Source organism: Micrasema longulum, unplaced genomic scaffold (assembly GCF_059751315.1).
Source record: "Micrasema longulum isolate JH-2025_06_02 unplaced genomic scaffold, ASM5975131v1 h1tg002428l, whole genome shotgun sequence".
Lineage (NCBI taxonomy): Eukaryota > Metazoa > Arthropoda > Insecta > Trichoptera > Brachycentridae > Micrasema > Micrasema longulum.
The window spans coordinates 1-144,179 of NW_028279575.1; the positions used below are offsets into that span (position 1 = coordinate 1).

A 144,179-nucleotide genomic window follows, 5' to 3' on the forward strand; every position below is an offset into this window, starting at 1 on the left:
GTTGTTGTGATGTCAAGATTCGTGATAATATTTTAAACAAAATTCAATGGAAGGAATAAATAAACATGAATTGTGATGTATTAGGGGCGTGGGCGAAGAAATGACTGTTTTTGCGGGAATTCAAAATTACAAATTTAAAAATATCTTTTATGCTACTAATATGTAATTAGCAAAATTTTTTTTTTACTGGACAGTATTTGATAGACCTTTATTACTTTAAAAATGTAAAAGAACGTGATATTTCCCTATTCTATAACAAATTGAGTGGAGGTGGATTATTTCCCTCTTTTATTATTTTTCAGTAGGTTAGTGGATTTTTGTTTAATAAATAATTAAAATATTATAATAATGTATAAATGTTTATTATATTTAATACAATATGATAATACATAACTATTTTGAACAGTTTCTTAACATTAAATTTGATAATACATTTTAAAAAATTTCTTCAAAATGTATTTAAACTTGCATTTTCCCTGTATTAATATTCCAATCCAAATATGGAATATTATGTCTGTCTACTTTCAAAACTATATTTTTTAAAGGAATATTTCTACTAAAAATGATTTTCATTCATCTTTTTTGCTATCCGCAACTGGTGGTGTATATTTACAGAAACACATTAAAATATCTATGCAGATTTCATACTATTAACACATTTTATGGGCGCTTCGATTCAATGTAGTTGCAATGGAAAAAAATCAGCAAAAAATTGAATAATTACTACTTTTATAAAAATCACTAAATCTCCTAAAAATTGGTTATTTTTTAATTAAATTTTGAATACACACTCACCACACCTAATAAGAGATAAGAGTAGAAGTCAAATATATTTATAACACATCCTAAATAATATATAGGTATTTGTCTATATTCGCATTAGCTGAATGACGAATAAACAACAATCCATATTATAAAAAATAAAATCAGAAAATGTCGCCAATCGGCTCACCAATCACATAATAAAAATGTGCGAAAAGAAGATGGATATAATTATCAACTCATTGACTAAACAAATCATTTTACGCACAAGCTCTAATGTTTCTCATTAGAGCCGTGCAAGACTATGTGTGTACATAAACAAAACGACAGCTTATCTCACTTTTTATAGATGTGTGTAATTTGCAGGATCTTGAAGTATCGGCATAAAATACTCGGACGAAATAATCGAGTAGATCTACCTTTCCCGCCTTTAAAGTGGGCCAGCGTAGAGGGTATTTCTACCCTTCCCGCCGATAAGCGCCAGTCAAGCGAGCGGGTAGAACTACGTTTCCCGCATAAAGTGTGTTAATTTATTATATCTATACTGACCCAATTACACAGGGTTGTAGTATTATTATTTTTTTTATTTTTGCGCCACAACAGGCCAGGAGGTCCAATTACAGCGGTGAATTACATCACAGAACACCCAGGCTTGAGAAAAATCACATTTTAATTTTTGTGCTCTCACCGGGAATCGAACCCGGAACCTTCCGTGCGTGATTCAAGCGTCTTGACCACTAAACCACGGAGGCCGCCAATGCCGTCCTTCAAAATTAATTGAATAATTGCCATATATGTATGCAGCTTGAATTTCACTCCACTTGGACTACTCCAATCGTGGACCATAATGAAGTAAAAGTCGATAGGATTTCAACTGATCCACTAATTTTAAGTTTATCTTAGTTCAAAAAATTATATTTAACCCCAATATAAGGTTACCAATTGAAACAAAAACACAAATTTGGATCAGAAACCACGGATGCCACACATTATTATGATATGGTTTGTTTACAAGCATTTGAAGAAATAGATAATATTTTTCACGAATTGAGTTATCCGTATCCAGTAACAGAAAAATGTTTTTATATACTACGGGGAAATAAGACTGAAACAACAAATATATACATGCTGTTTTATTTCATTACTGTCATGATAATATTATACTATAAATACACAACAAAATTATGATAAATATTACTATTAAAACTACAGAACTGAATAACTTAGAATAATAATAACTGCCTAATGGACACAGGGTAATATAATTATCATCATATTCATATCCTTGTTATGTTTGTGTGATAAACTTGTCAGTGACACCTGATATTGGCAAACAGTAACCATTGGTACATTTACTTCCTTCATTTTACTCTAGAAACATTTTCGATTTCTAATTGATAAAAAAGGACAATATCAAGATAAACATGGCTTATGCACATTTTTCCATTTTTATCGTCATGAAAATAATTGGTTGTTTTTGATTCAATCAAAAAATTAATATTTAATGAAATGCATAATAATTATTAGTGATTAAATGGATAGTGGTTTGGCCGGATACTCAGCGAGCCCCTAAGCCAGATATCCGGCCGCCGGACACACTTGGTCAGCTAATTTGAAACAGTACCCAAATTTTACAGTTTGCCAGGATTTACCTCTCAGCTCCTTGTAGCGGCGTATACAGCGAAATACTATTTTCTGAAGCAGGCCATGTTTACAAAAACAAATGCAATCACGTATTGCCTTTTAATGCAGAGAAACTAGTGTTCATTCATTATAATTTGCCAGTGATCAATTATAAGTACTATTTTTTTGTTTTTTTAATAATAAACAGTTTGTATAAGATTATCTATCTAGTTTTTATTTGTATCTGGCGGTAACCCAGAAAAGTAAAATTTTACCTGATGACCAAAAAACACTCGGTACTCGAATTTCTTTCATAGTTAAAAACAACTTTTAATGGGCATAAAATAAAGGGGTTACCCCTTATTAAAAATATTTATTTTCATATTTTTTATATTGAGCTATTATTCGGTATCCGGTCGGATAGGCCGGACACCGAATAGTTACCGGATATCCGTTTCATCTCTAATAATTATGTATAATAATAGTGGTCAACAGGTAAGTATGTAACTGCCATGTTTGAACATAAGTACATACATACATGTAGTTCATTTTGAATAAAATTTATAAGTTACTGAAATGCTCAGTTTTCCAAAAGACAAACAGGCACATAATAAAAAAATATAGCTACTAAAAGGTTGTGAAAATGATAATACTGCAAGTAATAAAGACATATTACACATTCTCTAAATATCAACATTTTTTGACACAGTTTAAAGGCACTTTTATTTGCAAAAAAATTATATCTAATTATGTATAACATATATATCTCAATCATTAAAAAAATAATAACATAAAAATAACAATCAACTTCTCCAAGTGTGAATTCGTTCAACTTCATTTGATGGAGTTTCACACAATATAATTGTAATGTAACTACATTAATCAATACCAAGAATAAAGCTACTTTTGTAATACAGATTAAACATGCTAAAATGTTCAATATAAACTAATTTTGGTAAAAAAATCTTTCCTACTTATTTAAACATAGATGCAATTTTACATTGTTATTGTATAAAACTAAAAAAATATACAATCATATTAAAATAAAATAAAAAACGCTTAAGTTAGATTTACAAATAAGTGCAGGGAGCAAATTATAATTCATGTAACATAAAGTAATATAATATATAAAACTATGAATTCAGTAGTGACGGAATGAGTCGTAAGAGTATAATTGCAAAAAATAATAATTTTGTACTAAATATAATTCAGTCTCCGCAGGAATGCACTTATTTCCTTTACACAATATTCAGAGCCGGTTCTACCATAGGTTCAGTACAAGCTGGGGGAGAATATTCCTGTCCCCTTTCAGTAAGTGTTCCTTGGATCCGGCGCTGACAATATATCATATCCTCATTTTGATGGTAAATTATTATAACGTCATCAATTTCTGATATGCATCTACATCAAAATGACCATCGTAGCAATATTTAATATCTCAGTAAGATTATCAGTGGGTTTATGGACTTGTTTGAAAAATACAAATAGCTGAAGTATAAAATTCTAGGGATTAAATGAAAAATGTGAATAGTATGGCAAAGTTAAATCTCCATACTTCAGAATGTTAAACATATGTAATGTAATTTTTATTGATTTGATAATTATTTTAAGGATAACAATAATAAGAAACTCAACACTTGGCAAACCACAGTAATAATAGATACATAAAATTAACAGTATTTAGTACATGAAAAAATTAAATCTTTTTTTAAATTTTATATAAAAATTTAAAAACAGTGAGATAATCAAATAATAATTTAGTTATATATTTTTAATTTCCATACAACCATCTTATCATACATAGTTGTCGAGGGATTAAAATACATAATTCAATATTAGGCAAATCCTAGTGAGGAATATAATTACTTTTGTTGGTTTTGAAACAATGGCAAAATACATATTGTGTAAATTACATACATATTTATAATTGGGCTAGAATTTATGACAATAAATAAATACAAACGAAAATATTAAGGCACATTTATAGTCACTGGAATGATTATTATTAAACCACTTCTGGTTTGGTTGGCAGACTAATAATTAAGTAGGTTCTCACAATACATGAATATTTGTATGCATGGTATTTAATCATAATAAGAAAGCACCTATTTATAGCGTCACATCTATCCAGCTGCTTAGAAAAAGTAGTAAATATTTTTTTGTGTAAGTTTTCAAAATAATTTCTTTAAAAAATCAAGTCATAGCCCACGAATATAATTTCTTATAAAATGTATAATATATCTACTTGCCTGAGTGTTGAATCACTCGGATTTTGTCATAGTTAGGGAATCTACAGTTTTATGTTATTACAGAAATAAATACGTATGTAGAAATTTTCTGAGATTTATCACAATATTTGAGCACCATTCAATGGAGTTCATGTTTGTATAAATGTAATTCACAATTGACATTGATTGATTAGTCTCATTTAGAAAGGAAGCATTTTTATATGTAATTTATACATAATATGTAAACATTCTACAATAATGCACTTAAGTGTTTTTATATTTTAATTTTACAATTAACTTAATGTCAAAACATCAAAATACAATCTATTTAAAAATAACTACTACATAAAAAAATTTAAAATAATACTACCAAAAACCATTTGAAATCACATTGCATATTTTATTAAAGGTAATTTACAATATTTTTTGTCCTGCATTCATAAATACGTAAAATGTAATCTAAATTAAATTTTAAATAAAATAATTCACTGCCGTTCCACTGTTTGGAAAAACCAATTAGTGAATCTTTGCAACTGTTGTACAGCTCTTACACTTTCCTCTCTTAATCTCTTGTTATGATGGCGAAGACGTTTTACCTGAAGTAAAAAAATATTTTCCATTCACCATTTGGGAGTTTTTATATTTCATAAACATAATATCATATAAATAATAGTATGGATAATTACAAATGTGTAATAAATATTTATTTAAAAACTTAATACACATATACAGTTTATATTACGTATAAAGGTGGGAATATTTCCTAAAGGCAATTTTTTCCTGCCTACCCGAATACACTAGTAGGTAGTCATGTTTTTATTTTTCACTGCTTATAAAAATGCCTGCCTTAAAACAGGTTGTTCCTAGAGTTAGGCAGACTACACACAATCCAGAGAAATTTATTACCACAAAAATGTAGTAAACCATTATTATAATTATAAGGGTTATTAACCCAATGCCAGCGGGAGCGATCTTAAGAGGGTCTGAAAAATCCAGCTCCATATGCGGTAACTGGTTTTAGGTAAAGTTCCCGCTCAGCAGTGACCTCGTGCCGTATCTCACATATCTGTACGGAACTGTGCGTTGATGTGTTATTTTTGTACTGACAAGTGATAAAATAAAACAAAACAATTTCATTTATTATAATAACGACTTTAAATAACATCTACTATTAACATGAAACAGTTTGTGTTTTATTATTTTTTTAAATACAGTCAAACTTGGTTATTGGAGGAAGATGGGACCGACTGAATTTGCTCGTTATAAGCATTACTCGTTTTACAGAGAAAGGTTGTTTTTTAATGCAATCACCATTGCATATAATCACTAAGTAAACAAATAAATATTTGTACGTATAGTTCATACCGATAATTAAAAAAATAAAACTATTAAGGAAAATTTTAATAAATGCTTACAAACATACTACTTTCTAAATTTAAAATGCAGATAAATAAACATTCTTATTTTCTATAATATTTGCACTGTGTATAAGAAGATTTTTTACACACCTCATGATTTTTTGCGCCACATTCTATTTCACAAATAATTACCACTTTTTCAAGAATTGAGAGACACTCCCTTTTGTTAGTAGACATGTTTATAATTCAAGGGTTTATTTTTAATTGATTTGACATCACCCACTCGTATTGTTTATTATGCACTGACCATAAAACATTTTTAAAAATTGGAAAGCTTTGTAAAAGCCCTCAAAATAAGGATGTCTTTCATAAGCTACAAAAAAGTTGTAAATTATAATATGGCGCCGAGCTGGTACTTACTGGGTTTACAAAGCTTAGATTTTTTACACGCAATTTAAACCATGTGTGTGATATTTTTTCAATGTTGTCGGTGTAAACACCAATGAGGTACTGAGGCACTTACATAGTGTCATAAACATCTTCCGATTCCGATGCTCAGCGGCATTGGTTCTAAGTTAGCACCCCGTTTATTACTCAGGTTCTTCTTTTAACAATTATGTTTATAAATGATTGAAAATTTTTTGCTCAACTGTTGACAATATCTTTGTTTGGTATGTCCGAGAAGTAGCTCGATATAAAAGTGAATAAATTTATGGAGGAAACTGTAAACTAAAACGTCGATGAATGTTTCCTCATTACATCCGAGATCTCGCTATTTCCGTGATCGTTATAACAAAGTTTGACTGTATGCATCTTTTCAAAAATAATATCTCAATAATATCTAAAAGTGATAAGCAGATTGGAGGCACATCAGATTCTGATTCAAATTTTTAAGTAAGTAAGGGTGATTGTTTCATGTAGAAGATGATAAATTAACTATTATTATTACATATAAAGGAAATAAAAATGATAAGGATAAGTATTTTTAATATAACAATAAAAATAACATAAAATACGAGTTTCTTTCTGATTTTGTTTCTCGCACATCTTGAAATTTGAACCCATTTTTTAAAAATTTGGACATAATATCGGATGAATTTTGAACATAATAATAAGATTGATAAACAAATGCATTGAAGATATAATTTAAGAACGTAAACACTAATAATTGTGCCTAAGTGTCTCCACGCAGTGTTGCATAAAAAAACATTCATAAACACGAGTGAGTACCTATGGCATAATGCTAGCGCTTTGTTCACAAATCTGTTGGATCACTTTTATATTAATGTTTATTGATGTAATTTCTCAGTGTAGATAGAAAAACTTATTTGATTATTGAAGTTTGAGTATTTGGGAAGATCACTAAATGATAAATTATACGGATAAATGCCTTTGTCTCTTATAACTGAACTTCTCATTTTAATTTTGATTTTGAAAATCTCATTGGTGATTTTTGGCGTTTGAAAATATGCCACCGAGTACAGATGGCAGCAAAGATACTCCTAGCTTGGCGGTGAAAGAGTTAATAAAAACAAGAATACTAAATATCTATATCAAATACTGTGTGAAGGACTGCCAAAACAAAGTTTTCCAACTTCTTTGGTAGTTCTTATTCACAATTTATTAACAAATATTCTTTATTAATAATAATGATATTTTGAAAACATATAAAAAAAACCAGTAATTTATTAGTTTTTTATAATAAGGTTTAACAATTCAAATTCAATTTTATAGATTCATCAATGAAATTATTTTTCTATCTTGCATTCTACGAGCTTTAGTGGGAAGAATGATAACTATTTATTCTCAAAATCATTGAGTCTCGATGAAATTAATCTTATGCGTATTATTTTTGTGTTAAGAAATAAAAATGTATATAACTGACCTCTTCCTCCAAGGATTTTCTAGCTCGGGTTTCTCGTATGAGTCGCTCCTCCGTCTCGTGCAGCTGCTTCCTTAGGGGACAACACTCCCCATCTGCCGACATCTCCACTTCTCTCATCTCTACTACTCCCTCAGGTCCCAGAGAGCCGCTTGTACTGCCTTCAGGGTCACCGAGAGATGAATATTGCTCTTCACAAATCTATGAAAATATATTATTTGGATCATCAAAATGTATATTACAGGGATGTTTAGTAAAAAAATAATTAGTGCACCATTTTAAGATTTTGCCATTTCTATTAGGTTGAAAGTACATGGCAACAAAATTATTTAATTTTATCTGATATACACAATGTACTCATATTAAAAAAAAAAGAAATTGTGTTAAAAGGCTGAAGGTTAGATATTATGTAGAAAGTTACAATAATTTGCTTTTGTAGATTTTCAAGAGCTTTTCAATTGACAACATTAATAATGATGGTATTTATTTATGGTTTCTCTAACATTGTGGTTTGAGGTTCCGTTCTCACTCTATTACAGCTTAATTGCTATTTCCTAAAATTTTAATGACACAGTAGTTTGAAATAGGTTTGTCGTAAAGATGCAACTTTATATTTGTGGAGGTTAAAATGACTAATTGTTTATACCTGAAGCATAGCTCTAGTGGCAGTATCAACCAGGGAAGGCCAATCCATGAGGGAGTCAGGCAGCGGGAGGGGAGCAGGGGGAGGAGCAGGAGAGCCCCCACTGGAGGTACTAGAGATCACAGTGGCTGGCCGAGCTTGCAGCACCACACCTTCTTCCGCCACCTCCGTATAGTCAGGGTTTATTAGACGCATCAAGTCTTCTTGTAAACTGCTGCCAGCACTATGACGCTGCGCTTTTGGAACACGCAGACGGGCTTCTGTCACTGCCCCGCCGGGAGATCCTCTCCCAACACGGGGTGATGCGCTCCCCCTATCCGCTTCCATTCTGGACTTCTCGCTTCGGATGTCTGACGAGCCATTGCCTATTGTTTCCTGGGACTGTCTTTTGGCTAGCGAAACTTTCGCAGATATGCTGGAATCTGAAATATCACTTCTGGCGATGGATGAATATGCGGGCTCAACGGGCTTAGTGTAAAGCTTGACATCATCCTGGGTTTCTGGAGGCCAAAGTTCGGCTGGAGGACAACTCTTGCTCGATCCACCTGTACCGTAACCAGAGCTGGTTCCGCTGCGAGGAGGGGAGAAGCTGGGGTCGTAGCGACGGCGGTGGCGTCCGGGCAGCTGCCCCCCCCCAGAACCCCCTGCGCCTGGACACTCGGCCCCCCCGCAGGACCCGCGAGCAGACCCCCCGAGTGGCGGTATTACCGTGACTGTCACAGGAGCCGATGTCTTTAGTAAGTCAACCATTTGGTCGTGCGAGAGAGTACAAACAGCGACAGTGCAGATTTCCACAAGTCGACAACCCTGTCGAAGGCCGGCACGTGCTGCTCCCCCTCCACTCTCTACCTGGGTAACAACTCCATCAGGTTGTACATGGAATCCTAAGAATGTTAAAGGCAATTTTAAAAAAAAGCAGAGGTGCATATATTTCAGTCTCAATATTTATTAAAATAGTATAAAATAATATTACATGTACAATAAAACAACTTCTTTGCATTTTTCGAGGGTAAAAAAAAGTGTAAAACTGAGGAAAACAAGATGAAAAATGTATGAAAAAAGGGAATTACGTAAAAAAGCTTTAGTGTACGTCCCAAAACACATTTATTATCAAAGAAATTAGCCAAACCGAAACATTAGGCAAAAAATACACTGCACTTACTTTGCATTTAGTTTGAGACAACAATTTACCCTTTATATGTTGACCTAATTTTGGCCCTTTTAGACACATCAAATGAATTTTGAATAATGTAAAGCCAGGGTAATGCAAAACATTAATTGGGGAGAATGTTTGTATGAGAATGTATGCAGAAAAATGGGACCTGAACATTTCAGAGTAAAAAGCGGGAAAATGTAGAATTGAGGAACGTAAAAATGAGGTTTTACTGTAATACTAGAAAGGTATTAATGATAATATAAAAAAGAATACCTAGTTGTCCAACTTGGTTTCTGCGTAGCTGCAATTGTGTGGCAGGTGCAGCGTGCGGTGCGGCAGAAGCCAGAGCTCTCTCTAATTCTCCCGCACATGTGTTGGAATTGTCTCGACCCCTTAGTGCCACACTCTCACCACGATGATGGTACACACGTACCCCTAAGCCTTCCATCCACCAACGCCAGCCTATACAAATCAATAAAAGCTTAGTCAACCAAAAAAAATGTATCTTTCTGTTCTCTAAAAGGCATTTACAGTCCTCGGTGTGAGTCGGCACTCAATACAGCACAAATCATCCTTGTAAGGATGGGTTACCTTAACATAAATAAATAAAAAAAGGCATTTAAAAATAGAAGATTCCATTATAATTTTTATTATTGTTACTTTTGATGAGCAAATGTTTTAGGTTAATAGTTTTAGCTATAAATATATGTACATCTCATTCATATTTCAAATCTTTTTTAATCATAGATACAAAAATTGCGCATACTATCGGGTAATATTAGTGAAAAAACTAAGATTCATTACTGCATAACAAATGGTTTGAAAAACCACAATTGATTGCCTCATGTCAGGATGGCAATATTTCCGCCATTCTCTAGGAGACATATTTATTTGTTTGAAATAACATCAAGTGTTTTTGGGTCTCATTATTATGGTCAGCCCCGTGGTGTAGTGGTCAGCGCGTTTGCCTACCATGTAAGAAGTCTCGGGTTCAATCCCTGACATGGTTGACACGAAATAGTGATTTGAAATGGCGTTTTTACACTAAAATATTTCACAGTCCCTGGACTGGCACCTGAAGCGTAAGGCTTCTCATCTTACCTTCATATAGCAAAAATGATCAAGGTATGCTGCGATTGGTGTATCAATTCAGTGCCCTATGGACCATTAGGTGTAGAAAGGGAATGCTGATGATGATGATATTGGTTTATACAAGTATAATATATTTATATTTCATTTAAATTATTTCAGAGATTCAATATTTGTGCAATACACTCCAGCATGCGATAAGTCTGAAATTAAATTAAGATTTTATCATCATCATTATTAAACCCTTATCCGCACCTGATGGTATTGGGCACTGCACTGGAAAAGTAAATGCATCTCAATCAAATGTTACAGGAAGGTAAGGTGATTAGTCTTACGCTTCGGGTGCCAGTCCATATTACAGTGTACAATAAATAAACAAAACATATTTCATGTTGACCTTACCCAGAATTCTGGTTCTATTTCACACACAGACCGAATACTTCCTTCGCAACTTTGGATTTTATAAATGGTAAGAAATAGACATACATACCTAAAATAGCCTTTGTGGGCGCAACAAATATAATCTGGCGGGAGCTTTCTTCAATGAGCACGAAAGTGTCTCTGGACAGGCCGAAGAAACATTCTGTCATGGCTCCTCCGCGACCCTCGTCTCTCGCCACTACAGGCCAACACAGAGCCCCGCATACCTCCCCTGGTAAGCAGCCCAAGGTCCGTACACCCATACCTCCCACACCGCCACTACCACTCTTCAGTAAGGATGAAAACAGCGCTGAAAAATCAAAACACATCTCAATTGTATCCACTGCGAAGTATATATTGAAGATTAAACTCTTATCCCTGATTTGAAGTCAGTTAAAGTACAATTCTCATTTGGTCCCATTATTATAAAACTACCATTAAAAACACTGAAAGGGATCAACAAAAGATTTGTTAATTTTAAACTTAGCATGTTGTTGAATAAACTATTTATAATTTTTTTATTATGTCCCTAAATTTACATGCTTTGAAAGATCGAAGAAAGATAACATATTATTTATTTTTTTAATAAAAATAATTATACTTTAATCCGACTGTTGGAAACTCTCAGAATGCATAAACTTTATAATACCACCCTGGTTTATTCGGAATAATATTTTGGTTTGGCATCTGACAAACAACTAAACTGCCTTGCAATTTGTTTCATTTGCGTTTATCAGAATTAAAAATTAAACTTATGCGATCACTTTATCACTGATATCATCATCATTCCCTTTCCACACCTAATGGTGCATGGGGCACTGCATTGGTACACCAATCGCAGCATATCTTGATCATTTTTGTTACATGTAGGTAGGATGATCAGTCTTACGGTTCAGGTGCCAGTCCAGGGACTATGAAATATTCTAGAGTAAAATCACCTTTTTAAATAAATATTTCATATCATCCATGTCGGGAATCGAACCCGAGAAATCTTGCATGATAGTCAAAGGCGCTACACCACGAGGCTGACAATCACTAGATATAGTGTCGCTGAATTATGGAACATCTTCTACATATTTATTACTGTATAGTCTTAGGCCAGGTTCCCATTATGCCGGACCAGCGGATTTGCCGGACCGGTAAAAATGTCGGAAGAGCTAGTGGCTGTACAATTTATATGAAGCTAATCACATTATGACGGATCGGCATTTTTACTGAGCGTTTTGTCACTGCGAAGCGCCGGCAGAACACCCGGACCGGAGTAATGTGAACAAGCTTGCTCCGGTATCTGTGCCCCCCGCTTGCCCCACCCGTGTTCCCCTCGCGTCATTTCGGCTTCGCATTCCGATAAAGGTAGATGTTTAGCATGGGTATAAACGCAGACCCTTTAATTACGCTGGTCTGAAAGAGACCTGTTCTGTGGGATAAGACCGAAGACGATTACAAAGACGACATTTTGAAGTTAGCAGCATGGCGTGAAGTATGTTTAATACTGAAACCAAACTTCGATGAACTGGAAGAAAGAGAAAGGACCGAATTCCGGCACAGGCCGAATTCAACTGAGATGAGTACTCGACTGTCCGGTTTTCTTATAAGACCCTGTGTTAATGTGAACACTATTGTCCGGGAGCCGGTTTCCGTCAAATCTGCCGGTCCGGCGTAGTGGGAATGTAGCCTTATTGCATTTTGATGTAAATATTTACTTGTAAATGGCTCTATGGGTGTTTAAATATTACACAAGTAAAAATTAAATGAATTAGGGCGCTTTGTAAATTGGATATTCAATGAAATAACTATCGAATCAATACAGAGCGGTTTTTTTGTATGTTTTGGAACTGTAATTTTTAAACACCTTTATGACAAAGCTTGCTTTTAACATTAAATGTATTTTAATGATGTAATAACTTATATTTACATATAAGTTATTAATTTTAAAAATACTTGGTACACTTCCACCCTCTAATGGGCATCTTCAGACTGGTGAATATTATACAGTGTAAGGATAATTTGTATAAAACTAAATATTATCTTAAGTGTAGGTACATTTAAAAATATGTTGAAAAAGATACATTACGCAATATTTCAATGGAACAGAGTGAGACAAATTATTGAAACATGTGTTGGCGGTGTACTTTAAGAGAATGTTCTATTATTTGAAAAATATTTATTGTTTTATTACAATGTACAGGGTCCAACTAAGGGGGCTAATAAGGGTGAGTTTTTAAATTCTATCTGCTGATTTATTAAAATTCTATCTCTATTATTTTTTATCCTATTCATTTCTAAAATTTACAAACTATCTAACTTTTGACCTTTATGTCCTAAATGTAAAATTTTTATGTTTTTTGCTTTGTCAAAAGTATGTTTTAATTCATTTAAATGTGATGCAAGAATATTCTCTTAAAGTACACCGCCAACACATGTTTCAATAATTTGTCTCACTCTGTTCCATTGAAATATTGCGTAATGTATCTTTTTCAACTTATTTTTAAATGTACCTACACTTAAGATAATATTTAGTTTTATATAAATTATCCTTACACTGTATAATATTCACCAGTCTGAAGATACCCATTAGAGGGTGAAAGCGCTAATTGGTCAAAATAAAAGGGTGGAAGTGTACCAAGTAGTTTTTAAATTAATAACTTATATGTAAATATAAGTTATTACATCATTACAATGGAATTCCATCAAGAATTGTCAATAAATAATTTAAATGAAAAAATGTATTTTACATCGTATTTATGTATGCTTAAAAGTTAGCCCGTGTTATGTTTTATATTTTTAGTTTATAAAACCCTTATCAGTTTTCAACATTTTGGATAACTACACTTTAAAGTTTAGTTTACCGGTGTAAAAAAAAAAAAAATATGTTTTATTTTAATCCTACTATGACTTATATTATAAACATAATATAATGTATGTATTATTATGTCTTAATAGTGTATTATGTTAACTATGTAACTTTATTTTTAAATTTAAAACTTTTTTTTTTTTAATTTTTATATTTGATAAAATGTTAATTATGTTTAATGTGTAACTTTTTCTTGTTATATAGTATGTATAATGTAAAAGCCCCATGGGCGTCAACAGAAAGAAAAATAAAATAAAAAATAAAAAAAAATTATTGCACAAGTACAGGTAAAACAAATTACATTTGGTTTTAAATAGCAACTACTAGATAATTATAAAACTGACTAAAGACTTACAAAATTTTTGTCCAGTATCAAGTGGAGTTGCTGTAACATAATTTGTGGCCAAATCTTTTAAATATTCTTGTCTTGTTCTAGTTGCCATAGTAGAAAATTTTGTTGATTGATGAGCAGCATTTTCACCGTTGATTACCTAAAATTAATCAAAAAGTTTAGTAAAAAGAATAATTTTTATTTTATTACATATTGTACTGATTTTAAAAAATCTTACTTTAGCTAGTAAAAGGTCGGTAAAACCTTTTCCTTTTGGGTAAATTCCTCCATCAATAATTGGTGGTCCAAATATCGGTACTTCTTTTGATCGTGATACAGCAATACTGTAATGAGTACTATCTGAACAAGGATTTATAACTTTTACAACGATGAAAACATGCTGAAATTGTGATCTGATATTTTTCGGTGTAAATTTTTGTGCACCAGGTTCCTGAAATACAATTGTGACAATATCGTTTCCAATGTGTCTCTTTCTGAGTAACTGCTGTCGATTATTGGGAGTATATGGAAGCATTGTAGATACATGGAACATGATTTCGTATTCTTGGAATAGCGTATAAACAGAATACAATCCAGTAGAATCTGTCTTGTTATCTAGGCCAGCTTTGTATCTCTCAAACCCTTTTAAACGAACGGTTTGTCCAAGCATTTGGAGGAATTCTACGAACGCCGGACCAGCTTCTTGATTATTGTACATCTCTTCTTCAGAAGCTTGACCTTGCCGGCAATACATTATGCCCACCTTGTAGTGACGGCTGACACATTGTTCGTCTAGTCTCAACAGCTGCTCTTCGGCTCCAGTTCCGCTTAAGCCCAACCTAGGACGAAAAATAATTTTATTTATAAGGTATCGTCAAATTCCTAAGGTATGAAAAACATAATATCGATAGTTTAAGGCAAAAACTCACAGAGTACATATATATCTAGAAAACTGCAATTTTACATACTGCTATTAAATTACATTTTAATTGTACATCCTTATATTTAGAAATTGTGGAAATAAATAATCAATTACAATTAATTATAAAATGGAACATTTTGATAGTTATGGCATTGTTGAAACACAAAACTACCAAATGTTAAAACTGCAGTTAGATGGTAAATATTTACACTGTTTGGAACGGAGAATAAAACCATGTAATAATTTAAAATATAAATATGTACCTTAAACAAGATAGTTGTATTTCAGGAGCAATATATTCCAATACTTCTTTGGCATTACAAGTTTTATTACTACTCGAAGGTTTAATATTTGGTATGGAATCCTCTAATATGGATCCTCTCAAGGTTAGCAGCTCAGAAGTACGTATTATGAGGCGGTACTGCCATGAACTGTTTCCATTGTGAATAGAAGGATCCGAATTAGCGTAAACATCATTTTTGTCTTTTTTTATTGTTATTGCAACGGGGCCAAGCTGGTCATCTAATCCAAACCAGTTTTGGTGCTCTAAAAACAAAAAGATACAAATTCCATAATTACATGATTTATTTTTAAGAAATAACCATACACAATATAAGAATATGCATTATGTATTATTGGTATATTTATGCTCACAGGACTTTTACATAAACGATAATATACATCCAACAATGTTTTGAGTATGTCCAAATGTTTGCAGACTGGTCGGATTTCCTCCCTAGGGAGTTATTCAGGTCAAAAATGTTTTCGCCCTGTTGCAACAAATTTAGATCTGAATAACTCCTTAGGGTAGAAAACCAGCCAGTCTGCAAATATTTGGACATGCTCAAAACATTGTTGAATCAACTAACTGGTAAAATAAGAGGTATAAAAATTAGAAAATTGTTTTCAGGCTTTGCCAAGAAGGTGAAGGTTTCACAAAGGTCAACAGATGGAAGAGTTGAGGAAATGTGGATGTTTAAAGATAGGCAGAATGGTGAATGTTACACAGCGTGTCAAGTGGCCACTTAAACCAGCCAACGACAGGTAGTAAGCCCTGTAAATGCCTAGACTTCCATAATCCCTTCTATTGCAACAAATTTAGATAATATACATATTTATATATAAAACCAAATTATAAAAACACGAGAGAAAGTAAATTATTTCAATAATGACATGATTTAGATATAAAATCTAATTAATTAATTATTTCTGTAAACTTCTTATTAATAATAATTGCTCTCTCGACCATACAATAAATTGAGCTTGGGACCTCATACGCCGTGGTCAAATAGTAAAGTGCCCTATGCATCTAATGGTGCATAGGGCCCTACATTGGTACACCAATCGCAGCGTATCTTAATTAATTTTTGTTACATGAAGATAAGAAGATCAGTTTTACGCTTCAGGTACCAACCAGTCCAGGAAGGCCACAAGGCAGACAAATACTGTCGAACTTGGTTATAACGATCACGGACATAGCGAGATCTCGGATATAATGAGGAAACATTAGTTGACATTTTAGTTTGCGGTGTTCTCCATACATTTATTAACTTTTATAACGAGCTCCTTCTCGGACATATCTAACAAAAATATTGTCAACAGTTAAGCAAAAACTCTTCAATTGTTTAAAAACATAATTTTCGAAATATGAACGTAAGTAATAAAATCCAAATGGGGCACTAATTTATTACCGATGCCGCTGGGCGTTGGGATCGGTTTACGTTTATGATACTATATAAGTGTCTAAGTACCTAATTGGTGTTTTCACTGACAGCACTGACAAAGTATCACAAATATGGTTGAAATTGCGTGTAAAAATTCCAAGCTTTGTGAACTTAGTAAGCACAGGCTCCGCACCTTATTACAATTTACAACTTCTTTTGTAGTTGATGAATGGCATCCTTGTTTCGGGGGTTTTTACAATGTTTTTTTAAAAATGATCTATGGTCAATGCATAATGAACATTACAAGTGGGTGATGTCAGATAAGTTAAAAGTTAAAACCTAACCCTTGAATTGTAAACACGACTATTAACAAGCAGAAGTGTTTCAATTATCGAAAAAATTGCAATTATTTGTATAATAGAACGTAGCGCGAAATATGTTGAAGTGTGAAAAAAGATTTCTCTATTGTCAAAATTGTAAAAAAATATTAATGTTTATGTAGCTGACGTCATAGTCCTTTCCTTTATTATTGATGTTAGTATAAATGTTTCAATCATTATTTAAGTTGTATTTAATATGTAACCTAGTATGTATGAGTCTGCGAGGGTAATTCCGCGTCTAACCGGCCGCTGCCGACGAATTGAGCGGAGCGCGTCAAGCTAGCGGCCCTTTCACGTCCACTCTAGTCGGCGCTCGATTGTGCAATGGAGGGACGGAGGCGGGGGTCGGGGCTTATACGTTGGCTAGGGGGCGCCTATTTACGTTGGCCGCTCGGGAGAATACTTGACAAGAGTGGGGGGCCGGCACCATTCCCATACCTAAGTTAACCGTAGGGTCAGATTTGTAACCTTTTATAAATATGTGCACATGTGAGAAATAAAGACATCGATCGAAAACAGTAAACACTCTCTTTTAACTCTACTCTGCCCGATTACTTCGCCACTTCGTCTTCAGATCTTCACTACATCTTTCCTGGACTCAGCCGAATCCAGAAGCGGATTTACAACCTGCTAGCCGCCACTGTCAGCCGACAGTATTTGGAATAAATATTCATACCTACGGGCTACTGATACCTATCGCAGCTCGCAGTAGAATACCAGCGCCTTGCCGAGATTTTTACAGTCTCACAATTCTTTATACGAGGCGGAAACGCGTCTCGTACAGTTTATTTATCCGAATTTGAAATTCAGAAACTGGTATGTTTGTAAGCATTTATTATAATTTTCAATAGTGACAATATGCAATGGCGATTGGATTTAAAAAATCTTTTCAAGCAAATTCAGTCGGTTCCGTCTTCTTCGTAATAATCAAGTTCGATTGTACATATAATTATATAGTCCCATTTTCATAACATGAAGATAAGATTCAAGATCGATTCATATATGTGATTTTATTTTGTTGAGTAAAACTATTGTACATAAATAATAAATATTATGGTGCTTTTCTTACCTTGATTGTAGAAATATTTTCTATAATACAAAGCTCCCTGATCTAAGAATTCAATGGGCCTTGCTGTCTGTGTAGTTTGGCGTGCAAGATAACAAGCTGGCCTCCAGTGGGATTGTCCTGGTGGAAACTCTAATATGGAAAGGCCATAAGCTACACTTGGTTGGTGTAAACACAAATTACTATTACTTTTATTGTGCGACTCTGGCTTTCTGGAATGTACTGTTTTCCAACTGAGGCTCATATTACGTTCTTGTTCCCCTGTAAAATAAAACAAGAGAAAAATTATTACGAGCAAAATCAATTTACTGATTTCTTTATATTATTCTCTGTAACTACAAACAAGTAAACTTGGTATTATTTCTCCTGTATTTAATCCTGATAATTTATTTTTATTCCAACTTTTTTTACTATAATATTTTCGTGTATAATCTGTTAGATGTGTTAGTGTTTGCATAAAAAAAGTTAGAGGAACCCATTTTTACAAAAATAACAATAGGGTCATTTTGCATTTTTTTTATTATTTTCATTTTTTAGAGAAAAAAAAATACAATGATTACGGTATTAATATTTTTATATGTGCGACGTCTAATACATTTTCCATAAGGGTTTGAAATATGCATATTTTGAATTATTCAAAAATGAGACATTTCGCGCCCAGTGGGACAAACAGCACATACAACATTTTGGCGTCAAACTTGTACATAATGTTTATTAGAAGTGCAGTCGGCAGTCAAAACGCATGACTTCAAAATGATGTGATGTCAACTGCAAACGGCTTCGTATGTGCTTATTTTTAAAACCGAAAATTATAAATAAAAACTTTTTATTCATTGATAGTTGTATCATAAGAATTGTAAATATCCACTCTAAAGATGTATTATATTTTTTAAGTTCTTCCCGACTTGTGAAAATGCCCTATTATTTCACTTAACCTTCTTTACCTCATATTTTTTCTACGCAAATTGCCCTTAGTAATAAAAAAAAAAGTAATAACAACTTTATAGATCTGGTAAAAGAATTAATAGATAGACTTATTTTTATAAAATTAAAGAACAAACAAAAAGCACTATCATCTCAGCAAGCAAAAACATCTCACAGTTTAGCAAATAATAAGAAATTTTCAACAACATCATTATAAATATTTTTATCTGGGATGGTTAATGTAATAATAATATAAATATCAGTACCTCCAATTTCATTGCGGAAAAAGGGACAGCTCTCTAATAAATCATTAGTTTGTCCGTCACCAGCATCATCCTTAGGGTCTCCATCCAACTCGTCAGCTCGAGGAGCGGCCATAGAAGCTGCTGAGGCACCAGTCGTTGTATTCCGCCGCCTGCCCAAAAGGATTCCTCTCAACTTGGCAGCGTAACCGAGATTAGCTGTGAGGGACTGGCAGTCGTAGTGAGCGAACCCCTTCCTCTTCTGCTGTTCCTCTACATCGTTGCAGGTTGACGTCATGCTGGAGTAGCAGCTATTGGAGGATGTATTTATAATGCTATCATCTAAAGGGATTTGATGTCGCTGAAGTTTACTGACACTACTACCCGCACTGTTTCCCCAAAACTTGTGAAATTTTAATTTCAACTTTGGGCTGGAACCCCCAATTGCATTCTTACTAGTTATTCCATCTTCACAGTCCATAGACAAGGTGTTGTTGGATCCTTCGGTTAAGGGATCCATTTTGACTCGCAGATATTCGGAGGGGCCGGGTGATCGTTGATCTACAGGTATGCCTGAAGGATGGAAGTCTTGTAACATGGCAAAAAAACTCTCACCAGTAGATGTTGGGCTCCCGATTATATCGATGGAACCGTGGCTGCCGTACTCTCTCCTGTTGTGAAGGGTGTTTGTCGGATATAGGTGCTCAGTGTTTACCAGCTCCAAACTTGAATTACTTCTATAAAGGGCATCTTTCATAAGTCTCCGCTTGTGCAAGTCTAACACAAACATTGCACTGTTTTCTGCTACAGAGCCAGGTGGGAGGCTCTTTTTGGAGTTAAGATCTACCATGCCATTGTTCTATAAAAGCAACCGATAAATATTAACACAGAAATGAAACTTTTTTATTAATTGAAAATTTATTTAAAAATCAATTCATTTAAGTTTTTATCTCAAGTTGATATATATCCTATTTTTATAGTTAACATCGCTTAGGGAAAACTTATTGGGTACAGAGAGTTAAAATTAAATCTGTATTACTCATTATATTTTCTGAAAACAGTCAGAAATAATTGTTGATCCAAGCTTTCCACGATGTTATAACTTAGGAATACTTAGGTTTACCGAATATTGTTTTTTTTTGTTGCTATTAATACCTTAAAATAAAAACAAAAAAAGTTTAGTAAAATATGTGAGAATTTCGGCAAACAAAGGTTTTATATATTGTACAAAATTATCAATTACAATTTTTGTCATACAGTTCTTTATTTGTAAATAATAATGGGATAACTTATTAATCGAATCATCTCATTACTATTATCTGTATGAATTTCAGATTAAATAAAGTTGTAATACAACAATCCGATAAAAGTTTATAAAAAAAGAAGATAATTAGTCTAGTTATAACATTTCTCAAATGTCACAAATATTAATCATATTTACAACTCTAGATGGGCGGAAGTTCCTTGAATCCTACTGCTTTTGGATATTAAGACCATGTAAGGGAAGAAATAATATAAATATAGCGGAATACATATAGTTAAAGAACAAATACTTAAGAAAATATTTGTGACAAGTAATAAAAAATAGTGTTTACAAATTGAGATATGAAAATTGGTTTAAAAACTTACATTTAATATAGATCGTATTGGACTTAAGGCACACGAAATCCTGAATAGCCATCACTCTACATTTTATTTCAGTATTTTGACTGAGATGTTCGTAATTCATAATGTATTAATCTTGTAGTTGCTTCATACATAAAAAATTAATTCACCCAAACAAAGCACAAATAAACGCGAACTTGATATCAACTCTTTAGATGTCAGAATTATTTAAAAAATATATATTATATTGATTATTACGAAGTCCGTTATATCTCATTATTAAAATGTTCTTAAAAACATATTAGATGAACTAATTCACACGACAATGAGCATAAACACAACCACATTCTTACAAAATTCCTGACTTTCGCATCACAGACTACAGATATATTTAGACAGGAAACTATGGTACTATATCTAAGTACTTTTGGCGTCGATCGCAGCGCTGTCTAGTGTGGCATACAAGAAGCTTGACGATGGCGCGAAAATTCAAATCACTGCGTTGCATTATATATTGATATTTATTGTACAATATCAATACAAAATTGCTTAATTAAATACAAGTATTAGCACGCAATTTAATCTTTCTGTCTTGTATTTAAAAAAACAATTTTATATTGATATTGCACAATAAATTTATTATGGAATAGGAATACATAAATAAAAAATTTTAAAAACATTTTTAATAGTTTTATTTTACTGTTAAAATAAATCGCTCGATTCTATTATATACGTCAGAAAGAATCGAGAAAGAAAACTGACACTTGTAAAATAATATTATATACATGTGTAGTTAGTATATTGGATTATCAAAAATAACAATTGAGTATTATTTAAAAATTGTGCAGCATTGTGATCAGCATTGGATCCCTGCTATTCCTGGATGAAAAATATTTTCTTCGTGCAGATTAAGAGCCATGGCATCAACAATCACCATTCTGAAACAAAAAAATATTATTAATGGTGGATAATTTATTTTATTTCACATTGACATTTCTAGGCTGCTGCTTAGGAATAAAACAAGAAGGAAGCACTTATAAGCTTATTAAGTAATGAAATGAAGTGCTTATATGGCAGGTAAGAAGAAAAGGGTATGCATGTATCTACTTTATTGTCTGCGCTTCTTATTCTTAAGTCTTTTATTATAAGACTTTCTAGCTTGTAATTTGAGAGGATCAACAATGCAAGACTCTAATTTTTTTCGCCCAGTTAATAGAAAGTTCATTTGTTTACACCAAGAAAAAATATATAATCGTAATACTAAGTTGACAATAAAATCAAAAAGATGGCCTCTATGTGCTGGACAAGATAAACATGCTGGATTTAATTTAGATAGTACTATTTCCTTCAAACTCGACATAACATGAAACTTATGGCAAATAATCGGTAAATTATTTTTGCAGTGATTGACAATGGTATTAAAAACTTTATAGATTTTGATTGTTGGATGGATTAAAGTATTTGGACCACATGCCCTAGAAGTTATTAAACTATGCCCCGGTAACTGTATTTTAGATTTAAGATCCAGTCTACATTCACAACAAGATCCAAATTTAGATAGAGCCCGTTTTGCCACATAACCAGCTATATATTTACAAACCGCAACATATTGACTACTTTTCTGTCTTGAAGAACTTGTTGGTAAGGAGTGACTTCGATGTCCGATGTTAAAAAAAGTTTTAATGAATCTAAAATTTCACCGTCATCATTTTCACAATTTGCTCCAATGGAGCGAGTATGAGATAAGTTTGATATGAGAAGCGACTTAAAAGCATCTATAAAATTTGAACTAGAGGGGTTAATGTTACGTGCACCCTGACTTCTTACCATGCCAAAAAAGTTTTCAATGGGGTCTTGGTTAAGGTTACGTGGAAGCACAAAAGTAAATTTATAACATGTAAGTAATTTATTACTCAAATATGATATTGCTTCCAGAGTTGTAATCCAGTTACGCACTGTAGGTGGTATTGATATTTTTTGGTTTTAGGAATCTACAAATTTTACTGATTTTAAGATGGAAATAGCTTCCTGCCAAAATTTCCAGTAGGGAGATGTTAATCTGACTCCACAACGGTATTTACAAATAATACTATCAGCATTGAGAGAACTGCCATTTAAACTGTCGATAAGTTTATTTATAAATAAGACAAGATCAGCAGTCTGCGATGCCCCATCGTCAATATCATCCACAGTATCTGCCAAAGATTTCATGGTAGTTCCTACTGTCCTGCTGAACACCAACCTTGACCTTCATTTTTCTAAGTTTATCAGGGAAAATATGACAATCTGTTAATTTGTGCATTTGGAAAAAGTCTTCCCCTCTTGCTTGATCGTATGTGTATGATTGTACAATATGGGACCACTTTGCTATTTTTGATACAGAATTTTGAACAAAATGTACATCTTTTACTAGCATATTATTTCTAAATCCCTTCAAAAGATGTGGCACATCAAACATTTGTACGATTTCATGGCCTTCAATTTCAAACCCGTGAACTCTATATTCAGTACCACCCCGAAGGTACAATTCACGGGTTTCCTGTTTCAGGATATTTATTTTATTTACAGCAGAGTTGTGCAGTGACATATACATAAGCCAACAGAGTTTGTATTCCACCCTCTGTGGAAAACGTAGCCAGTGTAGTTCCTGAAGTAGTGGAGTGATATGACTGAACTTAGAGATTCCGAAAATAAGTCTCGCTGCGGTATTCAATACAGATTGTAGGCGAGTCATTTTGTTCATTGGTAGACCTGCATAGATACCATTACAATAATCGCCTCTAGACACTACAAACGCATTTTTTAATTGACGGGCGGCATCAAACCTTTATTGATGTCGGTGAGTTTCATCTAGATAAATTATTTCACCTCCTAGGTAATGCCTAAAAACACTTTAATTTTTTTATGCAAGTTTTTTAATCAACAATATTTTAAGAGTATGTCCAAATGTTTGTAGGGAGTTATTTAGATTGAAACTTAAAGATAACTGGTAAATGTACTAAGAAGTTATGTTATTTCTTGGTAAATGTAATAATATAATAAAAAATAAAAAAAGTTTTTGTGCAACTGTCTCACAAATTGATATTTCTTCCAAGAAAAATATTCCGTTTCACTAATAGCTAGTTCACGCATAATGGATTGAGCGAGATAGACAACAGTTGCCGAAATTACAAACAGCTGTGGTAAATTACATATTTTTTACATTTATATATATATTTAATCTTACTTTGTTACTCTAACAAACAATTTAACTCTGCAAAGCGTCCTTTTTATTGTGAATAAATTTACAAAATATATCATTCAAAATGATAACGGATAGTGAAAGTGATATAGAAATAATAGTACCTCACCGAGAAACTTGGAGACTTAGCAGCTCAACCTATTCCGAAAGTGAATTAGACAATAACGATCAACTTCTAAGTGATGTGATGATAGTTTATATGACTCTTAAGGAAGAAATCGAAGAAACTTTTTCTGAAGTATTCTTGGATCAATATCGAGCTGATATACCTCATTTACCACAATTACGTTTTGTTTGTAGAATAGTTTGTAGAATAGAGTTTGTATAATAATAATTACGTTTTTTTTGTAGAGTAATAATTAATACCTAATGAACAGCTAAAACATTTTAATTTCCCATTACTGTGGGTACCCATTATAATAAATTAACAAATTATTTTTTTAATATTCAAACATCCTAATTGACAAACATTAGGTTCCATGGTAAATTATTTTTATGTTTTATGGCTCTTTACTTATTTGTTTATATTCTTAATTAAGGGGTTTTCCGGTGATATTGGGACCTCACTAGATAGGAGTTATTATATTAAAGTTAAAATATTCAATTAGTTATTCAACGAAGTACATCAATATTTTCGTAATCACTGGGTCGGGTATAATAGCGGGGAAAGCACAGAATACAATTATTTTCCTCAAATATCATATAAGTGATTGAAAAATCTAAATATTAACATTGACTACTGGACTACATTACTCTGCTGGAGTGCACTCAGACCAGAAATACGCAGTGGGCCTGATATGTCATCAGCGTTGATATCTAAAAACATTATTAATTAGTAATATGTGACAATGTGTCAATGAGTCGGACAAGTAACTGTATGTGTACATTTTAAGTTCTTCGAAAATACAAACAGCTTTAATATGCTGATTTGCTGGAGAAAATTATGGGTCAGAAATTTGTTTCAACTGAGAGGGTCACTTTCATGGTCATGTCATACGATATAAATGTGCTATAAACTTTTTAATAATTAAAAAAGGAATGGCCCACGCTCAGACGCTGTAGTCTTTGTCGATCACAAAAACGGCATTTGTAAATTTGCAGAAAACACCCACAAAACTAGAAAAATCTTATGGTACTATAAAAATCATTTAAACTTGTCAAATACATAATAAGATTCTTGTTTGTAATATTTAAAAAAACTTATGTATTCATTGTTATCATTTGTTAGTCAAAAACATTCCAACTGTTGTGTAGATTTTATAATTCACCCTTTTCACAAAATGGCTATTATCTCAGTTTCACTTTTCTATGGCTGGCTGCTTTCTGTATAACTACGTTCAAATATCATCACTTTTGACTTAGTTTGGTTCATCGCCAATTGGCTCTCCAGGCATACATCATACATTCTAGAGACTATTTGTTGCAAATCCTCGTTGCTGCTTGCTAACAGAACTGCATCATCAACATACAAGCAGCTGACTGAAAAATTATCAGTTTTTGCTCCAATACCCATACATTCTATCTCTTTCATACAGTTGTCCATGTATAGATTAAACAACCATAGTGACATTACACATCCCTGTTTCATGCCTTTTGAGATCGCAAACCAAGATGTAAATCTCCCATTAACTCTTACACACGCTGAACTCTCCTGAATTTATATGTATTTTTTATTATTTTTTTCTTTTTAACAAAGAAACAAAGATGTTTCTCTTTCTCTTATATATAAATATGTATGTCTGTAAATTTTTATTACAAAAATAAAAAAATATTACTACAAACCAGAAATAGGTTGGATGAAAGTCGTACCACTGCAATTGGCAACGCCTTCCGGGAGTGCACAGGGGAGTTCTTCAGTAACAGCTACGCCGACTGTAATTCACAATGAAAATAAAATGAACATCATACCAGATAACATAATGCAAGAATTTCAGGAAAAACCTTGAAAGATCGAGTAAGGCTTGAACGAATAGAAAAGAATAAGCTGAGATGGTTAGGACGTGTAGAAAGCATTAACGATAATATAATAACTGAGATAGAACATAAGTCTGAAAGAAGGGGTGTAAGGAAATGTGAAAATTATAGAAATACATACCCGAACTCTGTTCACCAAGTAAATAATGAAAACTATTTTCTTTGGATGGTGACTTGTTAAACCCTGTAAAAAAAATACAAATTACCAACACCACATTGCAAAAGCACATCCTTACAATTGTATACACACCATGCCACCCTAGTAATTGTTTGTAAATAATGACCAAATAAAAATGTCGGAAGTTGCAGGAAAAGGCACTACGCCAACTTTGTACATACATTATAACCCGATTAATCAACTGTAAAAACAATATAAACTCCGATTGAGACAAAAAATATGGAACGATATAGCAAAACTGTAAGACAAATCACAAACACCACATTCCAAGAGCAGACTTGCAATTGTATAGACACAAGACAGATAAATAAGGTGCAATTACAGTGGAAAGCTAACCTAAGTCGTACATATATTTTTCTTGCAGAAATACTAATAACTTTAATTGTAAAATGGGTCCAGATTAATAAAAGTATGCTTTCCCTATGAGTTATAAATTTGCAGGGCAGGCAAACGGGACGAATAAACGTGCAACATGAGACAAATTCTTGAAATAATTATGTATGAAATATCATGTAATTTACCTGGCAATCCAATGGTAGGCACAGAGCACAATAAAAGCTGGATGTCATTGTATTGGCTAAAGTTGAATGCGTTGAAGTGTTTAATGCACACAAAACAACGTCGATTAATCTTGTCATCGGATAAATTCATAAATTTGGGACTTTGAACACGATTGATCCGTTCTTTAAATAAATGTGGATATCGTTTCGGAAAACGATGTAGTTTTTTCGTAGAATTACGATTCGGTACGCAACAACTCGGTATTTCGAAGAAAAAGTGCAAAAACACAGAGAGCAGTGTGACAGCGATTTCGAATGGAAACGGATAAATTGGCGGTTCGTCTAGAAGGACGCCGGCCGGCACGGCGTGGCTGGGCACACGCCGCCGACAGTTGCGCCACAAACTGTATTGATTTACTAGCAAGTGGCTTGTGCGACATCGGAAGAATGACTAGAAAGTCTTGTATTGGCTGAAAACTGCCTGTTTCGCATCATCGCCTATCCCGACCGTCTTTACAAGGTGTTTCATTGTTTTTAAAGCAAATAAAATATGCTTTAGAGTAAAAAATATATAATCGTTTGGTAATATGAAGAAATAATTAACAGAAACTTTTTATGAAGTGTCATCCAACTTTCCTTTTTTTAACTGCTATTTTTTTTACACAAATGAATAAAATTGTACTCCTAAAATTACAAGCACATTCATGTTGCCTATTTCAAATTATTATTATTTGTCTTTGCTTTTAAGAGAGCGCTTTCAGTGTGACGTACAAACTAACAGTTAATAATAAAAAAAGAACAATTACTTTATCTACTACATACAGACTTAGGTTATAGATTTATCTGGATCATGTCTAGTCTGTCTAACTAGGTACAACCTGTTTTAAGCCAGACATTTTAATGCAAAAATAAACATTAACATTACTACCTACTAGTTAATTTACTATACAGTTGTACAATACTAATTTATTATTTAAGAATGTATTTTGAGTAAATTTTCCGATTTTTCTCGACCTTAACCGAGTAATATTTTTTTTACAAATTTATTAAATTGAATCCATGTCATAGTTTTGCAAGGTTTTGGTAACATATTAAATATTTTGGGGCCCAGAAACCTGAAATTTCTTTGCCCGAATCCTTTTTAAAGTTTGTGATAGACCCCATGGGCCATGACCCATCCTCTAGTTTGGTTGTGTGGGAGTGTTCCTTTTGGGATTTGGTAGAATAATTTGCTTGCACAAATATTATTATTCTAAAAATATATAATTGCCTTACATATCTAAGATCTCGAATTCCTCAAATAACTTGATGCTGGGGTAACTGAAGGGCTTTTTAAAAATTATTTTAATTATTGATTTTTGAGCGGATTCGAGCAAATTCAAATGTCGCAAGTTTATATTTTTTGCCGCTAGATGACCAAATCGAGAAATTTCGTGTAGTCAAAACATATGCGGAACGTCCTTGATATTGATTTATTAGTGCCCCGCCATACTATTATGCCATAAGTTATAATTGAGTTACATAAAATAAAATATAGTTGTTTGAGTTTAATTAGGAATAATATATGTTACGTATTGACTTGAAGATTTGGAAAAGTTTTCTTATTTTTTGTGTTATGTATTCTATGTGTTCTGTCCATTAAAAATATTTATCAATAATTATTCCCAAATACTTTATATGGTGTACTGATTCAAGTATTTCAGAGCATATTTTTAATTGAAGATTTTGTAAGGTTGTCCCACTGTGGTTTTACTAAATGTTATATATTTTGTTTGGTCAATATTTAAAGATAAGAGATTGTTATCCAGCCACATTTTTATTATATTGACACCGTTTTGAGCCGCAGTTTGAGTTAACAGTTTTATTTTCAAACATGAATTTTTACGACTCGTACTAATAACAGTTTGTAGGTTGTAATTTGTAATGCACCCATAAATATTAATTGCCCTTCTTGACAACGTTTCAAACCACATTGCAGCGTCCATCATCTATAGCAAATCACATCGGACAGGGATGTGTGACGTCACCATGGCTGTTCAACGTGTATATCTATAACTGTATGAAAGAACTGAAAGGTGGGAGCAAAAAAATGGGAGCAAAAGGGGTGATTTCAATTTAACTGTCAACTGTATTTAGTATGCTAATGATGCCGTGCTTCTTGCTAACAACAAAGAGGTAATGCAATTCTTGGTAACAAAAAGGTCTACGATGAATGCGAGGAAAGGGATTTGTTGATGAATGTCGATAAATCGAATGTGATGGTTTTTGAAAGAAATGAAAGCATGACTATATGCGAAATCACTATGAATGGGGTTATCCTAAAACAGGTAGAGGAATTTATGGATCTTGGAAGTATGTTTACTAGGGATGGAATGACTGAGAAAGATATTGAAATGAGAGTGCCGGAAACAAAGTGAACGGTGCACTTAAATCAACCTTGGCAACAAAATGTTTGTCGCAAGAGGCAAAATAAGCAGTTCACAATAAAGTCCTGGTCCCGACCCTGATGTTTGGGAGCGAAATATGAACAAAAGCAGGAATGAAAGTAGGCTGAATGCTGTCGAAATGCGATCTCTGAGGCGAATCTGTGGTAAAATTATGTACGAAAAATGCACAAATGTTGAGATCCGTACATTATGTATCGCAACATCATATTTTTCTTCTGAGATGTATATCAATGCATCATCCGCAATCGTATTTTACAGTATTTAATCATTTTCACTAAGTCATTAATGTAGATAATAAATAGTATAAAGCCAATAACTAAACCCTGTAGTGCTCCCGACAAAGGCATAAGACCACCGGATAGAATATCTAAAATTTTCGTAGTCTGATATCTTTTACTCTAATATTTTGTCAACTTTTTTAAAACAATTATCTTTATCTCGATTTTCTTAAGTTTTAAAACAATGATTTCTCTATCCTATTGTTTCAAAAGCTCCTGTGAAGTCTAAAAATATTGAAATGATGTATTTATTTTTATCGGTATCTGCCTTTCAATATTACTAAATTAAGGGCCATTTTAGATCAGTGATCATTCGATCCTGAATCCATATTGTTTTTTAAATGTATTTTTTAATATATATTTGGACCCCTGTATTTAGTAGCCTTACGTGTCATGTACAAGGCTAAGGTACTCGGAAAAAATCGTTTTTGTTTGTCTTGGAAATGGAATGTTCGATCACTGATTTTGGTATATTACCTTTATGAGTCCAATCACCATTGTTGCAAAGTTCAAAAACAATAGCGCGTGATAGCTACTTTTAACTACAGTGTGGATATCTATTAAGGATATTCCATCTTTCCTGCATTCTGCTTCAAGATTACGGCGTTGTAAACTGAAAAATGGACACTGAAATAACAGATGTTCGATACTCTGTGAAGAAATATCATCGCATGGACAATAGTCATCATTCCTTAATTTAAACCTATATTGATAACTTCTCAGCTCCATGTCCGGTAAAAATTTGGGTCATTTCGAAAGTACTTTGGTGATAATGACGGAAGTTTGCTGCATCAGCCAGCGTTGGGAAAAATATTTTTGTGATTTTACTTGTAGAAGAAGCGCGGTAATGATCCTCCCAACGCAAGTATGGCTGCGTATCCACATTGTTGTTCGCATAATTCGTTCTCTTTTTCTAAAAATTCTTCAAGTTGGTAATTTACAATATATTCCAAAATTGGTTCAAAGTTAGGCAGAGTATTTACCCGTCTAAAATCTTTTATTTATTTTCATATTTTAAAGGCGTTTTTTTAAAACCATATTATTGGAATAAAAATTGTTATCAATCGCAAACTGTTATACTTACTCGTTTAAAAACGTATAAGAACTCCAATGACGTATACCTAATACGTACCTCATAAAAGATTACGTATCAGAGAAAAATTCTTAAAAATAGAAAAGAACGAAAAATTTAAAAAAAGCACTTAGTGGGTAGTACTGTTTAGACTCTCAAAGTAATAATTTTCTAGATAACCCTTAGAGTATATCTGTCTAAGAGATAACCCCTTATTTAGCTATATTGCATACAATAAAAGCGTTTCGAATTTTTGGTTTGGTTTTTATAGTTTAACAACAAACGTGTAACGGATGGTTTCGGTTTGCGTTTGCAATTCTCGGCCAGAGTACATTTTTTTTTTCATGTACATTTACATAAAAAAACTGTTTATATTTTATTTTTATTACAGGACTTACCAAGCAAATTCATATGGCTTTTGTCGGTGTGAAGATCCCTTACATTAAAATATACCATAACACTATTTGTATAATAATTATTTTGACTAACTTAACTATAAGGAGCGAGATTTTTTTAAGAATCACATTTGGAAAAATAAATACACACGATATCTTATAAAATAAACATGAAATACAAAACAGGAACACTAAAAATTACAAAATAAACATATGTACATAAGCACAAAGCCATTTTAAAACTTTATGTATTTTATTTTATTGTTAGTGTAGATAAACAGCTGTTACAACCAAACAAACATAAAAAAATATCAGATTTGAATTACCTATCTTTCCGTAATTCACATTGTGATCTAAAGTAATTTGTGAACGATATACCCGTTCCTCTACTTTTCTTGTGCCTACTGTCATTGGTCATGTCTCATGTCATCCGTGGATTTTGTTCACCAGATTTTACTTTGATCTGTCACTTTTTGACGTAGTAGTGCGTATGGGCATCGTAAAATACTAAAATTATCGTATTTTCGTCGAGTCTATAGAGAAAAAATATATAAACGCAAAATATTCGGATTTCAGAGGATCTAAAATACAATCGGTTCAGGTTGAATTTAACCATAATAATGGCTTTGGAAGATGATAACACTTGGTAAGATAACATTTTATTGCTTTATTAAGGTGTAACCATATCCATTTTGTAGCTTTGTATTTGTATAATTTGTTTTAAAGAGATAACATCACAACCTCTAGAATGTTGACCTACGCTTTATAGGAAATGCGTATTGATGTTATAGATTTTTATCAACAAATTAGCTTATATAGTTGAAGGCAGTACTTTATACAGTCATTATTAGTTGGTATCTACTTCAGAACAATAATTTAATCAACATAATTTTGAGCTCTTTATATTATGCTTATTTTGTGAATAAATCTGTATATATGTAGTGTATTTAAAATGTTTTTTCTTTTAAATGGTAATACCTCACACTTTTCAAGTAAAGAAAAAAGTAATTTTACCGTTATTTAACAAAATTTGCTTCCTCTGAATTTATGCACTCTTTCATCCGCGCACTACGACTTTCGCACATTCCGACTTTAAACTTTACTTTTTAAACTTCCACGTTGTTGTATTAGATTATGCCATATCTTTCTCTAGGCACATTCACACTTTAAATCTTTAGCTAAATATTATTTACACCTATTGTACATAGCATGTTATGCATTTATCACAAGATAATTAAAATGACCTTGCACTACCCCAATTCTTTAGTATCCATGTTTATATCGATGTATATAACGACCTTTGGTCAATATGATCTTAAAATTAATATGAAAATGTCACCGAAAGTGTGAAATAACTTCATTTAGTAGTTTTATTTAAGCTCACCAAATTTCATATTACCTGTAATTTAACTGCACATTTGTTTGCATAGATTTTGTGAAAATTTATACCAAGCAAACTGTTCATTTATTTAATCAATTTTATAATTAAATTTGATTAGCACTGCTATAGAATCCGAGACATTTGTTAAAGGGTTTCAATCTAGCATTCGTAATATGTGCCAAAAATATAAATAATTCCATTGAATACATTATATAATCAAATAATCTCTAAATATGTTTAGTAACATTTTCATTTAAATGATAAACAACTATGTAATGGTATTGATATACTTAACACATTACACATATTCTATGTTTAACATTTGTGTTGTGGATTGTTTCAGGATAATCGAGTTGGAGTCTGTCCTCTTAGATGATTGTTCAGCTAGCGACATCTATGCAGTTTGTAAGGGAAAGTCTATACCTGATAATATTCGTGCCGATGTTTGGCAAGTATGCCTCAATGTTCATGGAAAGGGAAATCAGATGCTAAATTTTGATGAAATATTTGATTTACCTAACCAAAATATTCTCAGAGAAGATGTTACAAAGTTTGTGGAGAAGCTGGGAAACGAAGAGGAAGATAAAGTATCAGTCACTTCAGATTTGGAATCAATAATTACTTTTTACTGTAAAACTAGGAAGATTCAATACGAAAGAAATAACGGTTTTATAGAAATATTGTTATTACTATTAAACTTAAAACTACCCTTGTCTGACACATATAATCTTTTTGAGAAATTGCTCGATACGTACGTGCCTAAAAATTGTGGTAAAAATGGAACCCCATTTAATATTTTATGGCTTTTGCTACAGTATCACGACCCAGAGCTGTGTTCATTTCTGGATACTAAACGAATAACGCCAGAACAATATTGTAAAGTTTGGTTCCAGAGTCTATTTGCTGGAACATGTAGTTTACCTGTGGTTCAAGCTATGTGGGACTTATATTTTCAACAGGCAGATTCATTCTTTGTTTTTTTTCTTGCTCTCATCATGATAGTGAATGCCCGAGAACAGATTCTTTCCAGGAAAGGAGAATCCAAAGAGGTTATTATTGAATTTCTCATTAATATGCCTTGTGCTTTAGAATCTGATGATGTTAATGACTTTTGTTCTCTTGCACAATATTATGCTCACAAAACACCGACTTCGTTTCAAGGAGACGTTATACCTATAATTTTTGGCGAAAATATACCTGTTGTTCAATCAAAATTTGTATCTCAAGCTTTGTGCATACCTGTGTCAGTCAATGAATTAGTGGAGAATGCTACCATGGAGTTGTCTCCTGATTCCGAGGGTGTACGCTTCTTCTTAGTTGATTGTCGCCCTGCAGAGCAATACAATGCTGGACATCTATCCACAGCCTTTCACTTAGATTGTAATTTAATGTTGCAAGAGCCGTCTGCTTTTGCTACAGCTGTTCAAGGTCTTCTTAGTGCCCAAAGACAAGCACTTGCTGCACATTCTTTGGCGGCAGGTGAACACTTATGCTTTTTAGGATCAGGGAGGGCTGAAATAGATATGTACGCTCACATGGTTGTGGCAGCATTTTTAAAACGAAATATCAAACATGTTTCTATGTTGGATGGAGGTTATTCTGCGATTCACGATTACTTTGGTGATCATATGGTTGATTGTTTAGAAGAGCATGATCCTTATAGGTGCCTAGTATGTGCTCCCAACACAAAATCTGAAGTTAGTGACAGACCTATTCAAAAAGTTAATATTCCCTCAGTCGATTTATTTAGTAAATTATCAGCAGCGATGCGAAGTAAATCTCAAGAAGTTAAAGGAAAATTGATTGACTATATTGTTAACCCAAATTCTAACTCTCCTATGATAGAGAGACACGTATCTCAAAATGATAAAAACGGTAAACGTTATAGAAATGTAGCACCAGTATTTAGTATAGATGAAGACAACGACGGAGAAATAGGTTTCGATGAGAGTACTCAAGAAGAAGATAATTCACAAGAAATAGTAAATCTAAATGAATGGTTAAAAAATTCTAATGTTATAAGTAATTTTAAATGTCAAGAAGTCATGATGAATGGATATATTTTTGATGCCTATTTAGTTATTACTAATAGTCATTTGATAATTTTAAGGAAAGTTGAAGGTAAAAGAGGATTTGCGCAGATAACTGTTAGAAGACCACTTTCTTCGATCGTCAAAATTACAGCTAGAAAACGACATCCAGAATTAATAACTTTTAAATATGGTGTGCCTGACGGAGATACTTTAGTTATCAAAGATATGGATAGATTTCTCATTCCTAATGCCGGAGAAGCAACTAAAGTTGTATCTAATCAGATTGTCAAGCATCTTGACAATAAAGTTGGATGATTTGAGAGAGCAAAGGGTTTACTGTATGTTTAGTAAATAAAAATTATCTAAAGATGTGTGAGCGAGTGATGTGGTAGAACACTTTTTTACATTATCATCAAAATTGCTTCCAAAGGTATTTGAATATTATTTATTTATAGTATTAGTTATAGAGTCTATAAACATTATTATAATGTTAGGCAATCCCTGTGCTTAAGTTTAGTTTTATTGTTTATATTAAAATATTTCTCAAATTACATAATATGTTATGGAACACACTTAGTTCCATAATAAATCAATTTTTGTTGAAGAATAATAAATTATTATGATAATGTACTTTACAAGTTTATTAATTATTAGAAATGCCAAAAAAAATACATGTAGATTTCTGTAATTAACTTCTGGATATATTTTAAGTTTTGTCAAGTAATTTTACAACTAAATTTTCCATGCATATTTGCCTATATTGGATTACATAATGTTTTTAATAAATAATCTAAAACACTATAATAACGCCCAGAAAACAGTCAACCCAGTTTTCATAAAATGTATTTTTACATTTTATTATTATTTTTTGCAAACAATTTTGTGGAAGTATTGTTTCATTGATCAATAGTTCATTGAAAGGCATGCACCTATTTCTTTTTTAATCGTTTACTTGCATTTTTATCAATCCTTTAAATTATACTAAGGTTATTGTTATGTCTTATTTATTTACCATAACTTATTACAGTATTTTATATTATTATTTAACATTTAGAACCACTTTGTCTTTATTTTATGCCTGCAATATATTGAAGGTAAAAAGGCTATGTGACTGATGGCACTATAGTCAAAATTTAGTTTTAAATATGCAACTTTTGTCAGAATTTTATGCTGCGTCATATGAGCTGACACCATTGAATATCGGGTGTTAATTTTGACAATTATTAAAAAAATCCCTTGTACAATGTTCATAAAATCAACGGATTTATATCACTCAAATTGTTTTTTTTTTTTACAAATTGTCATTTAGATTTCCATTGAAATCTGTTTTTGGTATTTATTTTACATAGCCCTAATAGTTTTGCATAACACTTGTCTTACCTATGTTTTTTGGAATTTATGCAAAATAAAAGAAATATGCTAATTTTTCATTTAGAAAAATCTTTGATTGACTCCTACAAAACTCACTTTATGGTTCATCCAGTCATTTAGCTTTTTCACCATTGATGGTTGTTTAATATATAGTTTTTGTGAGAACACAAAAATTGAATGTGATTTTTTTCAAGCCTGGGTGTTATGTGTTGTGACTCACAACTGTACTTGGGCCTCCTGGCCTATTGTGGTGCAAAAAAAAAACAAAATCAAGTGAAAATATGTTTTTGGTATTTTTTTCAATTTCTCACAATAATTATTTTTTGTCGTGGTGATGGATGTGTGGTATGTGTGTGGTGTTAAAAAAATACAACATAATGTTTATCTCGGATTTTCCTCCTAAATTATTATTTATGTACATATTTTAACTAGTCACATTGTATAAAATATCTGAAATAAATGTACCTACACATATGTATATTGTAATAATATGACTTACCATTTATTCAATAAAGTGTTAATATAAATGTTATTTTTTTAAATCATCAGACCCTCTACTAAGTGGACAAAAGTAAAGTTGTAGAAAAAATAGGTAGTATAAAAAAATAAATAAGTTTTTTTCAGAGAGATAAACAATATTTATTTATTATACCTATTTTGAGCTTAAATAATACAAGGTATCTCAAAGGCATACTGTAAAAATTCAGTTATATGCTTTTATTTAAGGTTGAAATTATAGAAGACTCATATTATGTATTGTAAACTAGGTATAAAATATGTTACGCATTAAAAAGACTAATTTTGAAATTTACCTCATGTATTTATTTTTAAGGTAACTTTTCTTTTTACCAATCCAGACATGGGAAACCTTTGTCTATTCTGGGTTCGGATTGCCAGTCTTCCCCCGAGGCTCGGGCTGGAATATCAAAATAAATAGATATATGGACGCACTCTAGATTGAAATTTCGGATTCATTTTCTCAAAAACAGGGTTTGTTTATTTATTTCATTGAATGTACAATACAGCACAACTGCCTGTACTACATATATTATAGTATTTATAAAAACATGTTGAAAAAAGTTCACATTAGATTAATAAGGTACAACAATTATTAGTCCATAAAAACTAAAGCAAAGACAACTGTAAGATTGAACTGAAATAAAATAGTAACAATATGAAGAAATAAAATATCTACTACCTAAGTGAAAGAAAACAGTAGATTCAAGTCAAAAATTTATTGTTTTCTCCAATCACTGTTACTTCTGGAGTACCCCAAGGAGCCCACCTTGATCATTAATTATTTAACATTTCTATAAATTATATCAATATTTAAAAAATAAAAAAATTCTGACGTTTTGCTGATGACAATAAGATACTAAAACTTATCAAATCTCCCAATGATTGTCTTCCTTTTCAACAGGATATTGATTGAATGGTGCGACATCAACTGTCTTCAACTTAACATTGACAAATGTAAAATAATATCTTTCTCGTGACGAAAAAAACCTTTTCAGTTCAACTACAAACTAAAAAATATTTCCCTTTAAATGATTTCTTCAACAAAGGATCTTAGCATTGCTTTATATAGTAAACTTTCCTACCGTGAACACGCATTGTTAATATTGTAAACAAATCTCTAACTTCTTGGTTTTATCAATAGAGTGATGACGGACTTCAAAAATATGAATACCATCAAAACTCTTTACTGCTCATTAGTTCAGCCCCATCTTGAATTTGCTTTTCCAATTTGGTCTATTCTATAGAACTCGTATTGATCATATCGAGTCTGCCCAATAACTTTTTCTAAGAAAAGTGGCATGGTTACTCGCTTTGAAAAGGTGTAATTATTCTTTTTTTTGAAATATAGCAATCTCTCAATCAGTCTTCATTGGAGAAACGTAGAACGGAGATGGAATTTATATGCTTTTTCAAAATACTCAATGTTCCATCTCTGTTGCAATCAATTCTTTTCATATTCCCAACCGTTTATCAAATCTTCTAAGAGCAATTATTGTTTTTATGCCCCGATGTTCAGAATGTGAAGATTAGTCAATTCGTCACACAACTTGGAATTCTTGGGTTGGATCTTTCCGCTTTTCGTAGATCTCTTAGTCATTAGCACGGTGTGGGATGAAGAACAATTGGCATAGCTTAGTTTGAAGTCTTATATGTTGATTGTGTTTATGAATTTATTATAAATAACTTTTTATACTTTTTGTTCAGTTTCTTGTACATATGTTTCTTCATATAACTGTCGCAATTGGCTTAGGCCGTATATTTAATAAATAAATATTTATAAAGAAATTACTAATATAAATTATGATACAAATTAATGCTCATGTGATTTCGAATGAAACTATTCTGCTAGTACTATCTACCATAACGCTATTTCTCCATTGGGGTACGCAGAGAAGATGGAATGTGATCCAGTAATACACTTGTCATAATATATGGCCTTCGATTGTCTGCTTTTGATATGAGTAGACTTGAGATTTTGGTTTATTTGATCGTGCCACATCTTTCTTTGTCGTCTTTGTCCTACATTACCATTCATTCCGGTAATATATCTGTTTTACCATTTTTTCGTCATCCATTCGTTTCACATGACCAAACCATCTTAGTGACCCTTTCTTAATCTTAATATCCTCAGAGTAATAATTCAATAGAGAATATTGCATAGAATAAAAGCATTCCAATTTTTTGATTTGGTTTTTAGTTTAATAACAAACATGTAACAGACGGTTTTGGTTTGCTCTTGCAATTCTCGATGGCCAACAGCCCGTTGTATTGCTGTAAAATGTAGCTAACTTTGTGGTTAATGGTTATTGAATGGTTTTTGGCCGTATTGGTGACTCTATTAGCCAGTGGCGTGTTATTATTCTAAGATTATACCTGTCTAAGATTTGCACCATTCTGGTTTTGTTACTTGCTTGGTGTAGGAGTTTTAGAGTGTGATTATGGAATGAGTGGTTACTATCTATTATATGATTCGTAGTGTTCTTGTAAAAAAATAAAATCATGTAACACTAATAACAAAGTTTTATATTCATAATAATTTATAATGAAGTGTTATGAAGTGAATGCCGATAAATAATAATATGATCTAAATTATTTAAGACAATATTTACCTGCAGGGTGAGATGGCATATGAGTATGCTATCTAGAATCCAATGAAAACTAATCCGTTTATAGTCATTCCAGATCAAAATAATGGTGGCCTAGCCACCATCTCCGCCATTTGCGGAATGTATTAAGCTACCAAAAATGACAAATAAACATTAATATGATCTAATCTTCACATTTCCACAGGCTGCCCAAAACATCCCACAGGATCCACAGGTTGCCTACATGTGCTATGGATATTATACTAAGCTAAGCCACATAACTTGGACTGTGAAAGTATAAGTGGTGAGGATAACAACCAACCACTAGAATTATTATGTAATTTTATAAACCATATCTTAATTATCATTTCAATTATGTTTTTGTATTATTTTCTATTGATTTCAATGATTCTATTATTTTGTAATTTGATTATGTATGTAACTAAATTTGTATAATTTATATTTTAATATTTATATCTGATTATTTTTTATGTTACCTTCTTTGGAATGTTATTATTTATTGTTTTATTCTTTATTTTCCTCGATTGTTATTCTATTGCATCACATAAATTTAATTTTATTTATTTTACTATGTACTTTTTATTCTTGTTGATTATTATGGCTTAATATGGGCGCAGCCTAAAAAGCCTTAATAAGTTCATGAATCTATAAACAAGTGTAATTTTGAATAAATAAATATTTACGATGGGGAAATAAAATATCAAATCAAATAAATCCATAATTTATACAAAAAAGTTTATTTTGGATACACATACAAATTACTAGAATATTAAACTAGTAGTATAATTCTTTTGATATAATATCTCGTTATATAAAAATACCCCGGTTGGTGAGACTAGATTTTTACATAGATTAAATGGAATTTGTAAAAAAAATATTACAACATTTTTTGGTCTATTTAGGTACTATGTCTCAACTTTATACAAATATACCTGTATGCATTGGCCTATTAATACACATAGACACACCCTATAGAGTAAAATATTGAAAAAAGTAGTGAAACGAAAACGTATCCGTTGTAACAGTGTTTGTTTATTTATACCAGGGCTGCATATATTACCAAAAATGGGAGGACATTCATTTTTAGTAAACAGAAAAGTTTGTATTTTAATGATTACAAACAAAATATGTTTTTGATGAATCCCAACCAGATCCTTTCCTTAAATTCCATATAATTTCTACCCATTTCGCTTTTTACTGGATTTAAGGGGATGCTTGAATAATGATAAAGAAGCATTCCTATCAGTGCACCTCAGTTAATAAGAGCTTCACTATTGTGCCGCTAGGCGAAGTTTGACATTTGCAAAAAAACCTTATATTAATATATTATTTTAAGCTTTGTTTATCACTCATACACAAATAGATAAGAATGAAAAGTTACACCATCCTTTTTACAATGTTAAACCAAATGGTTTTTAGTTTAGATTCTAAGCATCTAGCTCACATCACACCCGGCTGGTGGTTGAAGAACGACTAAACACGCGTAGGGCATGAGTCAAATGTCATCATTTTTTAGGGCTCAGGGCACGTCTATGTGCATTTATAGGTAGATGTCTGTATGCAATTATAAATTTCAGCATAAAATAAATGGTTTCCTATTTACTTATAACTCCTCTAATATTTCAGTTGGTATGTTCTGTTTCTTCTATTCAATACTTCATTTATCAAAATAGAATTAATTTAATTCTTGTCTTAATAGTGTACTACAAAATTAGCATTACTAGACAATATTGAAACTTTTAAGATACATTTTTAAAACATACTTAATAATACTGTTTAAAAAATTATCCATTATGATTATTGAATTCATTCTTTTATGTTTAGAATCTAATATTGAAACACATAATTCAAAGGCAGTTTTCTGTCTTTGTCAAGAAATATTAAAACATTACGTAACAAGTCAAATAAGCTAAGGTATTTAAATTTGTTGCAACAGAGGGAAAACATTTTTGAGAAGGGAATATGGGAGTCTAGGCATTTACAGGGCTTATGATAGTACATGGTGTTCAAATAGGAAACCTTACACAGAGAATACTTAGTTGGTACTTACATATTTTTGCCCTGCCATAATATGGAAGATACGTAATGTATGCTACTGATTTTACAGCAATAAGATGTATACAATAAATATAATATATTAAATGTACTTAATAATAGAATGCAGTGAGGATAAAACACAATTTTACAGCTTTGATTTGATCAATGAGGTTTTCACTACCTAATAAATAAGAATACTAAAAATAACTATTTATTCAATGTTCAATATATTGAAACCTAATATTTTTTGTTTAATTATGTTCTATTCCTGAAACTGTAAAACATTTGATCCACACTGGCATTCCCATACTATCTCTTATTTGACTATTTCACTTAAGTTAAGGTTATAATTTTACTTTAAATCGTAATAAAAGTCATAATTGTCTGGTTCAGGGGGTATTGGGGGTGGATCTTGAGGAATATCAATTCCTTCGGCATCTAAAAGTCTTAGTTTAATATCCATTGATAGTAATGTTTCCAGATCATTTTCACACATTTTGCTGACCATTTTGTTTCCTAACAGAGCGTTAATACCGTCAGTCCAATAGTCAAAAACTTGATCATCAGGCGCAACAAAGTCTAAGGAAGTCATATCAGTAGAATCTGTAGTAATGGAAAAGGCCAGTTGATGAGTTGTTTTTCTACCTTTCATATCCTTCATGTGAGGACATTCCTTCCCAGTTATTAGTCCTTTTATATCCGAGACTGCTAACTTATTTCCTAACTCTTCTAAGCTCGGGTTACTCTTTTCATCGCAATCCCCATAGTGTATTATTTTATGATTAGGCGATAGACGCACAAACCAGAACTTGTCTTTAATTCTTTGTCCTCTGGGTGAATACTTTGTAAATCTTGTGCCATCAACTAACAAACCCAATCTTTGTTGTTCGATTAGACTCATTATCTCCGGAGTAATTTGCTCTTTGAGTTCTACAATAGGCCTCGCATGAGATTCCCACTCTTCACGGTTGGTACGTTCCTGTTGCCATATTTGGGTTATTTCAGAGTATGTTAACTGTTGTATCTTCTGCTTAAATTTATCTAGTCCCATGGGGTGGGAAGATAATGCTCTTAAAATTTGTTCTCTGACAACACTAAAGACCTTGACAAAATCTTCAGTGGTTGCTCTCATTTCTTTCCATGTTTTGTTTAACAATACTATGCAAATACAGAAAAACTCTTCAAATGGATGATCATGCGTAAAAAACATGGGATGATAAGTCTGTCCTTGTTCACTCGGAGACTCTTTGATCCTTAAAATATCACTTAATAATTTGACTAGTTCTATGCTTGTTCTTCCAAAGGGACATTCATGTTCATCAGTTCTACAGCTGTTTTCCAGAACAACCTTAGTATAAGATTCCGTATGATTTCTAGCAAAGTATATCATGCAGTCCAAAGCGAGCATTCCGGGAGTATTTTCTTCACCAAAGTCAGCAATAGGATTCATATCATTTTTGAAACCTAGTTTCTTATAATCTTTGTACCCCATCTGACGTCGAGCGCTTACATCGAGGTTTATACTGCTCCCATCATTTTCAAAAGCAAATCTGCGAAGTTCTTTAAGTTTTTCTAGGGCATCAGAATCTTGCGGGTCAATTTTTATCATTTTCTGGTCCAACAAACTAAGCGTGAGAGTCTGTAGAACATACAGTTGATGAGCCATTTCGGTACCCACATTTCCAGGAGCTTGAATGACATGGCACCAAATAACATTTCGCACTTGTTTGGAAGATAAAGTACCAGACATGTGTTTGCGTTTTGACAAATCTGCCTTTAGAAATAAGGCATTTATTAGAGCTATAGTATTTTGTTGAATTACTTGATTATCGGAGGAAGTTTGAAGATGCATCACCAAGTTAGGAATGGTTATTTCTCTTTCTACTAGAGCACTTTTACTACTGCTGTTTAGGACAACATTTTCTAGTATGGACAAACACGCTTGGACAACTTTGTAGTCTTGAGAAACAGATTGATTGGTCACAAAGCTAGCAATTTTAGCAATGAATGGGGTTTCCAAAATATCCCACGATATGACACCATGATCCATTAACTCCACAAACGAGGACAGTGCGTGTGCTAGAGCTGGCCCTTTAAATTTGTTTCCTTCTATGTTAGTTACTATTAGTGATAATCCTTTTTTGTTTATCAATTCCAATGCAAAGGTGATGTCAGCACTCGATTGGGAGAGTTTCTCAAGAGCGCTGGTTTTATCTTCATTATTATTAGAATTAATTTTCATTAATATTTCCTCTACAGTTTTTGATGGTGATTGATCTAGAGTCAGAATAGATCCGTTTTTTATTTCATTTCGGTTTTTTTCAGTAATATAATTCTTATTATTGCTTTCAGAAAACTGCAAAGCATAATGCTCAGGATTAGGAAGACCCCAAAAATTGCAGAGCTCTTGAATTATGCCCGTTAATGGTTGGCGTTGGTTAAATTCAATAAGCTGAGGTACTTTATCAGGCTCGTTGATCATTTGCACAGCAATTTTAACAATATTAGAATCCTTCATGATTCCGGCTGATTTTGTTTTCGAACTCATTTACAGAAACAAAGACGATTAAAATGTACCATAAAAAACCGGTGCTTTTGGTTTCACATCACCAATTACGAAGTTTTCTAATTTGATTAAGTTTTTAGATTATTTTGTGTCTCAAATAAAAAGACAACACCCAAAAACCAAACCAAAAATGGAATAAATCACAGATTACACATTATGCTAGGAATAAATCACAGACTACAGATATCTTTAGACAGGAAACTGTAGTACTATATCTAAGCATTTTGGCGTCGATCGCAGCGCTCTCTAGTATGATGATCGGGAAGCTTAACAACCGCGCAAAAATTCAAATCACTGCGTTACAAGATTGATATTTATTGTGCAACACGAATACAAAATAGCTTTATTAAATACAAGTATTAGCACGCAATATATTTTTCTGTCTTGTATTTTAAAAAAACAATTTTATATTTACATTGCACAATAAATTTATAATGGAATATAGTGGAATAGGAATACATAATTTTTTAATAATTGTATTTTACTGTTAAAATAAATCTCTCGATTCTATTAGATGTGTCAGAAATAACCGAGAAAGAAAACTGACACTCGTAAAATAATATTTTATACATGTGTGGTTATATAGTGGTTAGTATATTGGATTATCAAAAATAATAATTTAGTATTATTTAGAAATTGCACAGTAATCAGCATTGGATTCCTGCTATTCTTGCATGAAGAATATTTTTTTTGTGCAGATCAAGAGCCATGGCATCAACAATCACCATTCTGAAACAAAAGAATATTATTAATGGTGGATAATTTATTTTATTTCACATTGGCATTTCTAGGCTGCTGCACAGGAATGAAACAGGAAGGAAGCACTTATTTTATTTTTATTTTATTTGGGAAACCAACAGTTCTACATACATATTTATAGTAAACAACTTATATATTTTATACACTCTGAATCAATAACAGATTTCCACAAAGTACAAAAGTAGTAAATAAAGCTTTCCCTATAAATTCCAAAGATTGTTAATAAAAGTTAGTATGGCATACATGACAAATAAACATGCAACATGAGTCAAATTCTTGAAATAATTATGGATGAAATATCATGCAATTTACCTAGTACTCCAATAGTAGGCACATAGCAAAATAAAAGTTGGATGTCACTGTATTGGCTAAATTTGAATGTGTTGAAGTGTTTAACGCCCACATAACGTTTTTATAACACGCACACAAAGTTTTTCCAAGAATTACAATTAGGTACACAGCAATTCGGCAATGGCGGCCTCCGTGGTGTAGTGGTCAAGATGCTCGACTCACAGACGGAAGGTTCCGGGTTCGATTCCCGGTGAGAACACAAAAATTAAAATGTGATTTTTCTCAAGCCTGGGTGTTCTGTGATGTAATTCACCACTGTAATTGGGCCTCCTGGCCTGTTGCGGTGCAAAAAATAATAATAATAATTTCTATGAAAAAAGTGCAATCCGAAATAGAAAACGAATAAACTAGGCAACTTCAAACAGATAATAATATGATGTATAGGGTATACTGTTCGAAAATCTTTCTTTAAGTTTACAAACAAGTTGACAGCGAGTTTGAGCAGAGTAAAAAAGACCGTTCATCTAGACGAACGCCGACCGACACGGCGCGGCGGTTCGTCTAGGTGCACGCCGCCGACAGTAGCGCCACAAACAGTAGTGATATTCTAGTAGTATCGCGATCGAGCATCTAAAGAATGTCTAGAAGGTCTTGTAAAGGCTGAAAACCTACGGAATAATTACAAATGGCATTAGTAGCATAGACAATAAAATAAATATTTAGATACAATAGCTCAGATTATACCAATCGACAATAGATCCTGGCAATAAACAATTTTTGAATCGTTCGGAGACTAGGTTTTTTTTTGTTTGTTTATAAACAATCAGAGGAAATAACAAAGAAAATAAAAATTTAACATAATTTGCCACCCATTTCAAGGATCCCTTCTGGTTTATGTTGAAAGTGTCTATGAAATTATAAAAAACAAAATCTATTAGTTATAATATTTGAGTTTGTCCAAATGTTTGTAGACAAAAGACTGGATTTCACCCCCTCGGGAGTCATTAAGATTAATGTGTAAAGTGGCCACTTAAACCAGCCAATGACAGGTCATAAGCCCTGTAAATGCCTAGACTTCCGTATTCCTTTATTTTAAGTATTCTCCATCCCTGTTGTAATTTGCTAACCATCTGTTAGTAGTTGAATCCTACAACCCGTACTAAAAAACCCGACACGCTAAATCCGCTGAAGCTGAAAAATAGTTCTCAGATAAGAACTCAATTAAACCAGCCTTCAATCATTTAATGCAACCTATAATAAACTTGAATTTAATAAAAATGAATTAATTTCTGATCACTACAATATTACTATTTTATTATTTTATTTATTTTTGCACCTCAACAGGCCAGAAGGCCCAATTACAGTGGTGAATTACATCACAGAAAACCCAAGCTTGAGAAAACTCACATTTTAACTTTTGTGTTCTCACTAGGAATCAAACCCGGAACCTTCCGTATGTGAGTCAAGCGTCTTAACCACTACACTATAGAGGCCGGCATATTACAATAAAGTTTACTCATAGATCTTTCCGAAACCACAAGAATATAGTACGGCTAGAAAATAAATTGAAGTGGTCTCGTAACAAAGTGTTTAACTTAATAAATTGAATCATATTATGCCACAAAGTCAATGCCAATTCGATAAATAATAAAACGTATATTTCGTCGATACGAGCTAAACATACCTGTTTAAAATATTCAGGCATTAAAAATCTTTTGTCCCCGTAAAAATAAGCAGGTATTTTCGTTTTAGATTATAAAATCAACCTTGTTTGTATTGGGAAAAAACGCGGTGATATTTTAAAATATTTCAATCCGAATTTAAATATAACTTTCCAATACGTTCTATTGTTTTCTTTAAACGTAGAACAATATTTTTATCCTTTGGAATTTTCAGATTTTAGTTGGTCAATCATTAATGTACATATTTATATAATATGTAAAGAAATTCTTAGACCTTTATAAAATATACCTTACAATAATAATAATATCTGATAACGTGGTATTAGTTAGAACTCTTAGATTTTTACGCCCTCTCGGATATTGATGACGTTTTTCTGGGTTATTATTATTTCGTGTGTTATAATATTATATCATTTTTAAATTTGTCCTTCATCGAATCACAGCTCATCCGGGATGTGTTTACGAACGCAGTATTTTCCTTAGATAATCTTCGTATTTTATAATATCTATGCATGGATATGTCAAATGTGTCTGAAATTGTAGAATTGTACAAAGCCACACTATATAATCTGTGAAAGCAACTCGTCAAAGTGGAGCTTATAATCTGTAATCTCTGGTGTCAAATGTAGAAATGTACGTCATGTGTCGACTCAGATCGCGCCAGAAATCATGACTCAATGTTTTTATCGCTATGTGTTTAATCAAGTTAGAAATGAATATTTTGTACCAGAGCGCAGCGTGAGCGGCATTTGATTAAAGTTAGGGGTAAAGTTCTTGTTATAATTACATTCGAATGTGCTTATGTTTTGTTTTTAATACAAAAACACCACGTAAATTTACGTTGCACCCTGTTGACTAAGTACTAATTATTCACAATGGCTTATATTTTACTGTGAATAATATTTGGATCTCTACGCTAGAAAGGTTTGTGCAAAATTTATTATTATCAAATATGTTTTTCGATCACAGCTGGGTTTGCGCAAGTAAATTGTCTTACCTAACGACCGACGTACCTCGATCGGCATTACCGCCGCAAGCGTTTTGTGTTTTGTTAATGCTTTAGTTTGTTTTCGGCTGCCAAACAAAGGTCATGCGTGCTTAAAAAAAACTGACATTGAATATTCTTTCTTCAATCTTTGTTTCCCTAGACCAAGGTTATTTTTTATTTTATTATTTCACTTTATAAATAATGTTTTTGCACTTTATGATGGAGCATAAGATATTTTGTATTTAATCATACAATACTTTTAACAACTTAACAGGAATTAAGCAGAAGTTTTTTTGTTTTTTTTTTAAATCTTTTATTTTATTTTATTAGGAATCCAAACAGATGTACATGTTACAATATTTATTCATAAATAAAAAAAAAACGATCCAATTAGATGTATTATAAAGCAATGATTTTAACAATAAGTAATAATAATAATTTAAAGAATATTGCAGCTCCTGGGACATAATAATGAGTGAAGACGAATCAGATAATAACATTCTGAAGATAGAAATATAGATTACTTTGTCGTGAAAGTGTTAAAAGAAATATTAATTACTTTGAAGTGAAAGTGTTGAAAGAAATATTAATTACTTTTAATAAATAAGTTCTATATAAAAAAAATATATATGAATAACAAGTTTGATACAAAATTATATTTTATAATATTGTTTTATTGTTATTATTTCTGTATTATTTAACCATATTGAAAGTAGAAATATTGTACTGTAATAATAATGGTTTATTAATATAACGATTCATACAATCCACTACATTTTTGTGGTAATAGATTTCTCTGGATTGTGTGGGTAGTAGGTAATATACTAAATTATGCATCAGCAATATAAAAATAAGGTTTCAGTATTGGCCCCGTGTCGGCCCGTTTCGGTTTTGAGTTTCATTCCTCATTCTATCACAACTCTATTTCAAGTTAGTTACAACTATTTTAAAACGGCCCAAAATTTTTAATATTTGAGTGAATTGTAAGAATGTCAATGTTTGGAAAATAATGTACATATATACCCCTCACTAAAATTTTCATTTTTGTAATTGATGTGCTGTTTACATTGAAGTTGATAATTCCTTTTTTTAGCAGATATTTTAGATTGAAATTTGACCTGAAAGCTCTGTTTTTTTTTTTTGCTTTCTGTGAATACATCAGGTTCTCGGATTTGTGACGTACTAATTAAAACAGTATTATTTTGAGTGGTTTGTGAATCTGGCGATTTTTAACATGTTTTTTCATTTTGTTATTAATTATATGCTATTTCTATTTTAAAATAAAATTAGCCAAATTAATAAAATAAATTGATTTGTTAGAATATATGAATTATTTTAACTCGTAACAACAAAGTGTTTTATGTTGTATTTAAAAATTTAATAACCGTATTTTACAGACGATAAGACGCATCGGACCATAATACGCGCCCCAATTTTTGGTTTAATTTTCAGAGCAAAAAAGTGTATATTATGGTCCGAAAAATACAGTAATGAAAAAATGTATAAACTTATAAAACAAGCTGTGTCTTACCATATTACTTATTATCATTGCACGAATAAAGTCCGTTAATCTGTTTTTAATGAAAAAAAACAAAATAAATGAAAGATTTTAAAACTTGCTATAATAAATTTTCTAAAAACTACTTTCATAACTTATCTTCATATAAGTTTCCTCCTTTCTAGTTGAAATAATTATCTGTAATATTGACGCCTTTGACTGCACTGACGTGTGTGACAAAATAAGGAAGCAATATTTCAATAGGTTTGTCAAAGTCTTTGTAAACAAATTCGGTATTCAACCTTTAAGGGATTTAATCAATATAGATCTCAACAAATACATAAAAAAACAACTTTTTCAAGATGGGAATACATGCATCTAGTTTATCGGTTCTAGCAAATGTTCTATAAGCCCGTAACGAAATTTTATAAGCCCTGTGAATACCTAGAATTTCGTATTTCCTTCTTCAAAAAGCTTATTTAACTTTATCAGTTTTTATATTTATGAGATTAGGTTGTAAGAGAGCTTAATGTTTACCTTTGTAGGATTTTGATGCATTCCATCTAAGGGACCAATATACTAGTGCTTTAAATGTAAATTATATACTAGACAAGTTAATACTAATAATTGATTACTTGTGTACAACACTGTTATTAAAAATGATAGCCATAACCTCTGATAACCAACAGACATATTTGATGGAATGATTGATGTGATAGTAATTAATAAAAAAACACAAATATTAATTTCATATACTGAAGTATTCAGAACATGTTTGTGTGGCATTTAACATTTAAAATTTTTGCAAACATGATTTGAGGGATTAAATTGGATCGAAAAGCAATTTTTGCTCATTAAGGCTTATTACGCAAAATCGACTGGTCGCCGGAGACTCGGTCTCTCGGCGACTAAAACATAGGAAACTAGGGCCAGGAGACCAAGCCGAGCGTAGTGTTTGTAGATTCGTGCAGAATGGACGTCGAAGAAGCTGCAATAGTAGCGTTACTAATTATAAAGAGAAAAATAAATAAAAGAAATGCAAGAGAGTATTGGATACATCCTTTGTTGCAAAAACGGAGATTTAAAGGAATGTTTTGTTTTTTATGTGTACTCACATCAAATGATTGCTGCACATGTTTAACCAGAATGCAAAATTATACAATCTCTGTCAACAAAACAAAGCGTATGACAGTCGCAAAAGAACAGATAGAGTGCAGACTGATGATTGAGAATAAATCCATCGAGTAGGCGTCAAGATTCAAATACTGGGACTGGAAGGCTCTACAATGAAGTCCGCGAACAGACCAATAAAGCAGCGGCTATATCAATATGTTTAAAAGACTGAAAATTAAACACATGCATGTAGAAAGCAAAGTGCGAATCTATGAAACTTGTGTGTGGTCCAAACAAAACAAAAGCACTGCTTGGCGCTGCAGGAATGAAGACATTGCGCACTACTCTGAGAAAGACTGAAGGACATGATCGTAAATACTGTCATAAGTGAAGACTGCAACATAGAAGATATCGTTAAATAGGGCAGGAGAAAAAGACGATTCTGGCGTGACAACGTGAAGAGAATGGATACCAACAGACTTCCACACGTGGCAGCAGCCAACATGCCAGAGGGTAGCTGCCAACCCGGAAGACATTCAAAGAGGTGGTGAGACAGTTGGAGTTCGGTGTCCCAGGAGACTTCTTTGTAATAAACAGATCCTCTGATCTAATACTAGATGAAGAAGAAGAAAAAAGGGAATTAAAATTATAAAAATCCTCAAGGATTCAATCCAGTTGTTTATAGTGATTTTGTTGAAAATGTGAAACGGAATCATCGGAGACAAATAAATAAATGATGATTAAATAAAATTATGTACTTGCATACATAAATTATATTATTTTATTTCAAGGATAACATATTCCATATTATTTTACTATGCAAGAATTTTATTTATGAGAAGACTGGTTTATTAGTCATTGTTGTGGATAGAAAACTGCTTATATTGTCAATAAGTATTGACAGATATTTCAACAGAGATGAAGAACTTCTTTGAGAAAATATTAGAGACCTGTCCGGCTGGTCTAAGTGATCACTTTGGTATTAATCTTACATAGCCCTATTAGTTTTATTTTACATAACACCTGTCTTACTTTGTTTTGGGATTGATTCAAAATAAAAAAAGGGGCTCTAATTTTTTATTTTCAAAAATCTTTTGGATTCTGAAAAAAATTACTTCTGCTAAATTATTGATATTTAATAAATTATTATCTAAATAATATTTTGAGTATATCCTAATGTTTGATAGATGTTATAAAATATATTACTCGGAGAACATTTTTGAGAAGAATAGGTACCTATATGGAATTCTAGACTAGACTTGAATCTAGTTTTTTTTTGTCAATATTTGGATACACTTAGAATATTGTTGGTTGAATTATTCCATTTAAATAAATGTGATAAACACTTACGTTCAATAAAATTATAACCTGCTTTGAATCAAATTAATAACAAAAAGTGGAAGTATTTTTAGAATATTTATTTAATTTATTTAACTTTTTGTACATAATGTTATTTGTACATTGGCGGGCTTATTGCCAAATGGCAATTTCTTCCAACCAACCAAATAGAATAATATTCATATAAAGGAAAGCTAATTGTTTTAAATATATTTACATACTTTACTAACAAATGTAAGTACATGAATATTTTTTATTATTCATTGTTTTAAATAAATTATCAAACTTTAATGAAACGAAATATGACTCTTCCTTACCCTACTAGCGAAAGTGACCTATATTTATTATTTTGAATCTTAGTTTTTTATTATTTTATTATTTATTATTTTGAAGTAGGGCCCACATAAACATATTCTTATGTAACTTCATTTCATTTTTTTTTTAACCAAGCACATACAAAGTAGCGAAAATAATGTAAAATTTATTGAATATTTATAATAATTATTATTTATAGATAATTGATAGTAAAATTCCCAATGAGATCACAAATTGTTACACGTGATTGAATTAAGCCTTTTAATCGTTGTGGTACAAAAGAAAAAAAATCATTATCTTTATTATTATATTTTAACTTTTATTTATTTCTTTTTTTCCCTTATCTACATCTCATGGTGCATAGGGCACTGCATTGATACACCAATCAACCAAATCTTGATTAAAAAATAAAAAAATAAAGGCAAGATGGTCTCTATTATATTTTAGATTCCCAGTCCAGCGACTAAGAAAAAATATTGCATTACAAAAATAAATTTTAAATAATTATTTAATGTTAATCTTATCGGGAATCAAACCCGAGATTTCTTGTATCGTAGGAAAATGCGCGAACAAATCTGCTTAGAAATGAAAGAATGATATGTATGTAAGAATGTTTTTACATTAACTTAAAAACCATAAATAATATACTAGGTGCTCATTTCCCATTACGATACCTTAATATGTAAGTTTGCTAACATGCTTGGTAGGCAAACCCACTAACAACTAAATCACAAGGCAGATCGTACCTTAATTTGTAAGTTTGCTACCATGCTTGGTAGGCAAACTCGCTAACAACTAAATCACAAGGCAGATGTTTTTACGACCAGTAAAAATTGCTTTTGAAGTGGCTGGGACAATAAGCTTACTTACGTATGTATGTAGTGATTCAGAAATATGTCAGTAACTGCGGAGTTTTGTAAATAAATCTCCGCTCACTGACTATGGATGATTCATTAGTTCAAAGATCAGTGTTGTGTTGGTCTAAAAATGATAATAATAATCTATTGATTTTCTGAGTAACATTGGCAGTCATTGCTGTGTATGTTGAGAAGACAGTTTAATTTTACGATTGTGTTCCTGTATTTTTTGTTTATACACTTACTAAAGTACGCACGTTTTCGTTGATTTAGAAAAGTGATTTTTTGGTGGAAGTTCATTATAATTTTTAAATAATATGTAGGTATTAAATTGAATAAATGTTTCATTAAGTTAATAACGGCCCTTAAAAATTTGATTAAAAGTAGGCATATCTTTTGTTTGGTAAGTTTTTGCAAAGTTTATAAAGATTATGTACAGACATATTTAATCTCATATACTTCGATTATAATATATTATAAGCTGTTATATATGCAAATACTCCTTAATAATTATTCTTAGCTTTTTTAAAATGTAAAACATACATTCTTTTTTATTTTTTTTTTTATTTACAAACTTTTTCGCGTACATTTGGTACATTTTTTATGACATTTTTTTAATATATATTTTTTTTATTTTATAAATTTATTGCATAAAATTAGTATACATATTTAATAACAGGGAATCTATATAAAACTAATTAATAAAATACAAAAACGGAGTGTTCTCTGTTTATGATAGTCTCCATCTAACATGGCTCAGCCTGTTCTAAGATGGAGATTTTTTATTTTTTAGAGCACAAGTAGTCCTGTACTAATAAAACAATAACATAAAAAAAAAAAACTAAAACTACTTCATTATAAATGCCTAGCTAATCAAATGTAAGAAATTAAAAATCGTTATTATACAAATATAAAGTATACATATATGTACATGTGCCAAGAATACATGTTACTTAAACATAAATAATATAGTATAATATATAATAAAATACAAATATAAAGCAATGAAATACATGAAAATATAAATAATATGTGCACCAATTATATAAAGTACTACGTTTTTTGATTTACGTATATTTTTCAAAAAAATCTCTCGCTATAATATATAACATTACAACTTTACATGAAAACATAAAAAAAACCCTCAAGGCATAGCCTGTGCGTGGGTATACTAGATCTAGAATACGTGAATCTATGGTGTAGATGCATAATATAAAAATAAAAAAAAAAGCATATAAGTAAAAATTGAATATTACATTCAGGTTGTTTTTTTTTATTTTTATTTGAGTAAGAGTAACGAGTTAAGAAATAGAAAAGATAAAGAATATTAAATTTAAGTTGATAATTAAATTAGGAAAAATACGAGAGCAAATTAAAAGTTTATCAGGAAAAGAAAACATTGATGTTTATATTTTTGACCCAGTTTATAAATGAATTATTAGTAGAAGAGAGGCTTAGTTTAAATATTGATTAAACATTTTGTAAGCATATTTCATAACTACTAAGTGTGTTTTTATTTATAGTTTAATATTTACCTTTCATTTTTAAATAAATTTAAAAAGTCATAAATATAAAATCTTCATGATTGTAGAACAATGACGCATGTGACAACACTTCATGTCACAACTCGATAAGTATAAAAGTATATAATTTAAGACTTGGGATAGATGCATAAATTTTACTTTTTGCAAAGCTGGAATATAAAGCCTTTATAAAACCATTTGAACATCAACTATAAAAGATAAGCAAAGTTACATTTTTCATACATCCATCATTAATAATAATAATAATTATGAATGCTTTATATAGCGCCATTTTTGTAATATAATACCTCAAGGGCGCTTTACAAAGTGATTATATAAAGATATAAATTTAATTTTAACTTTTTAATTTAAGAAAAATAATGTACTTTGTCCACATGCTAAGAATTTATTCAAATGATTTAGAGAACAAGTGGGTTTTAAGTTTCTTCCGAAACATCACTTCACTCTCACAGTTTCGGACCTCTGCTGGGAGAGCATTCCAGGCCGTAGGGCCTGTAACCGCAAATGCGCGTTGGCCAAATTTAGTGCGCTGTTTGCGCAGAGGTATAAAAACTTTTCCTTTCGACGTTGATGTAGCTGATCTAAGCGTAAGACGTCTGTCAGCTAGTTCATCTGGAATGCATTGTTCTATGATCCCGATAGAATGTTTATAGATGTTTTTTTTATTTTATATATAACTATTATATTTACTAATTTATATATATTTTTTAAACAGTTTCCTTCTCGAAAATAATTATTTAAGTAAGTGAAAATCTTTGTTTATTATTTATTTGTGTAAAAGTTTATTGATTACCAAAATTTTTACAATTTATTGGTATATTAGAAAGTATGTGTGTATGCTACTCTGGTAAAATCATCAAGCATGTAAATTTAATGATTTCACGCAAATACTTAAATGAATTCGAAAGTTTGTAATGTATTTTAGTTATGCAACCAAAGAAAAATATGTTACTCAGCATGTTTTCAAATTGCTTCGCAGTCATTATTCAGGTTGTAGGAATACCACTTACCTTGTACTGTGAAACTAACAATTTGTACAATTTATTATAATGTTTTCCAAACATGAAGGCTTAACTTCAATGCCTTTTTTCTGTTACCATATAGTAAAAAAAATACTCTCAATCATCAAATTCTATCCATAGAGCATTCAAGTGGTTTGATTGCTTAAAGTAATAATGCATATTTTTTTAATACTTGCCAATCTTGAGTTTGTTTGTTGGATATGCACACATGCATGTAACTTTGTAAAAGAAAGCCCATAGAACACACATTCATATACCTATTTGGAATACCATTATTATTCCAATGTAAAAAGGGCTATGTTTCACCTGAGAGTAACCACACTTAAAAATGAATAATGAAATATTATAAATGTTTATTTTTTTAAGTTATGTATCATTAAACACATAGGCTTGATATTAGAATCAAATTATGGAAAAAATATATGGATATACGAGTAAATCATAAACTAATCAATGAATTTGGGTGACATATTAACAGCTGCCGTTTGACAGATTGCAATTTGGAAAAATAAATATTTTTTGTGTTTGTGCTGCCACTCGTATTAAAATTTAAAAAAAAAACATTTAAATATTTTCGATATCTCCAAATTTTTTTCATGTAAGTATTTGTATTTCTTTATAAAAAAGATTACTGACAAAAAATAACATGAAAAAAAAATAAAAATATATATATATATATATTTATAAAAGAAATAAAAACCCTATGGCAATAAATTTATCAATATATAATAATATCTAACTACTATTTTAGATAAATGTATTTAAATACAGAATTTAATATTATTTGGCCAACTTGACCTGAGTACGGCTTATTGTTTTGTAGCTAACTTCATGTTAACCTATATCTATTCTTCCAATTTTTTCCAAAGTCATTGAACGAGTTGTATATAATCAGCTAAATAATTATCTATTGTCAAATAATCTTCTTGATCCCAATCAATCAGGTTTTCGTGCGGGCCATAGTACAACTACCGCTTTAATCAAGGTTACAGATGACATTAGATACGCAATGAATAACAAAATGATAACCTTGATAACATTACTCGACTTCAGTAGCGCTTTCAACTCTGTGGATTTCGATCTTTTGTTGGCTAGACTTAAAACACTAAATATGACACAACCGGTTATAAAATGGTTCGGATCGTATTTACGAGCTAGACAACAGTGCATCAAAACACCAGATCATCAATCGGAATGGGTCGATATTGCCGCTGGACTAACTCAAGGTGGAGTTTTATCACCATTACTATTTTCCCTGTTTATTAATCCGATTGCAGATTGTCTCAATTGTTCATATCATCTCTATGCAGATGATTTACAATTATATCTTCATTGCAGACCTGAAAACACCAGCAAAACAATAGAATCGATGTCTAAAACACTAAATTGCGTGTCAACATGGACAAAAGAGTATGGTTTACTAATAAACCCGTCTAAAACACAAATTATGTTTGCAGGTAGTCAAAGATTGCTTAGTAAGCTAGACATACCTTCACTTAATCCTCTTATTGTCAATGGTACCAATATTCAGTACAGGAAATCCGTAAAAAATCTAGGAGTACTAATGGATGAACATCTCTGCTGGCGAGCTCATACTAATGAATTAAGCCGAAAAATATTTTTCAGTCTACACTCACTTAGAAGGTTGCAAAAATTCTTACCCATTAGTACTAAATGCACTCTTGTACAAGCATTACTACTACCCATTCTAGATTACGCTGATGTTTCCATGACTGATTTAAGCTGTGAGCAACTCGATAAACTTGAACGACTTCAGAATACATGCATAAGGTACATTTTTGGTCTTAGGAAATATGACCACATTTCTGATTATCGTAGGCAACTGAAATGGCTCAAAATTAGACAGCGGAGAGACTATCACTCCCTCTCACTTCTGTTCAATGTACTTCATAGTCCTAACGCTCCTATATACCTGTGTGAAAAATTTCAACGCTTATCAGTTCATGGTTTACCTCTTCGTTCTCATTCTCAAGGCACTCTCTTAATACCCATACACAATTCCTCTTTCTTCTCTAACTCATATAGTGTCCATGCGGCTCGACTGTGGAATCATCTCCCACCCATCATCAAAGATGTTACTACATTATCTCTGTTTAAATCACGTCTGAAGAAACATCTCCTTTCTCTTCCTTAATCTCTCCTCCTTTCCTTTTTCCTCTTTCCGCTTTTTTCCTTTTTCCCATTGAGTAATAGTTTTGATTTAAGGTAATTTATAAACAAATACATTTATTTCTATTTTTATATATTTTTCACTTTTTAATCTTTTTTTTTTTTTTTTTCTATTGAATATGTTCTGTAACTTGAATTATAAAAATAAAACTTTTATTTTATTGGTTGGTTGGAAGAAATTGCCATTTGGCAATAAGCCCGCCAATGTACAAATAACATTATGTACAAAAAGTTAAATAAATAAATAAATGTTTGGCATGCTGTCACAAGAACAAACTTAAATTTTTGTGCATTTCGGTGCCTCTGTAAGCAATACGCGTGCATTATTACTCTGAGTGTTTTATGATATATAATTTGATAAAATAAACACGCATTTGTAATTTATTTTTATGTAGGCAAAGTATGTCCCAAAATAGTTATGAATAAAAAAATGTAGCTTGAAGAAAGTAATTATTTATAAAGTTTATATTTGAAGCACTAACTTTGTGGTTATTCACTATAGTAAAATAAATAAAACAACTTTGTTTTTAACAACAATAAAAAAATAAAAAAAATTCCACCGACCGGTTTCAAAGCAAACAAGCTTCGCAAATCAAGCTTAAAGAATTCGCAAATCATCTGATAGAAAATAATCATAACTTCAATAAAGACACTGGATTATTAGTACTTCATGTTAAAAAATAAAATATTAAAATTAGACAACTTAGAAATTAAAAAAGCGATTCACAATAAGAAAAAAATAATTGATAACCAAATAAACAATATTTCTTTTAGTCCTCTCCTGTCTAGCTTCGAAAATATTGATATCAAATTACCACCCTTGTAAGGAAAAAAGACTTGATTTATTGGGTCCACGTATAGTATTTAGTGAACATGATAAAAATAAAATAGGAATTAATTCATTAGTTACGTAAACCTTGACGAAGAAGCTTGTTTGCTTTGAAACCGGACAGTGGAAAAAAAATTCTTAAAAAATTAGTGGTTAAGAACAAAGTTGTTTTATTTATTTTATTAAAGCAATTATTATTAGTTATTTATCTTGATAGCGGTTAGCCTTTTGCATTATTGTGGATAGATCCTTCGTTCCAACTGAATAATAAGTGTTAATTTTGTGGTTTTATTTATGAAATCTTACAATTCTAATAATAAAGTGACTGCAATGAATTTGATCCTACAAAAGAACTGTCAATAATTTAATTAGGACACTCTACAGTCAAAGTTAGCCGATTATGGCTGGCAGCCTCTCTTTCTTAAGCCTGATGTCCTTTATTTACTGCCGGCTACTGTACCTAGTTTAATAGACCAATAACCAGTTTCGCGACATTGGCAGACTGGCGTGGTTTTCAAGAAGTTTACACGATATATAGGCTGTAAAATTTATATGTGTGGGGGGGTATTTTAGTAGTTAAGGGTGTTTTTCTGAATGTATATAATTATTTTTAGTATTTAATATGTTGATTTATGGGTTTTGGCAAATTTTACAAATGATACTTTTATTTAATGTATACCAGTCTGATGATTTTGCGAGAGCGATGAAACCAGTTTATCAAACTAAGTGGATTAAAGTGTCACCCTGCCATCAATTTAAAATTTACTTTATAAATATGAAATGTCTGTTTGCCTGGCTCTTGGTGTTAATGGTCAGCGCATTTGCCTACCATGCAAGAGGTCTCGGGTTCGATTCCAGACAGGGTTAATACGAAATATTGATTTAATAGGGTGTTTTCACACTAAAATATTTCATAGTCCCTGGACTGGTATCTGAAGCGTAAGACTGATCATCTTACCTTCATGTTACAAAAATGATCAAGATACGCAGCAATTGGTTGCACCATTAGGTGCGAATAGGGAATGATGATGACGTTATAGTGTTGTAGATAAATTTTTATCATCATCATCATCATAATTCCCTTTCCGCACCTAATGGTGCATAGGGCACTGCATTGGTACACCAATAGCAGTGTCTCTTGATCATTTTTGTTACATGGAGGTAAGATGATCAGTCTTAAGCTTTAGGTACCAGTCCAGGGACTGTGAAATATTCTAGTGTAAAAACGCCTTTTTAAATAAATATTTCATGTTAAACATGTCAGGAATCGAACTTGAGACTTCTTGCATGGTAGGCAAACGCGCTGACCACTACACCACGAGGCCGAGATAAATTTTATGTATATATTAATATATGTTTGTGTGTGTGCGGAAGTTGGCCCGAAGGACCAATTAACAGTAGCCTAGAGGGCCGACAAAAGTTTCCTTAAAGGACCAACATATTAATGTTTCTGTTTTATTACAGATCAGTGATAGAATGGGCTGTTGCACAAGGAAATGCGGCCTCATGGCGCAGCTGATTATTGGAATTTTATTAAGCCTTATATTTACTGTACTAGTCATCGTTTGGCCAACTATTTTCTATAATGTTTTGAAAAATGTGAGTATTTTATCTTGTTAATTTAAAATGAAAAACATTTGAAGCTTGTAAGTATATACATATTTCTTGTCACAATTCAACTATTTTTACCAATTTTTCTCAGATATTATTTCTAACCAGAAGTCTGCCAATGAAATGATATTTGCATAGAATTATAATAATCCAGAAACCGCATACGCGCATTAAACTGAAGCCGACTAAACTACTCATAAATGAGTAGTTTTACATTTTGGCCATTCTGTAGGTGTTGCTTAGTACACAACTGCCGATTTAAATTTGATTATTGCCGTGTTGTGTCATTTTTAAGTGTCAAAATACTGCTGGTATTAAAAAGGAAAAGTTGGGATCACATTTCATCTCTATAAGTAGCGAGTTCACAAATAATATTATCGAAGAATTAGATTATTTTACCGTCTGTCAGATTGTTAAATAAAACAAGGAGGACATTTTGTTAGTATTGCCAGGGTAGTCTATCTTTTGCCGGCTTTCTTTTGATAAGCCTTAGTGTAATATTAAACGGTATTGATTGACTTAATTACTAAATGATTTATTTTTTTTTTTTCATTTTACTAATATTGTTTTTTGTGGACTTATCTTTTGAATTTGTTTTATTTTAGAGTAATTTAACAATAACTTTTTTAAATAAAACAATGCTTATTTCTCAAAATTCAATGAATATGGTACCTCATTGCTTATAATATATGTGTACCATTTAACGTTTTTAAAAAATTGTTTTGGTTTGTACGTGGGCACAATTCAATTGGTGATGGTTAGAGGCAGCGAAATAAACTCTCAAGTGAACAAGCATTAATTATCAATATGAAACAAAGTAAAATTTGGGATGTTTTCAAAATGTGTATATTTTATCAAACTTTTATCAAAATACAAATTTGAGTATTAGTTTTTGATATGAAAATTTAATTTAATCAGTTCAATAATTCGCTGATTAGTTCTTTGATTCTTTATGCAATTCAAATATTATATATTGTTATTTTATCTCAATTGTGATAAGTGTTCATGTAAAGATAAAAAAACGATTGTTTAAATTAGTATATAATTTTCAATATGTTTTAATATTCAAGCAATTATAATGTTTTCCAGTTTATAAAAAATAATAATGTTAATTATGACCTGTATGAAAACCTATGATTATAGGAAATTATCAGCCACAAGATATATGTGCAGATGACAAATAATGTATATTGTTATTGTAAATTTATATTTCTTGCTATAATCATTAATTGTAATGAAATATAATAATTATTAGTCATCATTTTATGACCCTTTCAGCCTTCATCATTCATAATGAATTTTTTTTATGTCACAAATCAAATAAAAATGTTCTGTAGTAACACTATCCCACAAACTATTTCAATCAAAATGAAATATTTATTTGTGATATTAAGAATATTTATTTATAGTTTTAATCAAAATATATATATTTTTAGAACAGTCTTCAATAATAAGTTAAACATTATTCATAGGGAGGTTGAAAATAATAATAACAAACAATCAAATTATCATTTTTTACATTACTCGGTCCTCCCATTGTAAAAAAGTGTGCGTTCTTTGTGAATTATATTTAAAAACAATATTAAATTCTGAATACATCCAAAAATTTGTTTTCAAGACAGATTACAATTTTTGAAGATAGATAACTACATGAGATTTACTGTGATTAATTCATTACTGCAAATTATCATGTTACTGAAAATGGAGATTAAGTGACATCAATGATTATGTAAAAATGCCTATCGGTGAAGTTAAACAAATAGAAAAATATTGTACGAACAAAAGGTATAATGTGAATGAAGCAATTTAATCGAGAGTTACAACAACTGATTAAGAGTTTTTTTTGTTTTTTACCATAAACATAAGTGATGAAACAGAGTATTAAAAAAATAAAGCATAATTACATAGCAATGAAATACATATTAATAGTAAAAATAGTAAACAAAAAATCCCACAAAGGCATGGCCTGTTCGTGGGATACAAGAGAATGTTAGTGAATTTTTGCTCCTATAATAAATAATGGACAGTTAAAATATTTTTGTGTAACATAAGAAAGAAAAAACAAAATATTCTGTAAAAGATTATATGGTATTTTTTTTATAGTCTTTAAAAAAACACAAAAATATTCCTTATTATTTTAAGGGGCATCAAAATATATCATAGAAAAAAAGAGTTCATATGATAATTATGAATCAAGTATTGTCTGACTATTTAAAAGAAATTACTGAAACATGAAATATATTTACTGTGTTTTGTTCTAATATTTTGGGGTTGGATAAGGAAATCAAACAATAGACATAACAAAAAATTACATACTAATTTTTAAATGTTTTAAAAGGTAAATTACAACTTTGTAACTAATAAATTGATTTGTGATTGTTAGAATTTTAGCCTTTAAAAATGTATGCCTCTCATGTACAGGGTGTTCGGCAGGACGTTGAACATACGAAAATGGGGAGTAGGTGGGGTCATTTGCTACCTACTCAGCCCCAAAGATTTGACCTAGGCCCCAAGATTTTTTTCACATGATTTTTTTATTTTTAAATTTGGAATTTCGTAACTTTCATACCTTTAGCTCCTATAATTTTTTTTTATGGGCAGATCTGATTTTTTAATATTTTTATTAAAGTCTTAATGGTTAATAGGTACTTTTAAAATTAATATTTGTTTCATGGTATTGGTAGAAACAAAGTTATGGACCCTCAAACATGAAAAAATAGTTTTAAAAACATTTAAAGCTCAACTTCGCGTTGCATTAAAAAAAACTGAAAGTGATGGAAGACTTCTGATTGTTTAAAAACATATCTTAAGTATGAGCTTTCTAACAGTGTGTAGTTTGTTTTGATATCTTTTTTGGAACCAGAGTTATTCGTTGTTATTTACCTAGCCGGACCATTTCGACGAAATTCTACTTATGTGGAAAGTAAAATGTTTTGCAAAATTTAACAATGCAAAGGTGAAAATAATGAAACGGATTATTACTGGGATGGTTACACAAAGCAGGATTTTTTTTTTCATTTTTGGGCAGTCATAAGGGGTCTCTTAAAAAGTAGTTATCACGCGCCATTGTTCTTGAACTTTGCAACAATGGTGATTGGACTCATAAAGGCAATAAACCAAAATCAGTGATCGAACATCCCATTTCCAAGACAAACAAAAACTTTTTTTTTTCAGAGTACCTTAGCCTTGTACATGACACGTAAGGCTACTAAATACAGGGGTCCAAATATATTAAAAAAAAAAAAAAGGGGTCTCTTTTATCTCTTTCACTCTCTGAGGGAATCGCCCGACGTGGCAATGGCGCTTCACAAAGGAGGTAATAATGATAATGTTTCACTAATCAGATAGTTTGTCCTATTTTTTCTGTGAAAAATGAGGCTTTATGCTTTTATAGCTAAACTGCTGAATCCAGTTAAGAGTAGTGTAATATTTTTTTGTTGTAAGTAGTGAATTCAATTCATGTTTTGCATGTTCTAGATCTTGAAGATAGTGATTTCGACAGCAGAAAGATTAGGACAAACTGATAAGTGAAACATTATCATTATTACCTCCTTTGTGAAGTGCCGCTGCCACGTCGGGCGCTTTCCTCAGAGAGTGAAAGAGAGAAAAGATACCCCTTATGATTGCGCATGAATGAAAAAAAAAGTTCTGCTTTGTGTAACCATCCCAGTAATAATCCGTTTCATTATTTTCACCTTTGCATTGATAAATTTCGCAAAATATTTTACTTTCCACATAAGTAGAATTTCGTCAAAATGGTCCGGCTAGGTTATTAACAACGAATAACTCTGGTTCCAAAAAAGATATCAAAACAAACTACACACCGTTAGAAAGCTCATACTTAAGATATGTTTTTAAACAATCAGAAGTCTTCCATCACTTTCAGTTTTTTTTAATGCAACGCGAAGTTGAGCTTTAAATGTTTTTAAAACTATTTTTTCATGTTTGAGGGTCCATAACTTTGTTTCTACCAATACCATGAAACGAATATTAATTTTAAAAGGACCTATCAACCATTAAGATTTTAATAAAAATATAAAAAAATCAGATCTGCCCATAAAAAAAAAAGTTATGTTACGAAATTCCAAATTTAAAAAAAAAAATCATTTAAAAAAAAATCTTGGGGCCTAGGTCAAATCTTTGGGGCTGAGTAGGTAGCAAATGACCCCACCTACTCCTCATTTTCGTATGTTCAACGTTCTGCCGAACACCCTGTATAATTAAAAAAATACAAACAATCATTAAGAAACTGTCATCAAAACAAACAAATCATCACTATATTTTTGGATCTTGTTAGAGACCCAGCTCATTTTATTAACCACTAATTGTAATATTATTTTAGCATGTTGGTTTTATTTTTAAGTTTGGTTTTATACTAAAAGTAATAATAATTTGTGTATTGTTTTCATTACAGATGTCTGTATTATCGAGTACCTCATTTAGTTTTGAATTATGGAAGGAAACCCCATTACCGATTTATCTCGAATTGTATTTATATAACTTTACTAACAGTGAAGATGTGTTAAAAAACAATTCTATTAAACCTCATTTCCAAGATGTAGGACCATATGTTTTTGAAGAAAGTCATAAAAAAGTAAGTATCTGAAAAAAAAAACATAATAAATCAATAACAATATACCAATTGTGCAATCCTTTGTTGTCAATTGCAAATCTTATATAAAACAAACTGAAATAGTAACGAAAGTGGATGTATGACAGCAGTAATAGGAAAAGATGGAAAAATGGTGACAAATGATAGTCGAATAAAAAAGATATGGAAGGAATACTTTGAGGAGGTGTATAAAATGCACACAGGAAATATATCCAGCGCACCACTTTCTCAAGTAAATCGAAATGCAGATAAAAAGTGGTGTCGATATGAAAGGAAAAGTGCATGTTTTAATAATGTTGCTACAGTTTATAATAAGTCAGGAGGAGAAATAATTTTTGTATGGCGGCACTAGCTTTTAAATGTTTAGAGGAAAAATACACTCCCCCAGATTGAAGAAGGGCTGCTGTTATGCCTCTGTACAAGGGAAAGGGCTCTAGGATGGAATGTGGACATTATAGAGTTTTTTGAGGACTGTTGACAGAATGTATGGTAGAATACTGATTAAGAGAGTAAAAAATGTGACTAAAGGTAGAGTATGGGATATTCAATGTGGCTTTACGAATGGAAAAGGATGTATTGATCAAATATTTGCTCTGCGAAATATCACAGATTTTTTTTTTTACTAAACACCAAAAGCATCTTTGTGCATTTGTCGATCTGCAAAAAATGTTTGATAGAGTTGACAGAGAAAAAATGTTGAAGGTTTTATCGGAGTATGGAGTGAACGATAACCTGATACGGGCTATTGCGTCACTGTGTAAGGACAGAACAGCATGTGTGAAGGTAAATGGTTCATATTGTGGTTTGACATTCCTAAAGGGGTCAAACAGGTATGTGTAATGTCACCGTAGCTGTTCAACATATGCATAGAGAACTGCATGAATGAACTGAAAGCTTTTTGAATTTGAACAAAAATAGGTAGTTCAACTGTTAATTTTCTTTTGAATGCCGACATTAGATTTCGAGACCTGTGATGTCATCATAATATTATTTAACTATTTAGGCTGCTCATTCTGTGATTCATAACGGGCCTCTTTGGCACGGGTTCCTGTGTCAGCCGGTAGCATATATTATATTCCTGATTAATAAAATATAATTTAGGCTATCTTTATTTTAGCAATAGTTCATACATCATCCGCTGTACACAAATTATAATTTATTATGATAACAGTTATCTGGAAAGGAATGCCTGTTATACTAACCAATATAATATAGAAATGAGTATTTCATTTCATTTGTATTATTCACATGTTGATTAAAAAAACATATATATATAGAATGGATAACAATGAAATTAAAACTAATTTATTAAAAATATTATTAAAAATATTATTAAAAATATTATTAAAAATTGTTCACATAGTAAAAAAATTGACAGCTAAATAGTATTATAGAGCATCATAAGAAGTTGTGGTCCCGTGTCTAGCGTTGCAGACTCACGGATCAGAGGTCCGAGGTTCAAACCCCGCTCTATCCCAACTTAAATTTCTTATCTTAATAGTGAGTAGTAACAACTCGTTGAAAATGGCTCTAAAATTTAAATATTTGAGAAAATCATAAGAATGCAAATATTTCTTTTACTATTAAAAAAAATATATATATATGACAACCAAAATATTATGTTCTATATAGTTCTTAAAAACTTTGGAGCTTCATGGTGTATTTAATATTTTATGTATAAATTTTTCTGAATATTCTGCCTCTGTAGTATAGTAGTTTTTTCTGTGTCCAATCTGACAAAGAATACAGTTAGCTTACTAATTAGCTGATATTCTTCAACCAACCCATACAGAGGATGATATATTTTAGAGATGGGCCGAGTACTCGTTTAATACTCGATACTCGGCGTATTCGGCGTTTTTTTTATTACCCATACTCGGCCGAATAACTCTGTTTAAATGACGAGTATACTCGGTTTAAATAAAGTAATATAAAGTTTTGGGAAATATAATAAAAACGTTAAGACGTTCATTAATCTTCGAAACCCATCATCTTCCACTATGGAAATCGGTTGGTTATCCAATAGCAATCATTTCGGCGACAGCTTTGTGGATTTCTTTAGCCCGCGAATTATTTATGTCCCACTTTGCCGCAAATGACTCCTGAAGGCTTTGTTGTACCTTTGTTGCATTTGATTCCGACTCCGAAGTTGAAGAAGCGATTTTGGGATCTTTCGGATAGAGGCTCATTCTGTAAATCTTTTGACTCTTCTTTGTGTTTAATTTTAATTTGTTTTAACAACGCCGTCGTAAAAGCATAACATCCAACACCAATTTGTGAAATCAAAGAATTGCACAAGGAACATTTCACTCTGGTTTTATCTTCTTCAATCTCGTAAAATTTCCAAATTCGCAATCTTTTGTGTGAACTCATCTTGTCAACAATTTCTGTACACGAAGAATAATATTTATCAATTATTTATGCAATTTGACGCGCAACGAATGCTATTTTGTTGTAAAATAACAACCAACTGATTAGCCGAGACGGAGCGGGAGATAGAGTGCCGCTCGTACGCAACGGGAAAGCACCCACGGACCTGTTTAAACCTGTTTTTGCGCCCCAAAAAAAGCATTCGATTGATTGAACGGAGTTATTTGGCAAACATCAAACCGAGTAAAACTCGTACTCGGTAACTCGGTAAGACTTGTACTCGGCAACTCGGTAAAACTTGTACTCGGCGCATCTTTACCAGTTAAGGGTATTTTATGGAGCAAAATTATTATCCAACAGATGTTCAGCTCGATATATAAAAATAAATTAGAACACAGCTATCTAACAAGATTTACATCTGTTGATGGCCTTGTAGTACCAAAATTTAAAAATAAATATGGACAACGTACGTTGGATTATATTGTTCCAAAAGTATTTAATTTGTTGCCACTTGACATGAAAACATGTCATAGTAAAAATAAAATTAAGTTTCTATTACGTAAGTGGGTTGTAGATAAAACGTTCCTATATTGATTTATTATTTATGTAATACATTTTTTAAATTTTTAATTTTTTTTTTTATTATTATTATTTTTAATTTTTTTATTTATTTAAAAAAAATAAAAAATTATCCCTCATTGAATACATTTTTGTTATTTTTAACTTTTCTTAGGGTTAACCTTTTCTTTTCTTTTATTACTTTCTTATTTCATTTATATTTTTTAGATCTTAATTTTAATATGTACTTTTAATTTTCTTATTAATTTTTTTTTTCTGTAGATATGAATTGAAATTCTCGATTTACTTTACTTTGTTTAATTAATTTTTTATCTTGTTTTGATTACATTTATGAGCACACACTATTTATATGTCTATTTTTTTTTCTTATATTTAAAATATATTTAAGTAAATTACTACTTTTTAATTTTAATTGTATTATTTTACTCTATTTTCTTACTTAAAAAAAAAAAAAAAATCTTTAAACTATTTTTTATGTTTATTATTTTATACGTATACAGTATTATGTCTGTAGTCTTCTTATTTGATTATTAATTAAAACTAATGTCTGAGCACCTGATGAAAAACTATTATTGAATAGTTTATCGGGACAAAATATATCTTAATACTTTGTTTTCTTTATAATGTATTGATATTGTAATAATATGTATATTTTATTGAATAAAGACTATAAAAATATCTCTAATATATTTGGTTCAGCGTGTGAAAAAAAACCAGAACCTCAGATGAGTGTTTTTGACTCGAATAATACTTGTGGGGGTCCATTGATCGATGACACACACATGTGCCAAATGATTTGACCTGAAATGTAGGGCAACGACCAAAGAAGCAACTCTGCATTTTCTATTGAATACAATACATTATATTCTGCAAGACCAACAGTATTGCACACCAGGCCTTAACTCACTAACGAAATCGCATGACATTCATTCTCGCCATGGATGCATGAAGAACAAAGGAACTCAGCCTATAAATGAGACCTACGGATGTGGTAATGTCAGTCAGCTCAAGTCAGTCCGTTCCAGCATTTAGTCAAATTGCAGTCAGTTGTTATTGTCGCTACTCGTGCAACATACATACAACACATTTATTTATTTTTCAGGTTAATATATCGTGGCATAGTAATGGGACTGTAACATTCTTACAACAACGAAGTTGGGTTTTTGAGCCAAAGTTATCAAAAGGAGATTTATCAGATAAAATATCTAATGTTAATGTGATTGCTGTAGTGAGTATTTTCATATTATAATTTTACCTTAGTTTGATTTTTATTTTGCTAATATTGCCTCTATGTGATAAACCAATATGTTTATTTATGTAATTTTTTAACTGGTAGGCTGTAGAAAACTAATGGAGACTTGAATAAGTTTTTGCTGTTTTCTGACAAATGGCATTGTTTTAGCCTTTTTACATCGGGCAAGCCAATTTCATCACAAAACTCCACCATTAGGCTTAAAATGACAGTATTTATATGTTATTCAGTTAAAGTGTTAACAAAATATTTTTTGATAGCATTAAACATGTCCAATTTCGTGCCAAAAAGAGTATTTGCGGGGAATTTCACTGCATTTTTTTTTAAATCTGCGGCTGAAGCATAAAGAATACTTTTGGAGATTTGCGGTGACCATGCTCTGTCGGAACATCACCGAACATCATAATAACCTCTGCTCTGCACCATGATCAGCTGGGAACCTAACAAAACCAAGGTGTCAAATCGCTATCGACTACAATTGATGCGTTTGAACCGAGCATTGAAGGAAAAACGGCCGCATTATGAGGAGAGTCACGACAAAGAAATTTTGCAGTATGACAACGATCGGCCGCATGTAGCAAGGCCAACAAATCATACTTGGAAACGCTCAAATGGGGAGTCCTACTCCACTCGCCGTATTCACCGGACATTCCTCTTTCCGATTACCATTTGTTCTGATCGATGACTCATGGCCTGGCTAAGCAGGACTTCCATTCTTATGAATATATAATAAGCCTAAAAGTGGCTCAGTTCATTGACAACCTAAAGGATGAGTCGTTCTTTCGAGATGGTATTAATATGCTGCCAGAAAGACAGGAGAAAGTAGTCACTAGCGAAGGACAATGCTTTCAAAGACATTTTTAAAAGCGATAATTTTCATGAAAAAACAGTGACAACTTATTCAATCTCCAATACTATTTATTTAAAAAAAACAGTTTTGTTTAGTCTGTAATATAAATATCAACTAACCCTTACACCCTAAAATAACTTATGTTATTGAGTTGAAAAATTTCATTTTCTAATATTTATATACTAATATTTACTAACATTAATTAAAATGTTTGACCACATAGTTAATGCTTTGAACATAAAAAATATGATAAATTAACAGAAAGAAAAAAGTTCTTTTTATTTAGCAAAAAGTTGTTTAACTCAAGAAATCAATTAAAATAGCTACTTACGGTCTTAAGACAGATTGTAGATTAGAATATTAAAAAAAGGTTTTATTTGCTACTTGAGAGTTTTTTACATTTTAAAATTAATTCATCGGTGAGTTCTAATGTTTACTATAACAATTTTTTAGACTGCCGCTTATTTTGTTCGTCACAAATCAACTCTTGTGCGCATTGCTGTCAATTCTGCTCTGGACCTCTACTCTGAACCCTTAATAGTTACCAAGACTGCAGGAGAGCTTTTATTTGATGGATATTCTGATAGACTGTTGACTGTTTTAACGACATTAAACATTTCTGAGATATCACTACCGTTTGACAAGTTTGGATGGTTTTATGGTGTAAGTAATCTGAACTTCTTGATTAATCATTTTATTATATAAATCTGTTTTTGATGGCTTTCATTTTAATATATATTATATAAAGGTAAATGGTTAGTAATTTAAAATGTGTAACAAAAACAGTGAAAAAGTCCTCTGAAAGGGGAAAAGTGGTATAATTTTACTATAGAACTCCCGTTGTATGATACCGAATATATATGAAAATCTGAGTCTAATATTCAATATGAATAATGAATATACCTATGTTAGTTATGCAGCAAGTAATAAGAATATATATTTCAGCACTTCAGCACACAGAGTTTATAGCAAAAGATTATTTGTTTTGCATTTTAAGTTTAACACCACAAGAGGCCAAGAGGCCCACTTACAGTACAAAATACCCAGGCTTGAGAAAAATCACAATTAATTTTTGTGTTCTCACTGGGAATCGAACCCGGAACTTTCCGTGCACAAGTCAGAGAGTCTTAGCCACTACACCATGGAGGCTGCCTGTTTCATTCATGTTTTATAGTTTAACAAGTTTAAGTGCATTTTTAAGGCTGCTGTGTTTATCATAAGGTTTATTTTATTTGCCTTGGTAATTCCTGATGGCATTAACATTGTACTGGGGATATTAGATGAGGTTGTAAAGAGTTCATTGATTCTTTAACACCTGATTTATGTAAGTAGTGTAGAAAAAGAGTTTATTTGGAAATATGTAATACTTATGTAAACATAGGGAGGGCTTCACAGTGAACTGACTTATTCGTGCAGAAAAAAAAGAGTTACTACTTAGCCTTTACACTGGTGTTAGGTGGTGTTAGTTACTCTGGTGTAATGCAGCCGAGTGCATTAACTCGTAAGGTCGATATAAAATATAATACATTTCCAAACTTTTTTATACTTGGACCTTATATTTATATTGTTTTTATGAATTTAAAAAAGCCCTAATATTTTTTTGTGTGTTTTTACAGCGCAATTATTCAGATATTTATGATGGATGGTGGAATATTCAAACAGGTGCTAATGGTTTGGATAAATTAGGAGCTATGGATTTATGGAATTTCAATAACAAAGTAGACTTTTATGATGGAGAATGCGGAGCAGTTAAGGGAACAACTGGTGAATTATTTCCCCCGAGAACCAATCCTGAAAATATCACCGTTTTTGCGTCCGATATTTGTTCGTAAGTAAAGCGTTAATTTTTTATAATTTTAAAGATTATTATTTTTTTTTTTTATGAACATTGCACTGAAAGCCCATTTTGAGTATTTAAAGTTGGTTGTTTTTTAAAGGACATAACTGGTTAGATTTAGTTCAGAATTTTATAACTAACAATTATTTTACCTTTTCAACAGCAATACACAATGTGTATTGCAGTGGCGAACGGTGATTTTGTTTACTGGTAAGATACGAAAAATGATCATAAATTTGTACCTACATAATACATAATAATATATAAGTAAAATATAAATTGCTATTTTTTCTGTGGTTCTGTGCGATACAACAACATCTCTCATCTGTGAAATCAACTCAAACGATGATTATTATTAACATATTACAACAGAGGTGAAGAACATTTAAGAGAAGGTAATTTAGAAGTCTAGGCATCTACAGGGCTTATGACCTGTCAATGGCTGGTTTAAATGGCCTCTTTACACACTGTGTAACATTCACCATTCTGCCTATATTTGAACATCTATATTCCTTCAATTCTTTCATCTGTTGATGTAAATTTGGACAAACTCAAAATATTGTTGATTATTATTAACTTTGCGATATATTTTATCATTCTCCATTATTTTAATACATAACTTATACAAAAGTTTATAAAAAATACCGCAATGAATTCAGTAGATGTAATTATTTCTATTATAATTAAAATGTCAACTGGCCGAATTATTTTAGAAATTAATAATGCCAAAAACGGCCACATTGAGTGCCATATTATGTCCTGCGGTATGACTGCACGAAAGTAATGGTGGTCATATGTCAACTGTATCATCTCAAAGAAAAATAGCCTTTAGCAAAAAATGATCAAAATTCTGTTTTCTAAATCAAGAATCTTCAAATAATTTATGTAATCTGCATGCTTACTTTAGGAGGTGACCGGAACTGGGTTTTAGATTGCATACTTATTTGTATGAAGAAATAAGCTGGAATATTCCACTGGGCTCACTGCTGGCGCTGGGCGCGCATTATTAGTATTTTTATTTATTTTTTGGAGAAAAATACAAACATTTGCAATAATTTATAAGAAATAGCAATTATTTATTTGGTTTTTTGTGAATAAAGTTAATATAAAACATTATTATGGATCGTCAAATATAATGGTAAGCTGCGTATAATCGCTTATATGGACGATTCGCCCCTGGTGTATTGCTATAATAGCAAACATTTTAAACTACGTTGTTTAAATTAAGATTATGAATTTAATGTTTCTCATTGATTTATGTAAGCTTATGTAATTTATTATTTCAATAAAATAGTTACATAAGTATCTAATCAATTTCTAATTAATTCTATTAATCTTACTTAAAGTAGATTATGTAGCTATGCACGTAATTATGTAACAAAAGATGTGGTATGATAAAATTATATTGAAATCTTGTCTTGTATGATTCCTTACAATACTACGGATAAAGAATACTTGTAAGATATTAATGAAACTAATGATACCTTATTATTTTTCTTTGTTTATCGTGTTTGAAATATTGGTTTTGGGTTTTAGATATATCTCTCTGAAAAGGAATGGATCTACTGTAGTGGAGAATGTAGATGGTGCAATTTTCACGGGAGATGATTCACCATTCGACAATGGAGTAAATTATCCCGAAGAAGCGTGTTATTGCCCTAAAGGGACTGCTTGTACTCCGGCTGGTACCCGCAATGTTTCTGCGTGTAAATTTGGAGCACCTGCCTTTGTTTCATATCCACACTTCTACTTAGCTGATCCTGAATACATTTCTAGGATTGATGGTGTCCAGCCTGATGAGTAAGGATTTTTAAATTCAATCAAGTATTGATTTATACTTATTGTTGGCAGGATACTGAACTATTATATGTCGCATTTTAAATAAAAATCAGTTTTTGATATACATATTTATTTTAAATCTTCAAGTACGAAGAATGAGTACTTTGGCGGACTTGTTGCTAAAAGCGATATATTCCAGCCAACCAAACATGTCCGCCAACATACTATTTACATTGTGTAGAAGTTTTATAAGCGTATTTACAATATTTTATCGATAAATCTTATTTGTGCAGAAGTATTTTAAGTGAAAAATGTATTTAATTTTCTAGTGCTAACTCTCATGAAAACTTAAGTAAAATGCTGTTAAAATAGTTCTGCATTCAGCCAACGTTACATATATATCATTATAACTATGCAATGAAATTTTGTACTCATTTGTTTTTTATGAAAAGACTAAAACAAAAAAAAATATCTCCTAAAACCCCTAACCTTTGTCACATCCCTTTCCCACAGTTAGGCATATTTACTATTATTTTGACAAATCATTTTTTCACTTCTGTACAATATATATATACATTATAACAAAAATACGTCGACGCTAAAAAGGCTAAATGACTAAAGTGAATTTTGCGGGAGAGCCAATCAAAGATTTAAAAAAAATGAATAATTAGGAGAACTTTTTTTATTCTGCATTAATTCCAAAATGAAGTAGGTATTTATAGGCCAGTCATATTCTACATTAAAATTGCAAAACGCGATGTAAAGCTGCTTTTTTGGTATGTTGTTTGGACCCGTTAGGGGAGTGTGAAACTATGTTTTGCAAGCAAAAAAAAGTTGTGCTACCTGCGGAATATGCGAAAAACTGCAAAATTTTCGGACTTTTTTCAGTTTTCGCAGTTCAATTAAAAAACTATGGGCTTTTTACATTAGTTGCCATAATCATTTTGAAAGTACATTAAATTTGAAACAATTAAAGCCAACCCAAAGCTCCGTATATTTAATAGTTTTTGCGATATGATGCTTAAAAAATTTACAGGGTATTCAGAAATGTTAAAATTTTGAGTTTTGCTTATGTTTTCGGCCGAATATCGGCATAACCGCTCACGCTAAGAGAAAAATTGTAATGAATTAAGTTATAGCATATTTAATTACCTTTCATTTAAGCGCAAAACAGGGTCCGTAAACCTTATAGTTCTCTTGTAATCGTAAATAACAAAAATTGAAATAATACCAGTTTTAAAATATGAGCCTACCTAGTAACTCTTCTTTAGATAAAATGGCCTCCTCAATAGTTATACATTTTTCGATGTATTCTTCTTCGTTGTCGGATTCGTCTATTTCAATTGCAGGGACATTTTGGTATGACTTGCCCCGACAGAAATGGCAGAGAACAGAGCACTTTAGCCCTGTTTTCTGGCACGTGCAACCTCTTGCAGTGCGTCCTCTGCGGCACTTGCAAGAAATGAATTTTAAGAGGACTTGAGGAGCTTGGTCTTTTGTAGAAGTCTCGGGTAGCAGTCCCTGCTGGTTACTGTTTTAGCCCCACTCAGTTGGTTCTTTGTCTACTCCCAACCACTCCTGAACCTGGTGGTATGTTTGATATGCATGTTGAGCTGCAGCCTCCTTAGTTGGAGGCAGGCGAACCAAGTGAACCTTGGTGTTGGCAGCTGACCTCACGAAGATTTCGTAACGGCGACTGTAAAGAGTGCTGGTGACTCCTCCATTAACATTAACAACATTTTCATTTTTCTATGCCCGAAAAGGGCAGAAGGTTCTAAAGTGCTTACATATTGGTGTACGCGACTGTAAATAATGATTAATGTACCTTGATTAAAATAAAGTAAAATCTTCAAATATTATGTCGCTGCAAACTGACGTAACCTTTCTGCAGTTTTTGTACTTTTTGCTACCTTATCTTCTGGGTAACCGTCAAAGACAACTATCACATTCCTCCCAAAGTCTCTTAATGTGTACCTGACGTAAGCAGCAACAATTTCTCTAATTGACATATTCTGGTGCCAGACGACCTTATGGAGCAAGTAGCCTCCATCCACCATAACAAAAGTGTTGGTGCCTATAGGGTGTCATACTCTTTTTTAATATTAAATCTTACCTTGCGGCTAATAGTCTCAGGTAGAACTTGTTCTTTTTGATCTCAAGGTTCCTTGAAGGATAACATGGGTCCTTAGTTACTTTCCATTAGGTATTATTGCAAAATTCTAATAAAATACTGAATCTCTTGCTTGGTTGTGAACAACGGTGGGAAAAGACAGAATACAGTGGTTCATTTCAAGTTTATTTATTACAAATCAGTAAAATATAGTTTTACAGACAACGGACATATATGTTTCTCAAGATGTTCAACAATTATTTATGAGGAACTTAATTATAGTAAACAGGATTAATAATAATTGGAGCAGAGATCTCTCCTAGTAAGAATTAAAATTGAAAATAGCCCATTATTAAAAGGATTCGAAATTAACCTAATGTGATTACTTCTAAGTGTCCTAGAACCGAAAATAATTTGGGCAGCGGTTCCCCGTAATGAGGATAAAGATTTGAATAATCCTGCGTATCCATTAGTTCACTGTAGTATTACATTAGGAGTCACTAATTTTCGAAGTATATTTCCACCAACCTTTATGAAGAGATGCACGCGAGGTACCCACATAATCCTCTGAGAGATTCGAACCATTCTATATTATTTTACTTGAGAAGGAAGTACCAGGAACACCAGCAATTACGAAGGATCCTAGAAATGGCGTCCTGTGTCGATTTGCCATTGAGGAGAAAAACTGCTGAGTCACGCCTCTGCAGGATGAATCAAAGAAAATGTCGACAACTCAGGTTCAAGGGCGAGATTCCGGGGTAACCTGACTCTCCATACTACAAAAAAATGTATTTCATTACAAACGGCTCGAGAAAGTAAGTTAAAAAAAAAACAACAGTTCCGTGCTGTATACTGTACTTACTAAATGGAGATTTGTTAGTTGTTACGTGGTGTATAAGGCTAAACAGCCGTCATAATGGATTCTAGCTTAAAATGATCATACGTATCCGATCGGAAGCTGGTTTAATTAGAATACAAGTTTTTTTTGGGGCACAGCTCAACATGGTGCATAGGGAATTATACCAAAACTCCCATAGTTATTTGCGAGGGAAAACTGGCCTAGCGCGGCGTGGACACTGCTCGCGAACCAGATTGCAACTGGCCGGCTCGCCAGCGGCGAGTGCTACGGGCCTGTATTCAAAAAAACTAGTGTGGTGGGAGGTATCATGTGACCGCCGCGGAATGTCTGTTGACCGCTGTCGGGTAAAGCGTTTATTTACGCGATTGATTTGTTTTCTATATTCAATTTTACGTTTAAACTATAACGGTTCTGATTATCTTATAGGTATAATTATTTTTGTCGCGGGACGCGACACTCCACTTATGGTACGAGGAAAAAAAATTAAAAAAAAAATTTTTTGTAGCGATTTGGTTAAGGTTCGAATCGTGTTTGGAATATGTAGTACTCTCGTGCGCACCTGTACATGTAGGGAAAGAAGGCAAAGGTTGTCAACACCGGTATACACAAGTTATATAACTACTTATTTTCTAAACATTCTTATCCTAGTTGTACCTATCTATTGTTTAAACATGAAAAGGCAAAAACACCAACGGAAGAAGAATTTGCAATTTGCGTACACAGAGCATGTATACTATTTTTCAAACAAGTTGACACTTAACGTATTTATATACAATATTTACAGGACCGCCTAAAAAGTACATTTAATACGGCTTGTCTAGTCCAGTTGAATTCGGCTAACTTCCAACAATCACTAGGGCCTATTGACTACTACACTGTGGTGAAGTCAAGATTATGAAGACAAGGTTAGAGGTATAAGACCTGACCACTCTCCGTACATTTGGGATAAAAAAAAATTCCTGTAACAACTCAAGAACGTTAATGAGACTGAGACATTGGAATAACACAAAAATTACAAAACGAGAATCGCCTTATCCTTCTTCCAACCTTTCGACAGGGGTTTTTTTTTTCTTTTCTCTACTAAGATGTACACAATGGTAAAAAGGAGAAGATCATATTTTTGCGCTTAGTTCACCTCTCAGTAGAACACAGCACATTTCAAGTAGCTTAAAAAAGGACGTAACTGGCGTTACTTGGCTCATTTCGCATGAGGCCGTCTATAATTTCTTTTAAAGTGCCGGTCGTGCGATGCACCTTACACCAAGAAATCCTGAGTTTCAAACTCACAAAAGGGTCGTCACCACTATCCTACTATGGTCTCCAAGACCATAGTATAGTAATATATTAACAATCATAGGGTTACAAGAGGAATTATGGATTCTATATTTATCAGCTCTAAAGAGGAGGGCTGATAACGTGAATCAAGCATTATTAACACAAGTGAGGTAGGTATTTCCATTAGGTATTTTTCTTTTAATCCATTGGTCCGTGGGAAGGTGTCAGGATGTACTTGGCACGGAACATTATTTCATTCAAAGTGAGGGGGTGACAGGGAGACAACATACACACACTTAATATTCGTCATCAAGCACTGGCCGATCTCGCATACAGGGGTAAGGGGAATATACATTTTCATTCGTACTTTGGGATACATTACTAACATTCCCGTGACAGTTCATCGGTACTGGACAGTAGTAAATGGAAGATGGATGACCAGGTGGCAAATACCGTAACCTAGACAATAAGGACATTGAGGGTGGGTGGTCAGTTTACCAGTCCCAGCTTCTTGGTTTTTCTGGCGTTTCAGAGGACACCGTTCGACAAATTTTTATAAACCTAGTCCCGGTTTCCTGGCATCTCTGGCGTTTCAGAGGACACCGTTCGACAAATTTTTATAAACCTAGTCCCGGTTTCCTGGCATCTCTGGCGTTTCAGAGGACACCGTTCGACAAATTTTTATAAACCTAGTCCCGGTTTCCTGGCATCTCTGGCGTCCCAGAAAACACCCCTTGACAAATTTTTACAAACCTAGTCCCGGTTTCAGCGTACGTGACAGTTCACGCACACCTGATAGCTTCAAGGTGTTATCAAAGCATAGTTTCAAAAATCGGTTTCTTCCCTGCCGTGGTCGGTCTCGGTATCTATACGCGCGACAAAAGTTTGAAGTGGGTATGAGCTTATGGACACGACGATGGTAATTACAAGTTGGTATAGCAAAAATCAGGGGAAAAACGAAGAAACCTCACTCTTTGGTTGCGTAAGATTCGTACTTACAGGTCAAAGAGTTCACACCTGTCAAGGGCTATTAGGGTAACTTTCTAACAGCTGTATTCTAGGCCACCTTGACATGGCTACAATTATTGAGTACACTAAGTGTTCTCACGTCTCTAGTTAGTCAGATTTACGTTGGCAAGTGTGTTGGCCCAAAGAATAGCGAATGGAAGGGAAAATGACTAACAAGGAGGACTCATCGCCTCTTTATTAAGGAAGGTTCTTACTTCCTGGCTAAAAGGGATTCGAACGCCAGCCACGAACTTGAGTTTCTCAAAACACCAAGTTTTATTCGGGACCGTCGTGGCACGGCAAATCTTATTAAGATTATGGCATAGCAGAACGTGGTTCAAAGCCTCTGATACGAACTGCCTTGGACAGGGTTTTAGTGTTTGCGGAGTTCACCCGAGGAATTATTTCCATTTTGCAGCTGTTGTTTACAAATTTATTTATTTTTAACAAAACGGCGAGGATAAATTAAGAACAACTGGCGAGTGACCCGGAAGGAAGAAGAAAACGAGCATTCGTTGAACTTGTTAAATTAGTGTAGGCCGAATCCGAAAAGGAATAATAAAAAAAATTACTTCTGGAAAAAATACTATTTGTAAAATTTTAATCAGGACTGACTCGCTTGTGACCGGTAGTACTATATTTCGAAATTTTACCTATTAAGACGCGGAGATTTATGTTTTTGCAAATTCTTTTTCCCTATTGGTCATAAACATGGAAAATACAATGTTGCTTTTTAACAAACTCTAGGGAAAATCGTTATAATTCTGTTCACCGCTATCACCAACAAGCAAGGAATTCGAATAGATAAAATAGTGATTTTACTTTTAATTTGTTAGTTCAGAGTAACTGGTAACTTGCCACACGCATGGGCGCCAAATGTCATACTCTTTTTTAATATTAAATCTTACCTTGCGGCTAATAGTCTCAGGTAGAACTTGTTCTTTTTGATCTCAAGGTTCCTTGAAGGATAACATGGGTCCTTAGTTACTTTCCATTAGGTATTATTGCAAAATTCTAATAAAATACTGAATCTCTTGCTTGGTTGTGAACAACGGTGGGAAAAGACAGAATACAGTGGTTCATTTCAAGTTTATTTATTACAAATCAGTAAAATATAGTTTTACAGACAACGGACATATATGTTTCTCAAGATGTTCAACAATTATTTATGAGGAACTTAATTATAGTAAACAGGATTAATAATAATTGGAGCAGAGATCTCTCCTAGTAAGAATTAAAATTGAAAATAGCCCATTATTAAAAGGATTCGAAATTAACCTAATGTGATTACTTCTAAGTGTCCTAGAACCGAAAATAATTTGGGCAGCGGTTCCCCGTAATGAGGATAAAGATTTGAATAATCCTGCGTATCCATTAGTTCACTGTAGTATTACATTAGGAGTCACTAATTTTCGAAGTATATTTCCACCAACCTTTATGAAGAGATGCACGCGAGGTACCCACATAATCCTCTGAGAGATTCGAACCATTCTATATTATTTTACTTGAGAAGGAAGTACCAGGAACACCAGCAATTACGAAGGATCCTAGAAATGGCGTCCTGTGTCGATTTGCCATTGAGGAGAAAAACTGCTGAGTCACGCCTCTGCAGGATGAATCAAAGAAAATGTCGACAACTCAGGTTCAAGGGCGAGATTCCGGGGTAACCTGACTCTCCATACTACAAAGAAATGTATTTCATTACAAACAGCTCGAGAAAGTAAGTTAAAAAAAAAACAACAGTTCCGTGCTGTATACTGTACTTACTAAATGGAGATTTGTTAGTTGTTACGTGGTGTATAAGGCTAAACAGCCGTCATAATGGATTCTAGCTTAAAATGATCATACGTATCCGATCGGAAGCTGGTTTAATTAGAATACAAGTTTTTTTTGGGGCACAGCTCAACATGGTGCATAGGGAATTATACCAAAACTCCCATAGTTATTTGCGAGGGAAAACTGGCCTAGCGCGGCGTGGACACTGCTCGCGAACCAGATTGCAACTGGCCGGCTCGCCAGCGGCGAGTGCTACGGGCCTGTATTCAAAAAAACTAGTGTGGTGGGAGGTATCACGTGACCGCCGCGGAATGTCTGTTGACCGCTGTCGGGTAAAGCGTTTATTTACGCGATTGATTTGTTTTCTATATTCAATTTTACTTTTAAACTATAACGGTTCTGATTATCTTATAGGTATAATTATTTTTGTCGCGGGACGCGACAAGGGATGTTTTCAAAGAGTGGGGTAAAAGCTGAGTAAAAGCTTGATTTAGTGCCTTTACAAATCCTCTCTTCACAAAACAAAGCCAATTCGTATTTGAAGTACTCTTTCAAGTCCTCATCTGTTTGTTTTGTGATACAAAGCCTTTGAAAAATGGTAAGAGAATCTATTTCAACCTACTTGTCCTGCATTTTGACAGTAACTGATGATAAGCTCCGTATATTATCTTTTTGTTTGAAGTTACTTTCCCGAACGAGTTTCCAATGATCTGTTTGACCCCATCAGTTCCCAATTCTTGTACCATGTGGCAATTAACTTCAGGGCCTCCCAACAATGCCATTGCTGAGAGACATTATTTTTTCGTTACATGAAAGTGGCACGTGGACACCAAACCAGTTCTTGATTTTTTCTACATCAGCAGTATCTCTTATGATTTGAAAGGGCCTCATGTCAACGTGTTGTTTAGTGGTGGTACAGGAAACGTCACAAAAGTACTCAAGTCCTATATTGAGCTAATCAATATATTGAGCATGTTGACCATTCCTTCAAGCTCACCTGACTCTTTATCGATCTCATTAAAATCTGCTTAATCGTCAAGTCTGTCCATAGACCTGACCAAAATTTATGTGATCGGCGAATCGCGAACTGACCTTTCTGTGTAAACAAACTAAATTCTTTCGGATATATTCTCTGTTGTAGCTGACTCATGTCCTGTAGGTATAGGCGAGCACGAATGGAAGCATAAACATGATTATATCTAGGTGGAGGTCCCAGTCTCCCATCCATCCATTAACAGCGCTCCGCCACCATCAGGCAACAGCGCGATGTTTGAAATTACTATTAAACTGGGTACTATTACGCAGGTAGGTATTACGACTAAAAGAGAACTATAAAGGTTACTGACCCTGTTTTGCACTTAAATGCAATGTAATTATACCTAAAACTTAATTTCTTACAACTTTCTTATAGCATGAGGGGTTCTGCCGATATTTGGCTGAATACATAAGCAAAACTCAATATTACAATATTTTTGAAAAAAAAAAATTTTTGAAACCTAATATCTCGAAAACTATTAAACATACGAAGCTGTGAGTGGGCTTAAATTTTCGCAAATTTAATGTTATTTTAAAGAGATAATGTAAAAAAATCCATAGTTTTTTAATTGAACTGCAAAAACTGAAAAAAGTCCGAAAATTTTGCAGTTTTTCACGTATTACGCAGGTAGCACAACTTTTTTTTGCTTGCAAAACGTAGTTTCGCATTCCTCTAAGGGGTTCAAATAACATACTAAAAAAGCAGCTTTACATCGCGTTTTGCGATTTTAGTTTTTTTTTGTAATATTTTACTGGCTATATAAATAATGTTTAAAAGTAATATTTAATTTATGCAACCTTAACTCTTCAATTATGAATAGTGTATTTATAATATATATTTTCAATTTTTTTAAAACACAGTGCATTAGATGTATGTAGTGCATCAGCTCAATAGCTGCCAGCGTATAAAAAAGTAATTTGAATAATGTTAATGATATATCCTATTGCAGAAAGAATGATCAGTTCCAGTTAGCCCTTAATCTTGCCACAGGAATACCACTGTTTGTGCGAGCACAATTACAAATAAACCTTTTGGTTCAGCGGATACCGAACATTCAGTAAGTGTACTTTTTTATCAGTACTTAAATCAGTAGATAAAACAAACTATTAATTAGAGATGAAAGGGATATCTGGTAACTATCCGGCCTAACTTTACCGTCCGGCCATATACCGAAAGTACCTCGATATCTGGCGGAAAAAATATTACCTACATTCTGTATTTCATATCCGAAAATCCGGTAACTATCCGGTATCCAGCCTAATTTTACTGATATTAGATACAATATACACTTGTATATGAGAAGAAAACTAAATATAATTCATGTAAATTTAATGTAAATAGTGAGATTCTAAACATTTTTCGATTTGTGATTGTGTTTAAAATATCAACAATGTTCCCAAATTTATTACCAATAATTGCCAACATATTATTAATGTTATTGTAATTTACGTTGTTTCGGCAGTTTTCTTTCAGAAATAATATTTGTTGCCTTGTACGGCTTTGTGGTATATGAAACCTTATTGTACAATTTCTGGGCAATCAAATAGAGAGTTGACTATTTTATTCAGTAACATAAAACTAAACATGTTCTTTGTGTTTTCAGTATGTTTGACAATCTGCCCGATAAGATCTTCTTCCCGATGCTTTGGTTCAAGCAACAAGTCACCATCACAAAGGAATTAGCTAGACAAGCTAAACTCGCGGGATCGATCGAAGGCATCATTAGTGCTGTTTTCTACACACTTATTGCTATTGGAGTACTTATGGTTATTATAGGAATATTTATTCTCGTTAAATATCCTCTTAGAAGATCTGAATCTGAAGCGTCTCTCGTCAGATAACTTCCATTTAAGGAATAGGATATTTTGCCAAATTCTATGTGCCTTGCCATTTTAATGATAAATATCCTTTATGTTCACAACATTTTTCCAGAATTGATATGAGGCACTGATTTTTAAATATCCCTTAATAATTTTAACCCATTCCGAATTCCACACAGCCCGCAATTCGCCGGGTTATGTTGTTTTGGCCTTGAATGACGATTCACCGGTTTGCCTTTAAATGATACTTTTTATGTCAAAATTTATTAAAAATGCACTATATACGGGAAAATAATATGCACTGGACACTCTTTTTACACGGGGAAACGTTAGATAAGTATATTAAAATAAAGAATAACGGTGGATAGGTAAAAAAAATATTAAAACTATTTATAACTAACTAACTATTTATTGTACCTCAAGAAGAAGAAGAAGTATCTTAATTTTATTTGAAAGCATAACATGACAGCAAAATACTTCTACAATAAATTGTAACAAAGATTATTCATCACCCTTCCTTTGCTCTTACCTCTCTGCGCCTTGTAAGTAAAATAGTGATGTAAGGAATTACAAGAACGAATACCATTATTATATACTACTATTTTCTCTCGTGACTGAGGATGGGGGCTTTATTTCAAAACCGTGTAAAAAGAAGTTCCCATATACACAATGACTCAAAATTCGTATTTATGTTTTAAAATAAGTTCGAATATATTTTTTAAATTGTGTGTTACAGTTTAAAAAAAAATTACAATGAATAAAATTAAGTGTAAGTGTATTATGTAAACATATTATGTGTTTGTATTAGTTGTGGAATGGGTTAAGCGGCAATATTAGAAAATTACGGTAAAATGGAATCGAATGTATGACCTATTTGATAGTACATAACTCTGCATACCATCTCATAAACTTAGTAATTTTATATTTTTTTATGTTTTGTAAATTTTAAAGCCTTACTCCCAATTGACTGTTCAAGAGAAGATTAATCTTCTATGTCTTTTTGTGCCTCGTGCTCTCTTCCATAATAGCTAGTCTCTAACTCTTGTATTATCAAAACCAAATATTAGAAAGACAGTAAGGAAAATCTATGGACAATAGGATATGACTTGCCAACTGTTATAACTTGCTAAGAGCATTTGTATTATAAAATAATAAACCACGCATTTACCTCATAGAAAAGTTATTTGGTGTAAATATATTTTTATAAATTAATTCCAAAATTAATTCATTCCGGTAGGTGTATAATTTATGTTAATTTTTTTATACAATAAAAATATCTCTGACACATTTGGAAAGTTATTTTATTACAATAAAAATTAAGAATTATCAAATTTATAATGCTTCTAAAAAAACAAAAAAAAAAGTTGATATTATAGGGACAATTACTTTAGTTAAGTTAAATATGTAAAATATTAAGTTTTTCTTACTTATTACAGTGTAATTAAAGTATTTTCTCATCAAACGCACAGGCATTATTCTTTGTAGCATCTTGTCTGATCACAACAAAAGAAGTCCGCCAGAGAATAATAACAGTTGGTGCTTGGGCACAGTGGCGAGCGTTTGCGGCGTGGCGTGCGGGACGCGGCGCGGACCAGTTGTCTGCATGCGATTTTCCACGCGGTTTGCGGGGAAGTCTAACTAGTTTGAAAAACAAAATTTTTTTTTGGTTTTCATTTTTTAGATGGGAGTTGAATTTATTATTTACTCTGCTTATTATGTACAAGGTTTATATTTCATAAAAGTGGATTTTTCTGCTTTCATTTTAGCCTTTATTTTACGTTCAAATGGAACCAGAATCCTGGAAGAGTGGTATTGACCCGATGACCACTCTCCGGAAGAAATTCTGAAATAGAAAATTGACAGCAGATAAGTCTTCCTCGTAGTACAATAGTTGGCGCATTCGCCTACCATGCTTGAGGTCCCCGGTTCAATTAAAAAAGGTGAAACCTGGCAAAGTTTACATGAAATATTTTTTGAAAAGGTGAACCTAAAGCGTAGCAATAGTACCCGCTCAACTTACCTTCGTGTAACTGGTGAACCAATATAGTGCCCTGTGAACCATCAGGTGAAGATAAGGATATGATTATAATTATTAAGTTTATCAAAACATTACTCGTCCTCTCTTACCATATATTATAATGTGTATTAGTGACTATTTGTTTACTATTGTTTATATGAACCTTAATAATCTGTTGTGCTTTTTTTATATCATGTTTTTGCAGATACCTAATTATATAATCTATCTACATTGTAATTGGCACTACTGCTGTATTGTATATTTAAATAAATTACGAGCCATTGAATCAATAAAAAATAATTGAGGGTAAATAAAAGACGCAGCAGCTCCCTATAACAAGCGTTTTGAGGGTGCGGCAGTGGACTTGACTTGGACATGTTCTGGGGATGCCTAAGGACAGCCTTAACCCCAAATTTAAAAAAAAAACTTTTTTTCATATTATAAATAAGAAAAATAATGTGACCTTACTAGGGTTACCCGTGCAGAGGACACTTAACAATATACTTTTTTTATTTTGAGTATACAGAAGACTTAATATACAGAGAGAAATTACAAAATGTTATGACAGTTTTAAACGCTACATATTTATGTTTATTAGGGTGTCCCAGACTATAAGGGTAAATTTTTTTTTTACAGATTAAGACAAGCATACCCTCTTATTTTGTTCCATTTGACCTTAATAACTGAAATAATAAATATTATTGAAATCGGATAGCGATAACCCGTGCCGACTTGATGTCAAACTTTGAATATAAAAGTTTGTATGGAAACCATAGGGTAATAATATTTATATATCATAATATTTTAACTTAATATTTATTTTGTAAATAAAACAATGGTACTTTGATTATTGTATCATATTTATTATGCATTATACATATTAATTATTTAAAGGACATTTTTAATTAAATTTTCTTTTTAAGGTTTGTTTTTTACAGTCAGGATATACTTTTCTGTGTTCTTGTACGCAACGTAATAAATATTGTTTATGTTCCTCGTCCACTGTGATTAAGCCATGAAAGTCTTGAATCAACTTAACAGCTCTTTCAGCCGTATCATTAACTGCTTTCAGTGACTGCACCTTCATTTTAGCATGTTGAAACCAAGCATTAGTCCTTATTTGACATTTTCAATTGAGAGCTAAACAACGATATTTTTAATGAATAAATAGCTCTCGCCATCCATCTTGCTTGGTGCATGGCGCCCGGAGGCCGAATTTCAAATTCATTAACTTTATCTTCGCCAAGAAATATTATGCAGAGCTCTATTAACTCTCGATAGTCACCTCTTACAATTTCTTTGGTCAATTCAGTTCTGTAATACTCTAAAAGTTGATCAATTTTAGAATCGTTCAGACGTAATAGCGTTTCTTTGTGGCTTTGTATCTTTTCTACATTGATGTTTTTCCAGTTTGATCGAAAAATTTTGAATAAAGGGATATCGGGACTTGTAGCAACTTGGCTGATTTTGGCCTCGAACACAGCTTTTAGTACCAATTCGTAGATGTGATGGCGGCAAGCAAAAATCAACATTTCTCTGTTCGAGAAGCACACATGCACCATTAATTCGGCCTGTGTTAGAAGCAGTAGTATCACAACAGAGGATCTGTGCTTTATCTTCAAGATTCCAGTCAACAATAGCATTCCAAACTGCTTGTGCCTGTTCGCTTCCCGATGAGTTTTCTAATTTTGGCACAGCAATAAGTTGTTCTTTATTGTCGTATGAAATAACGATTGGTAGACGTTCCTCTTTAGATTTGCGTACATCTAAAGCCGGCAACAGTTTTCCATCCCAGTGGACAGTTACAGTATCTGGTACATCGTTTTGAAAATTAAGTTTTATAGCTTCTGCGCGCTGTTTTCGCTTTTCTGTACGAATTCTTTGGATGGAGGACTTGCTTATAGGAAATTTGTCAGTGTTGTGGCCAAGTGCTTCAATAATAAAGACAGAATCTCTCATACTTAACTGACACCTGTCTAATGCCGCCACCAGTTTCGGAGTAACGAAATTTTACTTCACAGAAGTTTTAATAGTATCGGGCTCTTCCTCTCAATTGGAATGGACAAATCTTCTTGTAAATCCGTTACTTCAGAATCAGAAGATGAAGTTTCTTGTAATGGCTCATGAGAAGACGTAGAGGGTGTTATGGATGCCAAATAAGTGGCCAGCCGCTTTTGCTCCTGGATATTTCTAAGACTCGCCTTTTTCTCCTTTTCTGTCAATTTTTTGTCCACTCCAGCTAAATCACCGGGTCGTCCTGGCTCTCTCTGCTTTTGTAAGAAAATCTTATCTTCATTTATCTTTATTAATTAAAGCGCATCGGCATGTGCAATATCAAACAATTTTTTTGTATGTGTAACAAACTCTTGTCGACGCTGCTCAAACACATCTTATGTTTTGTTTGCATCTTTTTGCAAATTTCTCCAATCTTGGTATAAGGCTACAAGTTTCTTAACACAGTTAGGTAAAGATTTAGTCGGTATACGTGCCTTTTCCCTATAAATAATACTCTCACGAATAGGAAGATTTGCACTTTCATTGACCCTTAAATTGACTTTGCGAATATTATACAATAAAACCGCCAGCACTTGTCCATTAGAGGGAAGTTTAGAACCTGTAATTTGATGTTATATATCCCCAACCAAAAATATTTCCTTTTAGAACTGCGTAACTCCACAGACATGTTGACACAACGAAAACAATGCGTTCACTAATAGAAAAAAAAAACAATTTATAAACATATAAGTGTATTTTACTTCTACCTACCTCCACTATCCATTTTTTAATAGCCATTTTGAATGTTTCCTCGTTACCAATTGTTTTAATAGACGGTGAGCAGAGGAGGCGAGAGTGCTGGCTGACGATAGGGTCTCGCATCTGGTGTCCACATGCTCCACTTAGGAGCAGATGAGGAAAAAAGTAGAAATCAATGGAATTTATCTAAAAATTTGTTTGTCTAAAAGTAAATGTTTACCTAAAAGTTCTAATTTTAATATTTTATGTTTGTGTGTTTTAAATAATTTTTGAATTTCTTATTTTTAATTAAAATTTCAAATAGTGCAATCAGGAAACAAATATCAACCTGTGATATATGAATGTAGATACACAATCAGATATTGAAGTATGCATCAAATAATTAATTCACTGAACCAAAGAAAAATATTCTTCTCATGGAGAGGTTAATTCCAGTTAACCTCTATTTGGCAGTAATTATATAAAGTCACGGAGCACAGAGTGGAATTGGGTGAGATTCATTCAGTAAGTACTTGGGTACCTCCTACCGAATTCTGAATCTCTTGTTGGTCGGTTGTCTACTTTAAATAATAATTTTTGGTCCATTGTGCGAATGATCATATTTTAAGTTAGATTTTTAAACAAAACGGTTGAAATAATGAATGACCACCTTGAACCACTGGCATGTCTATAGCTTCCACTTAAAGGGTGTTTTAGAGCAATAAAGAATGGATCGATGGGAATCGAGTGTTCCCATTAATCCGTTATGTATTATAGCCTAGCTTTGTTTTTTAAGTGTCGCATCTCATTAAGGTAAATTTCAGAAATTCATAGTAGGTACCTATGGAGTTTTCAAAATTCATTATAGTGTAAACTGATTTTTAATAGGAGGGTTTGAGCCTCTATAATAAAAATCGGACCCATTTTTAACATGCTCAATTCAAGTAGTCGCTGACCGTTAACCGGGACAAAATACCAAACCGGCCGAGATGCCAGGACCAATACCTGAAACCGGTATAATCCCGGTCAAATCGGGATATATGGTAAGCCCATTACTCTAGGTACTAATGTACAATGTACATCCCTATAATGCCTGTGAATTGTGACGTGTGACGTGTGACCCAGTGGCCCATTTCAGACAATCGTAAAAATCCACACGGCAGAATAAAATTATACTGGACGGATGAATTTTTATTGTATCCATTTTGACTAACCTGTACACCATGAGGCCGACTAATCTCCACACTATTTCCTTTTAAAGGATTTTTACCGGAGAGTAGGTACTAAATAAATCATAATAACAAAAAATAATATAATAAAAAGAAACCCACCCTAATGTTTTGTGTGTTACATGCCTAGTGTAAAAATAGACTGAAATGGGGAAAATGTGCGATTCACATTAATAACTTTTATGCAAATTAAAAAATACATAAATTGGTAGGTACTTAATAACCGATTGATCTATATATCTATGTTAACGTCATGTATCTTTTTTTTCTTTTCTTTTTTTTCTTTTTTTTCATTTTTTTTTCACTGTAATTGGGCCCAATTACAGTGGTGACTTACAGCGCAAAACACCCAGGCTTGAGAAACATATCGTTTGATTTTTGTGTTCTTATTAGGAATCGAACCTGGAACCTTCCGTGCGCAAATCAAGTCCCTTAACCACTACACCGTGAAGGCTGCCTTCTTAAAATACATATTCGTTAGGTAGTACTCAAATGTATATGAATATAATTTAGGTACACCAAATGGATTTTTTTCTTTGTTTTGTATCGAATAGCAGGTCTACTGTACAATTTTCATGCTATTTTTTTGATCAACCGACATCGATGACCAACTCCTACTACTGAGCGAAAAAATAAAAAATAAAACTAACTTGTTTTCGGCCGATTGGTAAAAGCCTCAATAAAGAAAAATGTCAGAAAAAATCAAAAACTATGGTACCTACATATAGTAGGCCAGTCATATTCTACATTAAAATCGCAAAACGCGATGTAAAGCTGCTTTTTTGGTATATTGTTTGGACCCGTTAGGGGAGTGTGAAACTACATTTTGCAAGCAAAAAAAGTTGTGCTACCTGCGTAATACGCGAAAAACTGCAAAATTTTCGGACTTTTTTCAGTTTTTGCAGTTCAATTAAAAAACTATGGGCTTTTGACAGTAGATGTTTGTATTATTTTGAAAGTATATTAAATTTGAAACAATTAAAGCCAGCTCAAAGCTCCGTATATTTAATAGTTTTTGAGATATGATGCTTAAAAAATTTACATGGTTTTCAGAAATGCTAAAATTTTGAGTTTTGCTTATGTTTTCAGCCGAATATCGGCATAACCGCCCACGCTTAGAGAAAAATTGTTACAAATTGTGTTTTAGCACATTTAATTACCTTTCATTTAAGCGTAAAACAGGGTCCGTAAACCTTACAGTTCTCTTGTAATCGTAAAAAAACAAAAATATAAATAATACTAGTTTTAAAATATGAGCCTAACCTAACATGTTTGTGGGCATTATGTGAAAAATAAAGGTGTTAAATCTATTGAAATTTATCGACACACGTTTAAACAAAATAATAAAAATGTAACAAAAAAATAAATTTTACTCTTTTTTGAGGGTCCCGGATGTACATCTTTTTGAGTGAACTCTTCTTTATATAAAATGTCTTCCTCAATAGTTATACATTTGTCGATGTATTCTTCTTCGTTATCGGATTCGTCTATTTCAATTGCAGGGACATTTTGGCATGACTTGCCCCGACAGAAATGGCAGAGAACAGAGCACTTTAGCCCTGTTTTCTGGAACGTGCAACCTCGTCCAGTGCACCCTCTGCGGCACTTGCAAAAAATGAATTTTAAGAGGGTTTGGGGAGTTAGGTCTTTTGTAGAAGTCTCGGGTAGCAGTCCTTGCTGGTTACTGTTTTAGCCCCACTCAGTTGGTTCTTTGTCTACTTCCAACCACTCCTGAACCTGGCGGTATGTTGTGGTGGATGGAGGCTACTTGCTCCATAAGGTCGTCTGGCACCAGAATATGTCAACCAGAGAAATTCCTCTCATAACAAGTTTTCACTGGCGCTGTTTCAGGATAAATTATATCGAAAAAGCTAAATATCAGCAGATTGAATATTCAAATAATATTATTTGGGAAACGTGTTAAATTAAAGATTACCGACTGAGATACTATTTTTTTCCAGCAAATATACACATTTTTGCACAGAAAATTCATACATTTGTATGTTTTTTTTTAAACGTGGTGAAGGTGCTTAAATTTTTACACAAATATACATACACATTTTCATACAGAAAATTCGGTATTAATTTATAGACAATTGAAGATACATAACTCTTTTAACTTATTGTAATCGGGGTCTGGAATAAACGGCTGATAACTTTATTTTAATCCGTATTTAAAATGTACAAAACATTAAATACTTTAGGATTATTTTATAGAATATTGGAAACGAAAATGGGCAGATATTGTTTGCATCTCGTTGGCATTTACCTTATTAAAAAAATATTTTATTCTTCCATTCTCTTATTTTAAAATAAATTACAGATAAACAAATAAAATAACTCAACAGTTTGCTTTTCACGTAAGTAGTGTAAACAAAACATCAACTTTAATGAAAGTTTATATGTAATAGAATAATACCCCAATTAAAAGTGCTTTTCCCCTCCCTTGACGATGGGTCGTGACGTCATACATAAGCACCTTGTTACAAAAGTTCTTTCTGGAATTACGAAAATGTAATCCTATGGCATTTAAAAACATATGAGTACATACTAATTAACTAACTAATTAATCTACTTGCTTATCGTGTCCCCTCCAGACCAACTAGACTGTCTGATATTTTCTATATTCGTAACATTAAAACTAATCATCGGAAACATTCTACCATTACTCGTATGTGTTTAAAATTTAACAAGAATTTTAATAGTTTTTATATACTTAATACTCGGTATAATAGGTAAATAAGAAAACTAATAGGCTTGATTCAGAATAACAGAGAATTGACGTTTTGTCTCTTTTTTCTCTTTATCATTAAATCAAACGTAATTTTCCACTCCTACTTTCCTTCATTCATCCTTCACCACTCCTCGTCAATTTCATTATTTTCCTTCTCACTATCTCCTTGTTTTGTCCATATTTATTTTATTTTAAAATATAGTATATTTATTCTTTATAAAGTGTAAACCGTCGCACAGTGATTCAGAATACGATATTACGAGCTGCTTAGTAGGCTAAAAAACCCAATAACATAGAAATGGCAAATTGTAAGTGATTAGGAAGCGTATTAGCCATCGAGCTCCCACAGTAAATTTTAATTCGATTCGTTGAAATTTTGACCGTTAATTACCTACCTAATCCTATGCGATAACAAAATCGGTTCATTTGCATCGTTTCGCCGCTAACCGCCACACTTCTTTACGCTGTTCCTTTGAGTGCATTTAAGTTATATTCATACTTATTTTTGAAGTAGACTTCTACTTCAGAAGTAGAAGCCACGATGAATCAAAGGGCTGAAATAAACCTTGATTTAATCAACAAACTAATATATTTGATTATTTTGTCCAGTTCCCAATATTGGATTACTTTTTCAAATGTTGGTGTCTTTTTTTTCTGTGTATTTACTGAAATATTTACTAAAACTATTGAAAACTAAAAAACAGAAAAAATTACAGCATGATTAAAAACGTTCTATATTTAAATTTATTTCAACGGAGAGGGAAACCATTTTTGAGAAAGGAATATGGAAGGCTAGGCATTTAAATATGAATAACTCCCTAGGGAGGAAATCCAGCCAGTCTGCAAGCATTTGGACATACTCAAACATAGTTGAAAAACGTTTTATATCACCCGTCGATGGGCGGAGTGCTCCGCCGAAACTATAGTAGCGTTCTTGTAAAAAGAATAAAATCGTGTAACACTAATTATCCTTGGCTCTACCCGACCGAGTTTCTCCAGGGTATGCTTGGCTACAACAGTTTAGAGACTAGAAGGAATGTGTATTTGACCACACATTTTTATCGATTGTTGCGCGGTATGATCGATAATTCTGAAATTATGATGAGCATTGGTTTGTATGTTCTTGATAATTACCTAAGACAGCGTCAGCATAGATTGTTTCATATTCCGATATTCAGGACCAACCTGCCTATGGTTATGCCTGTTGGAAGAGCTACCGCTATGTTGAACAACATCGCTCTGGATATTGATCTGTTCCATGTATCCGAAGGGGTTTTCCGGAGCAGGATTCTTCGACTCCTTTGACATGAGTCTCTTTCGTGTATTTTTTTTCCTTTTTTATAATATGTACGTATTGAATATATTTTTGTAATGTATATGTTATATTTAAAATAAATAAATTGAATTGAATTGAATTGAATTAATAACATTAAAAAAAAAACAAAAAAAATAAAATTGTTGCAACAGAGAGGGAAATTGTCTCATCAGAGTTGAGGAAATGTGGATGTTCAAACATAGACAGAATGGTGAATGTTAAACAGTGTGTAAAGTGGCCATTTAAACCAGCCAATGACAGGTCATAAGCCCTGTAAATGCCTAGCCTCCCATATTACCTTCTTAAAAATGTTTTCCCTCTCTGTTACAACAAATTTAAATATGAGCAACTCCCTAGGGAGAAAATCCAGCCAGTCTGCAAGCATTTGGACGTACTCAAAACATTGTTGAATAATTTATTACTTTAATTTTTGCGTCTCAAACAGGTCGAAAAAATTGAATTGCTATTTTCTTTTCAATTTCAATAGAATTGATTAATTCTAAAGTAATACTGGAATTTAATTTATGTATTTGTAAATATTATTATAAAACAAATAAGAAATAATGGTTTTTTTAATTAACTATTTATAAATAAATTATCATCAATAAATTTTAATTCATATTTTTTAAATTAATGTAAAACCCTTTATCATGTGTCATTTAAAACCGTCATCTTTAATGTGTCGTTATTAATATTTTAAGATAGGTTGTTTAAAAAAAAAAGTTTGCACCATAATCAGCTAACGGCCCAATAATAGTGGCGGGTGGTTTCCCCCCCCCTAAAACTTTTTTGGTTGTTTTTTTAAAGAAAGAGTATAAGAATTAAATTTTCTGTGTCGACATCTTTCCCGTTTTTAAAAAATATTCATTATATTTGTATACCGTACGTCTGAAGACAGATATTTTTTTTTGGTTTTTGGATGGTTTTAGTTTTCATTAGAAACAATTGATCAAAAAAGCAAAACTATAAAGACACGCCTACGGTAAATATCTATAGTGCGCAAAAAATCACTTAGTTGTTTAGACCTCACCGGGAATCGAACCCGGAACTCCCGCGTGTGAGTCAAGCGTCTTAGCCATTACACTACAGGTAATTTGTAATTATTTAGCAACGTAAGTAACCTTACATACCACGATTCTATTTTATAATAACAAAAATCTCAAAATCCAATTTTAAAGGAAACAAGAAATATTACTGATGATTGAACTGTTAATTCTATACGGATATTTGTCAAATATTTAAGATATACAGTGGATGAAATCTATACTGAAATTTAAAAATCCAATAAAAAATAAATGCAAGAATTTGCGTACAAACTCGCGAAAATGACTTTTCTGTCATGCTCCGTGCGCCTGTTACATACATACATTTCATTAAAATATAATTTATTCTTATGGGATTATTCCCTGATAAAATAAGTAAAATACTACTCTAATGCATTAGCTCCACTTCAAAGACTTTTGCTCAGAGACATCTCTCCTTTATCGCACCGAGAGTGTTCAATATTTTGGAAGAGCGTTTTAAGCTCTCAAGGACAATAATTAAGGACAGGATTGGCTTTAGTGAGAGGGATTTGAGTGGGAAACTCCTTGATGATTTTCCGAATGTTTGAGTTTGCTGTTTACCATATTAATTTGCCATATATTTATTTGTTTAAATTATTATTATGTTTTTGATCCAATATAATACTTTTGGTGACATACTCGAGTGTCTGTCAACTAATTACTCGTCCCAAGTTAACACAGGACTTTTAGTCCCATGGAGTTGGGACTTATGCCTCAAAAGATGTGCAATAAACCATATATAAAGTAATGGCTTAATTCTAAATCAGTATTATTAATCCATGTACCTAATTTTTTGAAAACGTTATGTTGATGATGTGGTTTGTGCGTTTACCGGCAGTGATCGAAAACTCAAATTATTTCTCAACCTCCTAAATTCATTTTATCCCAAAATTCAATTTACCGAAGAAATAGAACAAAATCACTCTTTGAACTTTCTAGACTTTAATTTATTATTGATTCATAGAAAAATTGAATTAAAAATATATCGCAACCTACATACACTCACATAGTAATTCATAATTTCTCGAATCATCCAACCTTACATAAGCATTCCACATTCCACTCTATGTAAACCGTTTATCCCAACATCATAGAACTCAACACGATCAAAACGATTGCTTTTCATAATGGGTATAACCCAAATATAGTAGATAATATTTTAAACAAAAAACAAAACGTTCATGGTAAAAAATTATATTAAAACAACATGGCAACAATTTTTTGAGCTTGTCCAAATTTTTTTATTTTTATTTTTAAAATTTTTAATTGTATACACAAGGACTAGATTCAACTTCCTAGGGAGCTGTTTACATTAAAATATTACAAAAGAGACGAAGAACATTTGCGAGAAGGTAATATATAAGTCTAGGCATCTACAGGGCTTATGACCTGTCATTGGCTGGTTTAAGTGGCCACTTTCTGCCCATATTTGAACATCTATATCCTTTTAATTCAAGGTTTCAGCTCTTTAACTTCACAAACATCACTAGATGAAAGAATTAAAGGAATATTAAAATTTAAAAAAAAAACATTTACCAGCAATTCAAATAGATCAAGTCAAAGAAGGAATCGTGTGTTAGAAATACCACATTGTAAAACGAGGCTCACAGAGACATGCATATTTTATCGGCCCAAAAATTTTAAATTCTTTTTTCACTGATAATATTTCATTGATTCCAAACTTTCAAAATTTTCCTTCTTTTAAAAAACACGTACTATCCTGGATTCAAACTAAAGATATGAACTCTTTTTTTTCTATGATATATTTTGTTGCCCTTTAATAATAAGGAATATTTTTGTGTTTTTTTATATTTTTTATTTCCTTTTTTAATTACCATAAAAAAAACACATAATCTTTTAAAGAATATTTTATTTTTTCTTTCTTATGTTACACAAAAATATTATAACTGTCCATTATTTATTATAGGAGTAAAAATTCATTAACATTTTCTTGTATACCCGCGAACAGGCCATGCCTTTGCGGGATTTTTTCGTTAACTATTTTTACTAATAATATTTCTTTCATTGCTATGTAATTATGCTTTATTCTTTGAATACTCTGTTTTACCTTTTATGTTTATTGTAAAAAAACAAAAAAAAAATATGAATGTTCAAATATGGGCAGAGTAGTGAATGTTGCACGGTGTGTAAAGTGGCCACATAAACCAGCCAATGACAGGTCATAAGCCCGGCAGATGCCTAGACTACTAAATTACCTTCTCTAAAATGTTTTTCATCTCTTTTGTGTTATGTTGATATTCACAGCTCCCCAGGGAGTTGAATCCAGTCCTCTACAAAAATTTGGGGAAACTCAAAATATTGATGGAAAATACAGTTTGACAAATGAGATGTTAGTATTTTTACAAACACAATACTGATATTGGTATATAATTTTACATGATAGTAGGTTAATATATAATATGTACACACTTTATACGTAGACACCTTCTATCAACAAATCCAATTGAATCATCTTTAGACACTTGAATGGAAAGGATTTTTCATTCATCCTAACGTCGCGTCGTCTGTATGTGACAAAGGATTTTATATAGTCCATATGTACGAGTACCTATTACCTACCCAAATTAATTGATTGAAATAAATTATCTTGTCCGAATTCTTGTCCAGTGTCTGGCGATGGACGTCTGGATTTATCGTCCATCATACATAGCTACATGTTATATATACCCCACGTCACGTAGCTGAAAGCTTTTGACACTTAACCAAATTCTTTACTTTTGAGATTTTACTGATGCGTGTTTAGTTTCGCACTTTTAGCAGTGGGCAGCAGCAATAAATAGGCTCGGAATATGACAAAAACATTTTTTTTGGAAATAAAACGTATATTAATATGTAATCGTATAATAAAATTTATTAAAATGAACCCAAATAAACACAAAATGAGAAATGTCAGTGCTATGGGAAATTGGATATTAAAAATGTTTTCTTACGCGCGGTAAAAATTACAGCATTTAATTTTACGGGGAAGTTTCTCAAAAATGTATGAAAAAATTAATAAAAAAGAACTACTTTGAACGACGTCACTAGTTCTTCCAAACCAATGAATGATATAGTGTTGTGATAGTTTTTCAAGGAAGCCAACCTACCAATTAGTAGATCTCACCGAGGAGAATTTGTGACGTCACAGGCGGAGTAATTTCAAAATCACAAAATTTAAAAATAACACAGCGATGAGAAATCGATATATCCAAATATATATTGGCGGCCTCCGTAATGTAGTGGTCAAGATGCTTGACTCACACGGAAGGTTTCAGGTTCGATTCCCGGAGAGAACACAAAAAAATAAATGTGATTTTGCTTAAGCCTGTTCTGTGATGTAATTCACCACTGTAATTGAGCCTCCTGGCCTGTTGGGGCGCAAAAAAAAAAAAAAGCTTGGTTTGATCGTCAATCGACTTTCTTAATAATAAAAAAAACTTAACTTTTCCATACATTTTAAAAGATTAAGTTGTGACTTAAGTATTTTTTTACTATAACACGCCATAAAATATTTTAAGATCTGTTTAGTTTGATGCGTATATTTAAAAAATGCAATTTAGTCAATTTAAATTAGTTTATTTTTATAATTATATAAAATTACTAGCGGACCCGACAGACGTTGTCCTGCCCGAACATTGGATTGTCTGCCATTAGCTGGTTCAGCAAACATTTTTTCGATATTCAATTTTTCGATAAACTATATACTAAGTGACGTTTGACATTGAGTTTGACATTTCAATCTTTTCGTTACGTCATTGTGTGATTTGCTGTTGCCCAAAGCAAAACAAAAAAAAATGTGCAATACCTCGTTATTCTGCGCCGATTGGCTAAAGCCCGGTTGTATGATGGTTAGTAATAGTAAAAAATCTGTAGTAATAGTCAAAAATAGAAAAAATGTTGGACATGTAGAGCGAATGGACAGGGAAAGAACGGCTAAAATAATGTTGATGGATGCAAAAAAATGAGAAAGACTGAAAAAGACATGGCACGATAAAATCTAACAAATTCTTAAATATGGCTATGTCAATAGTAGGAGTAATCGGCGCGCGTGCATGGGAAGATGTTTGAATATACAGGAAGCGAGGTCTGTTTGCAAAGACAGAGTGATATGGCGTTCTATCCTCTGTATACCTTTATGTGAATAATAATATTTGTTTCTTACTTTCTTTTCTTGCTCTCTACCGTCCTCTATCTCTTTTATTCAAAGATTTTGTAGCATTTTCTCAATAGTTTTTCAAAATATTTTTTGAATTCCCAAACATTCAAATGCATTTATCTGAGCTTGCCAATCCGTGGGTTGGATGGTTTCCGCATAACATGATTAAATTATTAGTGTCGAAGATATATAGATTCGCTAGTTTTATAACAAGATTTTTCACGTGATTTTACACACCTTACGAGTATTTGAAATATTTTCTTTAAAGAATCGGCGAACTCTACAATCTGCGAGTCGCAGACGGTGACCTTTGTTGTAAAACAATAATATTTGATTGTTATGCATGAATATATACGTAGACTTAGTCAACTTTATTACACGCAATGAGGAAGTTCAGTGCTATGGGAAATCAGATATAAAAATGTTTTTTTACACGCCGTAAAATTAGAAAATCCTCGAAAATGTATAAAAAATCATAAGAATGATAATTAAAGAGCCGCTTTGAACTACGTTACACGTTTTTACAATGAAGAAGTTCAGTGGTTTTTTTGTTGAATTTTTTATTTGTTAATAGACTGTTAAACTAAGTCAATTTTTTTTTTTTTAATTTTTATATATCGTATTATCGGCGCTACGATTTTTCAAAGTTTTGTATTTCTGAAATAACTCCGCGTGTAACGTCAGAGGTTCATTTCCGCTTATTCTCATTCAGTTCTTCCTATTGGTCAAGAAGCGACAAGCAGACCGGAAATCTTCCATAGCTCTCAGATCATAGGTTAATTCACATGAACCAGTGACGTCATTTAAAGTAGTGCGTTTTTATCAAAATATTTTTTATTATTCTTTCTGTAGATTTTCAAGAAACTTTGTTTCACAATTTAATGTTCTAGTTTTTACCCCGCGTAAGAAAACATTTTTTGTATCCAATTTCCCGTAGGGCTGAAGTTCCTCATTCAATTAAATTTAATTAATTTATTTTAAATACAACATATACATTTTAAACGTATATTTACTACGTACATATTATATTAAAAAAATACATGAAAGAGACTCATATGTCAAAGTAGTAGGAGAATCGTGCTCCGGAAAACCCCTTCGGATACATGGAACAGATCAATATCCAGAGCGATATTGCTCAGCACAGCGGTAGCCCTTCCAACAGGCATAACCATAGGCAGGTTGGTCTTGTATATTGAAATATGAAACAATCTATGCTGACGCTGTCTTAGGTAATTATCAGGAACATACAAACCAATGCTCATCATAATCTTAGAATTATCGATCATACCGCGCAACAATCGATAAAAATGTGTAGTCAAATACACATTTCTTGTAGCCCTGGAGAAACTCAGTCGGGTAGAGCCAAGGAAAATACCCGCACTCTCTCATGTAGAGATATCTAAGAAACTTCTTTTGGATTTTCTCTATCATAAGAGAATACTTCAGATCATGTGGCCCCCAAATCATTTTTCGAATCAACCAATGATGGAGTGTTGTGATTAGGGTTTCCAGTCTCGACATAAAGACTGAGACGAGACTTGGAGACCAAGTCTCGAAATTTCGTGACTTTTCGAGACTTCGAGTCTATTCGATTCTAACGATAAATCCTAAAAAAATAGTGCATGTAGTCAATAAATCACATTACAGCATACCATTGAATGAACTTTATACTAAAATGAATACAAAACATATCAACCAACTACCGCTGAATACACTTTTGACCACCTTGCCATTAAAATTATTAAAAAAAAAAACTATTGCTGTCACTAAACACGCATTGATCACAATAACCTAACGTAAATAAGATATCAGAAAAATTTTAATTAAAAACCAGCAGCCATCATGCTGAGAGAAAGAGAAGAGAAAGACAGAGCTGAGGAAAATCATGTCCAGCTCTAGCATATATTCGAGCAGTGCCGCACTAATCCAGCCTGTCTAATGAAAATGTAACCATATTAACATTTTTGGTGTTCTTAAATAAAACCTTCTACCTAAAAACCTTGATGCACTCTGAGCACTCTAAAGTTATGACACTTAACTCATGCCCAAACCACCAGCCGGTTACTGACGTAAGCTTTGCATTTAATCCAAAACCAAAATGCCTAATTGTGTCGTGAAATCGTATAAAAACCGGTCGGATATACGTATAAAAGATGGTGTAACTTTTCATTGGTAAGTAGGTACTTGTTTATGATGGAATTTCAGAACTTAAGATAGTTAATATTCAAATTTTTGTAAATATCAAACTCTGATCTTTTTACCAACAGGGGTGCATTTTATGTAGGAATACGGTTTTCGAAAATATATTAAATGTCAGTTAATATTATTTTACAATTACCGAAAATCCTATAAGGAGAAATAAATGGTTAGAAATTATTAGGAATTTGAGAAAAAAACCTGAGTTGGATCCATAAAAAAACAAATGTTGTTTATAAACATTTAAATACAAACTTTTTTGTACACAAAAAATAGCATCCTCCCATTTTTTTAGTATTTGCATTCTCGTCGAATGCAGCCCTGGAAGGTTGACGAATAAAACATTTACGCTTCTAACATTTTAACTTTGAAGATTTTAAGAGATTTAAACATACCCAGGGCAAAGCTACTTATTTTGCAAAAAACCGCACGTTAATCGGTCTACTAGTTATTTAGTCTATCGAGGACACATATAAGATCATTGCCTTTTATACATATAGGAGCCGAACCCGGCAATGCTTTGCTATTGCTAGATTTGAGTTCTTGCTAAATAGATTAAATAAACACAATCAAAAGTTTGATATCAATTGTTGTATTTAGTCCGAATTAGACATGTACGTAATCATGATTATTTTTGTGTTTCGGTTTACATAAATTGTGAGGACAGAACATTTTGATAAATAGCTATTCAAAAATTGTTTTTTCTGTCACTGTCTTGCAGATGCCTCCCGACACTGTGCGAAAAAGAAAACTGCATGTCAGAACTTTTGTTAGAATATACAAATCGACGTTTCGCTATCCCGTTCTCCACACCTCAAAACTAAACCGATTTTATTATTTTTTAGACAGAATTTAAGAATAAAATATTCTGTATCAATATGTTTTGCGTTTTTCAAAAATAGTTATACAGTGGTGCCTCACACAACGAACTTAATTCGTTCCAGGAGCAAGTTCGTTATGCGAAAAGTTCGTTATGTGAAACGCGTTTTCCCATAACAATACATGTTAAAAAAAATAATTCGTTCTGTAGCATAAAATATGGTAAGATGACATAAAAAAAAGATAAATTTTTTGTTATTATTTTTATTTAGATACATCTAAAAACATAATGAAAAAAACACACATTTTTTTATTTTAAGAAATAATCGAATCTTGCACATCTTCCATCCATTTTCCGCTTTTTGGCCGATGGTGCAGTGAAAAACCTGTCCAAAGTCGTTTGTTTCTCTCTTTTCTTCAACATCTGCCGGAAATAACGGACAAGAGTATCGGAGTACAGGTCGTTGATCCTGTTTGCTTCAGCGGAATCCGGATAGTGGGCATTGGTAAACTCCTGAACTGCTTTCCATTTGACCAGGATGTTCTTGATGTCAGCAGTTGGAATTGGTTGATTGTTTGATTGTTGCTCCTCGTTATCAGATGACGCTTCCCTTTGAGCATTGTCCTGTTGTTGGGCCAGAAGTGTTTGGAGCTCTTCAGTTGTCAGCTCTTCTTTGTGTTCCTCAATAAGCTCCTCTACATCCTCTTCCTCTACCTCTAATTCCAACCTTTGGGCCACTGTGATGATGTCCTTCACCACTTCTGTGTCATCAACTACTGCTTCTTCCTGAATCCACGAAGGCACAAGCATCTTCCAAGCAGAAATGAGGGTCTTTTGTGACACTTCTTCCCAGGCCTTCTGTATAAGTCGTATTGCCAAAAGGATATCAAATTTCTCCTTCCAAAACATTCGGATAGTCATATTGTCTCCACCAAACTCGCATTCTTCAAACACCTTATTAAAGAGGGCTCTAGTGTAGAGTTTTTTAAGATCGGGCGACTTCGTTGTAATGATGAACGATTGCTGCGACACGTGCGTAAGTTAAGCGTACTGCTCAGTGACTAACGACTGCCTGCGCGGAAGGATGCAATAAATCGGCAGTGATCGTGTGAAGTGGGCGACTTCGTTGTGTGAAGCGAAGTTCGTTGTGTGAAGCGAAGTTCGTTGTATGAATCGTGAAATGAACGAAAAGGAAGTTCGTTGTGTGCAGCGTTCGCTGTGCGAGGCGTTCGTTATGCGAGGCACCACTGTATTTGTATACCGTACGCCGTGCGCTCTAAGACAGCAGATAAAACTGTGCTTTGTACGGGTTTGGATGGTTCTAGTTCCCATAATAAACATTAAAAAAAAAACATAACAATATAGGGACACGACAATCGTAAATATCTATAATGCGTAAAAAAGAGCTCTGCGCTGGTTTGGACGTGTAGAGGGAATGGACAACAAAAGAACGGCTAAAAATATTTACAATGCGAATGTTCATGGATGCAGAAATAAAGGAAGACCGAGAAAGACATGGCATGACCAAATCCAACAAATACTTGAAGATGGACATGGTAAAAGTCGGAATAATTGGCGCGCGTGCATAAGAAGATCTATGAATGTAGAGGAAGCGAGATCTGATAGAGATAGAGTGATGTAGTGTTCTATCCTCTCTCCCTACTCTTACGGGGAAACGGCGTGATAGTTTGTTGTTGTTGTTGTTATTGAAAAAAAAAACATTTCTCTAATGCCACAATTCAGAGAGAAAATACGTGAATCCGTTTATATGAAGAAAAGTCGGACAGCGTATCCTCTTAAGGTTAAACATAATTAAGAATACTTACAAAACTTTACAAAAAAATCTTTAGTAAAAACCGTTCGGATAAACGTAAAAAAGATGTTGATACTTTTCATTGATAAATAGGTACCTAGGTTACCGAGCTTATGATTGAATTCAAAATCTAAAAATAATAGATATTCAAAAATTGAATTTAAGTAGGTACCTAAGTATTTGTTTATGTTTAAATCCAAAACATAAAATAATCAGTTATTTTCAAATAAAGAATTCTTTTGGCAAATGTCAAACACTGCTCAGGGATGCACTTTAGTCAGGAATGCGATTTTGAAAAATGTATGGAATGTTAGTTGATATTATTTTAGTATAACCAAAAATTCAGTAAAAAGAAATAAATGGGTAGAAATAATAAGGAATTCAATTCAATAATCTGATTGGGATCCATAAAAAAGCGAATATTGTCAGTTAACATTCAAAAACAAACTTTTTTATGCACAAAAAAATTAACATCCATCAATTTTTTTTAAATACGCATTCTCGACGAATGCAACCCTGGTGAAGGATAAAAAAAACATTAACGCTGCTTACTTTTTTGTACTTAATAAATTGAAGATTTTATGAGTTATAAACGTTCTCGTGGCAAAGACGAACATTTATCTGAAAACAGCAGGTAAATCGGTCCGGTAGTTATTCAGTCCATCGAGGACAACCATTCGAACGTTGCCTTTTATATATAGGTCATATTACCTATATTGTCATCGTTATAATTTTTAATCAGTAGGTATATTACGTGCTAGCAACGCGTTCTATACCTTCTAGAGAGCGTTCAGAATCATAGTATTGGTTTCGAAATTTCGAAACTACCGTCTCGAGAGTCCTTGATATTAATAACGTCTTGAGACTCTTGAAATTTCGAGTCTCAAGTCTCGAAAGGAAGCGGTCTATTATTATTATTATTATTATTATTATAGATAACTTATATGGCGCCATTTTATAGTAACCCAAGAGCGCTTTGTAATAGAACTTACAAATCAGCAGAACTCACCGATGAGAACTTGTGACGTCACAGGTGGAGTAATGGAAAAATAACAAAACTTTGAAAAAATCATGGGGCTGATAATAAGACACCTTAAAATATTAAAATAAAACTTTGTCAATTAAAAAAAAACAATCAAGTAAATTTTTTTTTTAAATACTGAACTTGTAAAAATGACAATGACAATTATAGAAATGAAAAATACTGAACAAACAATTAAAAAAAAAAACTGAATTTCCTCATTGCTTTATCATCTACACATTAAGTTATAAAACAATGTGTATCACTTATCTAATCTGCTTAGTTAAATATTAATTTCCTGCCAACATACTGAGTTTCGTGTGCAATCTTTAATAAAACTTTATAAAAACTATTATATTATTCCTCGGTGTGGAGTCCATTTTATGGTGTTCGTCGGTGGACAAACATTAAAAATAATTGTTTTCAATCATAAAATCTGATTTTCCATTAGAGAGATAAATTACTTTCTTTTCTCGGGTAAAATAATTATATTCAATATTATGTAGTAGATTTTTTTTTTTTTTTAAATCCGATTTTTATAACATCCTAGCGGTCCTGACAGACGTTGTCCTGTCCGAACGTTGGCTTGCTATGTAGGTACCTAGGTACTTATTTGTGATTGAATTCCAAAACTAAAAATTATTAATATTCAAATATTGAATTTAAGTATGTACCTAGGTACTTGTTTATGGTTGAATTCCAAAACATAAAATAATTAATTTTCAAAAATAGAATTCTTTTTGCAAATGTCAAACTCGGCTCTTCTCACCAACAGGGGTGCACTTTATTCATGAATGCCATTTTCAAAAATGTAATATTATTAAAGTATCACCAAAAATTGTGTAAAAATAAATAAATGGATAGAAATTTAAGGAATGTAAGAAAAGAATCTGATTGGGATCCATAAAAAGCTAATGTTGTTTGTAGACATTAAAAAAGAAACTTGTTTAAACACAAAAAACCACAACGCTCCATTTTTATCGTATATTCATTCTCGTCGAATGCAACCCTGGTAGGTCGATGAAAAAAAATATGCTTTTATCTTTTTTTTACAGATTCAAATTGAAAAAAAATAATCTGCAAACACGCGCAGCGAAAAGATCTACATTTCGCTGAAAACCGAAAGTAAATCGGTTAAGCCGTTTAGTAGGAGTTCAGTGACATCACACGTACAGAAGAATTATATATATATATAAATATAAATTATACTGTAGTTGAGTTTACCCCTGAACACCAATAATCTATAATCTTTTTAACTTTTGTTTTTTGCAGTCGACCAATAAGAAGGTGCTTTGGACAGAGCTAAGTTAAAAAAAACTTTTAAAATACGTTAATGTACCTACCTTGTAAATCAAAGAATATCTTTAATAATTAACAGAACACAGAATGTATAAGGCGTGTCCATTTTTTTCCAACAGAAAACAGCCTCAACTTATGTCAACACCCAAGTAATAGGTTAATTCGTCGTTGAATTATTGGAAATTAATTATGTGTTTTTCTATAAAATAATTATTTTAAGTCTATTTACATTTTGGTTATTTCTTTTTCTTACATTTGCAATTTTTCAAAAACATATTTGGCCGACCGGTGTACTCGCGTACCTCGTGTAATGTCATTATGATAATTTCAAATATACATACCTAAGGTCTGTGTTTTTTAACGTGAGCTCCCATGTAAACAAAGAAAATGGCGGAATTTCACGTGATTGAATAGGGCCCAGTTTTTCAATCAAAACTATTAATATCTTTCACGCTTCTTTTAAAAAAACTTTATTACCGAATATTTTCTAAAAAATAATACATAAAAGAAGAAAAAATATTAAATTACTTATTGATTTAAGTTAGTAGGTATACGTACAATGCGTAATGTTATAGACAATTTAATATACCAGACCAAAACAGAGATTCGTTAAATCCTTAGGGGTGAGTTAATAATGAAGGGATATTATTGTGATGTCAGCTTCGTGGTGTAGTGGTCAGCGTGCTTGTCTACCATGCAAGAGGTCTTGGGTTTGATTTCCGACATGGTTGAAATGAAACATTTATTTGAAATATGTTTTTGCACTAGAATATTTCAAAGTACCTGGACTGGCACATGAAGCGTAAGACTGACCATCTTACCTTCATGTTATAAAAATGATCGAGATGCGCTCAGATTGGTGTACCAATGTAGTTTCCTATACACTATAAGGTGCAGAAATGAAATGGCTATGATGATCATTGTGATTGGCCAGTGTCCGGGCGGATAAAAAATACAGTTGTAAAATTTAATCAGATTTTTCATAAAGATGCATATTTTTCATTAATTTGTCTCTAGATAAGCAATATAAAATGGCAAGTCTGATACAATATCATCACTTTGCTTCTGCTGAGGACAAAATACTTTTTTCTAAATAAAAACTTATACCGATAAAACCTATCAATATATTTATCATTCTTTTTGACACGACTTTGTCTCGTTAGATGACTGCACGCACGACTGTCGTTAAAAACAGTACTTAGCATAAAACGCAAAAGTATACTAAGTACTTTAAGCTTCATAAAAATATTTTTATTTCCCTTTCTGCTTAGTTATCAAAATATAAAAATAATATGAAAATATTCAATAATTTTAAATTCCGGTTTATTTTTTCTTGATAAGTCAAAGATGCCGCGTTCTACATTAAATCGGGTGAATGAAATAACTGGTGGTCACCTGATGTTAACCATATTCTGTAAAGGGAAAATAGTTTTCTTTTCAAAAAGAAAGTCTTTAAATAATATTCAGAAGTTTTGAAGATATAAAATAAAGTGATTTTTTGTAAGGAGAAATAAAAGTTGCTGTAATCGGCTAGTTCGTTATTTTACTAGAAATGGGCTGGACATATCGATAAAGCGTAAAAATACTTGTATTTATTTTTTGAGTGAAATACAATTGCTTTCGATGATGTTTTTTCTTTTTCCACAAATACTGTCAGTATAAAACATTAATATCGATTATCGAAAAATATGAAAGTAAGCTGGGCACAATCGCTCATATCGATCATTCGTCATTGGATAGAAGCCTCAGGTTAAATTCCTGGGATGATCAACATGAAACAATTGCTTAAAGGGTCGAATCACCCTGTAATATTTGATCAATATTAAACTAGCACCTGAAACGTAAGACTGATCGCCTTACTTTATAGTAAATGGTTGCGATTATCTGTATTTATTTTATCTTACAGCGCCTTACGTTTCATCAGGTGCGGATAAAGCTTTTAAGATGATATTTTTTTTTAAATATGTTCAAAATCAACAGTTTGTAACAGATTTTTAATTTCAAATGTATATATAGAAAATATGCACGAATACAAAAAAAACAGGGTGGCGTTCTATTCTCCCTGCCTACTCTTTTGTAGAACCATTATGATGACAATATCCTAAATTATTTGTTCGAGCCTTATTTTGTAATAGTAGGTATTCGTAGTTATTATAAAATATTGATATATTTTTCAATAAACAAAAATGCAGGTGTGCAGTTATTGCAAAACAATGGGAAAAACAATTGTTTATTGATCATTAGAAAATTTCAGATTTTTAAATTTAATTTATTTCCAGTCATTATAATCATTTTCATTTCAATATTACGCACTTAGTTAAAACTGTAAAACTGACCCATGGTTCATTTTAAAGATCGAGGCTGTCTCCTTGAACCAGATAAGCACACCCTACGAACAGGCCCAAGGCCCCGATTACAATGGGAAGTTAACAGAGTTATCTTCGACTGTATATAAAGAAAAATCGATATTTGTGTACAAAAATGAGTATATTTGCATGAACATTTAAAGTATATTTATCGGTAACCTATAATTGAACATGTATAAAATGGAAAAAAATATGCGTATTCGACTTTTCATACTGAAAACTTAATTTTACTTTGTAGATAACATTGAAGATAAATGTTAACATCCCATTGTAATCGGGGCCCAGCCTTGGTATTTTTTCATCGTTCATCTTGTGTTTTTTTATATGTAGCGTACCTACTACTACGATGAAGACATTTAAGGGTATGAGAAGCAAACTTAGAAATCTCCACCAACAACGAAAAATTAGTCATGGATGCTAAAATACACCAGACATAAAAACCTACCTACCTAAATAATAGCGTAATTCAAAACCGTTTTGGACGCATACGACTACAACAAGCCAGAAAGTCCAATGAGGAAATTACAGCCCTACGGAAAATTGGATACAATAAATTTTTTCTCGCACGCAGTAAAAATTACATTTGTACGGCAATTTATTGTACGGCAGTTTCTTGAAAATGTACGAAAAAATTATTTAAAAAATGAACTAATTTGAACGACGTCACGGGTTCATATGAATCAATCAATGATAAAAAAAAGCTGTGAAAGATATCCGATTTGCTTACCGTAAACAGACCAATAGATAACTGTTTTAAAAAAAGTATTACATTAGATACTGTATCAAATGCCTTGGCTAGATCAAAAAAGAATGCAACAAGCTTTTTACCAGTGTCAAGGCTTTGTGTGATATTTTGAGTAACGGCAGCTAAAGCATTCGCAGTGCTTCTGCCCTCTCTGAAACCATATTAGTTCTCCGACAAAAGATCCTCACCGTCAAGAAAATGCAGACGACTGGTTTTATCAATTTTCAAAATAATTTTTGAAACGACGAATAGAGAGGTAGACGATTGTTGGGAATTGATGTTTTTTCACCAGATATTTCAGCATGTACACTTTCTTCTTCTCCGGTTGCATGTCCGTTATCGGACGTCTGCAATCGTGTCGGCTATCATTGTTTTATTTATGGCTGCCCGATAAACTTCCGCTGAAGACTTGGCACACTACTGCCGCAAGGCCCCATCTGTTCATAATGTTGCCCTGTATAATGAGGTGTAGGATTTCATATTTATCTGGGTGTCTTATGATGTGCCCGAAACACTACAACTTTCGGATTTGAATTGTTTTTACTATTTATTTATCTTTATACATTCTACTCGTCACGTCTTTATTTCGGACTCTATCTACCAATCTAATTCTGAGGATGCTTCTGAGTACCCACATCTCAAAGGATTCCATTTTTTTTATGCTCTTTTCGTTGAGGGTCCAAGCTTCCATTCCTTACAGGAGCGCAGAGGAAACGTAGCACCGCACCGTGTGCATTCGGAGGTTACGATTAATATCATGACTGGACAACACCTTTCCAGTATTAGTAAATGTGTATCTAGCACGTACTCTTTACATGTATTTGTGTATGATTATCTGTTATATTTTTGTCAACAATATTGAGTTTTTCTACTGACATTTCTTGGCGGAACTGCATTTTAATTATAATAATAAAAATACTTTATAGTTTTATTCCACTTTTATTTATAATTATTTTATACATTTTTTATCAGTGACGGAGATGTTATATACAAGTGCAAGCAGGGGTTGTAAATCACGATTTTGTATAATTATGTAAATAAAAGAAATTAAATTAAAATCATTTGAGTAAAAAGTAATAACAATCATAAGAATATAAGTTTTGTTTGTATGTATATAATAAAAACTGGTGTAAAATTATTAATTTTATGAAGTTTTATAACGAAAATGTATTTGAATTACATGCATTTAAATTTAATTAAAACTAAAACAGGGGCCGCTGGTTGGTAGTTCTATCGACAGCTATGTCTCCGGGCCCGGGGGGTAATTAAGTGATTTTCTGAAAGCCAAAATTCCCGGCAGTTAATTCTTATCGATTAGTTTCATTGTTTGTATTTTAATGGATACAAAAATGGAGAATGCACGCGTGTTACTTGATCGTTTAATATTATTTTATCAGGGAATTTTTTTAAGCGGTTTATTTCTAAAATTTCAAGTTTATCTAATGTTTGGCCTTTGCTGCATGTGTGAAGGAATTGAACATTTGTATTTTACGAAACCCGGTCACTGGTAAAAAAATTATGAAATAATTATAAATAAAAGTGGAATAACACTAGTATTTTAATTATTATAATTTTTGTCAACTGTATTATAAACAAATACATGAATAAATAAATTCGTCGAAGTCATATGTTTTAAAATCCCCCCGTTTACCATTACACTCAACGTAAGTGAATCAAACGAAACTCGGACTATTATTTTGGACATTCGATCAGTGATTTCGCGAAACTACCACGGAAACAGCCCGGTTCATAACTATGAAAATCTAATCCACGTAATTCCACGGAAAAAAAATCTGACATAACTACTAATGTCTATTGGTCTATATAAATTGGTTATGTTTTTTATGAATATTTTAGTTTTTCATTGTTTATTATGTTAATCATAATTAGATTAATTGGATTAATTACGTTTTTTTTATTGTTATTATTATGTTAACTTTGTTAAATAGCTAATCTTAGGCATGTTTCACATTTTGTAAAATGTTTCTGTATAAAAAAAGAATACAAACAATGTAAAAGTTTAAATAAAAAATAATAAAAATAAATAAAAAAACTAGTTTTCATTTATAATTTTTGGGTTTAAAAACGAGCACATACAAAACGGCTCGCAGTTGGCGTCATGCTGTTTTGATGTCACACGTCATGACCGCCGAATGAGCTCCTAACAAACATTGCAAACATCTCGTTTTTAGGTAATTAAAAATATGCATATTTTAAACTTTTGTAGAAAATTTATCCTATGTGGCACGGAAAAAATAATAACACTGTTACCATACCAAAAATAATAATAAAAAACGTGAAAAAACCCTATTAAACACCCTCGATACGCTAAAGGAAAGGTGCTTTTGAGCAAAAGTATTGTGGGTTTTGGTTTTTTTATGTAACAAATACTACATAACGACTCGCATATATTATGTATGAAGGAAAAAGCAGTCACGATCAGTGCTGAGATTAAGTATCTACTTACGTTCATACTGTTTAAATATATTTTGTAATAAAGATTACTAAACAAATCTTCATTGATCGATAACATCTCGTACAAATCTTTGAGTATTAATGTAAACATTATTCATCGGTGACAAACATACCCTTGGTGCTGAAAAATATACGAAACGAGATTTTAGATTGTAGGAACCAATATTGTTTACTTCTGCATAGATAATGTGAGCGATTTATTTTAATATTTTAGTGCATACAAATTTGACGATCTTGACTAATTATTTTCGATGAAGTATTTACATAGAGATAACGGTGGCATGTGAAGCTTCCTATTGGATAACATATACTCTACATATTCTGTGAAGTTCAAAGTTTTACCATCCCTTTCTTAGTCGTAAAGTTCGACCTAAAGAGTGATGGGCTCCAGCAGTCAAGAGTTATTATTTTACAAATTTTTTCATTAAGTGTTCTGTGTCTTTACATTGTGTATTGAAATTAAAGTTGTATTGCGTACTGCTCGCAAAATCGGAGTGTCATTCTATTTCCGTCAGCAATTACGTGAACGCAAGTATTAAGTTTATCATTATAAATATTTCTTGATTGTAAATGTATGTAAGCGGATCGCAGGTAAATTTATCTTTATCGTCCTGTGACCGTCACCGCGCCTTGTACTTTTATATTGTGTTATCGTCAGTTGTAAATGAAAAAAATGAATTTGGGTTATTTATCGATAGTAATCAAACGAACCGATAAAACAATTAGTTGAAAGATCCTATCTACATTTGTCAGTAAAAAAGTTGATTTATGTAATTCTTATGATTAGTTTTCGAAAAAGGATATGAAAATCAGATAATCAATAAATAAAAAACGAATCACAATCGTTCAAGAAACGCAATCATTGTAGTTGTAGATAGGTAAATAAGAATGTGCTATTTTGAAAAAGTTTATTTTTATTCCTGGGCCCGTATTACGATGGGAAGATAACATTTATCTTAAATTTTATCTACGAAGTAAAATTAAGTTTTCTGTGTGAAAATTATAATACGTATACATTTATAAAAAAAATGATAAATCACAGGTTACCGAGGAAGATACATTATATTTTCGTACAAATATACTCATTTTCACACGTACAATTTGACTTTACTTTGTGGACAATTAAAGATAAATCTGGTAATTAATTTTTGTAATTGAGGGGGTTAAATGCAAAACCGCCACTGTACATGATCACTGTTTTTGGGAAGATCAACTTAACCAGAAGCAAAAAGGTTATTTCTTATTAGTCCAATGTGAAACTTGTGCGTAAAGAGGAACGAAAAGACTATTAATTTTTTTAAATCAAAAACTTTGTTCCAAAAACAGAAAAAAATATAATGTATTCGCTTGATCTTAACTTCTTCATATTATTTGAACTATGCTTAATGCCCTAAATGGGGGTGCTACAATGATTAGGCACAACCGAAAACCCGAATTTCGATCTATGAATGGCGGCCACCTTGGTGTAATGGTTAAGACGCTCGGCTCACGCACGGAAGGCTCCGAATTCGATAATCGATGAGAAGACAAAAATTGAAAGTGATTTTTCTCTAGCCTGGGTATTGTGTTCTGGAATTCAAAACTTTATTGGGCTTCCTGGCCTGTTGTGGTGTAAAAAAATTTATGCTTTAACTTTAAATCATATATATTTATTCGAACCAGTTTGTAAAAGATTGGCATTTTGCGAGTTAAATGCTTACGACATGTCATGCTTTCTATAAATTATGGAGGTACATATATTATGTCATAGGAAAAATAAAAATAGAAAATAGCATCACGCCGATGTTAAAAAAACAGTAAAGTTTATTCTAAAATTAACTAAAAAAAAACACGTTATGCTATTTTTTTTCATCTTATATTAAAAAAATTGCAAAGAAAACATGAACAGTTAGCAATATTTTAAATATTTATTTTGAAAAAATAGATTATTTTTAAATTTCAAAATAAATTAGAAAATAAAAAAATTGAGGAAAATCAGAAACAAGTCAAATTGCATAGGGTTGTGGTCATGGGCCATGGGGCCGCCGTGGCTAGTGTTACGGACTCACGGATCAGAGGTCCGAGGTTCAAACCGCAACTTCATTTTCACTTTCTAATTTAATCTTTCTAATCTAAGTTATCTACAACTCCTTGAAAATGGCCATCTAAATTGAAATATGTGGGTAACGTCACTGTTTCTTCCATAAAAAAAAACTATCGATAAATTTTCAAAAAAATAAGAAACATGTGAGCGATGGGATCGAATCATTGACCGGCACGTTGCTTTGGCGTTGATTCAGTCAATGTCAAAAGTTTTCAAGAAGGGTCCGAAGTAAAATAAAATATAAAGATTATGGACAGAATTTCCCAATGACAGTGTTTACGATAAACCCAAATAGTTCTCTTTTAATAATATTCATTCATTACAAAATTTGGTCAAATGAACCTTGGTACAAAATATAGATAATGATTTCAAAAAAATCGTTTTTAAAGTATTAAGCATCAAAATTTGATAGCCCAGTTCACTTCAAATGCCAATGAAACGTTGCAATGTTAAATAATTATAATTAATATTGACTGAAAATGAGAAATACAATGGGTATTACTAAATTTGTAGCTATCTATTTTTAAAGACATGTAGTTCAGAGTACCGATTAACCTTCCATAAAGTTGTGGTTATGAAACAGAACGGCCAATGTCCATTACCAAACTGAATTAATATCATCTTTCGACCAAGCGACATTTTTGTCAACAAACATGCAATTGAAAGAAACACGTTTTTTAAAGTTTTATTTGAATACTATAGCCTTGATCTTAGACAGTCTACCTAAATTTAAAATCAATATGCAAGTATGTTTATTAAATACATTGGTACAAAGTATGTAACGTATTAAAGGTATTTTTTTATATACTTGATTAACATACGCGGTTCAGAGTGCCTTTTGCACTAAAGTATTTTTACCAATCGATCGGTTTAGCATATACTTGTGCATATACATATTAGGTGGGTACTTGTGCATGGTAAATCAAAGGGCTGAATATAAAGAGAAGTATACCTACTTACGTAAGTAGGTATGTATGCTTCTTTTTATATATTAGACTAGTGGACCCGACAGACGTTGTCCTGCCCGAACGTTGGCAAAATACTTTTTATTGATTAGTAGGTACCTAGATACAAATATTGAATTCAAGTAGGTACCTTGGTACTTGTTTATGGTTTAATTCCAAAACATAAAATAAATATTTTTTCAAATATGGCATTCTTTTTGCAAACGTGAAACTCCGGTCTTCTCACTAACAGAGGGGTGTACTTATGTAGAAATACGATTTTTTTAATGTATTGAATTTAATGTTATTTTAGTATTACCAAAAATCCAGTAAAAATAAATAAATGGGTAGAAATTGTAAGGAATTTAAGGAAAAAATCTGATTAAGATCCACAAAAAACAAATGCTGTTTGTAAACATTCAAAAACAAACTTTTTTACACAAAAAAAACCAACGTCTTTCCATTTTTTTGTAAATGCATTCTCCTCGAATGCAACCCTGGTAGATCGATGAATAAAACATTTATGCTCCTTAAATCTCTTTTACATATTAGATTGAAGATTTTAATATCTACGAACACGCACAGCGCAAAGATCTATGTTTCTCTGAAAACCGCTCGTAAATCGGTTTAGCCGTTTAGGAGTTCAGTGACATCACACGTACAGAGAAATTATATATATAAATATACGTTGTCACAGTGCAGAAAATGCTTAACTATTGCAATAATTGTAATGCAATATATAATAATAATTGCAGTGTCTTGTCTTTCTGAAACATGTCTAATAATTATTTGAAGACATGTTCTAGAAAGACAAGACATTGCATTGCCGACAAGTTTCATATTACTATATCGAAAAGTAAATAAACATAAAAAAATATATATATATATATGCATATCGTAATGATCGTAGAACAACGACGCATCTTCAACTTTACATGAGAGCGGTTTAATTTTTTTGACATTTATGTCACAACTTGATAAGTAGAAAAGTATAACCCTTGGTAGATGAGTTAGTTAAGTATAAATATGATTTTTTTTTAAAACCTGGAATATAAAGCTTTTATAAAACATTGTTAAAATAAAATATAAAAGAAAGTCAATGCCGCATTTTTTGCACATCGTTCAATGTACGAAATGTGGATAAGTAAAATTTATATTTAAAGCTAATATAAAATAAACAAGTACATTAATCTAAAGAATGTGATACACCTATAATAAATAAAAAGTTTTTTACTCCCAAGTTATAGATATAAATATAGTTCAAAGTTCACTACTCTTTGACTCCAGATATAAAAATTCCAACAAAATATAAGAAAGGTCCCAAACCTAGTTGTGTCAACTCATGGGAATACAATATTTTTTAAATATTGTATGTAAAAACATAATTTGTAAAAAAACATAGCTCAAGCCTAAAGTGAAGTTCATAGTTACGAAAATGGTGAAATCTCAATATTTTTTATGCAAACACTAATTGTATTTGCATATCGCTAGCCCAAAGCAACAGTGATATATCTCTGAAGAATATATTCTACGATAATCGGACTTTGAGGTGTGCAAAGGGTCTGACTGAATTAAATTGTTTGATGTAGATTATGATTTCGGGATATTGATGTATTTAGTTACGGTTCTCACAAATGTAAAAATTCCTAGACTAAAAAATTACAATCAAACCTCTAAATTGCATTTATTTTGAATTATTTAATACCCTTATAAATTTAATATAATTTATTGTTACTTCTTCATTTTAATTTTTTTGTTACTATAATTACTATAGTTATTGTTACACATAAAAAAAAATTATTAGACTGTTCGTGAATTTTAAATATTGAAATTTAATTTTATTAAATTGTATCATCAACGGTTCAAAAAACCTTTTATATGAAAAAGTTTTACAGAAATTATCACAACAGTGAACAATTCATTATGTAATACATAATATAATAAAATAATTAAAACTAAACCCAGCGCCCCTGAGGTGATTTTCACGAAAATGGCGCTATGTAAGTTATCAAACTATAAAAATAATATAAACAATTTAGTGAAAATCTATATTGTATATATAAATGAATGTTTGTATGTTTGTCCTTTATAGACTAAATAACTACTGGACCAATTTACATGCGATCTTTTGCAAAATAATCCAATTTACGTGACTTAGGTTTGTAAATAATAATATTTTCAATATGTTCATCAGAAAAAAAATAGGAGCGAATATGTGTTTTTCATAGAACTTCCAGGGTTGCATTCTACTAAAATGCATATTTCGAAAAATTCGGAGAGTGTTGTTTTTTTGTATGTTAAAAAAGTTTGTATTTTAACGTTTTCAAATATCAATTATTTCTAATGGATACTAAATGAATTAATTTCCTATAATTTCTTAATTTCTACTTATAAATTTATTATTAATGGATTTTAAGTAATGCTTAAATCGTTTTGACTGATATTTGACACATTTTTGAAAAACGGAGTCTTACAAAAATGCACCACTATTGGTACAAACATTTGCAAAAATAATTAAATATTTGAAAATGAATCATTTTATGTTTAGGAATTCAATCATAAACAAGTACTTTTTTTCCCTTTATTAGGGCCTTCTACCAAAACTTGATTACATCGGCCAAAAACAAGTTACATTAATAAACATAAGAAAAACATTAACAGAAAGGAATAACAATATATGTAGATACAAACTATAGACAACAAAAACATAAGTACAAGAATAACATCAAAATATCAATTGTAATAATAAACACACTCCATGGTGGAATAAAGATATTAACACTGCATCGATAAAACTCAAACGACTGAAAACGAAAATGTGTAATTCACGAGGACGAAGAAAGACTGCACTTTTGCTTGAATATCTTGCTGATAAAAATACATATTTAAAAATTATCGAGGACGCTAAAATACGTAGTTGGAAAAAATTTTGTCAAGGACAAACAAAAGATAGCGTCTGGGATCGAGTGAATCACATTATGGGTACGTCAAACACAAAAATTGTTATTGATTGATTGATTGATTTGGTGTTTATTTTGTAGAACTCCATATTTAAACTTATAATTAGAAATCAAACACTGATTTGAGTCTACCGAATACTTTATTTTATTTTTACAAATATAAACAAAAATTATTCCTGCTGTTCTTAAAAGTGGAACAAATTGGTGTGCAAACGTAGAAGATAGTGCTTCGCTTCTTGTTAATACATTTTATCCTGACGATGATATTATCAATGAAAATCAAGCTTACAAAAACTTAAGAAGTGAATTAAGAAATAATTATTATTCTTTTGAAGACCCTCCTATTACCAATGACGAAATGGTTTATGCGGCAAACGGATTAAATAACACAAAAGCTCCGGGAAATGACAATCTCAGTGGAGACATCTGTTGCAAAGTTTTAATGGAAAACGCTGAAATTTTTAATGAAAAAACGCTGAAAACGCTGAAACGGATTAAAGCACACGATGGCAACATGGAAAATGAGCGAGCGGATGAATTAGCAAAAAAAGCTTCCAAAATGAGAACTCTCCCTACCTATGACCACATTCCAATATCATATATTAAAAAAATAGTGCAAGAAACATCATACGATACTTGGAACAAAAGATATTTATCAAGTGATACAGGCAAAATAACAAAATTGTTTTTCAAAAATATAAAAGATGCCGAGATATTGGATACTTTTGGGCGGACTTACGAGCTGACTCAAATGCTTTCAGGTCATGGTGCTTTTCGAAAGTATCTTCATAGATTTAAAAAAAGAGATAACGATTGCTGCCCTTGCGATGGACTCAGCTCTCAGGACGTCCTCCATATATTACTAGATTGTCCTATGTTTGATGCCGAGAGGTCAAACTGCAAACAAATGTGCGCACAATACAGCCAAATTTTTGAAAACTCAGAGGGAGTTATAAAAAATGAAGCTACTTCCGAAAAATACATTGACTTTTTAAAGGCCATAGTTACAAAAATGAAAAAAATTAATGAGGGAATTGACTCAGACCCGTGAAAAATAACTATTGTGCAAACTATACACACCAGGAAAAAAGCTTTGTAATAAGCAAAGCAATAAATAACGGGAACAAGAGGGAAAAAAAAATAAAATAATAATAATAATAATAAACACATATCCAAACCAACAAAAATTTCAAAGTACTTAATGAAATTCAATGTTTGAATACTTTTTTTTTTAGTTTTGGTATTTAATCATAAACAAGTACCTAGGTACCTACATATCAATGATATTTTTTCTTTCTTTTATCCGGGTAGTTTTTGCACGCTTTCACGACACAGTCATTTTCTTTTATCATTATTTATTTATTGACGGACTTCTACAGTCCATTCCAACAATGGTAAACACATTTTCTTATACTAAATACTAGTTCAAATGAAATAAAATACATCTAAATAAAATTAAAGCTAGAACAAAAACAAACTACCTCAAGACAAGATCTGGTCTATCTTAGTTCTTTTTTCTTTCGGTTTTCTATTTACAAAAAAAACGTTTGTTCAACCAGTCAATAGCAAACAAGCCAACGTTTGGGCAGGACAACGTCTGTCGGGTCTGCTAGTAAAATATTAAAAAAACAACAAAAAAGTAAAAAAGAAACATAACATATCTAAGATGACAAATAAAATATAACAATTAACATGAGAATAATCTCATGTTCTAAATATAAATATAAAAAAGTAAAGTTGATAATAATTTAACATAAAAATAAAGTGGCTAGTATAGTATTTAACTAGGTAATAATGAAAAAGAAAAATAATGCAACAATAATACTTAATAAATAAGAAGTTTTTAGAGCAACATGAACACGTAAATTCTCTAAATGACACCTTTATTTTATCAGTTGGTTGGAAGAAGTTGCCATTTGGCAATAAATCCATCAATATAAAATGTAGATTAAATTTAAATGAATTAAATTAATTATACAAATTGTAAATGGAATTTTGGTTTTTTAAGATTTTGTCATTGTTGGTGTTCACATATAATTAGTGAAAGATGTTTAGTGTTATTATTTTTATTTTATGAAGTGTATTTGGATTGTCATAGCTTTTATGTTTTTAGCAAAATGTTTTTAGAAACATTATGGTATTAATTCGTGGTATTCAGTTGTAAATATTAGTTGAACCGTGAAGAGTACGTTAGTAACTTGTAGATAATATAGGTAGTACTCATAAACACTGTGTCAATATGTAAATAAACGGTATTTTGGCATTGACTGGAATACTCTACCATTATTATCGTCTGAAAAGTAAAATCTAAATTTTTGAACGAAATTGTGTATATTTGGATAAAGTTTACGGTATCCTGTAATTGAATATGCTTTAAATAAAAAAAACTCACAAATACACGGTTTTTCAGGGCCAGACCGCGAAACTTTAGCGGAAAATTCCTCGTGGTAAGCTTTAAAAAAATCCTAATAATTTTTTTTTAAAAGTTATAAAAATAAATAAATTGTGATCTCAAAATGTAGTAAATCCTTAATTTCTCGGACAAGCAGTTCTTCCACAAACCCCCACCCCTCTCCTACCCAGCCGCTTCACTTGTCCGCGTCTGGTGCGTATCTCTTTGTTGGTCAAATACGTTTTTTTCTCAATGTTTTTTGTTGAGGAGGAGTAGGGGTTTGCGGAAGGGATGCTAGTCCGAGAAATCAAAGATTTACTCCATTTTGAGATTGTAATTTTTTTTTTAAATTACTTTTTTTTAAAGCTTACTGTGAGGAATGTTCCTCTGAAGTTTCGCAGTCTGGCCCTGAAAAACCGTGTATGTACATCAATTGATTTGCAACTATTGCAGGAGCCATCTTCAGGATAAAATGTGGATAATGGCTCCTGCAATGGTAGCCGAAACGGCAGAACAAATCCAACACACACGGTATCACCCAAAAAAGAAACATATTAATAACAGTGACGTGAAAACCTTCGCACCTATTTTAATATGTGCATGTTAACCCAGAAAATGCGATTGTACCTTTTAGACAATGAAATATAACTTTGATAACTTCTCATTGTAATCGCCCCTCAGACGGGTAAAAAGTGAAAAGCCACCGGGGCCCGTAATATAATGGGAAATTAACAGAGTTACCTTCAATTGTCTTAGAGTAAAATCGAATTCGCTTATAAAAAATTATGAAAAAAAAATATATATTACTTTGTTACACTTGTTAAATTACAGGTTACTGGCGAAGATACTTAAAATTTTTATACAAATATACACATTTACGATGAATTTCCATTATTTTCGAAGCCCAGGCAATGAAAAATAATCGTAATCGTATTTGTTATAAACTTGATTTTGTATCTAGCCTCGTTGAATAAGGTGTGAAATATGCGTCATAGGATGGCGCTATGATATAAGGTCATATGTCACATATTACTCGCGAGTAGCGTATTCTTTATGAAGAATTAATTCAATTAGGCGATTAATTCCAAAGGTTATATTTGGTCATTGCATAGTGAAATTCGGATACATAAAGCTGGTCATTGCTCGAATATTTTAAATCAAGAGGTATCATGATCCTTTGAATTGATTTCAAAAGGGGACGTCGTTAGGGGAGAGTTGGATATTAGCGCGCGGTTGAAAATAGCGCGCAACCGTCTATCTCCCAAACTATGCAACATGTGGTTTGGCTTGAAGTAGAATTTCGATATATACTTCCGGTGTCCATAGCGTGTTAGACCTGTCGATATCTATTTGATTGTGTTTCCTTATAATTTTTGGTGGATTCAAATATTGAAGGTAAGTAATATTTACCTATATCTCATATTGTGCATCACAGTTTGTTATATATATTAAACAAAGCTAAATTTAATCATGCTCACATTGAACAATATAATATTTCTTTCGTTTCTACTTTAATTTTTAGAATATATTTTGCTAATAGCAAGTTGGCTAATAGCGCGCCCCAACTCGCCAATATCCAACCGCGCTTTTAGAAAAGTGCTGTTTTAGAAACTGTTCAAACTGAAAAAAAAGAAAAGAAGATGCTTGCAGCTTTGCAATTCCAGATTTTTTGATTTAGAAATCAATGCTTGAAACAAATCATTTTACACTGAATATCAAAAAAGAAAAACTGAGTAAAAATAAAGTAAAAACAGTTTACAAGAGGAAGTTACAGTTAGGATTCGGTGTCATGATGATAATGACAAAGTTGATGACTATTCAAATGGACACAATATTAGTATGCTCTGTTTATGGGGTAATCGGTCAAGATCAAGTAATGTAGTTTCGTTGTTGTTCCTGCAGCAATTCGGTGCATAAAGAATACCGTGGAAAAATACACCAGATGATTATATTTTTGACTACTGCATGAATGACTAAAGTATATAATTCGTTTTAAATTGCTACTTTTTTGAAGTTTTGCCTTATGTTTGTTTTTTTAATTAAAAACTACTCTCTTAACTTAAACTCTCCTTTGCTGTCAAGTAGATCAAAAAGGCGCGGTAATATCAAGCTACAGATGCGCCATTAGCACACTGGTTTGATAATATAACGCTTTGATGCGGTTTTTGTTTTATCATTAAAAACTCACTTATTTTACATTATTTTACATCAAATTATTAGAGTCAATCGATGCATTTACCTTTGTTGTTGAAAACCGCAATTTAGCTTAGGGGCTCGCCAACATCCAACTCTCTTCTCCTCGACTTGGACGTCCACTGCTGGCCATTCGGCGATGCGAGAGAATGTCAGGAGTCTCAGCCGACGGACAAGTCTGAAGTTTATTTGTAGTCGGTTGATAGGTCTTGACAGGATGATGTCAGGCTTTGAATAGGTTGATAAGTATTTATTATTATAACTATTATTCGTTATAGGCTGACAACCTTTGCTGATGCGCCTGTATCTCGTGTGCTGCTTTTTGTCTGCGTTCTTATTCCTTCAAAAAAGCATCCAAATGGTTTTTTAACTGGTTGACCGAAATAGAATGGGCAACTAGGTTTGGAAATTTATTCCAATCTGAAACTACCCTGCTGGAAAGGAAGTTTTTCTCGGGATTGAGGTGGGATTGGGGACGACAGAGCTTCCAGTTATGACCCCATAAATTTGCGTTGGGATTTAATTGATACAATTCATGAAGAGGTCATTTATAGTTATCCTTCCATCGTTCTTCCAATGATGTTAGTCATAGTGATTTTAATCTACAATGGTATGGCATCCTTTTGAGTAATTTAGGAATTTTTAAGCACATCTGCCGACTTTTTCCAGTAGCTCGATATATTTAGTAAAGTAGGACTCCATACTTGATATTCATACTCCAATAAAGGTCTTACAAAGGTCTTGTATATTTTAAGAAATATCTCTGGGGCAATATTTTGGAATGCCATTTTAATCAAGTAAATTATTGACTTGACCTTTCTTGGCAATATGAATCTTGGCTTGGAAAGTACCTCTCAGAATTTATATCAGTCTGTTTTAATATTTAAATGTAGCATCTTACTCGAGTCTGGCAACTCTGCATATAATTATAACATAACGAACCAAAAAGCGCTAAAAATGAACAAATGTACTCATTAATTACCTTTTATGTATTTGCATTTTATTTCATTGTGTGTTTTATTTAATACTAATTTTTGTGAACTCTAAAAGTTTAAAAATAAAAACGCCTTATTTAAGACGTTCTAAAGTTCCTTTTAACTTATTTAAATAAGTCTCTGTTTCGGTTTCGGCCTAAACTAGAGCAGAGACCTGAATTTCTGTTTCGGCTGAAAATCTTGTTTCGGTCGGTCACTAGTGAATACCATTCTTAGTACCCACAGAAGGATGGTATTCCCATCCTTATTCTTCCACTATGCCAAGGCGTAACTTTATACCAGGTTTATAAGTAAAGCCTTTGAAGAACATGCATACAGATTTAAAAAAGGTAAAATAAATATGGGCAAATACGTTTGTAGATTGTACAAAAAATGGTGTTATTTCATATATTTTTAATGAAAAATTCCGAGTTATCTTTGTTGGAAACACCTACCCAACGCCAACGGTAGATTTATTAATGAAGAGACCTTGTCTATTAAAATATATTTTTTAATGATGTTGCAAGGTAAATATTTAAAAACATGTATGATTAGTACTTATTTAAACGTTTTCATAGAAAATGACTAGTTTTTATTACATGCAACATCCTACTATAAAATCCAATAAAATATAATATTTTACCTTGTTTTGCGTAAAACCGGTATTTTAGGGAATTTTCTGACATTTATTATTTATCAAATATAATATGTGAATATTTTTAACTCTTAAAAGACTGTGCTGAATAATCCCTTTGCAGCCGGTGGTGTAACACAATGTGACCACAAGCATAAGTCGAGATATTTTGAAATGTAAGCTAAAATACCAAATTATTTACAATGGTATGTGTTAAAAATGATCTTTATTCAAAGATGTTACATAAAAAATATAAAATTAAAGCATATTTATGCAAAATAAAGTTAGAAATTGTGTTCATTCCTTTTAAAATCCCGCCAGCAAGCGCTGCCGCCCGCGTCTGGTTGTCGACTGAATTCCGAATTAAACTTACGACTGAATTTAGCGGAAATAGATCAACCGGGAGACTAGAAAGTATGCTATGCTAATACAACTCTTATTTGAATGCAAAAAAGAATATCAAATTTTTATTGCAAATAAATACTAGATTTTATTAGAATAAATAAAAACGCTGTTAAAACATATTCTTAGAATAATATTGAAATAAAACCTAAAAAAATAGCAAAAAAAACTTGTAAGAAATAAAATAATAGTACGTAATACGTGATATAATCAAATCATAATTAAACATACACAAAAATGACAACGTAAACACGTTTTTTAAAACTAGTTACGAACAAATTTTTTGAACACTTTAAATGAAATAACTTTGCACACTTCCTTGGGTACACTTCCACTTATTTGTTTGACCAATTAGCGCTTTCATCCTCTAATGGACATCTTCAGACTGGCAAATATTATACAATGTAAGGATGATTTATAGAAATCAAAATATTATCTTAAGTGTGGAAATGAGTGGAAGTGTACCAAGTATTTTTGATTAATAACTTATATGTAAATGTATGTAAATATTACATCATTACAATGAAATTCCATCAAGAATTGTCAAAAAATAATTTAAATCAGATAAATTGTGAATAAATTGTAGAAACATTTCGGGAACACGGTGTGTTAAATACAGCGTCAGCCAGTATACTACAAAAAACTTCACGCGACTGATGTGTTCTCTGTCCCACAAGTGGTATAATTCTGTATCGTGCTCTTTCGGTATTGTTTTCTTGGTCACTCAAGCTCCGCCCCTAACGAATAGTGTCCTTGTCGGTCTTCTGATATGCTATATTCTCGTGCTCTTTCTTATAAAATTTAATAAACCACTTATAATACTGGCATCTCTTTCGTTTGTTTTAATTTATTTTACAAAATGAAGAAATTGTTTTTTATAGAAAAAGCCCGTGCATTTTTTATAAAAATGTTTCCTTATTTTGGTGTAAAAAAGTCCATATAAGGATTACAAAAAATATGAGTTGGTTATTTAAAAAAATAAGAGAGTTATTAAATGTTTTTTACCTGAGGTAGACATCCGTTACCGCATAGCCACACATGAGTTAATGAATGACGTCAATCCAGTGTATCACTAGATATTATTTGCTTTCTTAATATTATAAAAATAATGTATTTTTGTTAAAGGCTAACTATTAAGTATAATAGTAGATTGTTTAGGTTTAGTTAATTCAGTTTATTATTTGTATTTTATTTTTTCGTGTACTTCAATTTTTTTTATTGCATGTTCTTTTATATGTTGATATGACATGTCGGTAGTCAGATGGCAGAAGGGACCATCTGTAATTTTCAAAAATGTTCAGGAGAGCTGAAATACGACTCGATTTCAAGGCTTCAATCCCCAAACTAAAATATTTTAGTGTTGCTTTTCAATAATGGATTACCACTCTAAATTATGTTGTTTTTTATTTTATTTGTATTTACTGAAATATTGATTAAAACTTTTGAAAACTAAAAAACAGAAAAAAATACAGATGGTCCCTTCTGCCACCTGACTACCGATGTATTTTTTTATGATGTTTTTGTTCTGCATAATACAGTATATGGTGATATGTATGTTGTTGAAGTGTTATGCATACATTCGTCCCACTCAATCCAGGACTCCATGTAGTTGGGGTTTGCGTCTCAATAAATGTTACATAAATATATTGCGAATAAAATAAATAAATAAATGAGGTATGACTCGTTAATTATCGATAGATACATTTGGAATTTTAATGGGTTTATTTGGTGAAATACGCTAGTTTTTTTAGTTGGTTGGAAAAAATGCGATTTATTTAGATCTTCCAAGTACTCTGCACAAAATATTTTTTTTTACGTGAATGGTGAATGTATTAGCATTCCACGTCCGCTCCGTTTTTGGAGAATATCGTGTCCACGAATATCTTCTAGGGCCTCGATTATGATGGGAAGATAAAGACGTCATATCTTCACCTTGACGGTATAGTTGAAGATAAATTCCCTCTAGGGATTATAAAGATATACTACCGACCCCCCCCCCCCCCCCTCAAGTTTTGGGTAAGTACATCGATATGAAACAAGGGGAAACGTACGTCACGGTACACATATTTACGCTCTAAAATGACATAGCTTCAGTATGACGTCATAGTTGAAGATAAAAGTCTCCCGACCGACTACAAAGGTAAAGTACCGATAAAGTACATTGCTTTATACCGACGGGACTAGAACCCCTTCGATACGTTTATTTACGCATTAAAAGTGTCAAAAATTTTGTTCCACCGAGCAATTTTTCCTTTAATTACGATTTATTAAATTTTTTAATCGTTTTGAGGTTGGCACTTTTTTTCTTAAAAGCATACTAAAAATATGAAAGAGAAATAAGTAAGTTTTGAAGTCAAATTAAATTTCGACATCACTGTCACTTTAATAAAACGAACGCCTAGATGTGAAAATAATGCCGCTAAGTTCTGTCCTATTATCAAATAATATATATATATCAAAAAATCTAGGCGTCAGACAAAGATTATATGCGTCAGAAAGTTACCACTCTAAATATAAAAATAAAAAAATAATTTAGTTATCATATTTTTTCCATCTGTTTTACTATCTTTCCGAGTGTATGTATCGAGACGTTATAGGAGCCAGCTTTGTAGTCAATCGATAGATACATACAGACGATCGTTAAGCGTACCGTCCAGGTGATTACCAAAAGTCATGCAAAATTCATGTTCAAGCGATTATTTTTTGCTTGAATTGGGATTTATTACAGATTATAATCGCTTTGAAGTGAGCACTTTTTATTACAGAAGCCTATTTAAAATATAAATGAGAACTATTTTAAATGTTAATGACGTAAAGAACGCGGACTAATTGTTTGCGGGCATTCCATTGGCTTGTTTCGATCATATGATGTCGATATGACAAGTAGGTAGAACATACCGAGGTAAGATACAGATAGTACAGAAGTTAAGTGTACCGTCTCGATATATACAGATGAAGATAGCGTTTATAATCGAGGCACAGGCCTCTGTCAGCTGCCTGTGTCAGGTTCGCGTCCCGTAGTTCTGGCATGAACTGCCGACGAACAGTCAGCACGGTGAATTCACTTACCTGTAAATGGTCAATAATAAATATACAAAATATGTCATCCTTTTATTTAATATATTGGAAAAATAACGATGTTTTTTATGACCTTCGCTAGTCAGTTAAATTGTCTTAAAAATTAAAGGGATATTATGTACACGGTGGTCACGAGGAACCAACTAAGAAGAAGAAGTATATTACATATATGACCTTATTTTAAATTCAACATTACCAAATGAAGGCTGATTATTAAAAATAAATAGGTATTCTTTAAACCACTTACATGTTAACACCAGCAAAAAGCAAATATTAAAAATCATCTTGATTTTGAGTGTGTCGGAAACCACATTTAGATTTTGAGAATTTTTGGTATTTTTATATATATAAATTCAGGTGAAAAAGTCTAGTACGCTCCACCCACAAGAAAATTAAGTAGGTACATTGTATTGATTCCATTTGGGCAAAGAAGCCGTATTGAAATATTCCTGCACATTTAAAAAATGGCGGGAAATTTATAATCCAAGTTTTTTATTTATTTATTTGAAGCTTACATATATTATGTACATTATGTATTATGTACACATAACCGAATATCGCACGCAACTACACTGGCTCAGTATCAGGCATATAAGAAACATTCACATTCTATCACTTCTTCACAATATTTTAAATAATCCCACTTCGCCTGTTTATCTGAGAGAGCTCTTCCAACCTCTATCACAACACGGACTATCTCTTCGTTCTAGTAACGAGATAACCCTTTTAATACCCTTTCATCGCTCTAATTTTCTTACCCCCTCTTTCACAGTAGTAGCTGCTCGATTGTAGAATAATCTACCCACTAAAGACGCTCCTTCTTTATTTATATTTAAGTCAAGATTGAAATGTCTCTATCTAAATATTTAAGTTGTTCCTTTATCCTTTTTCTTTCCTTCCCATCCCCTTTCCTCTTTTCATAGTATAATGTTATTTTTTTGTGTATTTTTATTTTCTTAATCTTTATTTTTAATTTTTGTATAAAATTGTAAGATTCAATATGTCCATGTACTTGTAATTTTCTCAAACTGAACGGTTTGGGTAGATAAGAAGAATTTGCCTTAATGCAATATGCTCGCCCTTATATGTATATGTATATAAACTGTATATGTATAAAAAGTGTTAAATAAATCAAATAAAATAAAAACCGACAAATGGCTGAAGAGAATGACAGTTGCCGGAGCCAACTCGGACGGGAAACGACGTCATCATTACGCTTTAGGTTGTTTGTGAGCCCTGGGCAAAAAAGACAGCACGCGAAAGATTTGATATGGTACCCGTTTTCACGATAATATCACTAAAAACACCAAAAGCGTTATCATGCGGTAACTTGTTGTCCAATTTCGTTCTTGTTTTGGATTATTGTCATGTCTCTTTAGCGTCAAGGTACATAGAAATGTACAAATATGCATATATCTACAGATTTTCAATACAAATTCTGTCCATCATCCTTTGAACCTAATATCTCGACTCGAGTTGACCGGATCACGAGCGCATTGGTAATGTTTGAAAGGTAATAATTTGCTGCACGGGCGCGAGCTCCTACCTCCGCGGGGATCAGGTGCCTCCCGGCGGAGGTAGGATAGAGCGCCATTTTTCAGGACCCTGAAAACTTTCAGGTACGACAACTTCCGTGGGGTAAAAGGTATCCTATCAGGTCAAGTGAGCTCTATTTTGTCAAATTTATAAACTTTAAATGAATCATTTGAGGGGGTTCATTTTTGTATAAATGGGTTTGCTAGTGCACGCCCTTCCGGTCCGGGCGCGCGCGCGTCGGCAACATTGAGGATATCAAATTTTTCCGCAGGAGCAGAAAATATGGGACTTATTACCTCTATCCAAATTTAATAAATATAAATGGATAATGAACAGGGACGGAGATTCGTACGTCCTTGAAAATCTTGACATATTCCCTTCCGTATTTGTTGAGATATATCTCTTATTTTAATGAGCCGATCTCTCTAAAATATCTCTATAAAAATCAGTTCATCATCATATCCACAACCAGTGGTGCATAGGATACGCTAATCTGGATATTTTTTACTAGCTCGGAATTCTCTATTAGGAAGAGCAATTAGTCATTTTTCAAAATTTGAGAAGATATACGATCTCGACTTATTTAACGACTAAGCTCTCAGCTACAAACGGAAACTGAGTCTCATTTACAATATTTAGCCTATATTAATAATATTTAGCCTCATTAAAAAAAAGGATTTGAAACAAACACCACATTTCACACAAATCACTTCATAAATTACATTATTCAAAACTATGGAGATACTCGTACCAACACAAATGGAGTCACGTGTAAAACATATTATTGTCAGATTTTGTTGTCCTGTTCAGAAATTGTATTATATATTGTGTTGTATACGTAATTGGTGCTGCGTTAGGTTTATGTTTATTTCGTAATAATATCACTGTAATTATACCAATATTGTACTGGCACATCAATAAACTGAAATAAACATTAAAAATTATCAACTAATCTTACGCTTTAGGTGTTCGTCCAGGGACAGTGAAATTTTCAGTAGATAACCATCTTTAAAACCTTGTATTGATGACCTACAGCGAACGATAAATATTTACCCGAAAATCCATGAATTAGAGATAAGAGCGTATTTCGATTGGATTCCCTGAAGAATCGCGTGAGTGACGAATACGTCATGACGAGGGGGCCTATCATTTGGTCCGAGGCTCGCGAAGTTCGGATTATTTTGATATGAATTCGACGCCGGCGCGCGACGTATCGAGGCACTCGAGATTAGCGAACAGATAATATGAACAAGTGCAAGGAGGTAGTTAGCAGTCTGTCCAGTGTCCGTCGTCTGAACGCTACATGGAGACGCCTCTATGTGGCCAGGTATAATCGTTCAGAGATCCGACGGACGCCTTTCGGATTCCCTCGCCGTGTAATATAATGAAGTGTATTTAACTCGCGCGCATTACACTAACTTAATACTAAGACGTATACCATCTGATCCAATTAAAAGTAATGTCCTTAGTGAAATATAACAGAAAAGTGATGTAACAATAATCAGTTCTTTGTAAGTTACCCGCAATCTACAGTTTACCGTTTCAATAATGGTTTCAAACCCCAGGTGCAATTTTTTGTTAAAAATAATCGATATTGTCGCGTTTTGTATTACGTAAACGTATAAATTTAAGAATTGTTGTAAATATATAATACACGTGAGTTTGCTAATTATATCGTATAAAATCTCATAAATACTACTTATGCCAAAGCTAAAGTTTATCGATGCTTTTAGAAGAGTACGTGACTCCAATTATACTGGTAAGTTTTTAAAACGTTTTAATTTATTATGAAATAAATAAAAGTACTAAGCTAAATGTTGTATGAATAAAATATGAAATTCATTATGAATAAATTTATCCAACTACATAAATATATGCACGCTTTTGTCACAAGGATTAACATTATGTGGCTTCACTGTCCGATGAAACAAAATAAGAAACTTATACTTAAATTACCTTCGTACTGATTGTTTTTACAAGTTAATGAATATTCCTGTATTATCAACACTACTTCTAAATTAATATTTTAGAAATATTACGTGAAAATATATTATACGGATTTTGTGTTGTGCTTTGGTATTATTTTAATTTCTATCAGACGAAAAACAAACAGCAAAATTATCTCTAAGATATTGATAGCATAATCAAATAATTCTTATTGATATTATGAAACAATAATTGTGTAAGCATGTGTGTTTATCGTGAAGATGTTTTAAGGCTTGAAATAAACAATCATCACAGATTAGTTCGTGATATTTCTTGGTAAAAGTTTTTTTGATGTTGTAAAACACAGAATTCTAATACTAAAGAAAAATGAAAGATCAGACTCCCATTTAGAAAGAAGGCGAAGTCACAGAATTACATTTTATATAAAGCAGTAAAAAATATGTTAGTGTGCACTATTTTGAGATTTAAAATAAACATAAAAAATACATTTTTATTGAATGTCAATTTTGCACCATAACTCAGTTAAGTTTGACGTCTAATAACCGGTTTCATTGCTTGTGACGTCATCAGACTGGTATGAATATGAACTTCTCCCAAACGGCTTAACCGATTTACATGCGGTTTTTAGCGAAATGCAGATCTTTGAGCTGTGCGTGTTCTTAGATATTAAAATTTTCAATCGATTAGGTGAAAAAAGTTAAAAGCATATTTTTTTTCCATCGACCTACCAGGGTTGCATTCGATGAGAATGCATCTACAAAAAAATGGAAGGATGTTGTTTTTTTGTGTTTAAAAAAAGTTTTTTTTGAATGTTTACAAACAACATTCGCTTTTTAAGGATTCCAATCATTTTTTCTTTACATTCCTTATAATTTTTTCCCATTTATTTCTTTTTACTAGATTTTTGGCAATACTTAAATAATATTAATTGACATTCAATACATTTTTGAAAATCGCATTCATAGTCATCAAGTGCACCCTTGTTGGTGAGAAGAGCCGAGTTTGAAATTTGCAAAATGAATTATAAATTTGAAAATGATTTTTTTTAGTTTTGGAATTCAATCATAAACAAGTACCTAGGTACAGACTTAAATTCTATATTTTAATATTAATAATTTTTAGTTTTGGAATTCAACATAAATATATAAGTATGTTTCCAAGGTAATAGCAGGCAAGCTAACGTTCTGGCAGGATAACGTCTGTCGGGTCCCCTAGAATTTAATAAAATAAAATAGCCTTTTTATAGTCTACTACATTTGTAGCGTTTGAACACAGAATAAGGAAGGTCAGTGTTTAAATTGTTTAAAAAATGTTATTAAACTATTGAACTAAGTAATTTTAATTTTTTATGTATCTTATTATATGATTTATTAAAGTTTTGTGTTCTTAAAATTACTTCGCGTGTGACGTCTTAAGATCTCTCCCCTTCTCGATGAGTTCTGCTAATTCGTCAGTTGACTAACCAATCACAACTCTCTTTTTAATTTTTTTTTATACGCCTCCACTCTTTTGCGAGTGATTCAACTCTCTTATCATTGGTTGATTCGGAACAACTAGTGTCTCCATGCAAAGTAGTTCGTTATATTAAAATCATTTTTATTATTTTTTTCATACATATTCAAGAAACTTCCCAGTACAGTTTAATGACTAATTTTTACCGCGCGTAAGAATACATTTTTTGTATCTGATTTCCCGTAGAGCTGAACTTCCTCATCAAGCTCATTGCAGGTGAAATGACCTGATGTTTAAACGGTTATATTTCTGTGATCAGTATAAACATGAAAGTTCTGCAGTGCAGACGAGGAAATACATACACATTACATGTTAATGTGATGCTTTACATTATAAAAGAAGCTGCATCCTCGTAGGACCGCTGGTTAAACTTGAGGATGTTGAAGAGTTCGCTCCTTACCTAGTAGTCCGGTACTTTACAGATCTGGGCTTGGAGGGGGAGATTGAGCAAACATCGTACAAAACATCGGCGTTAATTAAAATGATCAAAACAATTTAGTAAAAAAAAATAGGTAAAAAGGTCAGTTAGATCACTTTACCTGCCATGGGCTCAATTGTAAAATTATTTATGTAATTTCTTTTTAAAACACGTCTTCCTAATATTTTTTGTTATGACGAACAATGTTCCTAAGATTATTTTTACGACTGATAAAATTACCGGTTAGGAAAAATAAGAATAACAAAATTGTGTTAAAAAATATTTTTATTCGAATTATAGAATTTTTAAAAAATGTCAGAGTTTATCAATGGTTTTTTATAATTTATTAAATTGATATTGAAAAATAAAAGCAGATATAAAACAAATCTGTTGTGTGGGCCCACAATACCTAACAAATACTGAAAGGATTAAAAATGTTCAACAAAAAAATTTAAATACCTAGATTATAAAAATAATAAAACGCTTTGCACTTACAGCCAATCTGCTAAACAAAATGGATTTTTTACCCTTGAAAATAGACGCACTTTATCTGAATTATGCTATTTACATAAATTATTTAATAATAAAGTAGACTCTATTAACCTACTCTCCAAAATAATCTTAATGTCCCCTTTCGCGTGACAAGAAATAAGTATTTATTTCATCTGCCAGTCTTTAGCACTAACCATGCACAAGACTCTTTCCTCTATCGTTCTTGCTCAAACTATAATGCCCCTTTTCATCTATTGATATATTTAACATGCTCCTTAATTTATTTAAAAATAAATTAAGACTCATTCTTTTTGGCTGCGATACGCTCTCACTTGCTATTTAATGATGCTTATGCTTACACACACCTGAACAGTTACTATCACACAAATACACACAAAACCCACCTCTACACTTACTCTCATACAAATACACACAAACACACTCTTTTGTTGTACTAAAATTTATTGTGTATGATTTTTATTTAGAAACTTCGCTGGTCTGTCTTTAAACCGTATCTTTTTTATATAATTAGGTATATCATTGTTGACTGTTTGTTTCTGTAAAATAAATCAATATATTTCTATTTAAATTTTAATTGAAGAAACATATTATTATGCTCACTAATTTAAATTCATTCACATAATAAATATTTATATTATTTGCGTCGGTTAGAATCTGATACGAGTGTTACCATAAATTAGTTTCTACGATATTCATCATTAATTTATCAACATTTTTATATAAACAAAAACCTAATTACAGCTTGAAATTTTTTGCACCATACAGAAAAACATTTTTGAGAAAGGAATATGGGCACATTTACAGGGCTTATGATCTGCTATTGGCTGGTTTGAGAGGCCGCTTTAAACACATTTATCATTCTGCCTATGTTTAACCATCCACATTTCCTCAACTCTTCCATCTGTTGACTGACTTTTGTGTAGTGGCTGGAACCTAAATGCTCTTCCTCTGTTGTAATAAATTTCAATCTCAATTACTTCCTAGGGAGTGAAAAGGCCTTCGGCCTCGTAATGTAGTGCTCAGCTCATTTGCCTGCCATGCAAGAGGTCTCGGTTTCGATATTTGACATGGTTGACATGAACTCTTCATTTACAAAGGTGTTTTTACACTAGAACAGTTCATAGACCCTGGACGGGTACCTGAGGCATCAGACTGATCATCTTACCTTCATTTAACAAAAATGATAAAGATACGCCGCGATTGTTGTACCAACACAGTGCCCTATGTGTAAGGGAATGATGAGAGGGTGAGGTCTATGTTTACGAAAATTTGGACATACCCAAAGTATCGTTTAACAAATAATACTTATTTATTTGTAACGAATGAATAAGTTTATAACATTATTACGCAGATTTCTTCTCGGTTAAGTTTTTTTTCATATAATGTTCTTATGAATTTAATAATTATTTTTTGATTAATGACGTAGTATTATTATTATATAACAAAACCAATGACAGATATCCACAGAAATACACTACATATGCATAAATCGTTTTTTTTTGCGTGTGTAAATATGTTTTAGACATTATTGGTGAAGGTTAGTGTGTTCGGGTGAGTGTAAGTGTGTGAGAGGGCGGACACACGTGTTATTGCAAAAATGACAAAAATATATAAAAGATTAGATATAAAATAAGATTTTATTAACATGAAATAAAGAAAATAAGTATAAGAGATGTGCATTTTAAATTTTAATTTATTACAATCAAAGGAATCAAAAAGGAGAAAGTTCAAACTGTACTCAAGAGCTAAATGTAAGTGGACGTAGCTTTAAAAACTTCATCTCCATATTGAGATTTTAAATGACCCTAATGATTTTTAATTTTGTTTTTTTGTTGAACAATTGATCGCTCTGTAGACTCAGGCAATTTGAAATCCTTACCAACAACTAATAATTTACAACCATTTTATATAATTTTGATGACTGTTTATTTCTTTTCTCAAGTCGTTATATTGCGAAAAATATCGAGCTAAAACGAATCAGGGTTACCTGTATAAGGTATAGAGGTAGATTGTTTTGTTCAAAGTGTATTAGTTAAATTGTTTACGCCAGAAAGTTTGTATAATTATAGACATAACACCCTTTTTATTCCAATCTTTGAAAATATTACCTGTCAAAGGAATCAATCATATGGAATAAAATTGTACCATAAAAATAAATTGGAACATGACTATTTCAAACGTTTTATTACTGTTGACTGCATTAAGGTATACAGGATGTTCTTTAAACCCTGTCACATCTGAAACCACGATGATCAGTATGAGCAAAAAGACATTGGCACATTAAAATAAATTTTGAGAACGAATAAAATTTACAAAAATAAAATATTAAAAAAAACAAATAGTTGCTTACTTCTGCAGGCGAGAAACGAGGAGTGGGGAGGGGGAGTCTGATATACCGTCAACCGCGCGGCGCGTCCCCCTCACTTCTCCCCTGCAGAAGTACGCAACCATTTGTTTTTTTTTTAAATATATATATTTTTTTTATTGTTCGTTTTAAATATGCTAATATGTCTTTTTGCCCATTCTGATCATCGTGGTTTCAGATGTGACAGGGTTTAAAGAACACACTGTATAACTGGAGTAAACATGAGCGTTTGAAATATGTTCCCTCAACCTGCGGCCTATTGGCATATGTTTGATAGAACGGACTTTAATCTTAAGCGAGTGTTCACCGGCACCTTTTCTCCTCGCAATTACTAAAATGCTTATGTGTATGCTAAGGTACTGCACAAATCGATCTGGAAAAGTGATGGTATAAAAACATTACTTGCCTTTCACCGGTAAGTAATGTTTTTATCTTAAACAACATTTGTTTGAAATAGCTATTTTAATGTTAAATAACATTTTATTAATATGGTACCAGACTGAGCTATGTCCTGTCTCTGTCTTGCTCAGTTAGTCGGGCGTATAGGGAAACGATAAACAAAGGGTACGCGTATGCGGAAGGGAGCGACATACTGAATAGAACTTACAGTAGACCGATGTAAACAGTCCGTGCTTTTTACTGTACTACTTGTTTTGCTTGTCGAAATCGACGTGATATGACGTGAAAATACTTGTTCCTTCCGCTGGTCATTCCTTTCCTTTTGGGAAGACTTTTAAGCTCAGATTTGTATGGAGTGTTATCTCCATATATATTATATCTCAACATTAGATCACACTATATCTAAAATGATCAGTATGTTGACAAAAAATGATCTAAAAACTACTAGATCAACTTGTAAAACTTGTTAGTCCCAAATTTACCTTTGTTTAGGAAAGAGTAAAAAGTTTTTACCTTAGTATCGAATGGTAGCGAAGTTTTTTTTTTATTTCTTCAATTTTAAAAATTTATCTGTAAGAACAGCCTTGAGATGGCCATTCCACCAAAGCAATCAAAATATTGTTGCATGTAATGTTTTGTATTTATATCCACACAGTATTTTGATGAACATACACACATGTTTTGTTATCTGTGATATTGTCACATATATATTTAGTTTTTTTTTAAAGAAAAATAAATAATTTGCTCTTATGATTTACTTATATGTTTAATTTTAAAGGCTATTTTCAACAAGTTGTAAATAACTTGCTATTAGAACATGGGAATCATTCTTTGTGCAGATGTTAGGCTAGAGGTGCCAAATATCCCACGACAGTGGCTTGTTTCTCGGCTCAATATCTGCACGGTACTTATGTATGTGCTGTACTAGGCCTCGTGGTGTAGTGGTCAGCGCGTTTGCCTACCATGCAAGAGGTCTCGGGTTCGATTCCCGACATTGCTGACATGAAATATTTATTGAAATAGATGTTTTTACACTAGAATATTTCATAGTCCATGGACTGGCACCTGGTGCGTAAGACTGATAAGCTTACCCTCAGGTAACAAAAATGATCACGTTGCACTGCGATTAATATACCAATGTAGTGCCCTATGCACTATTAGGTGCGGAAAGGGAATGATGTTTATGTACTAATGATATTGTTATGTTTTTTTTTTTTTTTTACTATAATTCATGATAATTCATATTATACGAGTATGTACGTATAGATTTAAGCATGCACGTATATGTAATATTTTATGTTTTTTTAGACACTATAAGCATAAATTAAATAATGTAAATGAATGTCTCGACACGGATTGTATCCAGAAAGGTATTCATATAGAATTATTTTTTATATGAAACATGAAAATAAATACAAGTTTTACTCACTTTTTTATTTGAAAACTTATTTATTAACCCTTACGGATTATTACATTCATTTTACAAAAAAAATGTATAATTTTTTATTCTTATTCTGTTGATAATAATATTTTTTACATCTTTTGAAAAGTCTGGTAGTTTATTGTATAATTTCAGACCCTGGTTTATAAGTCTGGACGGTCCTTGTCTCGTTTTAGAAGATTGTATATGATACTTTTCTGATATTCTCGTATTGTGTCTATGTTTGCTACATTTTTTTTCAAGTTTTAGTTTTTTGTCTACAATAGTAATATCAGTGGCTAATTTATGGATAAATTTTAACGATTCTAGTTTAAAGAGTCTAGTTATATTTAATTACTTAGTTTGTTTAAGGAGTGTATGAATATATACTCATTAAACAATGAAAAATGAAATGAATGAATATAGATAATATGAAGTCCAAAATATCGTTTTTGACCATTTGTGGACTTACTAGTTTTACAAGTTAGGGTGACGTATGTTGCGTAATTGGATGAGAGAGATATTTTTTTGTGCTGATGTAGGTACATTTCATCATTTTCATCATCATCATTCCCTTTCCGTACCTAATGGTGCATAGGCACTGCATGAGTACACCAATCACAGCGTATCTTGATATTTTTTTGTTACATGAAGATAAGATGAACAATCTTACGCTTCAGGTACCAGTCCAGGGACTATGAAATATTCTAGTGTGAAAAACACCTTTTAAATAAATATTTCATGGCAACCATATCGATAATCGAATCCGAGACCTCTCGCATGGTAGGCAAACGCGCTGACCATTACACCGCGAGGCTGACAAACAAGGTACATTTAGTGTTTTTTTTTTAATGTATTACTTGTACTTACATGTATGGTAATTAAAGAAGATTTATCGGAGTTTACATAAATTTTTTGTAAAAAAAACACTCTCTGAAGTAAAAATAAATCTATAATCCTCGGTTTTTCTAGCTACTGGTCATTGCAATATTTTTTTATTAAATCTACCGAAAGCTCCCAGAACAAAATTGGCCAGACTGATTATACAAGTAGAATATACATAATGAAATATAAAGGTTATAATTTAACGTTGTGGTTAATGTATAAATTAGAAAACGAAATGCAACAATATTTATGCCATAAATCATAATTATGGTTTGATTAAGTAGATCTTAGAGGGTAGACCTCTGCAATCTATAAAGTGCTTTAAACTATTTTTAAAAACGTCACCAAATGGATTGCTTTGGAAACAAAGCAAATCATTGAACAACAAAATGTAGGTTTTAAAATCGGTAAGCAACCAAATTTTAAAAGATTTGCCTTGCGACGTAAGACCGGCATTCTACACAAATAATAAAATATAAAATTTTATTAAAAACACTGAAGATAAAACAAACAAATTAGAAAAATTAGGGGTATATAAACTAACTTGCCATGATTGTAGAGCATTTTATACAGGCTGTTCATTAAACCCTGTCATATCAGACGACATATTGGTACATTGAAATATTTTTTTAGAACGAATGAAAATTTAAAAATAAAATATCTTAAAAAGCAAATGGTTGCTTACTTCTGCAGGGGAGAAACGAGGAGGGGCAGGAGGGAGTATGATACACCGCCGACTGCGCGTCCACGCCGCCCTTGCAGAAGTACTCAACCATATGTTTTTTTAAATTTTATTTATTACATTACCATTTGTTCACTCGCTCGAACAACACCTATAACAAAAAAAAATCTACCCTTACAAAATGTCACGATCAGCTGAGATTGTAAATATAATAGATAAAAAATTCGAAGAAATAAAAAACTTCCTAAAAGAAGAACTGAGGGAATTTAAGAAGTCACTAAATTTCTTGAGCCAGGAAGTAACTGAGATGAAAAATATTATCGCTATACACAAGGAAAAAATCCCAAAATGGAGCAGGAGGTAAATAATTTAAAAGATAAATATTTTATTTTGGAACGCAACTACCAGCGGAGGGAGCAGGAGGGGAGAATTACAAATATCGAAATCGTCGGAGTTCCACAAAGAAGACTTACTCTCTACTATATGCAATATCGGTAAATCAGTCAGTGAAATTCAACCTAACGACGTCGATTTTATTAATCGGATTAAACCGATGAACCCCTCAACTGGCCCCAAAAATATCATCGTTAAATTCACTCGGAGAAATGTTAAGGATCAGCTACAGAGTAAAATTAAATTAAACAAAGGACTTACTACAAAGGATATCGACTTTCATGGAGACGAAAAACGGATTTTTTTCAATGACAACCTTACACCAATTAATAAACTTCTTTATAAAAACTGTAGGCAAACTGCGAAAACTAAAAATTACAAATTCTGTTGGATCCGTGATTGCCGTATTTTTTAAAGAAAAAACGAGACGTCACCGCCAATCTCTATCACTCACGAGCAGGATTTGCACAAAATAATATAATTACGTTTCTCGATTTATTTTTAATTCAAATAAATCACTTTTATCGCTATTACAAAAACTATGTTTCTAGATACAAATTGTTATTGTCACGATGCCACGCTTCTCGCAAATTTAAAACTGCACCAATGTACTCGTACCTACTCGCTATAGTTGATACGACATATATTTACGTTCACTCGACTAGTACAGCCAGCGCAACATATTGCTACGTAAATTATTTCTAAATTAATAAACATTTTAATTTTGCCGTAATTGAGCACATAGTTAAACGATCATATTTAAAAAAAAATGTATTTTAGAACACGGTCTTTCTCCATCAAAATTATCTTGAATTTTACCATGAACAACCCTTTCGATGAAATCATTTCAAAAGTAGCGATTGTTAGTAGTTTGTATGGCATTACAGGCAGCGCATCATATTTCTCTACTGTCCATATTTTAATTAAACTTTTTATATTTTTTTATTTACTTGATAAACTGTTAAAACTGAATATTGTTGACATTGGTGGTACAGTCAGCGCACTATATTTCTCTATTAAAACTGCCCAATTTTTTTCTTTAATTAATCAACTGCTTAAACTAAGGAATATTAGCATTATGTTTAACGGTATGGCCAACACATTTTATTTTTTTAGGAAATATGTTTTCAACCAAATTACTTCTTTATTTATTGAACTGTCAAAATCAATTATTGTTTATATATTGTACGGAAACGCATATTTTTCGAACCAATTTAACTTTACTTCGCTTGTTATATTTTTGAATTTTATGATAGTTATGAAATTACTTATTTGCCATGATGTAGTAAACACATTATGTTTAATTACCAAATGTTTTGTCAGCAACCATAACCAAATTTTCAGCATGCATTGTCACTTGTCGACGTTTCGATTCGTTAGTCATTACTAATACTATTAGTTTAAGTATATTCAGAATATCACGTTTCTGTAAGGTTTTGTTTGTTAACACCATATATGTTTTTTTTGAGTTATCCAAATACATATTGACACAATTTGTTATAGGTGTAATATATGAATGTACAGTTGGCACATCATTTTCTCTTATCCGACATTCATTTATGCTGTCTAGTAAATTGCATAAATTAATACATGTAAATGGTGCATCAATATGTACGTTTTTTTAATGAGAGCACGTTTATTATTTTTAAAGTATTTGTTTTTATCTTATAACTCCAGCCATGCCTAATACACTCAACTTACTGTATCAAAACGTTCGCGGACTCAGAACCAAAACAGACAAATTTTACCAATCTATTTTGAGTAATGATTATGATGTCATAGCAATTACGGAATCTTGGTTAACGGAAAGCATTTTTGATAGAGAACTTTTCGATCAACGTTACGAAGTTTTTCGACGCGATCGAGGGGGGGGGGGCGCACGTGGTGGTAGTGTGCTTGTAGCAGTCCGTCGTGAATTTTGTGCAAAGCAAGTACATTGTATCAATACCATCAATGAACTTGTGTGGGTTGTTCTACCTGGAAGAGTATCTGGTAAAAAAACACACATCGTATGTACATATATCCCCGGTGGGTCGACTCACTCCTGTTTGCTTCATTCTTTTTCGAACACAATCAGTGATTTATGTAACAGTTTTGCTACGGATGATTTTATAGTTATGGGTGATTTCAATATACCTAACTTGATTTGGAGTAAACGTATTGGCCATAATTACCTTTTCCCATCTCACTCAAGTAATGCTGAAATAACTTTATTTATTGACACGATGGCTTTAACAGGCCTAGATCAATACAATCACATTCTCAATGAAAATGGAAGGATCCTTGATCTTATACTATGCAATAGAGATATAAAGATATTGCGTTCAGATTTTTCATTGGTAACGGAGGATAGGCGGTAAACACCCCACGGTTAATGTTCAACTAGAAAAAACAACGACTCATCGGTTCATCGATCGATCGCATACAGTGTTTTTGTATCATAAGGCGGATTACTGTGCTATAAAACTGCGTCTTTCTCAAACGAATTGGCCTACTCAATTATGCTCTACTTTAAACTTGGATGACGCTTTAACTTGCTTTTATAATACACTTTACGAAGTAATTGAAGACTTGGTTCCAAAAACAATAAGTAAAAACATAAAGTACCCAACTTGGTACACCCCTTCTTTTATAAATTTAATTAAGGAAAAGAGTAAGATGCACAAAAAATAGAAACAAACAAACTGTAGTTATGGATTATCAAGAGTTTAAACTCTTAGGTCTAGACAAAAGAGAATTCAAACTTTTTATTAAAAACAGAGAATGACAAATAGGGACAGTAAATGATTTTGAGGATACATTAAAAATAAAATTTAAAAAAACGCTATTCCAAAAGTAATGAATTATGCTGGTGAAACAATTGAAAATTGTTATGACGTATGTGAATCATTCTCTAAATACTTTAATTCTGTTTTTGATAGAGAAACAAGCGTACACAGTTCATTTAATTTAGATTATACTCAACGCAATGTAATTACTGATGATAATCTAAGTAGCATTTGCATTAACAAAGACATTGTTTTAAAATACATTCGAATGCTAGATGCAAACAAAAAACCCTGGTAGTGACTGGATACCTCCAGTAGTCATAATTAATTGCGCTCATGAATTGTCTCTTCCTCTTGCTCTTATTTTTAAAAAATCACTATCGGAAGGATTATTTCCTAGCAAATGGAAAGAAGCAAATATTGTACCGATTCATAAAAGTGGGGATAAAAATTGCATTGAAAATTATCGACCAATTTCCATACTTCCAGTATTTAGTAAAATGTTCGAAAAAAATGTTTATGATCAGGTCTATACTCATTTGTCACGTAACTTTCCCGAACATCAGCACGGGTTTCTTAGAAAACGATCAACAACAACTAATCTAGCAGTATTCACTTAATACATTTTCTCTCAATTTGAAAATAAAACTCAAGTAGATGCTATATACACTGACTATGCGAAAGCCTTTGATAAAGTAAACCATCTTACCCTTCTATTAAAGATCGAACATCTGGATATTCACGGAGATCTTTTGCGATGGTTTACTTCTTATTTGACAAACCGCTGTCAATCTGTTGTAACGGTGGCTTATGTTCAAACTTTTCTTCTATACCATCAGGAGTGCTCCAAGGTTCACACCTCGGGCAACTCCTTTTCAATGTCTATATTTATGATATCAGTCAATATTTCAAATTCGCACAATTCAGTCTTTTTGCCGATGATATGAAAGTATACTTACCTATTAATAATGATCAAGACAGTATAAATCTTCAAGAAGACCTTAATAGATTAAACACATATTGCATTAAAAGCAGATTGTCTATTAACATTAAAAAGTGTCAGCAATTTTTTTTTTACCGCATTCGTTCTAAAAAAAATAATTATTCATATGAAATCAACGAGTTAACTATAAATTCTTCTACGGAAGTCCGTGACCTTGGTGTTGTACTTAATAGTAAACTTAAATTTAACAAACAGATAGAAAATACTGTAGAAGCTTTTTCTACTTTCCCCTACAAAATGTTAGGGTTTGTCATACGATCAACCAAACCTTTCACAAGAACTGACGCATTAAGAAAACTTTTTTTTTCATATGTACGTAGTGTCCTCGAGTTTGGTTCGCCGATTTGGAATCCTCAATATAATACATACAAAAATCGTATTGAACATATTCAAAATTATTTTCTTAGACAATTAGATTTCAGAAATAATGTTTCATTCTCAAGTAGGACTGAGTCAGCTAATTTTTACAAGGTTCAAAATCTCGCAACTCGGCGTACCATGTTGGATATGAGCTTTCTATACAAAATTGTTAATAACGTAATTGATAGCCCAGAAATTGTTAGAGGCATTTCATATCGAGTCCCTGTCCGTTAAACTCGTCAATCTGTACTCTTCGACATTCCTAACTCAATGACTGATTATTTAAAAAATAGCACTCTACGAAGAATACAGATTACCTATAATGACAGTTTTAGTGACATCGACATACTACATTGTAAATACCATATTTTTATCAGATCAGTTAAAGACATTTTAAATTTATCTCCTGCTTGACTTTTAACTTTTATTTTGATTTTTAATTTTGTCTTTCAATTTTAACTTTTTAATTTTAATTCTTAATTTTAACTTTTAATTTAAACTTTTAACTTAATTTTAATTTAAACTTTTCATTTTGATTTTAACTTTTTCTTTTAATTTTAAACATTTGATTTCAACTCTTAATTTATACTTACCTACATCTACTACCTGCATCGAATAATTTATTGTTGTTTGTTATTTTATACAATTAAATTTTAATGTTCATGGAAGCAGAGAGAGAGGGAGGAAAGTAGAGTAGCTTTACAATGTCTTCTCCTTTTTATGAACTTTTTATGTAATATTTTTATTTTTACTTTTTTAGAAATAAATTATTTTTCCCCTCTCCTCCTGCATTCATTAGTGTGAAATCTGTAATTGGTCTTACTTTTTAATTTGTTCTTTTGTACCTTGTTTTATAAAAAGACTGTATGATTTCAGTAATAAATAAATAAATAAATATAATATTTAAAAAAAAATTCATTGTTCTAAATATTTTTTTAAATATGCTAATATGTCTTCTTGTCCATACTGATCATCGTGGTTTCGGATGTGACAGGGTTTTCTTTAAAGACATCTCATCTTTTATTCTGATTTTAAATGACCGCGATGTTTTTCTTGTACAGGTGTAAAGAACACCTGTACAAGAAAAACATCGCGGTCATTTAAAATCAGAATAAAAGATGAGATGCCTCAATAATAACAATTTTTCGGAATTTGCTGAACATATTTCAACTGAACACATTTAACTTTGAAGATGGAATAGAAGTATTACATTAAAATAATAAAACTCCCAATTAAATAATTTGGAAATCCTCGAAATCAAAAAAGCCGTCAATTTTTTTTTTTTTAAATGATAAATAATCAATTCAATTTAAGTCAAAGCCCTATTTTTAATATTTTCCCTGTAAAATCTAACCCTACTTTAAACACAAATACCACCTCCTCTATCC

At 32.0% G+C, this 144,179-nt stretch overlaps 5 protein-coding genes and 1 long non-coding RNA gene across 11 annotated transcripts; 2 read left to right on the plus strand and 4 right to left on the minus strand.

Moving 5' to 3' along the window:
• Window positions 1-1,880: 1,880 nt before the first annotated feature.
• On the minus strand, window positions 1,881-27,771 carry LOC148272220 (signal-induced proliferation-associated 1-like protein 3). 2 transcript variants are annotated; one of them, XM_088240333.1, is made up of 12 exons: window positions 27,524-27,771; window positions 21,174-21,509; window positions 19,569-20,403; window positions 18,382-18,639; window positions 15,532-15,814; window positions 14,585-15,185; window positions 14,371-14,506; window positions 11,232-11,471; window positions 9,926-10,114; window positions 8,500-9,380; window positions 7,857-8,054; window positions 1,881-5,209 (listed from the first exon to the last, which is right to left on the minus strand). In XM_088240333.1, exons 3-12 carry the CDS (start codon window positions 20,392-20,394, stop codon window positions 5,099-5,101), a joined length of 3,723 nt encoding a protein of 1,240 aa, XP_088096459.1. In that variant the 5' UTR covers window positions 20,395-20,403; window positions 21,174-21,509; window positions 27,524-27,771; the 3' UTR covers window positions 1,881-5,098. The 2 variants fall into 2 exon arrangements, with proteins under 2 accessions (XP_088096459.1, XP_088096458.1); XM_088240332.1 differs by lacking the exon at window positions 27,524-27,771 and having other exon boundaries at window positions 21,174-21,525.
• On the minus strand, window positions 22,102-27,532 carry LOC148272221 (uncharacterized). Its single transcript, XM_088240334.1, has 4 exons — window positions 27,064-27,532; window positions 26,486-26,548; window positions 26,173-26,262; window positions 22,102-25,206 (listed from the first exon to the last, which is right to left on the minus strand). The coding sequence occupies exons 1-4, from the start codon at window positions 27,191-27,193 to the stop codon at window positions 25,127-25,129; spliced, it is 363 nt and encodes a 120-aa protein (XP_088096460.1). The 5' UTR covers window positions 27,194-27,532; the 3' UTR covers window positions 22,102-25,126.
• Window positions 27,772-31,675: 3,904 nt separating the features above from the next.
• TBC1D23 (TBC1 domain family member 23) lies at window positions 31,676-35,106 on the plus strand. Its single transcript, XM_088240342.1, has 2 exons — window positions 31,676-31,880; window positions 32,959-35,106. Exons 1-2 carry the CDS (start codon window positions 31,855-31,857, stop codon window positions 34,961-34,963), a joined length of 2,031 nt encoding a protein of 676 aa, XP_088096468.1. The 5' UTR covers window positions 31,676-31,854; the 3' UTR covers window positions 34,964-35,106.
• A 4,759-nt stretch (window positions 35,107-39,865) lies between these two features.
• Window positions 39,866-44,299, minus strand: Ced-12 (engulfment and cell motility Ced-12). Its single transcript, XM_088240340.1, has one exon. It carries the CDS (start codon window positions 43,727-43,729, stop codon window positions 41,534-41,536), a length of 2,196 nt encoding a protein of 731 aa, XP_088096466.1. The 5' UTR covers window positions 43,730-44,299; the 3' UTR covers window positions 39,866-41,533.
• Window positions 44,300-46,998: 2,699 nt separating this feature from the next.
• On the plus strand, window positions 46,999-84,234 carry LOC148272224 (protein croquemort-like). 5 transcript variants are annotated; one of them, XM_088240337.1, is made up of 9 exons: window positions 46,999-47,403; window positions 59,638-59,772; window positions 64,199-64,378; window positions 68,448-68,573; window positions 69,901-70,110; window positions 71,064-71,275; window positions 72,821-73,084; window positions 82,077-82,184; window positions 82,731-84,234. In XM_088240337.1, exons 2-9 carry the CDS (start codon window positions 59,650-59,652, stop codon window positions 82,966-82,968), a joined length of 1,461 nt encoding a protein of 486 aa, XP_088096463.1. In that variant the 5' UTR covers window positions 46,999-47,403; window positions 59,638-59,649; the 3' UTR covers window positions 82,969-84,234. The 5 variants fall into 5 exon arrangements, with proteins under 5 accessions (XP_088096463.1, XP_088096464.1, XP_088096465.1 ...); XM_088240338.1 differs by having other exon boundaries at window positions 47,002-47,244; XM_088240339.1 differs by lacking the exon at window positions 46,999-47,403 and adding an exon at window positions 47,546-47,633.
• On the minus strand, window positions 75,187-76,084 carry LOC148272225 (uncharacterized). The gene is made up of 2 exons (XR_015824898.1): window positions 76,036-76,084; window positions 75,187-75,949 (listed from the first exon to the last, which is right to left on the minus strand). It is a non-coding gene; the product is annotated as an uncharacterized LOC148272225 (long non-coding RNA).
• Window positions 84,235-144,179: the final 59,945 nt, after the last annotated feature.

Bases quoted from the DNA above. Each gene is read 5' to 3' on its own strand.
- Ced-12 (XM_088240340.1), bottom strand. From the start codon at position 43,729: ATGAGTTCGAAAACAAAATCAGCCGGAATCATGAAGGATTCTAATATT.
- LOC148272220 (XM_088240333.1), bottom strand. From the start codon at position 20,394: ATGGTAGATCTTAACTCCAAAAAGAGCCTCCCACCTGGCTCTGTAGCA. The intron at 14,507-14,584 runs GTAAGATTTTTT...GATTAATTTTAG, and splicing joins CCGACCTTTTACTAGCTAAA to GTAATCAACGGTGAAAATGC. The intron at 5,210-7,856 runs GTCAGTTATATA...TTTTTACTTCAG, and splicing joins GAAAATCCTTGGAGGAAGAG to GTAAAACGTCTTCGCCATCA.
- TBC1D23 (XM_088240342.1), top strand. From the start codon at position 31,855: ATGGCTTTGGAAGATGATAACACTTG. The intron at 31,881-32,958 runs GTAAGATAACAT...GGATTGTTTCAG, and splicing joins TTGGAAGATGATAACACTTG to GATAATCGAGTTGGAGTCTG.
- LOC148272224 (XM_088240337.1), top strand. From the start codon at position 59,650: ATGGGCTGTTGCACAAGGAAATGCGGCCTCATGGCGCAGCTGATTATT. The intron at 64,379-68,447 runs GTAAGTATCTGA...TTTATTTTTCAG, and splicing joins TTGAAGAAAGTCATAAAAAA to GTTAATATATCGTGGCATAG. The intron at 82,185-82,730 runs GTAAGTGTACTT...TTGTGTTTTCAG, and splicing joins CAGCGGATACCGAACATTCA to TATGTTTGACAATCTGCCCG.
- LOC148272221 (XM_088240334.1), bottom strand. From the start codon at position 27,193: ATGAATTTATCCGATGACAAGATTAATCGACGTTGTTTTGTGTGCATT. The intron at 26,263-26,485 runs GTATGTATTTCT...TGTGAATTACAG, and splicing joins ACTTGGTGAACAGAGTTCGG to TCGGCGTAGCTGTTACTGAA. The intron at 25,207-26,172 runs GTTTGTAGTAAT...TAATGTTTTTAG, and splicing joins TTTCATCCAACCTATTTCTG to ATATCAACGCTGATGACATA.